The following is a 144,179-nucleotide window of genomic DNA, read 5'->3' as shown; positions in this document are numbered from 1 at the left end:
TGTTAGCGATGATCAGTTCCCAGTGGAGGCAAGGAACCCTGCTGAAGCCATTTAAACCCAAATACAGAGAATTTGCTATATTCTTTCTTTTTTTGATACTGTGCCCAGAGCAATCCTCATGGCAAGCTCTGTATTTGCCACTGGATACAAACATAGATAAATGATGACTTCACAGGCTCCAAAACTAGTTCTATTCTGCTAGTACGGATGGTGGCACTGAACAGCAAGGGACTGGAGAAATCTGCCTGGTGAACAAATGTCCTTTAAAGTATAAAAACAACAAGGAGTCCGGTGGCACCTTAAAGACTAACAGAATTATTTGGGCATAAGTTTTCATGGGTAAAAAACCCATTTCTTCAGATGCACAGAGTGAAAATTACAGATGCAGGCATTATTATACTGACACATGAAGGGAAGGGAGTTACCTCACAAGCGGAGAACCAGTGTTGACAGGGCCAATTTGATCAGGGTGGATGTGGCCCACTCCCAATAATTGATAAGGAGATGTCAATTCCAGGAGAGGCAAAGCTGCTTTGTAGTGAGCCAGCCACTCCCAGTCTCTATTCAAGCCCAAATTAATGGTGTTAAATTTGCAAATGAACTTTAGTTCTGCAGTTTCTCTTTGAAGTCTGTTTCTGAAGTTTTTTTTTTAAAGTATGGCTACTTTAAAATCTGTTATCGAATGTCCAGGAAGACTGAAGTGTTCTCCTACTGGCTTTTGTATGTTACCATTCCTGATGTCCGATTTGTGTCCATTTATTCTTTTACGTAGAGACTGTCTGGTTTGGCCAATGTACATGGCAGAGGGGCATTGCTGGCACACGATGGCATATATAACATTAGTAGTTGTGCAGGTGAATGAGTCCCTGATGGTGTGGCTGATGTGGTTGGGTCCTCTGATGGTGTCGCTAGAGTAGATATGGGAACAGAGTAGGCAACGAGGTTTGTTACAGGGATTGGTTCCTGGGTTAGTGTTTCTGTGGTGTATAGTTGCTGGTGAATATTTGCTTCAGGTTGGGGGGCTGTCTGTAAGCGAGGACTGGCCAAGGTCTGTGAGAGTTTTCCACAATAGGTTGTAGATCATTGATGATGTGCTAGAGAGGTTTTAGCTGGGGGCTGATGGTGTTCTGTTATTTTCTTTGTTGGGCCTGTCCTGTAGTAGGTGACTTCTGGGTACCCATCTCGCTCTGTCAGTCTGTTTCCTCACTACCCCAGGTAGGTATTATAGTTTTAAGAATGCTTGATAAAGATCTTGTAGGTGTTTTTCTCTGTCTGAGGGATTGGAGCAAATTCGGTTGAATTTTAGGGTTTGGCTGTAGACAATGGATCGTGTGATGTGTCCTGGAAGGAAGCTGGAGGCATGTAGATAAGTATAGCGGTCAGTAGGTTTCCGGTGTAGGGTGGTGTTTATGTGACCATCACTTATTTGCACTGTAGTGTGCAGGAAGTGGCTCTCTTGTGTGGACTGGTCCAGGCTGAGGTTGATGGTGGAGTGGAAATTGTTGAAATCATGGTGAAATTATTCAAGGGCGTCCTTCCCGTGGGCTCATATGATGAAGATGTCATCAATGTAGCGCAAGTAGAGGAGGGGCGTTGGGGGATGAGAGCTGAGGAAGCATTGTTCTAAGTCAGCCATAAAAAAGGTTGGCATACTGTGGGGCTTTGCGGGTACCCATAGCAGTGCCACCGGACTCCTTGTTGTTTTTGTGAATACAGACTAACATGGCTACCCCCGATACTTTAAAATATAGTATATTTTTTAAAAAAAAAGAAGAAGAAGAAGAAGAAGAAGAATTCCCCAGACTTACAGGTGAATTATTCTGATAGACTAATTAAAAGTGTGGAAATCAGGATAGAAAGAATTTCCCTCTGAAGAGGAAGAGGAGAAAAAGCAAGTGCAACAGGAATTTGCCAGATTGGAACAATGGCCCTTCTAGGTGGCATCTGTGTCTAGCAGGTCCCAAAATCCAATGCTTCCAAAGGAAGTTAACCCCCTCTCTCCTGGCCATAATGAAGTCTTCCCAACTTCAATGAGCTTTATTTACCTCAAGACCTGAGGGAATTGAACAATGTGGGAATTCTTTCCTGCCCTCTGACAAGTGATCAGTTTGCTCCTGAAAAATGAGGGAGACCTGGTTTACTAATAACTCTTGATTGTGGAAAAGAGTCAGAAGCCAAACCTGGATTCTGATTCCAATTTGGCAGCCAGTCCCTACCTCTATAATAAACCAGAGTAAAAGCCCATATTTAAAGATCCCTGAAATGTGGTGCGGTTCAAAGTCTAGAGCCAAATATTGCAGCTCAGGCCAAGCTCTATTATCTTAGCTTGCACAGCTATAAATGTTTATTAGTGTTCATGAAATTAATGAGAATTGAGATCATGCTTCTTAGCCAGAGGTGGGCAAACTATGGCCCGCGGGCCACATCCAGCCCACAGGACAGTCCTGCCCAGCCCTTGAGCTCCCGGCTGGGGAGGCTAGTCCTTGGCTCCTCGCCTGCTGTCCCCCCTCCTCCGCAGCCTCACCTCGCTGCGCTGCCAGTGCTCTGGCCCGCCATTCCTGCCGGGCAGTGCGGTAGCATGGCTGGCTCCTGCCGGGTGGCGGGGTTGCGAACTCTTGCTGCCCTGAGTGGCATGGTAAGGGGGCGGAGAGTGGCGGAGTGGTTGGATAAGGTGCAGGGGTCCCGGGGGGCAGTCAGGGGACAGGGAGCAGGGGGCGGTTGGATGGGGCGGAGGTTCTGGGTGATGGTGGTCAGGGGACGGGGAACGGGTGTGTGTGTGGATAGGTGTGGGAGTCCCGGGGGGGCCTGTCAGGGGGCAGGGGTGTGGATAGGGGTTGGGGCAGTCAGGAAACAGGGAGTGGGGGGGTTGGATAGGGGGTGGGGTCCCGGGAGGGGGCAGTCAGGGGATAAGGAGCAGGGTGGGTTGGATGGGTCAGGGGTTCTGAGGGTGGCAGTCAGGGACAGGAAGTGGGAGGGGGCGGGGTCCAGGCTGTTTGGGGAGACACAGCCTTCCCTACCTGACCCTCCATACAGTTTTGAAACACTGATGTGGCCGCTGGGCCAAAAAGTTTGCTCACCCCTGTTCTTAGCTCTGTTTCAGAGTAGCAGCCGTGTTAGTCTGTATTCACAAAAAGAAAAGGAGTACTTGTGGCACCTTAGAGACTAACAAATTTATTTGAGCATAAGCTTTCGTGAGCTACAGCTCACTTCATTGGATGCATTCAGTGGAAAATACAGTGGGAAGATTTATATACATAGAAAACATGAAACAATGGGTGTTACCATACACACTGTAATGAGAGTGATCACTTAAGGTGAGCTATTACTAGCAGGAGAGTGGGGGAGGAAAAAAACCTTTTGTAGTGATAATCAAGGTGAGCCATTTCCAGTAGTTGACAAGAACGTCTGAGGAACAGTGGGGGGTGGGGAGGGGGGGAATACACAAGGGGAAATAGTTTTACTTTGTGTAATGACCCATCCACTCCCAGTCTCTATTCAAGCCTAAGTTAATTGTATCCAGTTTGCAAATTAATTCCAATTCAGCAGTCTCTTGTTGGAGTCTGTTTCTGAAGTATTTTTGTTGAAGAATTACAACTTTTAGGTCTGTAATAGAGTGACTAAAGAGATTGAAGTGTTCTGCGACTGGTTTTTGAATGTTATAATTCTTGACGTCTGATTTGTGTCCATTTATTCTTTTATGTAGAGACTGTCCAGTTTGACCAATGTACATGGCAGAGGGCCATTGCTGGCACATGATGGCATATATCACATTAGTAGATGTGCAGGTGAACGAGCCTCTGATAGTGTGGCTGATGTGATTAGGCCCTATGATGGTGTCCCCTGAAGAGATATGTGGACACAGTTGGCAACGGACTTTGTTGCAAGGATAGATTCTTGTGTTAGTGGTTCTGTTGTGTGGTGTGTGGTTGCTGGTGAGTATTTGCTTCAGGTTGGGGGGCTGTCTGTAGGCAAGGACTGGCCTGTCTCCCAAGATCTGTGAGAGTGATGGGTTGTCCTTCAGGATAGGTTGTAGATCCTTGATGATGCGTTGGAGAAGTTTTAGTTGGGGGCTGAAGGTGATGGCTAGTGGCGTTCTGTTATTTTCTTTGTTGGGCCTGTCCTGTAGTAGGTGACTTCTGGGTACTCTTCTGGCTCTGTCAATCTGTTTCTTCCCTTCAGCAGGTGGGTATTGTAGTTGTAAGAATGCTTGATAGGGGTCTTGTAGGTGTTTGTCTCTGTCTGAGGGGTTGGAGCAAATGCGGTTGTGTCATAGAGCTTGGCTGTAGACAATGGATTGTGTGGTGTGGTCTGGATGAAAGCTGGAGGCATGTAGGTAGGAACAGCGGTCAGTAGGTTTCCGGTATAGGGTGGTGTTTATGTGACCATCGCTCATTAGCACTATAGTGTCCAGGAAGTGGATCTCTTGCGTGGACTGGTCCAGGCTGAGGTTGGTGGTGGGATGGAAATTGTTGAAATCATGGTGGAATTCCTCAAGGGCTTCTTTTCCATGGGTCCAGATGATGAAGATGTCATCAATGTAGCACAAGTAGAGTAGGGGCATTAGGAGACAAGAGCTGAGGAAGCATTATTCTAAGTCAGCCAAAAAATGCCAAGCAACGAGGAGGGTAGGTGATGCATACAGAGAGAGATGCAGTGGGGTGCATATTTGAAATTCAGGTGTGTTTGTTCAACAGAGAAGGAAGAAGCAGTGGGCTTTTGTTCCTCAGGAGTCATGGATATTCATTGATTTTTTTCAGGTTGTGTTACATCACTGATACCATGCTGTTATTCATGAGGTGCTCATTTGCTGTGGGTTCCTCTGGATATAACAGCAGGAGAGGAGTTATCAGCCAGACCACCACTCTCAGAGTCGACTTTAGCTGATACGTCAGAACCCCACGCAGAGGCTGTGGTCATATGACGCACCGGAGTTCTACAGCAGTTAACTCTTTTATCGCTTTTCCTCCTTTTCATTTTTCTGTGAGTACAACACAGTGTGATCCAACCTTACTCTGGTCAGACGCTTTCATACAAACTCAGACTGCTTTGCAGTGTTAAATAATACAATTACAGCATTCAATAGTGGAAGAGGCAGAGAGAGAGATGCAAAGAAGTACCAGAAAGTCAGAAAATCCATGGTTGCAGAATACAGAAACGTGAAAAATTGCAATAATAGTTGTTTATATTAATGGATTATGATATCCAAAGGGTGTGTTTGAGGGGGAGGGGGCGCAGGTGTATATATTAGGCAGGCAACTTTGTTGAATCAACAAAGAGACTCAGCCAGAAAGTCTGTCAGCAACAAGGACACATCCACTTTCACTGCATGCCTAGGGTGTTTTTATTTTCTTATTTGACAGTGCTGGCAAGATATTTCCCTTGTCTCCTTCATGAGTCCTCAATATAAAAAATTAAACATGCCTCGTAAGTGTCTTAACACTGTCTCCTTTTTCTCTGTGAGGGCCAGGAAGCCCAACTTTGTATGAGCTTCTGTAGTGTGGAAGGCTGAAATACTTTTTATTAGGGAATCAAACTATTAACCAAGAAAATATTTAAAAGTGCACTTTGAATATCTAGTCCAAGTTCTTAATTTTCCTTTGTTGATCTCTCTAGGCCAGATTTTTGGTAAAAAATCACCCTCTCATTTTGCACTCACTAATGCTACATCATTAATATACCCAAGTCCATGGTTTCCCCACAGATCAGATAGCTGTACATCTGAGTGAGATCTGTGCTTGCAAACAATTGTGGGTAAAAAAAAGCAGGTCCACCAACGGCCAGGTTAAAAAAGTAGCCATTGGTTTCTTTGATATTTTGTTCTTTGCTCACACACCTCAGCCTTCTCCTTTCTTTCCCCATTAAACCTCACAGAATAAGATTATAAGGTAGTGATTAGAGCTGGGCACAATTTTTCAGCTGAATAGTTTCTTCACTGAAAAATGTTGTTTGGAGGTAACCAAAATTATTTGTGAATTTCGGTTGAATTTGGAGAATAATTTCATCCAAATAAAAATTATTTTTAAATGTCTCAATGGTTCATTTCAACATTTTCAAAATAAAATGTTTCAACTTTTTGTTTTGGAACTACAGTTCATTTTGAACTTTAGGTAGATTTGTTTTTTAAAAAATTAAAGGGTAAAACACCCAAAAGATAATGAAATAAAATAAACAGAAAATCTCAAAAATTCATTTTGGGTTGAAGAAAATTTTTCACGGGACCAGAATTTTTTTTCAGATTGTTTAGTTTGGTGACTGTACCAAAAAAGATCAATTATTCACTCAGCTTTAGTAGTAATCTCATTCTGAACTTGACCATATAGTTTTAGCCACTGTGTTTAGTCTGTTCTTGCAGTACTGTAAATTGTATAGCAACAGAGTAGATGTTCAGCATATTTTTAGGCTTTCTCTGCTTGCAATGGACAAAACCAAATGTGCTTGCAAGGTAAAGCTTTCAAATATCGAAAGAGCTTCCCCACTAGCATCTACTTACATATTACTGTTTTAAAATTAATGGTAAATGATGCAAGTAGAAAAAGTCCTTAAAGATGTATTGAGATGATGTTTAAATTTTGATTCCTCGGTCATGTTAAAGCTACTCTCTAAACTAGATCTGTATAATCTCTTAAATGATTTAGAGCTCTATTTATTCCATAATTTTGTGTCTTTAATCTATTGTAAGACCTAGAATATTCCTGGTGCGATATCTTTAACCCCTTTAATTATCTATAGTTCAGCTACAGTCATAATTAAAAGTAGTAACTACAGAGTTCATTCAGTCAATCCATGCTTCCTATTCATTCATTTAAGAATGGTGTCAGCCGAGTAACCTCATGAGATGCAACATCTTTAATGAGAGCCCTATGGAATAGCAGGTAATTCATTTTCCTAAATGTCATCTGTATTATATTAACAAATTCCCATGCTAATAAAAAGGACAAGCCCCCTCACACACTTTTTATATATTATATAAAATATTAAAATGCATCATATCAATCTGTTATTATTTAACATATATCTGGCCTTGTTGTACCTGAAAGGTTGCTTGTGGATGTTTTCAACCTCGCAACATGTTTCAGTAACACATACACAGCCAAACTTCATAGCTTCACATACAATGGTAGCACATACAAGCCAACAAGATATTAATGTCTAGCAGATCAAGACTTTTAGAATGATACCTCACAAGGCATATTTTGTACAGAACATATCCTAATTACATGACATTGGTGAATATTGGGGTCCCAGGGTATCACAAATATAATCAAAGTATTTTTTTTTAAAAAAATTATTCATGCAAATCTTGATGGCAGGAGAGGGAAATTTTAGGTGGTGGAGGAGTGGGGGAAATAAGGTGAAAGGAATTTGGGACTGCATCAATGGAAGGGAGGATTATGGGAATGGGGACAAATGGGGATAGGTGGTAGAGGAAGTTGGAGGGGTTACGGGGCTCAGGTGAGGGAAAGGGGTAGGAAAACTGGCGAGGGGGTGAATGGCAGGAGTACTGGGGAAGAATAGGGGATCTGTCAGACCCACATTGTGCTGTTGTGTGTGTGTACCAGGATTGGGGGTCCCCCGCATAGGTGTAGTTTGACTTCTGTATTTGGGGGTGCAAGGGGCTTAATAGTATTAATAATAAATATAAGTATAACTTCTGGATTTACTAATTGTTAGTAGTACTTAAATTACGTGGTACTTAAAATTACATATACAGTTTACATTCATTATTTAATCACCCTTATTTTTTATTTTAACTTATTTGCCATGTTTACCAACTACCACTGAAAAATCAACATTAGCATAAAACTTTAAATTCTTGAATAAACAGAACTGAGCACTGTCATGTAACTATGAATCATGTCTCCCTGGTTTTCCAGATATATAAACATTGTCTTAATATAAAAATACTGTATTTATCTTAATGTAGAAGCAATTGTCTTTCCCTTTGGTTAGCGTAAACGTCCACAATGTTCTCTGGAATCAGCTTTGCAGTTAAATCAGCTTCTATGTGAAGAAGAGCCAGTGAAGAAAATCTTTCTTCTCCTATAGTTGAATGCAACCAGTTTCTAATCCATCTCATTGCAGAAAAGCTTTGCTCTGTTGTGGCCATCCCGACTGGCAATGTGAGAGCTAACTGAATGATTTTGGAATAGTTTGGGTACATAATCTGAGACATTTCTTCTTGAAGTCTTGGAAAGGTAAAAGGAGATTCTGCACTGGTAAAAATGTCTAGTTCTCCAGCTGTAAGCTGAGGTCTTATGTAAGGTGAGGGGGTCTGCATATTTTTGCAAAAGTGGATGAATGCCATTTTTGTCACTCCTTAACACTGAGTCACACGCTTCAGCAATCTCCATTGATTCTTTTGAGAATTGTCTCCGCAACTCTGCAATTATTATCCAGAATAGGAAGGTACAGCTGCTGATACCACCTGTTTTTTTTCAGGTGCTGTTACAGTCTCAGGCATTTCACAAACATTTGTTGCCTCTTCTACATGCTCTCTTTGACCCAAAGTTATTGGGACAATTATGTCCATAAGAGCTGCTGAGGCTTTTACTACTCTTCTTTCTTTTTGATGAGTGAAGTGTGTCATCTGGCCCTGCAATGTTATGGTTTTGGCAGAATTCTATAATTTCTTTCCACGTTTCATTCCAGCCTTCTTCACTTCTTCATTTCTCAAAATGCACTTTCACTTTCTTTATGATAGAGGAAGCTTTTGCAAGTGTGGCATCGATGCCTCATAGTCCTTTGTGAGGAACATGAACAACTTGCATAATATGTTGAAAGATAATCAAGCATTCAATGAATGGAACTCCAGTCGTGATGATAAAGGCTGTTTGCTTCCACCGACCACTTTTCACCTTGTTCACTCAGATCTTTGAGAGACAGCACGATGGCAATGTATTGCATATTTACTGCAAACACACTTCTCCACTTACATGCCCAACGTGTATCACTTGCCTGCACGATCTCTTGATGCATAAGACTCAAAGCTGTCTGCATATCGAGAAACACCTGATAATTGGTTGGCTCTGCAAAGACTGAATACAATTTCTCAAGTACATTTAGAAAGTCCACAGCACTACAATTTACTTTACAGGACTCCAAGAGGATGAGGTTGAGTTTGTGTGCCATGCAATGTACACACAGTGCAAATGGATGGTCTTTTTTCATTCATTGGTGAGCCCCAGCTACACGTCCTGACATCAGAGAAGCATGATCATAAGACTGAGCAACTATCGGCACATTCTGCAATCCACTCTTCTCCAAAGCTGTCGTTATGGCAGTATAAATGCCATTTGCATTTTGGGAAGATAAGCAATTGATGAAGCACCGGAACCTTTCTGTAATCTCTAGGATTACTGCATATCTGATACACCTGAAAGCTGCTTTATCTTAAATGACCTGGCCTCATCTGCAATTACATAAAAAAAAACAGTCTAAGTCCTGGTCTACACTATGGGTTAGGTTGAACTTAGCCGTGTTAGGTCAATTTTAAAATGAATGCGTCTACACAACCAACCCCGTTCTGTCGACCTAAAGGGCTCTTTAAATCGACGTCTGTACTCCTCCCCGGCGAGGGGAGTAGTGCTAAAATCGACCTTGCTGGGTTGAATTTGGGGTAGTGCAGATACAATTCAACAGTATTGGCCTCCAGGAGCTATCCCAGAATGCTCCAATGTGACTGCTCTGGACAGCACTTTGAACTCCAATGCAATAGCCAGGTACACAGGAAAAGCCCCGGGAAATGCTGAATTTCATTTCCTGTTTGGTCAGTATGGCGAGCTCAGCAGCACAGGTGACCAAGCAGTCGCCCCAGTATTGCAAATGAGCTCCAGCATGGACCAAAAGGGAGACACTGGATCTGATTGCTGTATGGGGAGAAGTATCTGTGCAGGCTGAACTCCGATCAAAAAGAAGGAATGCTAATATATATGCCAAAATTGCAAAGGGCATGGTGGAGAGAGGCTACAACAGGGACACACAGCAGTGCTGCATGAAAGTTAAGGAGCTCAGGCAAGCCTACCAAAAGACAAAGGAGGCAAACGGTCACTCTAAGTCAGAGCCCCATACATGCCGCTTCTATGATCAGCTGCATGGCATTCTGGGGGGGGGCGACCCTACCACTACCCCACCACTGTCCGTGGACACCTGCAAGGGGGGAGTCTCAGACAACAGGGAGGAGGATTTTGTGGATGAGGAAGAGGAGGAGGAGGAGGAGGAGAATGCGCAGCAGGCAAGTGGTGAATCCATTCTCCCCAGCAGCCAGGACCTTTTCATCACCCTGGAGCCAATACCCTCCCAAGGCGGGATCCCCGACCCTGAAGCCAGAGAAGGCATCTCTGGTGAGTGCACATTTGTAACTACAGTACAGGGTTTAAAAGAAATAGTGTTTAAGGTTTGATTTGCCCTGAAGAATTGGGATGCATTTGCGGCCAGTACAGCTACTGGAAAAGTCTGTTAACGTGTCTGGGGATGGAGCGGGAATCCTCCAGGGACATCTCCATGAAGCTCTCCTGGAGGTACTCTGAAAGCCTGTGCAGAAGGTTTCTAGGGAGGGCTGCCTTATTTTGTCCTCCATGGTAGGACACTTTACCACGCCAAGCCAGTAGCAAGTAGTCTGGAATCATTGCAGCACAAAAAAGCATGGCAGCGAATGCTCCTGGGTTTTGGTCGCATTCAAGCAATGTTCGGTCTTTATCTTTCTGTGTTAGCCTCTGTTAGGATATAGATATTCAGACCTGTCTGTAAAGGCCTATACTCTAAGAATTTAGGTGTATTCTTAGAACTTGGCTAGTTAGAGGTATAAAAGAAAGAATCAAAATCACCATCTGCCAGTGTAAGAGCCTTCTCTTACTGAGACAGTCTGAGGCCCTGTTCTTAGGCTAAGGCCTTTGGCTAAGCAACAGAGGCAGCCATAAGCTGGGAAGCGACCAGTCACATCCTCACATTCCAATCTAGTCACATTGAAATAAGGTGCTATTGGGCTGTTAGGAATACAATCCTGTCCTGATAGTGCCTATCGCCTCCAGAGAAAGGGAAGTGCCTAGAAAATGTAAAAGGAAACTTAGTTTGATAGCATCCTGTCTGACAAGAACTCACTTATCAACAGCTGGGATGTGAAATCCTCACTTCTGCATTGTTTTGTCATTATAGTTCCCACTTTGCTATTGTTTGTCTGTATAACCTCTGTCTGCTTCTGTGATTGTTCCTGTCTGCTGTATAATTAATTTTGCAAAAGCTATTTGTAACTTTTCACTCACTTCTTTAAATCACTTACTCCTACATTTAGTTCTTTAAAGTAGTGCAATTTGTCTGTAACAACTTAGCCACCAAGTACAATTATTGCCACACAGCTGCCTTAACCTGTGCTGTCTTTACCTTGAGACTGTTCAAAGAGGCAGTAAAACATTTGTCTCCATGGATGCCCATGGATCTTTTACTCCAAAAATTCCAGTGGAATACAGCAGACCTTCGTCATACTTTGTCCAAAATAACCAAAAACATTTCACATAAGTATCCAAAGTACCCTCCATTAAAACTTCAGAAAAACAAAAGTGTGGAAAGGCAGGGGGAGAGGTGGAAAGAAACCAATTAAGTCTGTCAGGTCAGTTTAAAGTATAGGCTACCAGCAGCAAATTAAGTAAATCGAGAAAAAGAAGAACGAAAAGAAGAAAAGGATATAGTTAGCTCTGAGCCAAGAGTAGGCTTCCTGGGTTGAAACAGTTGGGAACCCTTATCCCCAAGTTCTCATTCTGGCTCTGGGAGAAGAGTGGGGGTTGTTACCTGCTCCTGCAAACCCTGCCATTTTGCACTTTGAAACTTTTTTTTCTTCTGGGAACTATAATGACAAAACAATACAGAAGTGAGGATTTCACATCCCAGCTACTGATAAGTGAGTTCTTGCCAGACAGGATGCTATCAAACTAAGTTTCCTTTTACATTTTCTAGGCACTTCCCTTTCTCTGGAGGCAATAGGCACTATCAGGACAGGATTGTATTCCTAACAGCCCAATAGCACCTTATTTCAATGTGACTAGTTTGGAATGTGAGGATATGACTGGTCGCTTTCCAGCTTATGGCTGCCTCTGTTGCTTAGCCAAAGGCCTTAGCCTAAGAACAGGGCCTCAGACTGTCACAGTAAGAGAAGGCTCTTATACCGGCAGACAGTGATTTTGATTCTTTCTTTTATACCTCTCACTAGCCAAGTGCTAAGAATACACCTAAATTCTTAGAGTATAGGCCTTTACAGACAGGCCTGAATATCTATATCCTAACAGCCGCAGGAGCATGATATCATTCATGGTCACCTGGTTGAAATAGGGGAATTTTTGTAAGGGAACAGTAAAAGAACCCCATTCATGCTGGGTTGTTTGCGTTTGGCTAAAAGGGATCATCCCAGAGAATAGCCACGCGGTGGCAGAAGGGGTGAAGGGATCATCACAGAGAATAGCCATGGGGTGGGGTGGGGGGAGGTGTGTGCTGCACAGCCACCTGAAAACTGCAGCACGTCCTTTTAAATGTAAAACCCAACCGGTATTGCTTGCTATGGGAAAGGATGGCTCTGTAGTTTGAAACCATTCCCACAAGTTATGAAGGCAGAAGAAGCCAACCCCGTGTACCAAAAGGCTTACCATAGCTGCCTGGAAACCGAATTCTGTTGCCCAGTTGTGATGTGTCACCATACCGGCAGGCGCTCACTATAAAAGGCAAAATGTGACCTTGTACCTAAAGCACATGTACGGTCTTCTGTGAATTGCTTGATTCACTGTGAAAGAGTCTCCCTTTTGTTCTCAGAAATGTATCATCTTAAATTTTACTCTCCCTTTTTATCTCCCTCCATGTGCAAATGTTTCCATGCTCCCCCTATCATATCCGTCCCTGAGGTTATTGCAGATTAGAAGGCGAAAAAAACGCACTTGCAATGACATGTTTTCTGAGCTCATGCAGTCCTCCCGCACTGATAGGGCACAGCTTAATGCATGGAGGCATTCAGTGGCAGAGGCCAGGAAAGCATTAAGTGAGTTTGAAGAGCAGAGGCAGGAGGTGATGCTGAGGCTAATGGGGGAGCAAACGGACATGATGAAGTGTCTGTTGGAGCCGCAGAAAAGCCAACAAGAGCACAGACCCCCGCTGCATCCGTTGTATAACTGCCTGCCCTCCTCCCCAAGTTCCATGTCCTCCTCACCAAGATGCCCAAGAATGCGGGGGTGGGGGGCGGGAAGGAGGCTCTGGGCACCCAGCCACTCCACTCCCAAGGATGGCCCGAGCAACAGAAGACTGTCATTAAAACAGTTTTGATTTGTAATGTGGCTACAATAAGCAATGTGGCCTTGTCCTTCCCTCCTCCTGCACCCCACCCCACTCGGGCTACCTTGTCAGTTATCTCCCCTTTTTTTAAAATTAATAAAGAAAGAATGCATGGTTTCAAAACAATAGTTACTTTATTTCGAAGGGGGGAGGGTGGTTGGCTTACAGTGAATTAAAATCAACAAAGGGGGCGGGTTTGCAGCACGGAGAAACACACACAGCTGTCACACCGTAGCCTGGCCAGTCATGAAACTGGTTTTCAAAGCCTCTCTGATGCGCAGCACGCCTTGCTGTGCTCTTCTAATTGCCCTGGTGTCTGGCTGCTCAAAATCAGCCACCAAGCAATTTGCCTCAACCTCCCACCCGGCCATAAACGTCTCCCCCTTACTCTCACAGATATTATGGAGCATGCAGGAAGCAGCAATAACAATGGTAATGTTGGTTGTGCTGAGGTCTAACCTAGTCAGCAAACAGCGCCCGCGAGCTTTTAAATGTCCAAAGGCACATTCTACCACCATTCTGCACTTGCTCAGCCTATAGTTGAACTGCTCCTTACTACTGTCCAGGCTGCCTGTGTACGGCTTCATGAGCCATGGGAGCAAGGGGTAGGCTGGGTCCCCAAGGATAACTATTGGCATTTCAACGTCCCCAATGGTAATTTTCTGGTCTGGGAAGTAAGTCCCTTCTTGCAACTGCTTGAACAGCCCTGAGTTCCTAAAGATGCGAGCATCATGAACCTTTCCTGGCCATCCCACGTTGATGTCTGTGAAACGTCCCTTGTGATCCACCTGTGCTTGCAGCACCATTGAGAAGTACCCCTTGCGGTTTATATACTGGTTGGCAAGGTGGTCCGATGCCAAGATAGGGATATGAGTTCCATCTGTCGCCCCACCACAGTTAGGGAACCCCATTGCGGCAAAGCCATCCAGTATGACCTGCACATTTCCCAGAGTCACTACCCTTGATAGCACAAAGTCAGTGATTGCATTGCTACTTGGATCACAGCAGTCCCCACAGTAGACTTGCCCACTCCAAATTGATTCCTGACTGACTGGTAGCAGTCAGGAGTTGCAAGCTTCCACAGAGCTATCGCCACTCACTTCTCAGTTGTCAGGGCAGCTCTCATCTTGGTATTCCTGTACTTCAGGGCAGGGGAAAGCAACTCACAAAGTTCAAGGAAAGTGGCCTTACGCATACAAAAGTTTAGCAGCCACTGTGAATCATCCCATACCTGCAACACTATGTGATCCCACCAGTCTGTGCTGGTTTGCCGGCCCCAGAATCTGCTTTCCACTGTGTCAACCAGCCCCACTGCCGCCATGATGTCCCAATTGCCACAGCCCGTGCTTTCAGGAACGTCTGTGTCCATGTCCTCATCATAATTGTCCTCGTGCTGGCGTCTCTTAGCCCGGTTCAGCACATATGCCAGGATAATGCGCGAGGTGTTTACAATGCTCACAACAGCAGTGGTGAGCTGAGTGGGCTCCATGTTTGCTGTTGTATGGCATCTGGATGGGTAACCCAGGAAAAAAGGTGCAAAACGATTGTCTGCCATTGCTTTCACGGAGGGACGGAGGGAGGGGCAACTGATGACGTACCCAAAACCACCCTCGACATTGGTTTTGCCCCATCAGGCATTGGGAGCTTAACCCAGAATTCCAATGGGCAGCGGAGACTGTGGGAACTGTGGGATAGCTACCCACATTGCACCACTCCATAAGTCGATGCTAGCCAAGGTATTGAGGACACACTTCGCCAACTTAAATGTGCTTAGTGGGGACATACACAATCTACTGTATAAAATTAATTTCTAAAAATCGACTTCTATAAAATTGACCTAATTTCATAGTGTAGACATACCCTTATTCACTGCCTGTACAATTTCTTTGTAAACCAAATCTGCACAAATCTGCAGCACTTTGTTTTGAAATGCAGGGCTTGTGTAATTAAAATAACTTGCCAGCATTTTCTTGAAAGTTTCATTATACTTTGAAAAGAAATCACAACATTCATGGAAATTCCCATTCCAATTAGATTCCTTTCCCTCATCATGCCTCGAAATGGTAAACCAATTTTTGAAAGTAATTTCACAATATCACCAACCTTACTAAGGTAAGTTTCTCTCAACGATACTTTTATGACTTGCCAAAACCTTCACTGCTACTGATCCATTTTCTTCGGTATGTTGGAAGCATTGCCACTTTTCCATACATTTCATGTGCACCTGTCGAACAGCATATTTAGACAATTTTTCAGAGATTTTCTTCCAATTCGGCACACCTTTTTTTGATAAATGAATCATCCACATAGCCTGTTTCAGAGTGGAAGTGATGGTAGGGAAAGAAGAATACAAGCATCTTGTTGAACAAAATATTCAACCCAAGGAATTTTGTTGTAATGGAAAACTGAAAAAAAATGGTTGTGTGTCCTAAACATTCTCCTTGGAAAATCAGGCAGATGTAGTTGATTAGGCCTATTGCTTTTTTCTCTGAGATCTGTAGGAACAGTTACACTTCTCACACCATCTTCAGTCATACCTGTACTGAGAGAACCTGTACTTGTTGTATCCAAAGATTTAAGATCCTCTTGCTGTGATAAGGTGTATGGTGGCAGGGCCTGGCCTGGAGGTGTTGTAAAATCATGCAGTGAATCAGTCGCCAACAGTTCAACAGTCACTTTCACAAAAAACTTCTGAAAGTCCATTTGAGCTTTTCTCAGTTTTAGATAGAGTAAAATAATTTGGTTTCAGCCTGTTTTAATCTCCAGTGAGTATTTCCTTTCATCTGAGAATATTTCACTGAGATGAATGGGTCACCTCACACCTCTCTGAGCCTGCTGTGCTGCTGATGGACCTGTAGAGCCCTCACCTCCATCCTCCCTCTAGTTTCACACAATATTCTAGTGGCATGCCAGCTCTGCTTTAGCTAAGGTCAGGCAGCTCTTCCTATTAAAAGGACCACTCTTCCTTGTGCTCTAAAATCTACCTGATTACACAGATTGTCTTGAAATTTGCTATGCCTCTCGGGAATGTAGGGTATGGCTACTGATCTAAATGTGGGATCACTGATGTAAGGGGCTCCTGAGAGACAGCCCCCAGGAAAAACAAAACAAAACATTTCATTAAGTTCACAGATGCCAAGAACTTTGAAGTTTGAAATCTACCCTGGGCAGAAATCTGAGAATGAACTGCGAGCACTTTGGGAAAAACTGCCTCTCTCAAGGTTGTGGGGGTTTTGTGTTGTCTTGTGTTTTGAGAAATGTAATCTGAGTACAGCGGATAACTAAGAAGGTTCTCAAGCTATTTTTGAAAAAAAAATAAATTGCACAAGTGAGTACTCATTGGGGGAGGGGTGATTGGGGTGAAAGAATAGGTGGGAATACAGGGAGAGGGTTTGGGTCTGTAGTGGGGGATAGGAGTATTATGAGGAAGGGGATAAATGGAAATGGGTGGTAGCAGAGGGAAGAGGGATTGGGGGCTTTGGTAAAGGCTAGGGATTGGGGTAAATGGGGGGGAGAAGATGGGAGGGATTGGAGAATGTGAGGAGTAGCAGAGGAAGTTGGGGATTATTTTGGAGGGGGGCTGTCAGCCCTGAATTCTCCCCTTCCATGTTTGTGCTGGGATCTGAGGGAGCCCGCCCCTGCTGGAGTCATCTGAACCCCTCTCCCTGCCCACTGTGTGTTCTGGGATCTGGAGGACCCTCTTTCTGTTGGGGTTTCAGATCCCCTTTCCCTGCCCCTCCATGTGAGTTTGGATCTGGGGAGTCCTGTCCCTCCATGGGTATCTAAGCCCCTCTCTTTGCCCACCAGGTGAGTTGGGATGGGGAGCAGGGAGTTGAAGGTAGGGTTACCATATTTCAGTTTCCCGAAAAGAGGACTCTACCAAGGGGGAGTTGAAGGGGGGTACAGTTGGGCCTACTGGAGGGGGTACCTGCAGTGAGGGTACTCACTGGAGGCTAGGATTGCCACCAGGTTTTACCTGGACAGTCCAGTTTTTGGTTTCTGTGTCCAGGTGCCATTTAGGCTTTCCAGGTGCCTGGTTTTTGCCCGGGAAGTCTGTTTGAAAAGGGGACCTGGCAGCGTCCGGTCAGATGTACTGACCAGACACCAAAAGTACGGTTACCATGGCGTGGGGAGAGGTGTTGGGTCATTAAGCCACTGCAGCCCCTGCTCAACCAGAACTGCCTCCTACCTGCAGGCAGGCTCCTTGTCAGGCTGCAGCAGCTCCCATCCCAGCCCTGGAGCAGAGGGAGCCAGCTGAGGAGGGGAGGAAGGTGGAGATGATCCAATAAGTGATGGGGAGATGGGAGAAAAGGAGTGACGGGGCAGGGCCTTGGGGTAAGAGGAGGAGCAGGGGCAGGGACTTGGGGGGGGGCGGGGAAGAGGTGGAGAAGGGGACAGGGCCTTGTGGAGGAAGAACGAGGGCAGGTGGTAGGGCCTCAGGGGTCCAGTTACCAGCAATTAGAAAGGTGGCAACCCTACTGGAGGTGGGGGGAAGTGTCACTCCCTGTCATGGTGACAGGGTGGTTGGTGGAAACCCAGGATGCAGCAACAGCTATAAGTCAGCACCTCCTTGTGGGATCCCCTCCCCAGGACTGAGAACTGGGGCCTGGATGGGTAGGATTCAGTAGCTGTGGCTGCAGGGGAAATGGATCAATCAGCTGAAGATGCAGGGGAGAAACCAATGAGGAAGTGGACCACATGGGGCTCTTTCTGAGCTGCAATGTCTGCTCCACAAAAATCCCAGATATTTCCTGTTATTTGAAAAATCCACCCAGACAGAGGACGGAGCCTCAAAAAAGAGGCTATGTCTGGGAAAACCTGGAGATGTGGTAACCCTTGCTGAAGGTAACACAAAGTTAACAACTCAAATCCATAAAATGGATAGTTAAGATCATATTATCCTAGAGTGGGATGGGAGAAATGGCCAGAGTGTGTGGGGGAGAGGCCCAGTTTGGAGGAAGGCAGATTGGGTGGGCCTGGGGCATGGCTGGGGAAGCCTGACTTAAGCAAGGGCAGGAGTACCAGCTGCACGTATATAGTGGAAGTGAGGGGCCTTGTTCAGCATGCAGCCCAGGCTACATCATCTAGGAAATATCCACCCCTTCAGTAAGCTGCTGCCTGTGATATGTGTACACAGCAGCATAGAGCAGGAGACAGCAAGGAGCAACTTCTGACATGTTAATGGCTTCTACAGTGCCAACTAATGGCTTAATAGAACAGGGAGGGGAGAAGGGATCTGGAAATGTTGTGGGGGGCTACATATTGCAGAGTAGGGTGGGCATGGGATTGAGAAGGAGAGAGATACACATCAGTACATCTTCTCTCACATGCTTGAAGAAGTTACTGTAACCACCATTCAATAAAACTGTCAAGGTTTTGAGGCATAAACCATGGATGAGATTTCTCTCACTGGCCCTGTTAGCAGATACACACTGCAAACATTTCAAAGCATGACCATTATCACTACTCCACTATAATTAAATGTAGAGGGGGTGGGGCGAGAGGAGCACTAAGGAAGTACAAAGCAACTGTGTGGCCTACTGGAAAGTCCACTTGACTGGCACTGTTCCTAGCTCTGCCACTGGCCTGCTGCGTAACTGTGGGCAAGTCACTTCCCCTCTCTGTGCCTCAGTTTTCCATCTGTAAAACAGAGATAATGAGGTAAAGTTCTTTGAGATCTACTGATGAAAAGTACTGTTTAAAACTAGTTCTTTTTATTATTACCTAGCCACAGTAGCATATCAGCTGCAAACCTGGGTGAGAACTACAACTGCCTAAATGGCAACTAACTGCTACCAACAGACATCTCTCTTTCTCTTTAAAAAATTAGGAAATTTAAATGGCAAAAAACTACATTAATGCAGAGTTAAGATTGCTGGCAATAGCTCGAGCCTTTCCAGAACACTATGCTCAGCAAAACTCAAACTTGTGAAAACCAGGAGATACAGAGTTATGATAAATGCCCACCTAACCTTAACTTTGCCCACTTTGAATAATGCCCCAAAACACACATACTTGCACTCTGCCTTTCAACTTTTACACTTGTAAAATTTAACAACCGAATCAAACCCCTTTACAATACAAAATTGCTTAGGTTGTGTCAGTTGCAGGGCAATGGGGTCTTTTTGCCCTGGGTATTGTCAGTAGTGAGGTGGGATCTAAGAGCAGTCTGTGGATTTAATTATAGGTAAAGGAAAATGTAGGTTTAGGTGGTATCCTCTGTGCAAGTGTGACAGGGTTGTAAAAGGGTATGAAGTGGTTGTTAAATTTTACAAGTGTAGTATCCAGTCAGGGAAGTAAGCTCAGTGTTTGAGCATAGGGCAGAATGTGAGTGAATGTGTTTCGGGTGTTTGGGGGCATCACTCAGAGAGGCAGAGTTAAGGGTATGTGGGCATTCATCTTAACTCTGTAGTTCCTGGTTTTCATAAGTTTGAGTTTTGCTGAATGCAATGTTCTGGAAGGGTGCAAGCTATCACCCGGCTATGTCAATTGTGTGTTAACAAAAGTTTTGGCTGTTTAATTTATACCAAGGGTATTTTACACTTTTCTGGCAGTATAAAGTGGCTTTAAAGTGAGCATAAATGTAATTCAAACCCACTCTAAGGCCCATTCCACTGCTAGAGCAGTGTGCAATGGCCTTTGTGTAAATGAGAATCAGGACCTCCATTACAAAGATAAATGAGCCAGAAAAAGGATCAATCTCTCCTTCACAAAAAATAGATTTGACATAAGTATATGTGATTCTCATTGGCAGCCCTCTGTCTAAGTCCTGTAAAAAGGTATGGGAAGGAGATGGTAGAAAGGGAAAACAAAAACAAAATATAGAAGTCCTGTCTCACATAGCAATCTGCTGTCCCTTGTGCCTGAAGCTGAATCGCTATCACCCCATCTATATTTCTATGTCAAAAGTAACATTTCCAAGGGGAGCCTCCATCTCTCTAAAAGGCATTAAAAAGCATTACAAACAATAGATTCTGAACTGAGGGAATCTCAAAACCAGTCTAAAGAAAGAAGGGGGGGAAACAACCTTCATTAGAATTTAAGGACATGAGAGGTTTTGACAATTTTATCATCTGAAAGGTCAATGGTTGCTTCTTCCCTCAGTTCCTGAGAGGCATTTTCTTATCCAAAAACCTCCTGGCCTCATCAGAATAAAAGAAAATTTACCTACTACATTATCACCATAGAGAGTTATTCAGAGAATTACCATTAAGGTGCCTGGGGACCCTAGTCATGGACCAGGGGCATACAATTATATAAAAGTATAGTAGCATAAAATTCTGTGACATTAGCTGTGGTGCTAAAAGAATTCTGATAACATATCAAACTTATGCCTTCGGAGAGTGCATTGGCTCAAGTCCAGCCAAGGAACATCTGAGTATGGTTTTCCTATGAGACTAATTTTTCTTCTCAACCCCTTAAAATAATGCAGTTTCTGTCACCAGGCAAGAGTGGAGAAATAATAACTGTTAGCATCCCCCCTTGTGGTTTATTCTCATTCATAGCTCTGAGGAAATTGTGAATTCCCATTCAGACTTGGAGGTTGATAATGCTTGGAATAAATAATAATGGATAGATTTTAGACATTAGCTGGCATGTTGTCTCTGACCTGTGATACAAAATCCTATGAAAGAGGAACAAATACTGTCTCTCTGGATCTCCAGCTAACTCAACAGTGCTAATTGGGCTGATCACTTTTACAGAGTTTTGATTAAGACAGTCTTTAAACCTTATGGGTCTGATCCTGTGAGGCACTGAATAAGCATCTCCTGCCATGTGCTGCAGGTCCTCGTCTCCTAGCTCTACATTGCTGCTCATTTACTACAGCAAAAGATGTCCTAGAATTAACAGGTTCACAGGACATGCCCAGCACACTCCAGGATGTGGATCTTTGCATCTACATACGTTGTTCTTCCCCTAAAGCAAGTGCAGGATGTAAGCTGTATTATGTAACCATGCTTGATCGTTGTTATAAATCTCACGTAACTCTTATTTCTGCCTCTTTTGGTTCTTTCTGATAATGCCCTCTCAATACTTAAATTCTGCATGATACCAAATAGGGGGCTTCATCCAGAGGTTCATTGTATTAACTTTTGCCCTTCTATTTTATGTGTCTTTGTCCAAAGGTTCCTATTACCGTTTCAGATTTGGCTGTTTCCCAGGCCAGAAGTAAAGTCGGTGCCTGACACAATGAGGCCCCCAGCTTGATGGGGGTTTTAAGGCACTACTGGAGAACAATAAGAAGAGTATTGAGAGGACGAGGTGCCATTTCCACAAAGAGCTGCTGCAGCCCTATTGACATCCAGGAGGACAGGAGACATGTAAGTCACAGTCTTGCATATAACAGAGTTCCAAGTTGGGTTCCCTGTGTTTTGAGCCTGCAGTCTGCCTACTTTTAATCTTGGATATATTTTCTCCCCATTTTTAAATTATAATTTCCATTAATTTGCAAAACCTTGGTGTTTTTTTAAATAAGGCACATATTAAATAAACAGTTTAACAGAGGGACTACAACCATTCTAAGAATATGAGTCCCTTCACATGATGAGAAGAGGCATGTGCTTCAATTCACACACACATAAAAAATCAGGGATTTACTTATAGGATGAATATTATTTTTATAGAGACATTGTCAATTTAAAAATCATAGGCCAGATCCTCAGCTGATATGAGGCAGCACAGCTCCATTGAAGTTACAGAAATGTGGATGCTATTAAAACACATTCACATCCTTCCCTTCACTGAAGAGTTCAAGAGGATCCAGCATGACCGAAAATATGAACAGTGCTTGATACGAAGAGGCTAGGGCATCTGCATGTGGGGATAATTCAGCTCATCCCATTGACAGTCTCATTTAGAGGTACTTCTGCAAAGGCAGTGATTAAACTAAATCTGTCTTCCCTCCCTTTGGGGGAACTGCCCCAGGTGTGTTAAGGGGTGGGATGGTTCAGAGAGATGCAACTTGTACTTTCCTGTGCCTAGAAGGAATGATTTGTCTCAACATCTCTAATGAGAGCTCTCTCCAGAATTCCACAGTGTCATCTGTAATGCATTAGAGCATCTGAAATCCCTTCCAATAAAAAATGCTATAAAATATATTATTCTCATAAAAGTCACGTTTAAATAATAATATAGTGAGAAATCAAACATATCAGCAGTGCAGTGAGGACAACTGGGCTCAAGCAGTGACAGAAAATTGGTTGAGCAATTTCAGGGTATTGTGGACCATGGCTGGATCCTGGTCCCACCTGAGTTAATGGCAAAGCCAATGGGACCTGGACTGATTTTCTTCTCATACCAGTTTTACACCTTTGTAACTTCATTGGCATCAGTGATTCATGCCAGTACAAGCTGGACCATTGAAACTAATTAAAATACCCTGCTGATTATTCACAAATTGACAGATTAATTTCTACTGTATACTCTGGAATGCAGTCGACTTGCACCCCCTTTTCAATATTTAAATCTGTGAAATGATTACTATTTGGAAGCTATTTGCTAATGCTGCCAACAAAGCTACTGAAAACAAGACTATAATTTGGTTTATAATAGCTTTTTGTCCATTTCAAGTTATCCTTTGTAATTGATTAAGGGAGCTCAACTGGTGCAGATTTTTTAGTATCTGTAATTAAAACACCACCACCACTGCTTAGGATCTGGATTTGTGTAGTTCTACATTCCACTGATTTCAACTCATGCAACTCTGTCTATGTGCCTGTCATATTTGTAAGATGCCAACCAGCTTGGTTTCTAATCCTAGTAGTATGCAGCACAACACAGAAGATACGAGGGACAAATTCTGTCTCTGGTTACAAACCCATTAAGCTAGATTCATTAATACATTTTGGGCTGCTTTGGTGATGCAAAGAATCGGGAATACGGAAGTTGCATGGGTGTAACTGAGGGGAGGATTTGGCCCAGTAATTTGTAATTGTTAAGATGAGGTAACTGCTATTTAATACCATAATTCTGTTACCACTGAAAATAGTTTATTGTTATACATCAGCACTGAATTCCCAATAAAGCAATTGAATATATAATTATGAGGTCTTACAGTAATTAGAAAGAATTTGGGATTCTCAGTACTTACAAGATAGGTACTGGGGTAAAGTGTCCTTAGCCCCAAGGTCAGTGGTTCATATCCAGTCCAGGTCAGCAGTAGCCAAAGGTTGCAGAGTTACCACTTCATAATAATTTTATGGTTCATGTGAAATGAGATTGTCTCAATATGTTAGCCATGCTTAGTAAACAGATTAATGTAGTACTGTCCATCTCAAAGACTCTCAAATCACTTTACAGATATAACAACATTATATACAAACAATGTATATAATGTACCTTGTATAGTACCTTCATTTGATTTAGGAATAACCCAAGGGACATGAGAACACTAGAATCTTATTGGCCTTTCTGATACGCCTCACACAATCCCACAGCAAGGTTTATCAAAATTCAGTCATCAATTAAATCGAAGCAAAGCCATTAAACATTTTCCAAAAATAAGCCCTTATCAGACTATCATTGCTGTTAATGGTCATGCAGTCCAGGATATGATGGTTCCCAGCTTCCAATTAATCAGAGCTAGCAGTGCAATTAATTGATATCAAATGAAGTTATCAAGAACATTTTTTAATTTTCACTGATGTACCGATGCTGCTTTCACAGGGCCTGTTTCTCCTCTCACTTGCTCTGGTGTAAATCACAAGTAACAGTTCTGCAGTCAATAGAGCTACACTGGCCTACAACAGGGATAGGTGAGAGAGGAACCAGGGCCAGAAAGTACAACAGAGCTACACATTATCACAAAAAATTCAAACTAATTTCAAACATTGCCTTAGGATAAATAGTCCTTACACGCCTTATTTACTGTGGATGCTAAATGACTTTCAGTTAAGAGCTTTTAGTTTATGACCAATCTCAGCTTCATAAAAATGATATGAGGACTACTGCCATCAAAAACCCAGCCCTTCATATATTTGGGCACATTAACTTAGCAAAAATGCTCATGTTTAAGGAGGAAACCATCCCCTTTTTTCATTATTATTCTCAGGGAGGCACATGTTTGCCTGATGCTCAGCCCCGGTGAGATTTGGTTCCCTGACCATCTCTACTTTGCCTCTTGAATAAACATATGGTGTACTAGAGATTGTTGAATTGTTCACTGCGACTAAGTTATCTGATAAATGTATATCCCTTATTTCAGTTCCTGTATTGTCCATGAACCAAGCTTGATTTCTGCAGCCATATTTGTTAGTTATACACCAAATAGTCAGGATGAACAATTTTCATCTAATTGTCTTTCACAAACTGTTTGCATATTTGCTGTGCACTGTTGATTATTTGTTAGGTGTGATTGGGCACATGGTATTGTTTGTGTTCTATGATTTGATGAGATAATCATGAATAATAAATAACAAATTACAGCTTGGCAAAATATTTGACCACATTTTTGGGGGGATGCAAAAGATGCAAATTTGGGTTGACCAAAACATTTAATAAATTTGTGTACATTTCACTGAATTGTTGGTCAAAATGTTTTAAAAATGTCTTGTTTTGACATTTTCTAATGAAATATTTCCATTTTTTTATTCAAAAGATTTTTTCATTTAATTTAAAATAAAAATTAAAGAATGCTTAAAATTGACAAAACATTTAATGTGACCTGAAATGAAATTTTTTTCTTTTCAATTTGCTGAACATTTTGGGTTTGGATTAACCCAGAACTCCCCCCCACCCCAGACCTGTCAGCCAAAAAATCCATTATTCACCCAGCTGCATAACCAATACTTTGGTTTGTGTCTGAGGTAACCCTCACTTGCATGAACAGCCATTCCGAAAGCATACATGTGTACAAAAAACCTGGTTGAATGAATGCGCACAAGTAGCAACAAGGTGAAGTAAACAGCTGCTGTGAATTTGAATGAACATGCAGAAACCCTGATTCTGCAGTACTCAACAAGTCCTGCATTATGCAGAATTATCTAGGCCCAGCCCTTGGATCCATTTCTCCCTGGCTGTGTTCTCCTGTGTCTTTAAGATCATGCAGAAAGATTTACTTACAATCATACTTCACTGTCAGAGTCCCAAAGACCCTCTGACGTCTCTTACCCAACACCTCCATGTATGGCTGGCACTTCTAAGATAGCCAGCTGGCTTCTTCTTGGCTGTCTGGTTGACACTTCTTGGCTAGGTGGATTGACTGGCTGTGGACGACAATCTGTCTCTCTGGATTGGCAGTGGGCAGTCAAACTTCCTGACAGACTCTCTGCCTTGTGCTACTGACAGGTTTCAGAGTAGCAGCCATGTTAGTCTGTATCCTCAAAAAGAACAAGAGTATTTGTGGCACCTTAGAGACTAACAAATTTATTTGAGCATAAGCTTTCATGGGCTAAAACCGATGAAATAGGTTTTAGCCCACGAAAGCTTATGCTCAAATAAATTTGTTAGTCTCTAAGGTGCCACAAGTACTCCTCTTCTTTTTGTGCTACTGAGATGATGAATGGGATTTCTCCCTCCTCTGTGCTGTCTATGGATCGTTGACAGGATTTGTCTCTCTCTCTGTCTCTGTGCAGATTTGGGCTATGTCAGGCTTTATCTCACCTCGATTGTCTGTGGGGTCGGCTAGCAGATGGATAAGCTTCATCTTCATTAAAGGAGTAGCATTTCTAGCCATCTGCAGTCTGGCCACCTCACTCCCCATCTTGGTAGCACTGCTTTAGGCTGGCTATGATCCATCTATCTCCTTTTTTCCCCCCATGACTTGGGTCACTGCAAACTTTGGCCTCTGTGTTTCCTGGCTGTGACAAACTGCCAAATACTTTAATTTTTAAAGAACTTTTAAACACAGCTCATGCTCTAGCCTCCTGCTGCTCAGCCTGATGAATGTGCTTCTGTACTGCCATGCCTGTGGCTTTAATTATTTCCCCCTCAAATTTGTGCCAACCTGGCTCAAGCTTCCTAAGGTGGAAAAGCGACTGTAAGAGGCCCAGACTCGGATCTCAGTTACTTCCAGGTAATTGTGTAAGGTAACTAGCTTCAGTGGAGTTAATTCAGGATTTACTTTAGTGGAAATGAGATAATAATTTGGCCCATTTCATCCAGCTGTTGAGGAAAGAAGTTTCTCATATCCAGCTCTTCCGATATTTGTACCAATCTCCTCACCTTTCCCCTCTGGATTTTTGTTAAAGAACATGTTTTGAGAAATGAGTACCCTTTCCTCTCTTAGGGTTCAACCCCACAGGAGTATGGATGGCTACGTGGGTAAGGCATTAAACTGTCACTTAGAAGAACTGGGTTCAGTCTCCTGCCACAGATTTCCCCTGTGATGTTGGGAAATGGGCAAGTCATTTAATCTCTTTGTGCCTCAATTCCCAATCTGTAAAATGGGAGCAATAAGCATTCCTTTCTCCGCCAAGTCTAGCTAGACTGTAAGCTCTTCAGGGCAACACCAGTTTCTTGTTGTGTGTTTGTACAGCACCCAGCACAATAGGGCCCTGAACTTGGATGGGGCCTCTAGGCACCAGTGTAATATTGTTGCCCCTTTTTTGACCTGAGCAGCTAGTCAAAGTTCAGGACCCTGGGGAATGCTTCAGTTAGGACAAAAAACTGGTGCTTGTGAGGCATTTCTGTCAGGCATCGCAGGTCTCAAAGCCAGGCCCATGGGCTTGCCAAGCAGAGAACCTTACCTTCTATGTCACTGTACTACCAGGTCAGATGAGGGAACTGTGTCTAATAACCCATCACCAGAGGCTGCACATGCTGACTCAGCATGGTCAGGTGATTAGCAGCAGACTGCTGATTGGACACCACCAAGTATAAAGCTTCCTGTTCTTGTCCTACCCCTTTTCTGAGGAACTAGTTGCTAGGTCTGTTGTTGCCTAGACCCCTGAGATCAAGTCGTTGCCTCCTCACCGGGCTCCTACTTCTTGATCCTTCCCCCTGCTACCTTGCCTTGTTTCTTGTTCCTGTTACCATGCTTCATCCCTGCTCCTGCTTCCACACCCAGACCCTGCTGCTGACTCCATCTTTGACCCTTGGTGTGACTTCTGACTCTGGCTTAATCCTGGGTGTGGTTTCTGACTTTGGCTTGGACCCTTGGCGTGATTTCCAACTCTGACTTTGGCTGGATGTTTGGTGTGGCTTCTGATCATGACCCTAACTCAACTACAAGCTCTAACCATTAAGTCAGACCACCCTGCGATGGGCCCTTACCATTTCCTTCCAAACTTGTTTATTTACTAAGAATGTTACAAAGTCCTGCTTCTCCAAACTCAGGAAGCAAGAACAAAAATAATAGTTTCTTAGCTTATAACCCCAAGCCTCTTTAGCCAACACCAGACCCAAAAGCTCTCTCTCAAGCTTTTTCCAGGGTCACACTGTGCTCACTGGCTGGTGCTCGGCTTTTGTGGTTTTTTGCTGCTGCCTCTCTTTCTGTTCTTGTGAATTCTTGGTTTCCATGTGTTTGCCCTTCCTTCATACGCACACCTCCACAAACTCACTCCTGGATGGATTCACAAATTCCTGTGTGGGTTTGTCTGGGGTGGAGGGCTCCTGATTATCCTGACAGTTTTGTTAATTGAAGGTTGCATTCACATCCAGTCTCAAAGAGGTTTGTGATGAAAGCAGTCACCAGTACCCATCAGGGAATTGGTCCTGCTTCGAACTGGGAATTGGTCCTGCTTCGAGCAGGGGGTTGGACTAGATGACCTTCTGGGGTCCCTTCCAACCCTGATATTCTATGATTCTATGATTCTATGATCAGCATAACAATACTAAAAATAATGTGGATGAAGATTATGAGAGAGTAGCCCTGGGCCTTTAGTAGGACTACTGATATTGAGGCAATGGAATTCAAAATAAGACTGTGTATTAAGTGATTTTAGTCTAGGTGTATTGATCTTAAAAGGACGACAAAATCAGCAAGCTCTGAAGAGGCTGATATATCTCAGGAGCTGTGTGCATGTGTGTTCTCTTTCCGCACCATCCTCAATGGCAGCCATTTGAAAAATCAGCTTTTATGAGCAGTTACCATGGTGAGGTAGATGAAATACTGCAGTATTTCTCTCTCCTTAGAATAGGTAAGGTCTACCATATGTCAGATCCTACTGTGATGATACTGGTGATAAATATTGATTTTTTTTAATGGTGACCATTATGTTGTTGTTAGTACAGTATTTATATTGCAGTTACACCGAAAGGCCTCAATCAAGTTGGAGCCCCACTGTGTTAGGAGCTATGCAAAAGTGAAGGACAGCGTATATGTTGCCTCTTCCTCTAGCTGAGCTGTGCTATATTTTTAAAAGGGCTCCGTCCCTTGTTTAATCTTGTTCTGGGAGACATTGAAAATGTTTATAAGAGGAAACCTAATTTTATTAGCATTTATGGGGGGAAAAAGCACAGCATGAATATCTGTAGGATAATTAAATAAGCAGAAGAGACTCACAGGAGGAAAACACATTGTCCTGATGTCTTCTTAACAGATACAATACTATCCACCATGAGAGCTTAATAAACTCCTGATTGAGGTAGTTTGAAACGCAGCTATAATCTCACTGATCCAAGGTTTATGCATGGGGGAACAGACAGGCAATTTATTACTGTGGCAGTTTAAGTGGGACAAGGAGGATAGGGCTATTTCTGAAATGAAATGAGCTTCCAGAGCTATATATGGCCCTTTTTATTAATCAGATTGCTGCAGAGTAATATAGAACATTTTCCCTCACTGAGGTGATGCTTTTTTCCTCTTAACTAGAAAGTTATTTGAAACCAATGGCTATCGAGTCACTTTCATGTCAAGACGCTAATGAGCATGAGGCTGATTTATCTGATTTTGCATGTAACCGAAATAACTGAATTTGCTGTGTTATTGCTCAAGTGAGCAATTTTATTAATCTGCTGGATTTAGGAAAAGACCCAGGAACCTTAACTGAGATTTATAAAGTTTACAAAGAAATTTTCATTTAAATTTTTGTAGACTTATTGGTTGGTTTTATGCAATAGGATTTCATCTGGACCTTGTGATTTAGAGAAAATAGGGAAATTCTGATCTCACTCAGTAAAAATGGTATAAATCCAGAGTAACTGAGTTGAAATCAATTGTTACTCTGGATTTACATAGGCGTAGTGGAGATCAAAATCTGGGCCAATAAACTTTAAGGAATAAAAATAAAGAATCACTCTACTGGATATTCAGGGCTCTTTTCAATTGCCTTAATTTCATCAACAAAATAAATGCATGTGCAAATAAATACATGCATTATACACAAGTAGGCAATATTGGAGGTAGAGTGTCGTGTGGTTACAGCATAAGACTTGGAGTTGGGAGACCTGGCTTCTAGTTTTAACTCTGCAACTGACTCATGTGATCTTAGGTAAGTCATTTAGTCACTAAGGCCCAGATGCTCAAAGTTATTTTAGGCACCTAATTCCAATTGAAATTAATGGGCGTTAGCTTCAAACTGCCTTTAAGAGTCTGGGCTCAACCCTGTACAGTGTTCAGTGCCCACAACTCCTACTGAATACAAAAATTTGTTACTTAGCTTATGAGACAGAGAACAATTAATAACTATTGAAACCACAGCTGGACAACTTGTATTAAAGTTTTGCCATATAGCAATCTATGCTTTGACAAAGACTGATAAAGTTGCTAAGTAAAAACTGGGAATCATCATGAGCAACTCCCCTTGCATGGGGAGGAGTGGAGTGTGGTTTATCACAGTAAAAATATAACATTTATTGTTACTGATATGTCCATGGAAAATGTTATAATCCTGCTAGGTTGCATGGGGTTAAAAGAGATAGTCCTGGCCTTTAGGTGTTACTACAATATAAATAATAATGTGTCTCACTAATGATGCCCTACAGTAGGCACAAGTGGACATACGATATAAGAAAGTAAAACTGAAGCTATAGTGGCTCAGGCTTCTCATTGATATTTTGAAGCTGTTTGTAACTGCTGTGATATAGAACCTGATCCTAAGATAGAATGAGTGAGGCTTTCTTGAGAGCAAGGAAGCTGATGATTAAATTACCAGTCATATTACTGGTATTGCACTTAGCTATGTATTTACAAGAAGTTGAAAGGATAAATTCCCAGCCATTCAAAAAGAATCAAAGGAAGGAGGCTTGATTTCTTTTGAATGGATGGCATTATGTATTTAAATGAAAACAGTTGATTTTCAAAGAGGAAAATGTGGACATTCTGAACTTTTGGAAACCATGTGTTGGAAATATTATTGCTTTCTTTTTTGTTTCATATTTTTGTTGAAAATATTATTAAGACAGTCACCAGATTTTACAATGGGAATGCAGTAATTAATTATGTACCAGTATCATGTGTTTAATCTCTTAACCTATGCAGTCTAATTAGCATTAATACATTCTTGGAGTCATTTGTGGCTTGTGTTTTGCATATGTGCATACTGAAAAATATCACTCTACCTATCACCTGTTTTCCCTCATCATACCCCTCACTATAGTACCTGAACCACCTAATAGAGCCAGAAGCGGGAGATTGGGTTAGAAGCTGGTGGTCCAAAAGAATAAGGAGAGGGTGCTCTACAAGCTTTCTATGTCAGGAAAAGTGAAAGGACATAAAGAGTGTTGGCCTAAGGACCAGGGGATGCAGTCTATATATTTATGCACATGCCCTGTCTGCCCAGCAATAGTGCCTATGCACAGTCATCCCGCACAGATTATTTCTACCTGTAGTAGAAACAGATTAAGTGAAGAAGTTTAGTATGAGGTTGGTTTTAGCCATAGCTTGCTCAGAGCACATAGCAGCAGCAAAGGGTAAGTAAGCTAAGATATTCTTCATTTTATTCCTGTCTTGTTTGCAATGTCTGAAAATAAGTGTATTGTGCGTATGTTACAGAAAGGTTGGCATATGTCTTGCAATTCATATCATGTCCTTTTATGCTGGAGAAGTCAAAGGATGAATCAATTTATGTAATATTTGTACAGTTCTTTGAAAATGTAACATGCAGTACAAGTGCTAAAGATTGTTATCATTCAGTATCTTTACTAGATGCAGATGTAAAGCACTGGTTAGCAATATCCTGAGAGACTGTGAGAAAGTATTAGTCTGATGGAAATGAATGAATAATAAAGGTCATTTTGGAAACTTCAGCTTTCCACAGGGGTGCTGGAACCATTTTTATAGCAGGGGTGCTGAGAGCCATTGAACCAAACTGCAAACCCTGGATATGATGGAAATCCAGCCAGGGGGTGCTGCAGCACCCCTAGTTCCAGCACCTATGGCTTCCCCTGCTTATTTTTAATTATATATGAATTATATAGCATTATAGATGTGCATGCATCTTTGCAAAAGTGGGTAAGGATGGAGTCTCTGCCCCAAAAGAGTTTGCAGTATAAATTAAACAACCCCACCAGAAGGAGATGACAATGTAGGGAAAGGTTGAGGTGCGAGAACAAACGTGAAGACAATACAATGTTTGGTCACTTGAAGAATAATGCATGTGGACTACTTTATACTTATCTTTGTGGTTTTCCCCCCCATTACCTTATTCCCATTTTCAGAGCTAATATACACACTAGCATTAACAAAGGGCCACATCAAAGACATGGAGGGTCCTTTCTGTGAATGGAGATTCAGGCATCAGCCTACACAGTTGCACTTTCCTTGCTGCTCTGGACCTCACAAAAATCCTTATGTGGGGTTGGGGATCCACACATGAGGAGAGGACAGGCTAGGAGTGAGACTGGACTGCATGTCCATTTTCTTCTCCCCACCAAGACCGCAGGTAATCTGTAGGAAAGTTAGGAATCTGTGGAACCCCCAGATCTTCTCCACAGTTGTCCACCAATAATGCAACCTCCACTTCAGGAAGCCTGGAAAACTCAGTCTGGGAATTTTCATCCTCCTGCCATTTAGGTTTAGGCAGCATTTTGGCTGACTTAGAGCTAGGAGCCACCAACTCATTTGTGCTGGAAATGGCCCAACTTGATGATCACTTTAGATAAGCTATGACCAGCAGGACAGTGGGGTGGGAGGAGGTATTGTTTCATGGTCTCTGTGTGTATATAATGTCTGCTGCAGTTTCCACGGTATGCATCCGATGAAGTGAGCTGTAGCTCACGAAAGCTCATGGTCAAATAAATTGGTTAGTCTCTAAGGTGCCACAAGTACTCCTTTTCTTTTTACTCTAGAAGTTGCTCTGTGAGCAATCATTTGTTCCACATCTTGCATAGCAGTTGTATTATTGCTATTGCAAGCTTCAGAGTGCTGCGCTCCAGCACAGGAATACAGCGGGTGGGAATTCTCTTTGCAGGTCTGACTACTGCCAGCTCTGACACCTGAAGCTTTTGACAAGCTCACTCATGATGAGCTGCCTGTCACCATTCTGTGACTTTGTGCTTCCTGAAAGAGTATCCTGCCTTAGAGGACAATGGCAGTGCACACAGATAATGAATTCCCAGAATCACAGCCGGAATTTACAGGTCTTGGGACAAGATGTAGAAGTAGGGCCCCATTAGATCTGAAAGGTGCCTAGGAGACAGTAGAAATTGGAGTTATCTTAAAGTGAAAAGGCAATGCTGACATGTAAATGTGTTCAGATCTTAACAGAAGCACTCACACTGTAAGTGCAAAAAGGGAATTTACTGAAAAGTTGATCAGTGGTTTAGTATGAGTGGAAATGTAGAAAAAGGGTCAGGTAAGGGTTTCAGGAAGAACCTAGCTCAGTGTGCCTCTAAGGGACTTGGGAGCGCAAGCTGCGTTCAGATGGACAGCTTTCAGACTCTAGAGCCTCTCTGTGTACACTGGCTACTCACCACGGATAATACAGATCTCTTCCCTATAATGCTGCCTGCCTGCAGCAGCACTTACTGCTAATGACACATGCTGGCAGCGATTTGTGTGCAAGAGTCTCAACGTAACAAGTAGGTGTCACAGAAGGTGCCACTATTCTACTTCTGAAACCCTGACAAACCTGACTAGGGTTGCAGGGGAGAAAAAGCCCACGCTTAGCATTGCTTCTACCTGGCTCACTGATATATTTCTGGTCTATTATGTTTCCCCTGAGTATGTGCTCTATGTATACTCACTCACCCTGAGGCCTTTTTCAGGAGGATTCTTTTCTAGTTTTCCACCTCCCACTATCTCAGTTGCAGATTATTTTTCTTCAGATATATTATATTGTGTTTTCCAAGCATTATCTACAGTTTTCATTAAGATGCTGTTTACTCTCTTTTTTTCCACATCGTTAACCGATATATTAAATAAGAACAGACCTATCACAGATCACTTGCGGTGTTTTATTAGGAATCTCTGCAACAAAGGTGACATACGAACTGATGGTAAGAATTTTATTTCCTAACTCTAGTCACTTCATATGGGTCAGGTTTGCAAAAAGTTAATATCCTATCAGATGAGGGTCATTAACCACTAGGTTCAATGTCAGTGTTGCATCTTACTACCCCGCAGCCAGAAAAATCAAAAGCAAATAATACAACCAAAAACACAGTCACCACAAACAAATACAGCCATGTAGTAAAACATACAAATAGAGATGTCCAAGGTGGAGGTGGATGACCTGAAGCCCTGCCTGAGAAGTTAAAGGGATATCTCTTAACAGCTTAATATCTTTTTTTATACGATCTCTCTTAATAGCTACTATCTCTGAATTTCAATGACTTTTGGATCACATGGCTGCTTCTCATTCTGAAAATCACAGAGCCTTCTAGAGTGGAACTTCCCATGCGAATGAAGTTACTCATCTGTTTGTTTGCAAGATCGAGCTTGCTATTTTATTTAATCTGCAAAATTTGCTTTCTTGAAATATAGTAACCTTGTATTGCTTCAGATATTAACTCATTATTTACTATAATGAACTGAAGTGTAGAAGAAAAGATTACAAAACACAACAGCCCCTATACCACGCTACTTTATATATATAAAAAGAACAGAACCACCACTTCCATTCCTGGTGCCCTTAACTAGTCCTTACCTACATGGGTAGTTCCATCAAGCCAATGGGACTTCTCATGAACAAGGACAGTCTGAATGAGTAAGGGCTGGTAGTGTTGAGCATTTGTATTTTAAATTCAAATTCATAAAAGATATATACTCTCCCTTTCCTTTATTAAGTGGATTTATTCGAGACGCAACAAATTAAACTATGTCATACAGATCCCAGTCTTGCAACCCTTACATATATGAGCAATCCTTACTTGTGAGACTTCCCATTGTTGTAAATGGGAGGAAGGGTTGCATGATCAGCCTGTATTTTGTCTATTAGATGCTCTTATACAGGCATTTTAGCCCTTCAGAATAGCTGTCTTTTATCACTGGAAAATTCACATCTTTCCAGCTTCTCAAAAATCAATCCCTCTGCACACAAAAAAGCAATGGAAATTCATTCTTAGAAGTATTTTGTTGTACCCTGAAGTGTTGAAAAAAAATCGTGCAACAGGAATAATAGCAGCAGGGATGGCTATTTAAATTTCCCAAATGCTATTTATAATAACACCACCTCTGTCCAGAATGTTTCCAGTTTTGGACATGATGAAATTATGGAGCTGGTTCTGCATTTTATGTTCAAGAAAAAGAAAACAGATTTCTTCTGCATTTGACCTCAGGTGGCTACTTAAACCTATATCAAATTGGTGCAAAATATAGTTAACTATTAAATAGGTTTGTGACGTTCTGTACCTCGTGGGAACATCCTACTCCCCTATGTTCATCCTTATAATATGATTGTGTGGTATCTAGTGCAAAGTTTGTCATGTCGGGTGTTAGGGGGCTTATTCCTTCACCCACTTACTTCCCTGGTCTTTCTCGCATGAACAGAGAGCAACAATACCCAAAGTCCAAAGGTGCAAACAATTCAATGTTTATTGGGGTGAACTTCCAGCAGGCATGATTCCAGTTTCCTTCCTTAGTGTCCCCCTTCCCAGCTCTGACACCACAGAGCCTTAGACCTGTGTCCCTGCTCCCATTCCTGCCCTTAGCCAAACATGATTCCGATTTCCCCACCCCATTCCCTGTTCCCCTTTCCCCCTTTAGCAATACGATTCAAATTTCCCCCACCCATCCCCCACACACTTCCTGATTGACTGCAGACTATATAGTAAAACTTGAGTTCTGCTTAGCTATACCTTAACCAATCATTTTAATGAAATTTAACTAACCAATCCTAACATATTGTAGCATGATTATATCCCACCACCTTAATTAGTTTACACCCAGCAAAATTAATTATACAGCAGACAGGAACAATCACAGAACCAGACAAAGACTATACAGACAAACAATGGGGAAGTGGAAGCAGGAGAGTGAATTTGTGTGGGGGGGTGGAGGGTGAGAAAACCTGGATTTGTGCTGGAAATGGCCCACCTGTTGATCACTTTAGATAAGCTATTACCAGCAGGACAGTGGGGTGGGAGGAGGTATTGTTTCATGATTTCTGTGTGTATATAAAGTCTGCTGCAGTTTCCACGGTAAACATCTGATGAAGTGAGCTGTAGCTCACGAAAGCTCATGCTCAAATAAATTGGTTAGTCTCTAAGGTGCCACAAGTCCTCCTTTTCTTAATGGGGAAATAGAGACTACAGTGATAGAACAAACTCAGAAATGAGGATTTCACATCCCAGCTATTGATAAGTGAGTTCTTGCCGGGCAGGATGCTATCAAACTAAGTTTCCTTTTACATTTTCTAGGCACTTCCCTTTCTCTGGAGGTGATAAGCACTATCAGAACAGGATTGTATTCCTAAGAGCCCAATAGCACCTTATTTCAATGTGACTAGTTTGGAATGTGAGGATGTGACCAGTCCCTTCCCAGCTTATGGCTGCCTCTGCTGCTTAGCCAAAGATCTTAGCCTAAGCACAGGGCCTCAGACTGTCATAGTGAGAGAAGGCCCTTACACCTGCAGACAGTGATTTTGATTCTTTCTTTTATACCTCTATAACTAGCTAAGTGATAAGAATACACCTAAATTCTTAGAGTATAGGCCTTTACAGACAGGCCTGAATATCTATATCCTAACATCTGGTGTCTTCAGAAGGCTCATGATGTACTGAGCATTGTTGTTATGGTAATGTTATAGTAATCATTGTTATAGTAATGTTGTGTCTGGGGCCAGAGATATTGGCTAGTGTCATTCGGTTGCACGATCCAAGGAGCAGCTTTCATGCCAGAGACTGTGTGTAATTTAACTAGCGTAACTGAGATCAACTTACAACATTAGTGTAGGCAAGGCCTCAGATCACAATGGGTGAAATTTACACATATGCAGAGGCTCATGCACCACTGAAGTCAGATTAAGTAGGACATAGGTTTGTGCTGCCTCTCTGCACTGAGGTGAATTTCACCCAATATGCATTTTTAGAACTGAATTGTTGGATGCATATTTCCCATCTCCAGTCAAAACCCCTTTTAAGGGTTTCATTTAGTTTTGTACCCACTTTGTTTGCTACTCCTGTAATTTGGTATTGGTGCAATCCTGGGACATAAGGACTAAATGTATAAGAAAACAATATCACTGTTTGCTTCACATCACTCTTATATCACGTACTGAATCAGAGATGAGATATTAGAAAAACAAACAAAAATAGACTGGAAAAAGTACTGGAAAACATGGACAACAACCCAAATTAGTTTTTCTACATGGCTACACAGTGCACAGATCAGAATGTGCTTTCCTCAGTTTTGCTGTTCAGCATAGGACTACAGAAAGTATACAGTGATTACCAGTAAAATCTTTACATTTTCCTTTGTAAATATATAATGTTACTGTCATGTTCCTGTCCCAGACATGGACTGGCTACAGAGCTTGCTTATATACCCCAGATGCGTTCATCGTAAGATCCATTAGTTCTCTGCCAGGTATGGCTGAGATTTGTTTAAAACAGTTATTTTACACACAGTGCCACCTCGTAGCTGAACAGTTTAGCATTCCATTACATCTCCCTTTTTAAGTTCTACATTCCTACCTTTTACATATTTACACGACACTGTCTTTGAAGTTCTGTATGCATCAGTCTGTTAAGTATCTCTGAATTGTACGGGTTTTCTAATTACATGACTTGAACACAACAACTTTGTCATCTGACTGTCCATTAGTTGCAATGACTGTCTGGAGTCAGTTTGGAATCCTTGAGTTGTCATCTTCTTGTTCTGCAACTACCATCTGTAGAGTTTGCCATGTTGATTTTTTTTTCTGTCAGTCTCAGTCACATATGATATGGGCACTGAATTATTTTTCTTCACAACAGCTGGAGTTGTCCATCTTTTTTCTCCATCTAATTTGACATGAACAGTCACCAGGTTTTAGATCTGGCAGTTCTCTAAGTGCTGTGGCAAAATGAACTATAAACAGTGATATCACTGGTTTCAGAGTAACAGCCGTGTTAGTCTGTATTCGCAAAAAGAAAAGGAGTACTTGTGGCACCTTAGAGACTAACCAATTTATTAGAGCATAAGCTTTCGTGAGCTACAGCTCACTTCATCAGATGCATATCGTGGAAACTGCAGCAGACTTTATATATACACAGAGAATATGAAACAATATATTTCATATTCTCTGTGTATATATAAAGTCTGCTGCAGTTTCCACGATATGCATCTGATGAAGTGAGCTGTAGCTCACGAAAGCTTATGCTCTAATAAATTGGTTAGTCTCTAAGGTGCCACAAGTACTCCTTTTCTTTTAGTGATATCACTGTCTCAATTTCTCTTTAAATTATATAGCAAATCACCTGCAAATGGTGGAAGATAAGCAATTGCTTTATGTTAATCCATGTAGCTAATTACTGGTGATGCTTAGAAGGTTACTTCAAAAGCCTATTGTTCACCCAAGGACTGGTTCTGTCAAGAGGCTGCAAAAATCTCTATAAAAACTCTTGGGACCTGATCCTTTCATCTCAGACCTGCATAAGCGTCGTCCGGGAGAAGTTTGAGTCATAAGACAGATCTCTAGTCCCATCTGTCCCACCCTGATATTTAACATTTGGACATTTGACTATAACCTGATGAACTGATTCTGAAAAGGATTCTTTGCAATTCTAAATCATTATCTCTACTATGAAACTGACCTAAGGACTCTATTCATGTTTGTATGTATAATGATCTTTTAACCAATACTCTCTCTCTCTCTTACTCTTTTAAAATAAATTTTAGTTTAGTTTATAAGAATTGGCTGTAAGCATGTATTTGAGTAAGATCTGAGGTATTCATTAACTTGGTGGGTAATGTGTCCAATCCTTTGGGACTGGTAGAACTTTTTATATGATGAACAAGATTTTCAATAATATTCATCATATTTGACTCAGCTGTCTCGGAGGAAGCCTAAGGCTGGGTTGCTTTAAAAGAACTGTGTTTTGGCTTCTGCATAACCAATAAGGTATTGTAGAAGCTGATCTGTTGTTAGCTTGGTAGATCTAAGTATTAGAATAACCACCAGCTTTGGGGATTGTCTGCCCCATTCTTTGTATCGTGCCCAAATTGAGTAACCTCAGCATGCCTTCCCCCCCACCCCCAGGACCCCAGTCACAATGGCCATCTTTTGTAAAAATGTTCATAAACTCTTTTAGCCTTTTGAATCAGATTCGGATATGCTCTTCATGTCTGGCCACCCTGGAGATATATTCTTTTCCAAATTTGGAATAGTAGTTCTGAGCTGTCATCCCATCAGCAGTTGTGCTGACTATCCAGTGGCTGCTACTGGTGTTGATCTGTAACTCAAAAGAGCAAGGAATGGATCTTCCTGCTGCAGATTTTTCTTGGCTGTCTGTACAGTTCTCTCAGCCTCTCCATTCACTTCTGGATAATGTGGGCTGCTAGTAATATGATCAATGTCATATTTCATACAGAATGACTTAAATTCCCCTGCAGTGTATTGTGGTTCATTGTCCATCACTAATTGTTCTGGAATACCGAAGTGAGCATACATACCCTTCAATTTCTCAATAACACTAGGACATGTTATGTCTTTCAAGTACATTATTTCTATTTACCTGGAAAAACAGTCCACTATGACCAGGTAATGATGTCCTCTGAATTCATATAAATCTGCAGTTAGTCTCTTCCGAGGTCTCTCTGGTAAGGTGTTTGTGCATTGTATGGTTCAGCATTGTGTCTTAAGTTGATTTGTACTGGATCTCCTTTCAAAAGTCCAATATAATCAAATCCTCCATTGAGTTCTTCTACTTTTCTCATTAGACCCATCATGGCTGCCAAACTGCAACTGAGAAGGTTGTTGGTCTTTGATCACATGCTCTCTGAATGCAAAGCTTTTATCTTTGTAAGTTCTTTCCGTGGTGATCCGGCCCATGCAGTTCAGAATACGTCCAGCACTAGTCAGAGCTGTGTCAGGTGACTTTAGCTCTGGAAGGAGCTGAAGGTGATTGTACGTCCCTTACAATGAGATAACTGTGACATCAGCTCCTGAGTCAATTTTAAAGTCAATAATCTTGCCATGAATATTAAATTTCACTCTCCAGGCAGGCTGCATGTCCTCACAAGAGATAGATCCCAGTAACAATGGCTCTTGATTGTCTGTATTCTGAGTCAACTTCCTGACTGCTTTGGTGTTGCACAAAACTGCAAAATGTTCATATTTCATGCATTTATTACACTGTGTGCCTTTGCCTGGAAATGCATCACCTCTTGGGATATGACTTTTTCCATATCTTGTGCATGTAGTCTGGAGTTGTCTCTCCTTGCCTCAGGGGCTTTATGATAGTGACTTTTACCACTCAAGTGTCTGTTTATAGTTCTAAGCTAGTTTCAGATTTTTCAAGTTGCTCCTGCCTTTTGTGCTGTTGTTTGATTAATTCTGACTGAATTGCTATCTGTGTAGCTGTAGCTAGGGTTAAATATCTCTTCAATTGTAGCTCCAGTGAAAGGTTTTTATCTGTTAACCTAATAACCAGCTTGTGTCTCATATTTTCATGTTTGCATTCCCAAAATCAGTTTTCAGCCAATGTATGCAGCACTCTTATAAAACATTCAACATTTTCCCCTAGTTCTTGAATTCTCTGGTGACAACTTGGTCTTTCATAAACCAGATTTCTCTGAGGTATAATGTATGCATCAAACATAACTAGAACTCTTTCATCATCATCGTTGTGACTGTCCTTAGTAAAATCAAAGGACTTGTTCTGCTTGCTTACCCATAGCATAAATTAAAGAAGATACCTGAACATCATCAGTTTCTTTGTGGAGTTTGTTTGTATTTTGAAATCTTGCAAAATATTACTTCCAGTCTGTCCACTGTAAAGGTCTGTCACAGCTGAAGTTCTCTGGGGGCACTGAAGAGTGGCATGTTGATGAGATCCTGCAACCTTTGCTGGTTTGTTCCTCCTGCCTGCAACCTTTGTTGCTGTTTTCTTTCTGTTTCTGTTATTAGTTTACTCCTGTCATCATTTCATGTTCCTGTACCAGACATGGAGTGGCTATAGAACTTGCTTATACTCACCAGTTGTATTTATAAGATCCTTTAATATACTGCCAGGTATGGCTGAGATTCATTTAAATAAGGTATTTTACAACAGTACCACCTAGTGGCTGAACAGTATAATACAGTTTAGCATTCCATTACAGTTACCACCATATTTGTGGTAGTCCCTATATTAAGTACTATATTGATGTTAAATTAATTACATGCAAAGGAAAATTGTAATGTATCTTGTAGTACATGAAATGTACTACAAAATATAAGTGTTATGCAGTACAAGCTGCTAAGTGGTTGCTTAACTGATTGCGAGACCTAAACATAACTTAAACCCCTCCATTGACCTGGTAAAGAGAATAAGAAAGGAAACTAATGCTTACAATTCTTATAATTATTAATAATAAAAATCACATGTTAATATGTATTTCATGGTCACTATTACCTTTGACAGGTTTCAGAGTAACAGCCGTGTTAGTCTGTATTCGCAAAAAGAAAAGGAGTACTTGTGGCACCTTAGAGACTAACCAATTTATTTGAGCATGAGCTTTCGTGAAAGCTCATGCTCAAATAAATTGGTTAGTCTCTAAGGTGCCACAAGTACTCCTTTTCTTTTTACTATTACCTTTGTTATAATTCTATCTTTGCAAGTAACTATCTCAGGATGATACTTAGCACATGAAATACCACCAACGTTTTATATACTTTTTGTCACAAACAATCTGGAACAATTGCAAAGCAGGAAAAGGCCCTAAATGTGTACGATTAATATATATTGCTATGAATTTATAACTGGGCACAAAGATGTGCTAGCATGTATCCGATCACATGACCAGGACCACAAGCTCAGTTCAACTCTCTGCAAAACTCCTGTTTGATCAAATCTTAATGTTCCAAACTAGCAATGTGATGAGTGCCCTTAGCTTCCCATTGACAGTCACTTGCAGGCAGTACTCAGCTCCTGGCAGGATAAGGCTCTCAGAATGTGTCTTTTTAATTGTTGGGACAGGAAGCTAATATATGAGAAATTTTAGTGGTGGGAGGGAGTAATCCTGTACTGGTTTGCAGGGAATTGACTAAATAGAACTGATAAGTCTTGTTTATCACTGATCTCTAGGATCCTCTAGAAAACATTTGATCAATTATAAGAACTTTAGGCAAAACTTGTTTTCAGAAGCTGAGCAGAAATGCCCTCTATGCACTCTTTAAATTCTGTATACGTGAGAGGAGGACAGGTCGCTAACATGCAGCAGCTATAATAATTGCACCCTTCTCACAGTCTAATCCTATGCTCAGCAGAGCCTTCTTAAAAAGATTCAGCCAACTGAAATGAATCTGTGTCTAGCCACCACAATTGACAGTGCAACTTCTTACCCCAAGCCAGGAATGAGCTCATGATGAGAGAGACAGAAAACAAAGCAGTCGAAAGAAAAAAAAATGTCAGAGACAGAGAGAGCTGGAGAGGAGGAGAGAGACCAGTACTCAGTTAGTGTTATTCAAATCTTGTTTTACCTGTTTCAACTCTTCTTCCTGTCTTCAAAGTCCACTCCACAATGAAAAGAAATAGAACCCTACATATTTTCTGCGTGTTAACTGTAGTTAGAAAACACCAGCTAACCGTGATTATACCCTGGTATATTATAACCGTGATTATATCCTGGAGTAGCTGTCCCTACTACTATCAATAAGTAGAGATTTGCTTTAGGTTGAGGTGTAGCTCCCTGTGTTTCTGGAGCTGAAAAACCAAGGTCCAAGATGCGGATCTGCATATGTAATTTATTCTGATTTTGTGTCTGTACCCCCAAAGAACATCCTCTGTGCAGGGCTGGCTCTACAGGTTTTGCCACCCCAAGCAGTGAAAAAAACTGCCACTGCCGTGGACGGCAAAAGGGAGAAGCTGCCGCTGATTTGCCGCCGTGGCCGGCGGGACAGAGGGGCCACCGCCGAATTGCCGTCGCCGCCATCGCGGCGAAAACTCTGCCGCCCCTTTCTAAACTGCCGTCCCAAGCATCTGCTTGGAACGCTGGTGCCTGGAGCCGGCCCTGCCTCTGTGGCAAATTGGCATCTGGAAGACGACCCAAAGGACACCCAAAATTGCGTTTCAAGGATGAGTGCAAGCGAGACCTCAAAGAAATGGACATGGATGTGAACAGATGGGAAGATCCCACTCAGGACACAGCCTTTGGAAACAAAGGTCTCCGGGGTTACGAGAGGAAGCCGTCCAGCTTAGCAGAGGAGAAAAAAGCTTGCAGAAGGCAGAGACCAAAGGGTCAAAACATCACCTTTAAATGTGACAGATGCGGTAGAGATTGTCTCTCCTAGTGGGTCTCTCCAGCCACATTCCCGGCTGCCATAAAACCCACTCAGTACATTCTTTACCTCTCAGGGGTGCATACCCATGGTCTCTTGAGACTGAAGGATGCCTACTACTGTGTCTGTACAGTCGATAGCACATGGATGTGTTACACGAGGGCCTCATCTAATGGGAATGTTTAAAGGAACAATGCAAACTGAGGGATGGCATTGATCAGAGAGCCCAAGATAGCTCACTCCTGCATATAACCCTCTGCAAATCGCAGGTTTCAGAAAGGGGTGAAACCCCCATCTTAGCTTTAAACAGTGACTAATAATGACCTTCATTCCCAAGCAGGAGAGCCCGAGGATATGTCATTCGAACACAAGCTATTCACTTAGGGCTAGTCTAGACTAGAAATGCTACAGCCATGGGCAGCAGGTATCGAAGGCACGGGAAGGCTAAGCCTACCCACACTGCCTGCATGGCCCCGCCTGGCCCATCCATTTTTCACCCCGGTGGACCCTGCCCCCTTCCCCTCCTCTTCCCCCTGAGTCCCACCCCCAGCCAGGAGCCTGGCTGTGGAGTCAGCCTGGGCAGCTGTGGGGAGCTGTAACAGACCCTTCACCTGCCCGGGATGCGGGGGCTGAGAAAAGCCCCCAGCCTGTGTCTCTGCTCCCTGGCCACCCAGGGCAGGAAGAGGATCCGTGACTCTACGCCGGCTCCCCATAGCTGCCTGCGTGGCTCTCCGCAACCCAGCTCCGGCCAGGGGGGTGCCTCGGTAAAAGCCAGGCTGGCAGATGTGAGGAGCCTCAGAGTCGTGGACCCTCCACCTGCCCTGAGTTAGCACAAAATGATGGTACACCAGTCAGTTCCTAATCTATCATTAACAGAATCTGATACAGCCCTTTGTGGATTCCAGTAGGTATAGGTTTTCTTCACATCATTTTTTAAAAAATCAGGCCATTAGGGACTAGATTTATCCCACTGAAGTCAGTCGTCTTGCACTGAGAATGAAGGTGGCCCTAGATTTACCTTTCACATTTTCAGGTTAGATGATTTTATAGGGCATACAAAAGTAAAAATAGCCTTCCTATATTTCTGGTTGGCAAGCAGGACAGTAGACTGGTCATGAGTAATTTTCTGCATGGTATGTTTATTGGAGGGCAAACTGTCCAAGGGTGAGTCATTGATCAACATTGAGTGTACTAGAGGGAATTCACTGGGAGCCAAACTTTAAATATAACCATATCCTACTAAAAGGGATTAAGCTAATTTGTAATGTACTGGAAGAAAATAGCTTTAGCAGATTTAGTTCCTGACCTTGAACTCCTTACTCAGATAAAGTTCCCATTGACTTCAGTGGGGTTATAAGAGCTTAGCATTTCTAAGCATTTGGGACTTGATCCAAAGCCTACTGAAATCAGTGGAAAGACTTGCTCTGATTTCAGTGGGTTGTGGATCAGACCTTTGGCTCTTAGTGGGTGCCGTGGTTTCTTAACAGTTATCTGAAATGGAGAAGGCAGCTACATGCTTTCTCCTGCAGAAAACAATGTGCCATAATCAAAACCTCATCAAATGGGTTCGGAGTTCAGCTAGCATTCCTTGGCATCATAACATGAAGAAAGAAAACAGTAAGAGCTTTTGAACTCCAAAGCCATGATAGAGACTATCAAATTTACATTTTCCATTGCATTTCTAGATTCCACATATGTATGAAATAATCATTCACTCACGCATGAGGTTAAAGAAAAGAAATACTCTGTATAATGGTGGACCAATCCCTGCTGTCTCTATTGTTATAAAGGATACATGGGAGAATCATAGAATCATAGAATCATAGAATATCAGGGTTGGAAGGGACCCCTGAAGGTCATCTAGTCCAACCCCCTGCTCAAAGCAGGACCAATTCCCAGTTAAATCATCCCAGCCAGGGCTTTGTCAAGCCTGACCTTAAAAACCTCTAAGGAAGGAGATTCTACCACCTCCCTAGGTAACGCATTCCAGTGTTTCACCACCCTCTTAGTGAAAAAGTTTTTCCTAATATCCAATCTAAACCTTCCCCACTGCAACTTGAGACCATTACTCCTCGTTCTGTCATCTGCTACCATTAAGAACAGTCTAGAGCCATCCTCTTTGGAACCCCCTTTCAGGTAGTTGAAAGCAGCTATCAAATCCCCCCTCATTCTTCTCTTCTGCAGACTAAACAATCCCAGCTCCCTCAGCCTCTCCTCATAACTCAAGTGTTCCAGTCCCCTAATCATTTTTGTTGCCCTTCGCTGGACTCTCTCCAGTTTATCCACATCCTTCATGAAGTGTGGGGCCCAAAACTGGACACAGTACTCCAGATGAGGCCTCACCAATGTCGAATAGAGGGGAACGATCACGTCCCTCGATCTGCTCGCTATGCCCCTACTTATACATCCCAAAATGCCATTGGCCTTCTTGGCAACAAGGGCACACTGCTGACTCATATCCAGCTTCTCGTCCACTGTCACCCCTAAGTCCTTTTCCGCAGAACTGCTGCCTAGCCATTCGGTCCCTAGTCTGTAGCTGTGCATTGGGTTCTTCCGTCCTAAGTGCAGGACCCTGCACTTATCCTTACTGAACCTCATCAGATTTCTTTTGGCCCAATCCTCCAATTTGTCTAGGTCCTTCTGTATCCTATCCCTCCCCTCCAGCGTATCTACCACTCCTCCCAGTTTAGTATCATCCGCAAATTTGCTGAGAGTGCAATCCACACCATCCTCCAGATCATTTATGAAGATATTGAACAAAACCGGCCACAGGACCGACCCTTGGGGTACTCCACTTGATACCGGCTGCCAACTAGATATGGAGCCATTGATCACTACCAGTTGAGCCCGACAATCTAGCCAGCTTTCTGCCCACCTTGTAGTACATTCATCCAGCCCATACTTCCTTAACTTGCTGACAAGAATACTGTGGGAGACCGTGTCAAAAGCTTAGCTCTGGGAATTCTCTGCATAATTAGGTCATCCCATAGCTAGTAAACACTGAAAAATTTAATTTCCTTCAACTTTAAATCCTCACATCTATCTGTAAGTCCTTCCATTTTCAAAGACAATATAAGATCTCAGATGCATGTTGTGGTGGGGGCCACCCACCTCTCGTGAGCACCTCCTTTTGATCGGGTGTGAACCTGCCCTCACTCTCTGCTCCCGGTGCCCCCGTTGGCTAATAACCTTGCCAGGTGGGTCTTCAGGGGCCCAACCTCCGGCCAAGTCACACAGTCACTATGCACAAACAAACCCCTTCCAGGCTAAGTGGCTCAACAGGACCTGCCCCTGTGCCCTTGTTAAAGTCTTTAGTTCTGTCTCTGGGCTCAGTCCTCAGCCCCTTCTGGGTTGGCTTTAAGACTGTGCCTGCCCTGGTATAGAGCAGTGCCCCCAGGGTTCCTATTGCCCCAGCTCTCCAACCAGGTCACTTCAAGTTCAGTCCCCTTCTGGGGAGGTAACAAAATTCAACAAATGGTTGGTCCTATGCAGGATCTTCAGACCCATCCTGGAGCCCTTTAAATTCCATCTCTCTATTTGGGCTTCTAAACAAAATGTCCCCCTTTCTTGGGGCTTTGGCCACTTCACCAGTAGGCCCACCCACTACTCTGGGTCCCAACCCAAGGACCCTACAGATAGCAGCCACATGCTTCTTCTTTTAATCGTGTCTGCTGCTGTTCCCTGGGACACTTCCCACGTAGCCCCTTCCGCTTCACCCTTACCTCAGAGCTGAAGTTCTCAGCTCCACTCCTGCCTCATGGAATGCAAATGCCACCAGAACCTATCTTCTGGTTCTCACTTGAGCTACAGCAAGGAGCACCTACCATACTCCTCTGGTCCCAGCCAGGAACGGACCTGCTCAGGCCATGCAGCTCCTTTTATCTGAGCCTGCTGGGCTCTGATTAGCTGCTTCCCTGAAGCCTTTCAAGGCAGGCCTGGAGGACCCACCTTCACTGCTCCTTTTCTGGGGCAGGGAGTGGTAGGACTGGGAGGCCTCCAACAGGGGGTGTTAATGGGCCTGGTACACTCTGTCATACATGTATATTTCTTGTGACTGAAAAGATCCATGTAAACACCACCAAGGAGTTATTCCTGCACAATTAAACACAAGGGATTCAGTCCTGCAGTGAAATTGATTGGACTTTAGCTCTTTTGATTTTGGGGATAATATTGGATTTGACTTTAGGTTACCATTGGCTATAAAATATCTGTACAGTTCTCTTGCTAGGAATGGGTATAATGTATGAATATTTTTATTTTAATAAAGCAGTTCTTCAACAGGATGTTATGTGAGCATATGACAGGGGACTTTGTGCTATGGAACAGGTTACATCAATGCACTCAAAAGCAATGTAGATATTTGCTAAGAAATTGGGAGAACCCAAAGTTGCTGGCATTTACTAATTGCCAACAAATGAATATTGATTAGGATTATGTATATGCTTCTTCCAGTAGAAAAAGAACAATCGTACACTTTCAGTCTAAGTGACTAATTTCAGATTAAGAGAAACAGCAAAGCAAAAGAGAACAATCGTTGAGCCTCTGTGACATTGTCTCAGGGTGTGTAACACCCTGTTACCCCTCTGCCTTGGCAAAAGAGGGATTTGTTGGTACTATACGGTCTGGGAGCTCCCTGCCACCCCAGTCTATTAGCTAGCCAAACCAACTCCATAGGACTCTGCTAGTCCTAACTTTGCCTTGCAGGTTAACCCTTGGTGTACTTCAGTTCTTGAACCCTCCAGAAGCATCTCCCCTGCAGCATCCAGCCTCTATCACTGGATGCCCTCAGAAATACCAAGTCCACTGCCTCCAAAGAGACAGAATACACGCTAGTCTCTTGGCTCAGCTGAGGATGCCTTCCTCACTTCAATATAACAGGACTGAGATGAATTTATAATAAAACAAGAATAAGTTTATTAACAAAGAACAGAGCTTCAAGTGATATTAAGCAAAAATAATAGAGACAAATAGTCATGAATCAACCAAACACATAACATGCTTCTACGTGACTAAAACTTGCCACAAACTACATAACAGGCTACAATTTTTGACTAGCGAAGTGTCATACCTAAAGCAATCTTTCAGCATCACCTACCCATATGGTAGGGGATCCACTGTTCAAAGATACAAAAAGTGATGGCCTTTTTTCCTCCTAAGTGATGGATAACCAAGGGATCCTCTGCCCCTCTTGTAGCCCAGGAAAACTCCGCAATATATTGTTTTGAAGTGTATCCCCAGGTAAAATTCTTCTCCCCTGCTGTCTGTGCTCCAGTGAGATGACACCATGCTTTCTCTCTTTTTCCTGATAACTTGCTCCTCTGTTGACTTGAAATGTAAATGAAACAGTCGTGTTGGTTTCACAATATTTGATTCACAACATATTCCTAGGCAGACAGGTGAATCAACATTCCTTTGTCTGGCAAAAGTTTGTTTCTCAACCTGCTTGATTACAGGGTTTTAAACATATTTTTAATGTACACATACAACTTTTAAATTAACACCTGTACATGCATCCTGCAATACCTATGACATAACTGTTCACTTGATATCTTACATGACATTCTTTATAGATAAATACCATGACAGCAATGTGTTGGGTGTAGTGAGTTTGTCAGACTTGATAAGAGTTGCTGTTACATGGCGGTAAACATTGTGCAAGTGGGCTTTCACGGGCTTTTAAAGTTATAGTCTCCATGAGGGAGTACCATATATGTGACTCATTGTGTGACTACAGCCATTTTGAACTGAAACGGCTCTCAAAAATGGAGGCTGTTGGCCCCAACATGGTTCAAGCCTTAGAATTTTAAAGGTACAGTACACAGAAAAACTCATAGTAGTGGCATAGCTACATACAGTACGTGTATAGTAACAGAACTCCTTTTTTTAAATTGATCTTTGTGATATATACTGATAGCTATCATTTTGCCATGTCACGTAGACAGCTAGACAGCCAAAAAACAGCAGTCAGCCAGCAATGGGCAAACTGACAGTCTTTCTGAGACAGCTAAATTAGCACAGCTTAAAAAATTGCAATGCTTTCTCAGAGAGCTCATGTCTTTCCCACATCTGCCAAAGTACAAACCAAGGTCACTGAAGAACCCTAAACATTCAAGTATCTGGATTGCTAGTAGAAATGAATAGGGATTAAACCAATATGGGTTTTATATAAATTACCCTAAAAAGCTATAGAATTTAGCACAGAATCATGTGAAAACCTACATATTCTGTCTGTAGTTTCACAGAAGGGGTTATTAACTATTTATGTGGTGGTAGCACATAGAGGCTATCCTTAGGACTGGACCTCACTGTGCTAGGCACTATATAAATTTAATTATTTGGGATGGTTAAATAAACCTATAGAAAGTTTATCATTTTCTATTAATTTTATAGGACTTTTGCTATGTCAATTTATCTTAAATGTACTTTGTCTCTATTTGGCAGAAGGTGGCTAAAAACATAATAAATCTGAACAATTTACTACTCAAATTGATCATTTTGGGATATTCTTCATTTAACAATCCTGCTTCCGCTGGGTTTGATAAAACCAGGATAGGGAGCCTGTTGTGTAAAGAAAGTCCTGACTCTTCAAGGGGTTCAGAATAAACGTACGAGAATGTAAATAAAAACCTGAGGCCCAGATCCTCAAAGGAATGTAGGGGTCTAACTCCCATTGATTTAAATGGAAGTGAAGTGCCTAAATGCCTCTGAAGATCTGGGCTTGAATTACTACAATTCATCTAATAAAATATTTGAAAATATACTAGCTTATGCTTGTCTGTTTGTTTGTTGTTTTAAATGTGCTCATAGGCCAATCAAGTCCTTTAGAATTACTCAGATAATCAGTTCTATTTCCCAAGGTTCAGGAAATGCACTTCTTAAGGGATAGCACCAGTTGCCCAAAGTAATGTGAGAAAAATCTAGGAAACATTACAAAGCTTTTCTTTTCTTTTTATATTGGGATTTCAGATTTGAAGATGGGGGAGAGGGTGTGTGTGTGCATGCATCTTTTTTCATTGTTTGGTTCCAGGGTTATTTGAAGATGCAGTTTTTGCATGATTCTGCATTGGAACAGAGATTTATGCTGCTTTTATATTATTCAGGAGTCTACGGCTTAACTTATTAGGGAGGTGCAAAAAGCACTGAGGCTTAAACATAAAAGCAAAACAAAATAAGGAGAATAAAAAAGAATGATATGAACTGAGGAAGCAGAGACCAAATGTAGAGATAGCATGTGATATAAAACAGACACATGCAAACTGAAAAACAGCAGTTCAATTTTTAAAATAACACTTTAATGAAATATCCATCTGGTGTTTAGTGTCTGTTTTGTATTTAGTTTAGTTTATCCTGATTTTAGTGAACTGTATACCTCAGGTTGCATGGAAAGCTCACCACAACATTGGGCTGAAACTATCCCTGGTAGATCTTCACTGAAGTCAATAGAGCTAGAGGAACAGATTTGGCCCACTGGGTTGGATTCTTGGACCCCTTTCTGTCCTTTGCACTAGCCAGTTCTGTGCTATCCGCTTTTGGCTCCCAGCACACTGAGTGTGCTGGGTATGTGGTTGGAGTGGACAAAATAGCTCCTAGGGGACATTTCCAGCTGGCACAAGTTAGAGCAACTGAGAGGCTGCTCTAATTTGCACCAAAGGTTGAACCAGCCCCTGACTGCCCCCAAGATCTAAGGAGGTTTGGAGAAATGTCAGAAAGCCTCCTCTGGTATACTGAGCAGAAGGCAGGAGCAGCCTAAGATCTAGGACAAGATTTTCAAGTGATTAGTGATTTTGAGTGCCTAACCTGGTACACCTGAAAGGGGGATAGATTTTCAGAATTTGGGTGCTCGACACTTTCTAAAAATGAGGCGCTTTAAGATATCTCAAGTTGGATGCCCAAAATTCACTAGTCACCTGTGAAAATCATGGCCCTAGTCTCAAGGCTGTCCTTAGGATTTTGGGGCTCTACACAGTATTATTAAACTGGTGCCCCTATGCCCGACTTGTTCTTAGCAATAGAAACATAAGCTTACAGTATTGGAAAACTTGCCACATGCACTTTATTAAAACCAGTTTAAACAAATTAAGCACATAATAATGCTGATGGACTATGTTGTCTCCCCCTGCCCCACACTGCTGACATACACCGAGCTTCGTACGGAGTGGACGCTGCAGCAGCCGAGGCTCTCAGCCCATATGGGGAGGGACGAGGCAGCAAAGGACACTGAGTCGTCCTGCTGGTGCGGGGGAAATGGGGCAGGAGGAACTGGGTCTCCAGTTGCTCCGTGGGGCCCGGACCGAAGGGGCTTACCTGGAACAAGGAGCACCCACTGGCTGGGGTATCCATACACTGGATGCCGGTGCCGACTCCTGCCCAGTATGGTCCAGGAACCCCATGCTCCCCGACCTCTGCATTCGAATAATGACGGGGCTATGATAGCATGTGCAGCATCCACCCACCAGCGCTGACCCAGGCCTGGCAGGGGTCTGAGAGTGCCAGGAGGAGGCAGGGGCCGTGTCATGGGGGAGGCCAGCTGTCGGTGGCCTGGGCAATCAGACACTTCTGGGCCTGCCGCCGAGCTTCCCCCCCAACCCCCCTGGCACCACCAAGTGGTAGAAGCCTCTGGGGGAAGGAGGTGGGGCTGGAGCAGAGCTGCAGAGGCTGAGAGCTCCTCTCCGCCCCCGTCACTGGCAGGAGTTCTCAGCTGGCGGCTGGCTGGCCAAGAGGAGCAAGTGGGCAGGGGGTGAGGGGGAGAAGGCAGCCCTGGGCCTGCTGGCTGAGAGCAGCCTGTGGGAGGGGCTGGGACAGAAAGGAACCAGCGCTGAGACCGCTTGGCTGTGGCATGCATGGAGCATCAGGCCAGGCACCTACCCCGGCCGCTCACCCCAAAAAGGCCGTCCCGGGTCCTGGTGGTGCCCCAAATTTTCTGGTGCCTGTTAGGGGGCTTATTCCTTCACCCACTTACTTCCCTGGTCCTTCTCGCATGAACAGAGAGCAACAATACCTGAAGTCCAAAGGTGCAAACAATTTGATGTTTATTGGGGTGAACTTCCAGCAGGCATGATTCCAGTTTCCTTCCTTAGTGTCCCCCTTCCCAGCTCTGACACCACAGAGCCTTACACCTGTGTCCCTGATCCCATTCCTACCCTTAGCCAAACATGATTCCAATTTCCCCACCCCCATTCCCGTTCCCTCCTCACACCCCCACCCACTTCCTGATTGACTGCAGACTATATAGTAAAAGTTGAGTTCTGCTTTGCTATACCTTAACCAATCATGTTCCTGAAATTTAACTAACCAATCCTAACATATTGTAACATGATTATGTAACCAATTATATCCCACAACCTTAATTAGTTTACACCCAGCAAAATTAATTATACAGCAGACAGGAACAATCACAGAACCAGACAGAGATTATACAGACAAACAATAGCAAAGTGGGAACTATAATGACAAAACAATACAGAAGTGAGGATTTCACATCCCAGCTATTGATAAGTGAGTTCTTGCCAGACAGGATGCTATCAAATTAAGTTTCCTTTTACATTTTCTAGGCACTTCCCTTTCTCTGGAGGTGATAGGCACTATCAGGACAGGATTGTATTCCTAAGAGCCCAATAGCACCTTATTTCAATGTGACTAGTTTGGAATTTGAGGATGTGACCGTTGGCTTCCCAGTTTATGGCTTCCTCTGCTGCTTAGCCAAAGGCCTTAGCCTAAGAACAGGGCCTCAGACTGTCATAGTGAGAGAAGGCCCTTACACCGGCAGACAGTGATTTTGATTCTTTCTTTTATACCTCTATAACTAGCTAAGTGATAAGAATACACCTAAATTCTTCGAGTATAGGCCTTTACCGACAGGCCTGAATATCTATATCCTAACAGTGCCCTATGCAGCTGTGTATGCCTAAGGACAGCCCTGGCTAGTCTTTATTCATTATTGTATTTTATTTGTTAACTTTCACTGGAAAGTTTTGGAACCTGGGCACTGAGCCTCATCCCACTCAAGTAAATGAGAGTTTTGCCTGGGAAAGCTCTGTGGAGTTCTAATGTTCCTGTAGTTTTCATTTTTCAGCTTTATGGTGCTGCATCCATATGAATGGATGCAGGAATAGGTTGATTGAGCAACACACAGTGAGGAATATGCTCTTCTCTCTACATCTAAGACATTCATAATTTATGTGCTTGCACTATGTGCCCTCCTTGGAATTTTTGAAAGAAAAATTGCCTTGTTTAACATTGCCCTTCTCCCAGGGCTTGATTATATTCATGATATGTTTACATTTGAAAACTCTGTTGTGTGTTAGTTCATTCAATGATTTTTACCTATTTTTTCTGCTTTGTTAAACAGTTGTGACAGGTTTGCAATGTGCCAGCTGAATTGACTTGCAGAAGCTGTTGCTTGTGAATGCACTGCAAACCTTGCTGGTTTTGTGGCGCATTTTGTTGGAGGTTGTATAGTGTCACTGATTTTATTTCTTTGTACACTTTACTTTGGAATACATTTTTAGAAGGGCTGAGGCCAGATTTCATAATTGCAGGTGCAAATGTACCGCTGCTTTCTTGTCCTAGCAATCAAATGTAAGTAGTTTCTTTTGTGCCCCAAGTTCAATAACAGGCACAAATCTAAGGCATGATATTTTATAGGTATAACTTGCACAAGATAAAAATGCAGACACTTTCTGAATTATTATGGCACTGGGCTCCCCATCACCTTTTCATTTTTTAAGCAATAGACGAAACAGGAGAGGGCCTGCTAAAACCTCCACTTTTCTGATTCATATCCAAGCTTCTGCATATTATTTACATTCTGAGAAGCAACAGAGCTGAGTACTAGGGAAGAGGGAATGAAAAGGTATTGATATATTTATTCAATTTTCTATATTATATCTGCCTTCCAGGCTCTTCACTGTTAGCTGATTTGCATTTGTGCAATATTAAAAAAGTGTTAATAACTACCTCTATGGACTATGACTCAGCTATGTCCCCTCCCCTACTCTCTATGCTACTGCAGCCATTACAATCAACACGGATGATCTGGTTTTCAACGGCTAAGAAGGAACATATGGGGACTGGGGAGAGAGGAATGCCTCAGGGCAGGGTCCCATCTCTGAAATTCATTCCCACCAGAGATTCATCTGACCACCAGCCTTGCCACATTTATGGCTTTATGTAAATCATATTTATTTGGTCAGGCTTTCCTGCCATCACCTTGGCAGCTGGCCTGCCATTTCCTGTGCTTTAAGGGATAGTTTATTCGCCTTGATGCAAAATGGTTTGCTGTTTGGGGAAAACTTTGTTGTCTTTAAATATATGAAAACAGTGCTCAGATATGATAGTGATAAATGCATGTAAGCATAATAATAAACACATCCTAAACTGGTTTCAGAGTAATAGCCGTGTTAGTCTGTATTCGCAAAAAGAAAAGGAGTACTTGTGGCACCTTAGAGACTAACCAATTTATTTGAGCATAAGCTTTCGTAAGCTATAGCTCACTTCATCGGATGCTTACTGTGGAAACTGCAGAAGACATTATATACACAGAGACCATGAAACAATACCTCCTCCCACCCACTCTCCTGCTGGTAATCGCTTATCTAAAGTGATCACTCTCCTTACAATGTGTATGATAATCAAGTTGGGCCATTTCCAGCACAAATCCAGGTTTTCTCACACACACCCCCACCCCCATACACACACAAACTCATTCTCCTGCTGGTAATAGCCCATCCAAAGTGACCACTCTCTTTACAATGTGTATGATAATCAAGGTGGGCCATTTCCAGCACAAATCCAGGTTTTCTCACCCCCCCCCCCTTCCAAAAACCACACACACAAACTCACTCTCCTGCTGGTAATAGCTTATCCAAAGTGACCACTCTCCTTACAATGTGTATGATAATCAAGGTGGGCCATTTCCAGCACAAATCCAGATTTTCTCACCCCCTCCCCCCAAAACACACACACACAAACTCACTCTCCTGCTGGCTAAGTCATTATGCAAGGTAGCCTATTTCCCCTTGTTTTTTCCTACCCCCCGCCCCCAAGACGTTCTGGTTAAACTTGGATTTATGCTGGAAATGGCCCACCTTGATTATCATACACATTGTAAGGAGAGTGGTCAGTTTGGATGAGCTATTGCCAGCAGGAGAGTGAGTTTGTGTGGGGAGGGGTGGGGGTGAGAAAACCTGGATTTGTGCTGGAAATGGCCCACCTTGATTATCATACACATTGTAAAGAGAGTGGTCACTTTGGATGGGCTATTACCAGCAGGAGAGAGAGTTTGTGTGTGTATGGGGGTGGGGGGTGGGGGTGAGAAAACCTGGATTTGTGCTGGAAATGGCCCAACTTGATTATCATACACATTGTAAGGAGAGTGATCACTTTAGATAAGCTATTACCAGCAGGAGAGTGGGGTGGGAGGAGGTATTGTTTCATGGTCTCTGTGTATATAATGTCTTCTGCAGTTTCCACAGTATGCATCCGATGAAGTGAGCTGTAGCTCACGAAAGCTTATGCTCAAATAAATTGGTTAGTCTCTAAGGTGCCACAAGTACTCCTTTTCTTTTTACATCCTAAACTGAGAGTTCTCTAGGGCAACCCCTGTCTTTGTGTTGTTTGTGTGTTGCCTAGGACAATGGAGTCCTAAACCCTGTTTGGGGTCCTTATGCACTACCCCAGTAGAAATAATAATTATGACAGATGTTGCAATATTTCTTATTGGTAAATGTAAAATAGTATAAGAATATGTACATGTTAACAGTTTATGTTTAGAATGTAATATGCACCTCGTCCTTTTAACATAAAACCCATCAAAGCAAACGCTTTAACAGTGTAACTAAACAAACAAACGAAAAAAACCCCAAAAAAACAACAATTGCTTTTTTTTCCTCCCCTCTAAGAAAGTCACTGGGTATAAATGCAAGATTAGAAGAGACATGTTGTGTTAAGGTCAAGTTATATATTGGGTCAGGGAAAGAATGAACCATCTCTCAAGAGCTTTAATCATTTTTGATTGGGAAGACAAAGCACTTTAGACTTGGAGATGAAATTGTGTGACCTTTCTAGATACACACAATAATCTAACATAGCGGATGCACTTTCCTTCCTAGCCACAGGCTCTTTTGCGCATGTTAGTGGTGGCATTCTGGGCATCAGTCAAGCCTCTGTGTCGAGATCCATATAACTCTTTTAAGTTCAAAGGCACTAGTTTTTAACTGTGTGTGCAAATCATTCAGTTTCTCAATGTCAAAAAGGAGAATTTTTTTAAATTTAAAAACCAAAAGTAATTCATGCTCTTAGTAACTGGTGCTGTAGACTCCACTTGTATGCTAGTCATATATTTCATCTCGCTGTCTTTATCTATAATACAGTGTTTTTGCAACTCTCTCACTTTTATGGGTTGCTGGCTTTTGTAGGCCTGTTCCCTTTTAAGTCTAAACTGGGATGGTATCAATCTCCTCCTTGACTTTACCACTCCTGCTGTCAGTACTAATCCAAACTGTGGCATTACAGCAGTACTGCAACTAGTAAATGACCTTGTTCAAGTAACTTAACTGCTCTGAGTTTCAGTTCTCCATCTCTAGGGCCATGTCTACAGGTAGGGAGTTTTACAATAAAAAAAAAAATTCTCACCAGTGCTCCCACAGGTTCAGCTGTACAGGGGGAGCGGTAGTGTAGACAGGAATGTCTACTCCATCACAGTGTCTACCTGTGACCACAGAAATTATTGGAGGTCAGCCTGCCACCTCATTTTAGTGATCTCTTCACTCCATTTTTTGCTTATTTATAGCAGGAATTCTTAAAAAAAAACAAAACAAAAAAGACACACACTACAGTTTAAGAGAATCTTCTTGGTCCCTCTGAGGGCACTCACCATTCTGCACATGGCAAAAGAGTGGAGCTGAAAGTGAAAAAGCTCCTGCTGGTACAAAATGCAGCTGCCCACCTTCTTCATGGTTTAGGCTGCCGTGAGCATATCAAGCCTTTTCTCCAGTCCCTCCACGGACTCTCAGCTTGCTTCTACTGCCAGTTCAAGGCCTTTGTCCTGATCTTCAAACAACAACTAATTGAACAGGTCCCAGCTGCATTGGAAGCTGCATTTCAATCTATGAAATACCAAGACAGCTGTGCTCCTCTGGGACAATGCAGATCACAAAGCCCACAATGGAGCATGAGAGCTGGGGCCAAATCCTTCTCAGCTAAAGGGATCTGGCTGTGGAACAAGCCTCCAGAGGAGATCAAATGAAAATTATAGAGTCTGACCACTTTTAGGAAACACTGCACAACTTTCCTTATTGATAAAACTATCATAACTGGAATGACATTCACTACCTCCTTGACTCAGCCCCCAAGATCCCACCCACACAGAGTTTTTCATAAGCTGAAAAGGAGGAAGAACCAAAAGTACTTCGAGTGCCAATCAATTTTATGTGCAGGGTGCTGAGATACTGTGGTGGCACAAACCCCCTTATAGGTACAGGAAAGGATTTTAGGGGGTCCAGCACAGTCTGCATATGGGCATCATGCAGTCTGCACATGAGAAAGATCTGCAAGGGCACTATGCATTCTGTATGCTGGAAAGGATGAGGAGAAACAGGGACAGTCCTGAAGTCTGCACTTTAGAAAGGTTTGCAAGGGTGTTGTGCTGTCTACATGCTGGAAAGGCCAATTGGTTTGAGGTGATCTGCTGCATCCCAACCCAGGTGCTGACACCAAACCCAGGTGAACAAAAAGCTAGTATAAAGCTGTGGGTGCACAGTTAAGAAAGATGTTTCCTGATGACATTCAACTGGAAAGAATGAAGGTGAGCGAAACAACGCAGGCTAGAAAACAGCGTTAGTTAACTTCTGAGCACCGAACATCGTTCTGAGATGGTGTAAGGAAAAGATATGCATGGCAGTGATGTACCTTTGTCAACATCATTCAGATTACCTTTCATGAAGGTATCCCACCTGCTGCCAATTTCTGCCAACACTCCTTTCTGATTCATCCTTAGCTTTATTTGCATTTGAACTGGATTTCTTTTTTTCCTCGTTTCTGCTTTGGTTTTCACTTTGGGCTGGTTGAATTAAAACTTGCGTGTCAGGTACAGAGATAGGCAAAGAAGGATGAGAGAACTTGCTCTTAGTCATTTATTTTTTGTAAACTGTCTCTCCACCCACCACTGTTTTTGTTCAGTTAGGTGTCTGTTCTAATATTCTGCTTGAGGTATCTAAATTAGATATGCCCAGAACACCATCACAGCTGTCACTTTCCTATTTCAAAGCATGCAAGGGAAGGTCAGTCATTGTGATGTATAAAGTCACTGGCACAAAAATCCTGAAATGTGATCAGCACCCACAATAGCAATGGCCTTTAGTGGGAGTGTTCAGTTCTTAGCATGCCTCAGAATTTAAACCTCTGAGTTTCCATTTCTTTGTGTAACTCAGCTACTTCTCTCTTTCTTTAATTAAGACCAGAAAGATTTTATTGTCTTGCTTCCTTTGTTCCTCTAATTCGTTCAGCCATGTTATTCTGGGTGCATTTGGTGCATTCTGGGTGCATTCAGTGCAGTGATAATGAGCTTGTCAGTCACACCCTTCAAAGAATAATGGCTTCACAGTAACTAGAGCTGTCAAAGACCCGTTAGAGCCATTTCTGCAGTCCCTCTCCCACAGAAGGCAGGATTTGTCAGGCCTTAGTTTAACGACTTGTAAAATTTGCACTGTTACTTTCTTGCTTTGTGTGTGGCATGATTTTTCAGGGCCCAGGTTGAAATAATTTCATACTGAAATGACAGGTTAGCCCCTGTGACATGGTGGTATCAGTTGAGTGGCAACGTTGAGTGGAAATGGTAGAGAAGCAGTCATTAAAATGCTTGTTTTGTGCATTGTAGGTGAGGGCAGAAAAAGAATGACACAGAGCCTGTGCTCATGCAGATACTGATGAGGACCCCTTTCTTCAGATCCAAAGATCAGTGTTACTCACCACCCAGAACATGGGTCATGGCAAGACCCAACACTGCAACAGCTCGGTCTCATTTCTCATCCTCTGGTGGCCAGTTCAGTGACTTCCCTCAATTTCCTCCTCCAAGGTGGTTCGCTTGGGCTTCCCTACACATGTCAGTGTTGGCGACGTGGTCTGGCTCTTTGGCCATGTCATTAAACAAATTTAACTCCTTCCAGGGTAATAGAAGTCCAACTAAAAGTCCATACAAATATCCAAAAACAAGGCTCCCTTTAAGTCTTTCCCTGCTTTTTTAATGGAACACTGCCTTTCTCCCCAGAGGCCTCTTTTCCTAGCAAGTTCCCACAGCCTCCTCTCTCAGGGGACTCCCAGCTGCCATGATTCCTGTTCCCTTCTCCTTACTGACAGCCTGGGTCATTATAGGGAACACCTGTCCCCCTGTCAGCTGTATCCAACTCATGAACAGGGCTCGCTGACTCCAGGCCTCTGGCCCTTAAAAGGACTACCCAGTTACTGTCAGATTATGGGAATGAGTAAGAAGCTTCCTATTTGCCCCTCCTTTCAAAGTGGTCAATCACAAATGAACAGGGAGAACTGGAGGTCCTGGTGAAGTCAAGGAATTATGATGTGATTGGAATAACAGAGACTTGGTCGGATAACTCACATGACTGGAGTACTGTCATGGATGGTTATAAACTGTTCAGGAAGGACAGGCAGGGCAGAAAAGGTGGGGGAGTAGCACTGTATGTAAGGGAGCAGTATGACTGCTCAGAGCTCCGGTATGAAACTGCAGAAAAACCTGAGTGTCTCTGGATTAAGTTTAGAAGTGTGAGCAACAAGAGTGATGTAGTGGTGGGAGTCTGCTATAGACCACCGGACCAGGGGGATGAGGTGGATGAGGCTTTCTTCCGGCAGCTCACGGAAGCTACTAGATTGCATGCCCTGGTTCTCATGGGCGACTTTAATCACCCTGATATCTGCTGGGAGAGCACTACAGCAGTGCACAGACAATCCAGGAAGTTTTTGGAAAATGTAGGGGACAATTTCCTGGTGCAAGTGCTGGAGGAGCCAACTAGGGGGAGAGCTCTTCTTGACCTGCTGCTCACAAACCGGGAAGAATTAGTAGGGGAAGCAAAAGTGGATGGGAATCTGGGAGGCAGTGACCATGAGTTGGTCGAGTTCAGGATCCTGACACAGGGAAGAAAGGTAAGCAGCAGAATACGGACCCTGAACTTCAGGAAAGCAGACTTTGACTCCCTCAGGGAACTGATGGGTAGGATCCCCTGGGGGAATAACATGAGGGGGAAAGGAGTCCAGGAGAGCTGGCTGTATTTCAAAGAATCCTTATTGAGGTTACAGGGACAAACCATCTCGATGTGTCGAAAGAATAGTAAATATGGCAGGCGACCAGCTTGGCTTAACAGTGAAATCCTTGCAGATATTAAACATAAAAAAGAAGCTTACAAGAAGTGGAAGATTGGACAAATGACCAAGGAAGAGTATAAAAATATTGCTCGGGCATGTAGGAATGAAATCAGGAGGGCCAAATCGCACCTGGAGCTGCAGCTAGCAAGAGATGTTAAGAGTAACAAGAAGGGTTTCTTCAGGTATGTTGGCAACAAGAAGAAAGCCAAGGAAAGTGTGGGCCCCTTACTGAATGAGGAAGGCAACCTAGCGACAGAGGATGTGGAAAAAGCTAATGTACTCAATGCTTTTTTTGCCTCTGTCTTCACAAACAAGGTCAACTACCAGACTGCTGCGCTGGGCAACACAGCATGGGGAGTAGGTGGCCAGCCCTCTGTGGAGAAAGAAGTGGTTAGGGACTATTTAGAAAAGCTGGATGTGCACAAGTCCATGGAGCCAGATGTGTTGCACCCGACAGTGCTAAAGGAGTTGGCGGCTGTGATTGCAGAGCCATTGGCCATTATCTTTGAAAACTCATGGCGACCGGGGGAAGTCCTGGACGACTGGAAAAAGGCTAATGTAGTGCCCATCTTTAAAAAAGGGAAGAAGGAGGATCCTGGGAACTACAGGCCAGTCAGCCTCACCTCAGTCCACAGAAAAATCATGGAGCAGGTCCTCAAGGAATCAATCCTGAAGCACTTACACGAGAGGAAAGTGATCAGGAACAGTCAGCATGGATTCACCAAGGGAAGGTCATGCCTGACTACTGGTTCTGTGGATGAAGGGAAAGCAGTGGATGTATTGTTTCTTGACTTTAGCAAAGCTTTTGCCACGGTCTCCCACAGTATTCTTGTCAGCAAGTTAAAGAAGTATGAGCTGGATGAATGCACTATAAGGTGGGTAGAAAGTTGGCTAGATTGTCGGGCTCAACGGGTAGTGATCAATGGCTCCATGTCTAGTTGGCAGCTGGTATCAAGTGGAGTGCCCCAAGGCTCGGTCCTGGGGCCGGTTTTGTTCAATGTCTTCATACATGATCTGGAGGATGGTGTGGATTGCACTCTCAGCAAATTTGCGGATGATACTAAACTAGGAGGAGTGGTAGATACGGTGGCAGGTAGGGTTAGGATACAGAGGGACCTAGACAAATTGGAGGATTGGGCCAGAAGAAATCTGTTGAGGTTCAATAAGGATAAGTGCAGGGTCCTGCACTTAGGATGGAAGAATCCAATGCACCGCTACAGACTAGGGACCGAATGGCTAGGCAGCAGTTCTGCGGAAAAGGACCTAGGGGTTACAGTGGACAAGAAGCTGAATATGAGTCAACAGTATGCCCTTGTTTCCAAGAAGGCCAATGGCATTTTGGGATGTATAAGTAGGGGCATTGCCAGCAGATCGAGGGACGTGATCATTCCCCTCTATTCGACATTGGTGAGGCCTCATCTGGAGTACTGTGTCCAGTTTTGGGCCCCACACTACAGAAGGATGTGGAAAAATTGGAGAGAGTCCAGCGAAGGGCAACAAAAATGATTCAGGTTCTGGAACACATGACTTATGAGGAGAGGCTAAGGGACCTGGGATTGTTTAGTCTGCAGAAGAGAAGAATGAGGGGGGATTTGATAGCTGCTTTCAACTACCTGAGAGGTGGTTCCAAAGAGGATGGTTCTAGACTATTCTCAGTGGTAGAAAATGACAGGACAAGGAGTAATGGTCTCAAGTTGCAGTGGAGGAGGTTTAGGTTGGATATTAGGAAAAACTTTTTCACTAGGAGGATGGTGAAACACTGGAATGCGTTACCTAGGAGGTGGTAGAATCTCCTTCCTTAGACGTTTTTAAGGTCAGGCTTGACAAAGCCCTGGCTGGGATGATTTAATTGGGGATTGGTCCTGCTTTGAGCAGGGGGTTGCACTAGATGACCTCCTGAGGTCCCTTCCAACCCTGATATTCTATGATTCTCCTTCCTATTAGCCCCTGGAGCACAATTAGCCCTTGGAGCACATTCCAAAGGAAGCCATGGCTCTATCCCAGCAGCAACCACCTGCATACCTGTGAGTCTCTCACTGCTCCCTCCAAGGTGACATGGGCAAAGTGTTGAGCCAACGTATAGCCATGTCAGAGTGCCACAACAGAGCTTCAAGCTTCTTCCACCAAAGCTGAGCCAATGGGTTTTGCTTGCACAGACATAATTAGTTATCTGATCAATGCCCCCCTATGTCTGTTGTCAGGAGAACTGTCTATCGCATTTGACGATGAGATGTAGGTAGATAAGACTCTCAAGTTACGGCCTACATTTTTGCCAGGTTTATATCAAGCAAAATGGCCAGGGAGTGAGTGTTCTTTTTCCGAAGCGCAGGTGAGATTACCCTGGGGTTCATGATAGACAGCAGGATAGAGATCAGCATCACTCAGCAGGTTTTAGACAAAGTATGTGTCTGACTGCACACACAGAACAGGAGCAGCTATTCCAGCTTGTCCTGAACCAGAATCTCAGTGTCCCAATGTATTGCTCATTCTTGGTAATATACATTTTGGAGGATTGTAGTGACACAAATATTAGCAAAGCAATGCATTGCATAAGCTTGACCATGAAAACCTGCCCAGCAAATCGGAGCATTCTCTCCTGTTTTTATCATGAGCTTTTATCATTTAACTTTTTCATAAAGAAAGGTGAACTTAGTAGTAAGATCAAAAGTTAAATATTACAAACGAAGAATATGGAGGCATCCAAGGAATCTGGACAGTTACTATCCCATAAAGTCTTTTTTTTAACACTCAGACTAGGTATCTTCCCATTTATGTTTTGGGGGACCGATTAAGGTCATAAGAGAGTACTGTTGAGGTCAAAGATTGGATAAGAGGAGCACAACAATTTATCAAATTAGAATTTTCTTTCCCCCCCCCACTCAATGTAATTGTATCTGTTTCTTGCCAACTCAATCAGTGTAAGTGGGCTGCATGTCTCAAGTTGTGTTTTAGTTCACTGATCATCTTTTTCAATTGGATGCCTAGTCCCACAAGAAAGCTGAAGGACAAACCCAGACATAAGCAATGCCAAGAAAACAGTTTCCAGCAATTCCGTGCACAGCCATAAGACAAACTAGCATCCATGCCACCACATTTCCTACATCTAGGCTGGAGGCCTTTACTGGTTATGAAGAAGGGGGATGGTCTTGTGATTAAGGTACTGGACTAATATTCAGAAGATCTGGCTTTCCCAGCTCTGCCACAGACTTCCGGGGTGACCTTGGGAAGTTATTGAATTTATCTGTAAACTGTTGATAAAACTTCCCTGCCTCACTGCAGGGGGTGGGGAGGGGGACCTGTAAGGCTAAATTCATATTACAACAACAAGGTTCATATAAGTATCTTGGAGAGAGAGAGAAAGAGATTGCTGTAAGAAATATGGTGAATAATATGTCTATAAACAATGAAATAGTGAGTCTGTCTGTAATTAAGATACTGTGTGCCAACTGCAGTGCGTTGTTCCATCTGTACTGTGGTGTTTCAGAGCCCCAATCCCTTTCCCATGCAGCACTAGAGCAGATAAGATTTCCTCCACACAGGGAATAATTTTATGACTCTGAAATAAAATGATCCATTGGGAGCATTTTCCACATAGCTTCTCTCACCAATTCAATCCTTTCTTTTGATCATAGAGTGAACAGACAGTGTCTGTGATGTGAATTCATAAAGAACTGCTTATCTGGTGTATATATAAGTAGCTGCAGTCTTGGAAAAGGTTCATTTGACCATTAAAGCAATCTTTAAAATCTGCAATCTCCTCCGATTCCAGCTCTTCCAGTATAATTGTTTATCATGCTACAATTCTAGAAAATTAACAAAGTTAAGATACATCGTTACTCCATTTGGGATTTGATGAATTTCTGCACTGTTGCCTGGATATTTCAGATGTGACTGGCTACGCTACTCATTGGGGTGAAATTAAACTTCTTGGTGTATGTCTAGTACAGGGGTTCCCAAACTAGGTTCGCGACTTGTTCAGGGTAAGCATTTACCTGAGTGTCCGCAGGTATGGCCGCTCGTAACTCCTACTGGCTGCGGTTCACTGTTCCCAGCTAATGGGAGCTGCGGGAAACAGGGGACTGGGAGCTGCGAGCAGCTGAACATGCAGATGCTCAGGTAAACAAAGTGTCTCGCAGCCCACCAGGGGCTTACCCTGAACAAGCCACAAACCAAGTTTGGGAACCCCTGATCTAGTAGAATGGCAGCTAAGCTACTAGGCCTCCAACCTCTGCTCATCTGTAACCTCCCTATAGTACTTCTTCCACCATGCCAACAAATACAATAAATTAAAAATTACCTGATGGTAAGTGTAAGAGATTCCAATCACTACTGTAACACCCCTTGGCATCAGACTGGTATTGCAGGGGTCTTTGTCTCTAGCTCCCCCTGTTGGCCACTTGTTGGCTCTGTGATGGCCTGTTCCTGTCTACTAGTTGTGCTTCCTAGCCCTCCAGACAGGTGACCTCTTTCTAGTTCGGTCCCCTTAAAGGAATTAAAGGCTCCACATCAACACTCAAACAAAAAGATCCTTCTTGGGCTATGTTGAAGTTCCTTGGTCTTCAGCCCTAGTCTTGGGGACTACAGACCTCTTCTTTACTCCTTAGGGAACATACTGACTCCCATGGCTTTTCCCCCAGAGGCCCTTCTTCCTAGCAGGTTTTCCCCACTGCCTTGCCTTCCTGGCAGCTTCTCCCAGAATCTTTTCTGCTTTTTTCAGGGCCTCTCACAGGAGCCTAACCTGCTCCCTGTAGTTCTCTCCAGGCTTCCTTTACGAGGCCTTTCCCAGAGCATATGGGCTCCCCTTGCTCTTCTCTTGTGGGTCTCCTCCCACTGAGTTCTCGTCTCTCTCCATGTATTCCTCCCTAATTCTTTCACTAGATCAGGGATACTGAAGTTAGCTGCTACCTCACAGGGAAGACTGAACCTGACTCCCCTTAAAGGCCAGTCAGTCTGTGACTATGAGGAAAAAAACTCTGAAGTGATTCCTTCTTCTGGGTCTTTCCATATCTGTCTTCTAGATTGTAAACTCTCAGAGGCAGGGACTATCTTGTTCAGTACACAGACTCTGCTTCAGCATCTGGCACAACAGCTATGGTACCAAATACAACAATTTCCAATTCTGTTGGCCCTAGACAAGTTCCATGTGTACAGCCACACAGAGGATTTCAGCACCCCCTCCTTGTAAGCATCTATGATTTTACCATTTGACTGTCTGCTGCGTGCCTCTTCTCAAATCTGCTGGGTGGTGATAACCTTCACAATGAAAACAGGAAAGGAGTACTTGTGGCACCTTAGAGACTAACCAATTTATTTGAGCATGAGCTTTCGTGAGCTACAGCTCACTTCATCAGATGTTTACCGTGGAAACTGCAGCAGACTTTATATACACACAGAAATCATGAAACAATACCTCCTCCCACCCCACTGTCCTGCTGGTAATGAAAACAGGCCCTTTTTAATTCAATATATTCAAAAAGGCCTGTTTTTGCTCAAATATGGCCCATTTTTTTCCCATGAAAACATATTTGTCTAGTTTAGCAAATGTGTGTGATTCCTTTTCTGAGTTCAGCAATCCCCTGAATTCCAAGTAGCTTTGTATTTCATTACCCATATTTTGCACCTCCAACTACTAATCCTCCTTCCATCCCCCAACATTGCTATGTTAATTTCTGGGGCCTTGACATGTCTTACTTTTACCCAGGATCCCAAAATGATTGCCTCGGCTTGCTAGGCTCAGTCATACCAAAGTGCCGACCTGAGGTCCTTCTGCTCATGTCAACACACACACTCTGGGCAAAATTCTGCTCTAATGACAGCAATGTAAATCCACTCTAACTCAGCTGAAGTCAATAGAGTGACTCCAGATTTACACCAGTGTAAAAGCAGAATTTCATCCTCTTTTTTATACTATACACAAGAGAAACAATACATGCAGCTTGCTAATGTACAGCTACGTTTCCACAGCTTGTGCACATTCCTGCTGACATCATCAATGATAGCACAGTGCCAGGGCACAGAGAGAAAGGAAAAGATTAGCTTTGTTGGTTCCATCAGCAGTATAAGAATAAACATTTGTAGGTGCATATGGGTGTGTGTGTGTAATATTTTCCTGTCTCCTAATGGTGACCTGCACAAGTTTAGCTAAAAGGGATTTTAACAGAGTTCTCTTATTAAGATCCTGAAAAATCTGAGCTGCAGATATCATGGTTTTACTGCCAGAGTATGACGTCAGAAACAGGGCGTTGCCAAAATTATCCAGGTCTTAAAATTTTCCACTGTTGCATCAAAAGATGCAGCTTCACTGGTTGCAGCAAAGGTGCAAAAGTCTCTAGTGACCAGTACCCACCTGGATTTTAATCACAATTCTGACTTCAGTGGGAGCTGGGGATCCCCAGCAACTTTTAAAAATTAGAGGCACCAGGCACAGAACTCAGGATCTATACCCTGAAGTGAAAGTGGAGAAGCCACTCCAAGCAGCAAACAAGGAGAAGGCTTAAACCACACCGCAGGGCTGGGATTTTACTTTCCACTCCCAAATTGCAGATCCACAGTCTGACAATCCCTTCCCAAAGTTCAGAATTGTTTGGATAGGTGCTTTTGATCTGGCTCATTGGAGCAGAGTTCAAAATTGAGATCAGGGTTTGGATTCTGAACTGTTCCTCCCCCGGTTTCTGGGTGTTCCACATCACAGTTCTGATTCAAAGTCATAGCTAATGGTGGGAGCACTAGGTGAAATTTTTCAAACAGTTTATTAACTGAAAAATGCAGTTTCATTTGACCTGTAACTATTTGTGAATTTGACGCAAATTCACCCACTATATTTGACCAAAGAACTTTTTTTTTTGGGGGGGGGGGGTGTTTTAGGCACCATTCACAAAATGGGAGGTGAAAGCGAGCTGGCTCCCATCACTGCCTTCCTTATAACCTGTAACCTTGTGAGTAGGTTGCACACCTGGGATGTGGGAGACTTAGAATTAACTCCCCCTCTACCTGATTTGGAGAAAGGATTTGAACAGAGCTCACCCCCTCCCAGCTGAGTGCACTACCTATCAAGTGAAAGAGTCAATTTCACATGCTCATTCTGACCCAATGACTATTCAAGTATTTAATAAACCATGGAACAGCTTCAACAGAAGACACTGCAAGAGACCTTCCCAACACCACCCTGTGGCTAAAGCACTCACCTACAATGTGGGAAATCCAGGTTCAAATCCTTGCTCTATCAGGCAGTGGGGGGAAACTGAACCTAGATCTCCTACATCCAGAGGAAGTGCCTCAGTCAATGAGCTAAAGGTTATAAGGAAGGCTCCTCCTCCAGCCATTTTGTTTGATTTGCCAAAAATTTTCAGAATTTCCAGCTTTAATTCAGGATGAAACTTTTCTTTTAGCTGCCAGTGATCAGAATAATCACCCAGCTCTAAATGGTGGAATCAGTATTCAAATTAGCCCATTAGTTAAGTTTCAGAGTAGCAGCCCTGTTAGTCTGTATCCGCAAAAAGAAAAGGAGGACTTGTGGCACCTTAGAAACTAACATTTATTTGAGCATAAGCTTTCCTGAGCTGCAGCTCACAGATTTCATTTCCAATAGATCTTTATACATAGAGAGCTGTTGATGTTTGGATTTTACACATTTCTCAGTGAAACCCTACTTGAGTTGGTTTTCTGAAGGATAATGAAGGCTGTTTACATTTGAAGAACTGTCCAAGAAAATATAAAAGGAAATATTCTTGCACAGTACATTATTAACCTGTGCACTTCATTGCCACAAGATATCATTGGGGCCAAGATCTCATTTATATGGATAATGAGCACATCCACTGTTATATTAGATAGTTGTACTAACAAAATATTTCTATTTGTATAATTCATCTAGCAGTTGATGGGGGCCAGGAAGAAATTTCCCCTAGAGATAGCTGTTCAGTAGGGGATTTCTTGCACCTTCCTCTGAAGCATCTGGCGCTCAATATTATCAGGCAGGATACTGAACTAGGTGGATCGTTTGTTCCAATTCTACCTAAGGATGTGCTCACCTCAAATTAATTTTCAAGTCTCCTGAGACTGAAACATAGGCACAAAGGATAGAATTAGACAGATTTATACTCTTGGTGCAAAAGGAAAGGTTGCTCCATTCCCTTTCTCCTCAAGATAAAAAACAGAGATCATTTAAGAATCTGCTCTTTGAAAACTGACTAGGGCAATATTTTTTATAACATCATTCCCTGCTTTCCCTCTGAAAAACTATTTCTAACCTCATCTGGTGTAAACCTGAATCACTATGTTGAAGCCACTGGCCCTACACTGATTTATACCAGCTTAAGATCTGGTCCATTACAGGGACCCAAGCAGCTTCAGAAAAATAAACATAACCTTAAAGTGTGAGAAGATCTCTCCCGCAGTACATCCTGGTTCTCTTTTAGACTGTAAGCTCCTTTGGACAGAGTCAACCTTTGTGTCTTGTACAGCATCAAATTTATAGGCCAAGATTTTCAAAAATGGGTGCTGAAAGTTAAGACTTAGGAGTTAAAGACTTAGAAGTCTAAGTCACCTGATTTTCAGAGGTTCTGAGCACCCACTGCTTCCATTGACTTCAGTGGTGCTTTTGAAAATCATGCCATTTTTATATGTGCTGAATGTGGATCTAGTAGCTGAACTTTAGGCACCAGATTTAGAAATCTTGGCTGTAGTCAGCAGCCCTTAAATAATTTGCAGTGAGAATTCACACAAAAGCAGATCGCACTATTTACACTGGAGACCACAAGGTTGCGCATGATGCAAGTCTGAACAGAATTTGTACCCATATGTTTAAAATAGTTGTGTAAGATACATACAGCTCTTCTTTCTTCACCTGATCTAACAAAGCCTCCATAGCTCATAGGAATACTTTTATTAAGATCTGCTATCATTTATTAATGCAGTGACAGATCTGAACTTCGTTTCCTACTTTCTGCTGAAGCAGCTTATTAGATCTGACCTTTTCATCAGTGGAATTTTGGTTGCAAGATATAGACGTACCATGAAGTTGTTTGTTGTGTGTTACAAACCCGAGGATATCCGATTCAGATTTATATAAAAATAGCTTTCTACAACAGAGCTGCTAATCATGTGATTAATTATAAAAACCTCTGAAGTGCTGAGTTTAAAGTACAATGAACGATAATTATTTAGCCATACATGTTTTGGTTCAACAGTATCTATTCAAGAGGATATTTAGTCAGGGTTGCCTTAATTTTTTTCTCCCCTTTTTATATAATTCTGCCCACGGTCCACTTAGCATATTTATTAGCAAAAGTTATGGCATTATTTTCCAGGCACGTTATTTTTAAGCAGATGAAGAATTCTGTTCCACCTTAAAAGTATTTAGTTTGGAAATCTAGATCACATTCCCTCAATTCCTATTGAGATGAGGTAGACTCAGAATCAATATTTCATAAACTACAACTACATTATTCCTGATGAGCAGAGGTCTCCAACTTCCCAATTTAAAATTCTATTTCTAGGCTGCACTAGTTCCTGCTGTGATGGATTGAATTCAAAATATCCCTGATCTTTTGTGGGTTAAAACTGACATTCACATCTGTCAACTTTTGCCCTTAAAATGATCCCCCTCCCGCAGGAGAAAGAAGCTATTTTAGAAGTACCTGCCACAGCAAACACATTAAAATCAACTCTGTGAACCAAACAAATGGTGAATGCTGTATCAGCATTAAGGCAGCTAATGGAATAAAAGGTTTGTCTGAAAGCTATGCTGAAAAGTAACCTATGTTTCTTCCTTTACAGATAGAGCCTGAAGAAGGCCTTATGGTCAAATTTGTCTGCTGATTTTGTCCCAATCCTGCTACATTTAGTCTTGGTCTACGTCTACGCTTGGAGCTAGGGATGTGCAAGTACATCTATGCAAGGTAGGAATCACACCCCTATCTCCAAATGTAGGGATAGCCTTGGAGGTAGTACTCAAGGTAAGGCTGGCAGAAGTGGGACAAAATTAGCAAAGACATTTTGTTCATAAAGCCTCTTATTTTCAGTTTGAATCAAAGATTACTTTAAAATGGCGCATAAAAGTTTATAAAATTAACTATAATTAATTAAAAACAGGATTTTCACAGAAGCCTAACTGAGTGAGGCACTATCATTCCTGTTGAATGATAGTGGGAGTTTGGTCCCTAATTCTCTTAGGCTTCTATGAAAATGTCACCTAAAATGAACAATTAGTTATTTAAACTAACATTTAGAATCCACACTTATAAGCAGTCATAGTTTCCAGCTTGAACTGACAGATTCCCTGAGCTCAGAAGTTTCAAAGGCATGACTATTTAAAGACAACTGTATGAGAGCAATGTGCACATACTGTGACTCTGGCAGACCACGTGCCAGCTCATTCCAAGGTCCGTAGTCCTCAAGTTTAGACTATCAAAAGTATAACTGGAAACAAGTCTGATTCACCTGTGTGTGAGTATTGCTAAAATAGGTATTAGACTTGCAGCAACGTATTTAGTGTTCAGACTTTCTGAAATGCTTGTAAATTGCTGCATGAATTAATCTCACAGTATGGGTAACCCATGCTATCAGATAATACTCAAGTGCTTGTTCTGTAACTGTAATTCTGTTTGCTCTGAAACTGTAAATCCAGTCAAGAATGAAACATCACAGAGTGTAAAATACTGGTTTGCACCCATGAGGATGGGTTATCTCCGGCTCTTCAGGAAGGCCTATTGAAGCCAAAGGGGCCATTGTAAGCCATCAAAGAACAAGCACTTCGTTAATTGCTCCTGCCACACCCATGAAAAGGAGATGTGCAGACACACTCAGCCCATCAGTTTGGGTTCTAGAGAGATGTGGTCAGGGATTTGTATCCCCAAGGAATTAAGGTCTTTTTATGCTCTTAGGAATATTTGCCCCTTAGAGTGCAAAATATAAGCAAGAGATCCCCAGGATTAACCTGAGTTAGCCTTAAAAGTCTTACAGGCATATTTCAGCAGCCCCATCGCTATCTGAATCCTAATACTGCAACTCATTTGTGTATGTACGTTTACCTGTTTGAACCTTGTAAATAACTCATTTCTTTTGCTTCGTTAATAAATCCTTAGTTAATTTACTATAGAATTTGTTACAAGCACTGTCTTTGTTGTGAGATCTAAGGTGCAAAATGAGTGCTCTGGTCCTTGGAGACTGGGAGTAACCAGAATATCTTGTGATCTTTGGTGTAAAGTGACCATCTAGCACAGATGTACGTTTCTCAGACCTGAAGAAGAGCTCTGTGTAAGCTTGAAAGTTTGTCTCTTTCACCAACAGAAGTTGGTCCAATAAAAGATATTACCTCACTCACCTTGTCTCTCACAGGGTGAAGCTTGCCTGGGTGACAAGATAGATTGGAGCACCCAAGGAGACTGTGACTCCACATTAAGGCTGTATTGTACCTGAGGAGTTTGCATGTTACTTGGTTGGTGCAATCTAAGTATAGAACTTGCAGCCAGTCTGGGGTTTGTGCCCTGCTTCTTAACAGTCTACCCTGAGGATGATATTCTTGCTGACTGGTCTGGAGATCCACCCTGCAGATGTTGTGCAGACTTAGGCATAGTTAGCCCCATCTTAGAGATGGGTAAACCAAGGCACACAGCTGCTAAGGCCAACACTTCAAATTTGGGTTTCTGAGAGATATGGATTTAGATCTCTATTTAGGCACCTAACTGTGACCTGATTTTCAGAGATGCTGAGCAACCTCAAGACCACCCCCCCCCCCCATTGGCTCCATTACTCAACACGTTTGAAAATCAGGCCACTTGTATTTATGTGCTGAGGAATGGGTTTAGGACCCTAACTTTAGGCAGTGAGGTTTGAAAGTGTTGGCCTTAGTGACTGATGCAAGGTGGCAAAGTATGCTAATAAAAGAGCAAAGAATAAAACCAAGCAGTCTTGACTCCCAGTCTTGGTCATTAACTAACCCTACACCCCTGTCTTATGCACCCAAGGACAGATTGACCCCCTCCTAACACTCACAGAAAGGAGGAAAGTCCCATACTGAGCCAGGGAGGAAGGTGGTTATCTCCTTACAGGATGAGCTGTGGGTCTCCCCAAAAAACTCTGGAGATCGCCTGAAACCCTCAGAAGACTAGGGCCATCCATACAAAGGCTCTGGCAACTCAGTGTGTCCCTCCAACCTGCTCCTAGGACACAATACTACCAGGTACTCCCGCTGGCCATGGCTGCCTCAAGACTCCCTCACTTAAAGGGGATGGAGACTTTTCCACCATGGATGGGCTTCATGGAACAAGTAATACAGCAGCAGGCTGTCTAGGTTTCCCAACTAGGTTTCTCTATGGGGCTGGCATTAGTTATGATGAGCTTTGGCCACCCAACTGGGACTAGCTACTTTCCCCCATATAAATCCCAGCCCCTTAGGGTATGTCTACACTGCAGTTAAAAACTCATGACTGGACCCTGCCAGCTGACTTGGGCTCACGGGGCTTAGGCTAAGGGGCTGTTTAATTGTGATGTAGACATTTGGGCTTAGGCTGCAGCCCAAGTTCTGGAACCCTCTCACCTCACAGGGTCCTAAAGCCCGAACTGTAGCCTGAGCCTGAATGTCTGCACTGCAGTTAAAGAGCCATTTAGCTTGAGCTCCCTGAGCCCAAATCAACTAGCACAGATCAGCCAGGAATTGCAGTGTAGGCATACCCTAAGAGAGCTGGAGTCCAGGAAAGAGAGCCGTTGGTGACATTTCAGTAGCTCACCTTTCTCCTTTCTGCATGGAATAGGTGAGAGCTGCCAACCGAGGGTCATAATCTGGATAACCCAGTTACACTGATTGCACTAACTTCCATGGTACAAATAGCATATATGTTTCTCATAATTATGAAATGATCACTGATATTATGGCAACCCTACAACATCTGCCACAGTTAGTTCCTTTCTGAAAAAGAAATATCATGATGACCTATGCTTCTGAAAGTCACTTGAATAACCTCTTATATTTTATAGAGGTCTGTTATTTTACCACTGCTCTCTCTGTCCTAAACCACAACAACTGCATCCTAGTAGTAAATTGTAACCCTGTAGGAAAGCCAGAGGACCATTTTCCAAAGGCAATTCTCAGATGTATATAGCAGTGTGAAGGTTCGGACTCACCCGGCAGCACCTCCTGCTGGCTGTCATTGGGAATTAGCTCATCCAGCCACGGGCACGCCCTCTGCAGGCCGGTGATCTGCCTTACCGCCAGTCCCCATGTCCCTCCCAGGACCCGGTGCCCCATTCTCTGGGGTGCTGCCCCCCTAGCAGTATCCCCACACTCTCAGGTTCTGGGTCTCCCCACCCAGGGGAACCCTCACCCTCTAACCCCACCTCACCTCAGTCTGGGCTACTGCCAGTCCCCACTTAGCCTGTTGTATTGGGGGTAGACTGCAGGGTATATGCCACTCATCACAGACAGGGGGGTTTTGGACTGCTGCCTCCACCTACCCATGGGCTGCTGCTCTGCAACCCTGCACCTATTTGGCCTGTAGTCAGTCCTGCAGCTTTCCAGGCCAGAGTTCCCAGCTCCTCTAGCCCTTCCCCAGCCCCGCTCCAATATGGGTGTCCTGCTCTGCACCTTGCAGCCAGGCCCTTCTCCTTCTACAGGCAGACAGAGACTGACTAGGCTCCTGGCTCCCAGCCTCCTATAGGGGCCAGCTGGGCATGATTTAGCAGCTGCGGCTGCTTCCTTCATCAGCCTGGGCTTTTCCCCACAGCCATAGCCCTCTCCCAAGGCTGGCCTCAGCCCTGTCAGGGCCACAGTGGGTAACCACCCCACTACAAGCAGACATTAAATATATACAACCCCATTGCACTTCATTCCAGCAAAGCTACTAAACAGCTGAGTCACAACCGGAATTTGTGAAGCCAGAATTACTCGGTAGATCATGGTTTTTCTTTGAAGACTAAGCTATGGTATTGGGGATGGGAACTGCCAGCACTCATGTGAAGAAATAATTGCAGAGACTGCTCATCAAAATCTTGTCATTTACACTGTGCCATTGCTACAAAAAGCTAGTGACAGTAGTTAAAACAACCTTTATGATTTGCCAGTGATTCTTAAGATTATTTAAGCGTAACCCTTCTGCCCGTCAGAGTTGGCAGCAACAAGGGCCGGGTTCAATATCTAGGGGTTCCATTCCAGTAACACAATGCAAACCGGCTCGAGCCCCCACCCAGTGACCTGGGACAAATATATACCACCCCCGCTGGGCGCCTCCAAGAGGCAATACTTCCCCTCTCGCAAGCACATAGTCTGAGTGTAGCAAAAAGCCTTTTAATAACAGAGAGAGACAATGTGGCATTATTTTGGGGAAACACCACCAACAGGATTCATAAAACAACCCATGAGCAAAAAAAACCCCACCCCAGGCAAATTGGGGCATGCCCTTTCCGTTTGGTTCTTGAGTCCAGCAACCCCAAATCACCCAAAGTCCCAAAAGTCCAATGACCCAAAAGTCTCTGTCCCTGGTCAGGGCAGCCCCAGAGTTCAAAAGTTTATCTACAGAGCTTTACCTCCCAACCTGGGTGGAGATGGGGGCAGAGGTAAGAGGCACCTTACATGATCTGAAGCTGACTGCCCCATAGCTCCATAGGCCTTCGCTCCGCTCCACCAGCCGCCCCACAAACTCCTTCGCTCAGCTCCGTGGCGCACAAGCAGCTCCTGCAGTCCCACAAACTGCTCCACCAGCCGGTCCACGAACTGCTCCGCGTCCCACCAGCAGCTCCCACCGTCCTATGAACTGCTCCACCAGCCTGTCCACAAGGCACTCCAGCCGTCCCGCAAACTGCTCCACAATATATCGTCAAGTTCCCCCACTACGTAACACAACACTCAGTGATTTCAGCTCTTAGGTGAATTCAGCTTGTAGTAGGGGAACCTCAGTGCTGGTGCACCATAAGCCCAAAGTGAGCTCAGCAGCCTGTAACTAGATTTCTAATGGAATCAAAATTAGCTCTGATATTCCACAGTGGAGAGAGGAGGAAGTGCAATTAGCATGTAAGGCCCTCACCAAGGGGCCCATGCCACCAAGTATTAATACTTGTCCCCAACTTCTCTCAATTCAGAGTTTTGGAACCCATGACCCTTGCCTAGCGAGTGCTCCTTAGTTGATGGTGAGTCCCTCCATCATAACAAAAGGCCACGTACAGTTCCAAGCACAGTTCCCATAATCAGGGTAATAACAATTTATTCTTCCTGCCCCAATAACAGAGACACTGGGGATCCCACAGCAGCCAAAGTGACCATTTGGGCAGCAATGGCCTCATTCTAGGCGGGGTGGGTGTGCCTATGCAAATGAGATCGGCCCCTGAAGTTCTTTTCCACAATTTGCCACACCTCACCACCAGATGTCAGGGTGGAGCTCATCCTGACACTGCTTACATAATCAACAAAGGGCAGATTACATTTCTCCATTTCTAAACAACCACAGAATTATAGAATCCTAGACACGTAGGGCTGGAAAGGCCCTCAAGAAGTCATCAGGTCCAACTCTCCGCCCTAAGACAGGACCAAGTAAACCTAGATCATCCCTGACAGGTTTTTGTCCAACCTGTTTTTTTAAAAAAAACAATAATGATGAGGATTCTGCAACCTCCTTTGGAAGCCTACCCCAGAACTTAACTACATTTACAGGTAGAAAGTTTTTCCTAATATCTAACCTAAATCTCCCTTGCTGCAGATTTAAGCCCATTACTTCTGGTCCTACCTTCAGGGGACATGGAGTACAATTGATCACTACCCTCTTTATAACAGCCCTTAACATATTTGAAGACTTATCAAGTCCCCCCTCAGTCTTCTTTTTTCAAGACTAACATGACAAGTTTTTGTAATCTTTCTTCATAGGTCAGGTTTTCTAAATCTTTAATGAGTTTTGTAGCTCTCTTCTGGACTGTCTCCAATTTATCCACATCTTTTCTAAAGTTTGGCACCCAGAACTGGACACAATACTCCTACTAAGGCCTCACCAGTGCCGCATAAAGCAGGAAAATTATCTCCTGTATCTTACATATGACACTCCTGTTAATACATCCCAGAATGATATTAGCCTTTTTTTGCAACTGCATCACACTGTTAACTCATGATCAGTTTGTGATCCACTATAACCCCCGGATCCTTTTCAGCAGTGCTACCACCTAGCCAGTAATTCCCCAGTTTGTAGTTGTACAGTTGATTTTTCCTTCCTAAGTGAAGTACTGTGCACATATCTCCATTGAATTCCATTTATTGATTTCAGACCAGTTCTCTAATTTGTCAAGGTCATTTTTAATTCTAATCTTGCCCTCCAAAGTGTTTGCATCCGCTCCCAGCTTGGTGTTATCCACACATTTTTTAAGCATACTTTCCATTCCACTATCCAAGTCATTGATGAAAATTTTGACTAGGACCAGACCCAGGACTGACTCCTGCAAGACCCCACTAGATTTGCCTCCCAGTTTGACAGCGAACCCTTGATAACTATTCTTTGACTGCGGTCTTTCAACCTGTTGTGCACCCCCCTTCAGTACCAGATTTACCATGGTGCCACTGCCCATGGCCCGGCCCACTCTTCTCCACTTCCCGCTTTCTCCTGTGGGGGCAGAAGCTTGGTTCTGCCGGCGCTGAGGCTCCTGCTGCAGCAGGGCAGGCTCCGCCGGCAGCCAAACTCCTCCCCCACCTCTTTCCCGTGCGTGTTGCATTCCCACCCATCCCCATCTTCTTGCCACCAATCAGCTGTTCGTCCGTATGAGGGAGGGGGAGGAGCGGAGACGAGGTGGGGGCGGGGCCTTGGGGAGGGAGTGGAATCAGGGCATACCCCCTCCAGCCCCCTGCCCTGAACCACTCAGGGCAGGGGGCTGGGAGCACCCCCCCAACCCCAGCCCACACCCCCAACCCTCTGCCCTGACCCCTGCACTCCCTCACACATCTCCAGCCCCCTGCCCTGACTCCTGCACCCCCCTCACACCCTCCACGACCCAGCCCTGACTCCTGCACCCCCACACATACCCAGCCCCCTCACATCCCATGCCCTGACTCCTGCACCCCCCCTCACACACATCCAACCCTCTGCCCTGACTCCTGCACCCCTACACATCCCCACCCCCACCCTGAGCACCAAATGGGAGCTGCCCCAGGTAAGAGCTCCACACCCCAACCTCCTGCCCCAACCCTGAGCCCCCTCTCTCACCCTAGCTCCTAGCCAGACCCTGCAACCCCAGCCCTGTGCTCAGTGCACCCCCACCCTCAGCTCAGTGCAGAAAGAGACAAAGAGAATGGGCTAGAACCAGGGAGAAGGTAGATACCCGCTTTATGTGGGCAGGGGCTGGGGGAGGGATCCTGTTTACTCCCTCCTCAGCCCTGCTGCTCTTGCAGCTTACCCCCAGCCTCTCCCTTGCTCCCGGGACCAATCCTAGCTCCCGCCCCACTGTGCTTTTGCCCCCGGCCCCTGCCTTGCTCCAGCCAGCAGAAACTAATCCTCCCACCACGTCTCACTGTGCTCACTTGCCCCGGCCCCTGCCTCGCTCCAGGGGATCCCACAAATATGTTTGGTGCCAGGCCCACAAAAATCTGGCCCTGCCCCCCTTACAGTAATTTAATCTAGAGCACATTTCCCTAGTTTGCTTATGAGGATGTCATGTGAGTATGTCAAAAGCCTCACTACAAAAACAAAAAACAAGAAATATCATGTTTACTGCTTCCCTGCATCCATCAGGCCAGTAACCCTATCAAAGAATGCTTGTTTCTTTGCTTGTTTGTTTGTTTGTTTGTTTTTTAAAGCAAAGAAAGTGCACAGGAACATGCTGAATTGACTGGGTGGGAGTAATGTCCTCTATGTACAGAGCAGGTATAATATGGGCAGTAGAATGATGGCTTCCTCAGATTGCCTGCTACTGAGACTCAGCTCTGACCTAGAAGGCCCCCTCTAGGGATGTGAGCTCAGTCTCCAAGCCCATTCAAGCTTTAACCTCTGTTCTTTAGCTACCAATAAGGGCACCACTTAGTCACAGCTATGCTTGGGGATTTGTGATGCTGCCCCCTGTCCAGTAGGAACTGCACTAAGACCACCAGCCCATTTTACACAGGCCCTTGAACAGCTAACCGATGCAAACAGCTTTCAGTCAGTGACAATCTGGGCTGGATTTAAGTAGTGACTTAACTTCTTTATTGCTTCACTAAGTCTCTGAATAATTTAGTGTCATGTTTTCCCCTATCATTTTGGATCTGATATTCCGCTTTCATGGCATCCTGTGTAGGGAGTGGGGAGTGGGCAGTCATGCCTCATGGTTAGAGGCAGGTGCTTGTGTGACCGGGATTCTAGGGAAGCCATGCTGAGATTGCTCAGTTAGGGCAAATCGCAAAGAATGGGGCAGACAATCCCCAAAACTGACAGCTATTTTAATACTTAGATTCACCAATCCAGCAACAAACAGCCTCTATAATACCTCAGTGGTTATCCAGAAGCCTACAATACAATACAATTAAGACAATCCAGCCTAAGGGCTCCCATCCAGACATCCAAATCAAATATGATGACAATTACTGAAAATCTTGTCCATCATATAAAAAGTTCTACCATTCCCAAAGGATCAGACATATCAGCCACCAGGTCAATGAATATTTCAGATCTTACCCAAATACACGCTTACAGCCAATTCTTATTAACTAAACTGAATTTTATTAAAAAAGAAAAGAGAGAGAATATTGGTTAAAAGATCAGTATACATATAGATATGAATAGAATTCTTAGGTATTTTCATAGTTGAGATGATGAGCTTTGGAGTTGCAAGGACTCCTTTCCAGAATCAGTTCATTAGGTTATTATCCAATGTCCAAAACCCGGGCAATCCAGAATGGAACTGGAGACCTCAGTCTTGCGACTCAAACTTCCCTTGATGAAGCTTAAGCAGATCTGAGGCAACAGGATCAGGGCCCAAGAGTTCCTTTTACAGATCACTGGCAGGCTATAATAGTTTCTTGACAGCAGGTATTCCTTGGGTGAAGAATAGCGGCTTTGAAGTAGAACTACCTATTTCCTGTGTATACACAGGTACCTAGTTGCATTCATCAGCATAAGGTAATTATTCGTTAAGCAGTTCATAGACAGTTTGCTACAAACTTCAAAGAAGAATATAGACAATGACATTATTACACCCCAAATTTCATCTAAATGTTAATATTCCCTTTTGATCTCTGAATCAATAGATATAATAACAGACAGGAACTGTCTGTTTACATGGTTAACATCTAACAAGATATGAGCGAACACATACAATTAGTATTACCTCTAATTTTCTAGCAATACAGGTTTGCATTTCAAAGCTCTAGTCTATCTAACATGAAATGGCCCTAATTACCATTTACATACTTCTCTAACATGTCTCTAAAGGTTGAATTAGGGTCATTTAGCCTGCTAGTCACTTAACCCTTTTTGGCTTAATGTCACAGCCTGGAACTGGGGTCAGGGTCAGGTGCTAAGCCAAAAATCAGAGCCAAACTCAGAGTCTTGTGCCAAGCTGAAGGTCAGAGCCAGAGAGTCAGGAGTATGGCATAGGTGCAGGCACCTGGAGTGAGGTAGGAAAGCAGGAACTGGGAACAGATGGGGGGTTGGGATAAAGAGGACAGGAATAGGTTGGGAGGCAGGAACCAGGAGGCAGGCAAGTAGGCACAATCCATAATAGCAGCCAGCTAGGAATTCCTCAAGTTACTCAGACAACTTCATGTGCCTCCTTCTGGTTTAAGTAGAACTTCTGAGCCAGTCAGTTGGACTGCATGTGTCCCTCAATCAGGACCTTTGTGGGCAGGGCCCTTTGCAAGCTAGAGCTTCACTTGCCTCTTCTTCAGTCACTCAGGTGAGCTGCTGGGTGGCAGCCATAGCTGGAGCACTGCCTGGGGGCCTGCAGGCCCTCACATCACCCCCTCATCTAGTGCCTCCTCTGGGAAGCAGTGGAGGGTATTTACCAGGTCAGGAGCATGGACATTCTCTGCTGGCTCCCAGGAGTGCTCTTCAGGACTGTAGCCTTCCCAATCCACAAGATACCAGAGTCTACCCAGTCAGATTCTGGCATCATGGATCTCATGGATGATATTCTCATCATGGTCTTGAACATGTACCAGCTAGGAGTGGGGTGGTTGGAAGCAGTAAAGGAATGGATCCTGAAAGTGGTGCTTCAGGAGTGATATATGGAAAAGTGGGTGTATTCAGAGAGAATCAGGCAAGTTGAGTTCAAAGGTGACTGGTTAATTTTCCAGGGAACTTGGTAGGGGCCAAGGAACTGGTAGTCCAATTTATAAGATGACCGGTTTGAGTGTAGGTTTTTTCAGTCAGAGAAGCTAGACAGCTCTTCAGTCCATAAAGTGGGCGAGAGTTCTCTACTCGAGGTAGGTGATTCAATAATACACATCCAGCAAAGAGAGTTAATCTATATCCAAAGCACCTTAATAAAGCACAACTTTAAAAAAAATCAGCAAGATCATCTGGCTCTAGCCACTCTTGTGTTGCATGGCTTTAGTTGTTCTCTGATGGTTGTCAGCTGAACTGGGGTGATTGTTTTCAACAGCAGAGGGAGCCGGGGAAGGAGAGACTGCATTCTCTGCAGTCAGAAAGAAGGATGCTGAGCCTGAAATTACTAATAAGTGGGAAGCCAGGGAAAGAGAAACAGAGTACAGCGAGGAATCTCTCTGATACAGATTTTGTTTCAAGTACTGTCTGTAAATTGGCAAGTACTGTCTGTAAATTGGCAAGTGTCCATATACGTATATCTAAGCTGTACACGGCTGTACTGTGTTCTGTTTAACTGAAGCTTTTGGAACAGCTCTCCTCCTTGTCTATTTTTACAAACTCTGAAGAGTATATATACCTTGCATCATTCTCCTTTGGTTGCCATCAAGAGCTTGCTGGATTCCGGACTCAAAATATTGTCTTATTATGGACTTGCTTTTAAAGTAATGCCTCTGAATAAAATCCTGATTTCTGATTATATGTTTAAGTTAAAGCTAAGAGAACATTTTAAATAAGCCCTCTCATTACCAACTGGGGGGATCCTTATGAAGAATAAAATTCCAACCTGGAATTTAAATATAAGAGACTGTAGGGAATACAAATGTCTGGCTCTGAGGATTGAAAATCAAATCACTCAGATCACCTGTAAATTGCTAGTTGAATCCACCCCAGGCCAGTAGCGACTGCAAGTTTTTAACCCGTTGTTGGCTGTTTCATAACCTGTGTGAAATGACTCCAGATTGATGGTTTCAGGGGCAGATTTTTAAAGGTAGTTAGGTATCTAAGGAGGCAGATAAGTACCTGGTGTGATTTTCAGAAGTGCCTAACTCCTATTGAAAGCAATGGGAGTTAGGTGCTTTGGGGCTTCTGAAAATCCCATTAGGCCCCTCTCTACATCTTTAGGTGCCTGAACACTTTAAAAAATCTGGCCCTCCGTTCAGTTCCCAATGAATAAGTCTCCACATCACCAGCTACCACCACAGAGTGTCACATCTAGGACACAGGAGATAACTGCTCCCCTCTACTTAGCCCTGGTTAGGTCTCAGCTGGAGTACTGTATCTAGTTTGGGGCACCACACTTTAAGAAAGATGTGGACAAACAGGAGGCTCTAGAGCAGAGGAACAAAAACGATATCAGGTTTAGAAAACATGACCGAGGAGGAAAGGTGCCCTACACAAATTTCCTGGTGCCCTATGCAACTGTGTGCTGCTCCAGCAGCCAGCCCGATCCCCCCTGCCTGAGCCGGCTAGGAAAGCTGCTCCCACCCCTGCTCTGCCCTGGCTCCGCCTCTTCCCATCCCTGCTCCGCCCCCACTCCACCCCTTCCCCCAATGCCCCCACTCCTGCTCCACCCCCACCTGCTTCTTCCCACCCCTGCTTCATCCCCGCCCCGCCCCCACTCCACCCCTTCCCCTGAGCTGCGTCCCAGGGGACTGCAGCAAGTGTCGTGCACTGACCGGGCAACGGGAAGTGGAGCAACCCAGCCCCAGCCCACTTCGCTCCGCTGATAAATGCTGCGGGGTGGTTCCCCTCTTGCCCCCCAAGCCTCAAGGCTGGGAGCCAGGGGAGCAGAGTGGAGCGGGCTGGGTCTGCGTCACTCCACTTCCTGCCACCCTGTGAGTGTGGGGTCGGGTGCTCCCTGCACTCATCAGGCAGCGGGAAGCGGAGCGACCCAGCCCCAGCCCGCTCCGCTTCAGTGGTGAGTGCTGGGCCAATGGCTGTGAACTGGCCAATGGGAGCTGTGGGCGCAGGCAGCACAGGGAGACATGCTGTCCCCCTGCCCCCAGGGGCGCTCAGAGATGTGCCAGTAGCTGGCCACTTCCAGGAGCGGCGTGGGGCTATGGAAGGTAGGCAGCCTGCCTGAGCCCTGCTGTGCTGCCAGTCAGGAGCCGCCTACGCTAAGCCCCTCCTGGCCGGAGCCTAACTCTCGCACCCCTCCCCCACCCAACCCCCTGCCCCACGTCAGAACCCCCTCCTGCACCCAAACTCCCTCCTACACCCCACACCTCCTCCTGCACCCCAAACCCCTGCCCCAGGTCAGAATCCCCTCCTGCACCAAACTCCCTCCCAGAGCCTGCACCCCTCATCAAATCCTGAACTCCAAGACTCTGCCCCAGCCTAGAGCCTCCTCCCTCCAAGAAAGAAACTAATATAACAGCTGTTCTAAGGTAAGAAGTAGGCTATTTTGAATTAACTTAACTGTATTCTACGGGTTTTAAGAATGAAATGTAACCACAGAATGGCTTTATGTTAATTAAAAGGCAAGTTTAGTATAGCGTTAGTAGCCTCAATACCATATTTGTGATAATTTTTTTTTAAATTAGGAAAAAGACTTGTATATAGGGGCCCCACTAAATCTAATACCCCCCGGCCCACAGGAGAGTTAATCTGGCCCTGCCCCTCCACACTTGGATCCTGTGTGGTTGAGTCTGCCTGCCCCATACCTGGTGAACCTGGCACAGAGGGGCAGGGCCCTAGGGTGTTTCTGGGGCAGGCCCAGGCTTTGTGTTGTGTCAGAGTCAGGTACAGCCTCACCTCTAAGTCTGTGTCCTGGGGGGGAGGGGCTGGAGGGTGATCTCCCAACTTCATCCACCAGTGGTCTGTGCTCCACACTGCCATGCTGGAGCCTCTGCATTTATTTATTGACAAATAAAACTTGCAGAATTTTGCAGAATTTAAAAATATTGTGTGCAGAATTTTAAATTTTTTGGCACAGAATGCCCTGAGGAGTAGCTGTAGTAACATATGGGGATGCACTTATTTTGGAATGTTACTATAAAATACAGTATTATTATATAAGAGTTTGATTCTTTAAAGGAGCACATTACAAAGAAGAGGAGTGTGTATGTGACCAGTAATTGTAGGGGTGCATCTGCTGTTCAGATCACCAAGTAGAGAGACTGTAAAACAGTCCTCAGCTCATGCATGATGAAACTACGGTGAAGATTTGAGTATCATTTAGTGATTCTCTGGTGCCTTCTGATTCAAGCTGGCCAGGTACCAGGAAAGCAAAATCTTTGAAAGATATAACATATGTGTTTCCCAGTTCAGTATGGTGTTTATAGCTTCTTTCCTTAGATTACAAAATAAAATTAGAAATCATCAGATGACATAATATAGCACATTGTTAGACACAACATTTTGGGTGGAGATCAAATATAGTGGCTGATTTGGCTTGTTCTGACTTTCTCTCCTAGAAAATGTAAATTAATTAAAAATATATCTTATGAGTTTAGTACTAGAAATGGCACCAGATTCTTAGCTATGGAAAATCACAGAAATATAGGGCTGGAAGGGACCTCAGGAGGTCATCTAGTTCAGTGGTTCTCAACCAGGGGGGCACACATACCACTAGTGGTACGGAGAGGTGTACCGGGGGTACATCAACTGATCTAGATATTTGCCTACTTTTACAACAGGCTAAAAAAAAAGCACTAGCAAAGTCAGTACAAACCAAAATTTCATACAGACAATGACTTGTTCATACTGCTCTACATACTGTATACTGAATACCTAAATTAAATTAGACAGGACTAGTTGGATGGAAGAATTCATCTGTCAACCCAGCGGTCACCTCTTGGAGAGGTGATTACCTACAGCAGTGGGAGAACCCCTCCTGTTGCTGTAATGAGTGTCTACACTGAAGTGCTACAGCAGCAATGTAGACATTGTCCTAGTCCCCTTTGTGGATCTAGCCCTAAATGACTTGTCCAAAGTCACAAAAGTAAAGAATAGAACCCAGATCTCCCAAAATCCCAGGCTAGTGCAAAGTTTATATATAAGAGGACTGAGGGAGCCTATATAAAAGGAAGGAGGACAAGAGAACACAGAGTCACAGAATCCAAGGGAGGAGAGAAAGATCAAAAAGGGTATAGCGAGGTAAGGAAGTCCCTTTGTCTTAGGTAGGAGGAACTCATTAGCCTCTTCTGTCAGGGCAGTTTGGTGGAATGAAGAGGATGGAAGCCAGGTTGGAGAGGTTCCAGGAGACAGCTGGAAGAAACGAAGCCTGGGAAGAATAAGCAAACAGCACACTGGGATTCTGGAGACAAAGGGAGGAGTGAGAGGGACTGATAGGGTCAGGGAAAGGCTTATATATGACTGGATAAAGACACTTGCTTGAGGCAGTGGGAAAGGAGCCTGGGCAATAAAGCAGTTAGAGAGAGGGGAGACGGAATCACACAAGGAGCAAAAGATACAATGAGATGAGTAATGTTTGAGAGGTTAGAGGCTGACGAAGGGAGATGGTATTTAGAGACAGATGTGAAAGTGGAAAGGCTGACATTCATGGAGGAGGAAATGAGAGGGGGAAATCAAAAACTATTACAGTATTGGTGCCACATAGCTACTTAGATATAGACTCCAAAACTGGAGAGCAATAATATGGGTTAATCAAAGGAGCTGAGATGCAGCTGAAGCAGAATGGGTGCTATGGAAAGCAACATTACCCAGCGTGAAGGCAAGGGATTGTGGCCAGGGGGAGAAATAGGGCTGCTGGCATTGAAGTGAGGTGAAAAGGAGGATGGGAAGCTAGGGGGCAGTTAATATCTCCACAGAGGGCGAGGGGAGAGAAGAGCCAGATGGAGGAGGCCTCAAAAGGAGGTGAAGGAGTGGGGATACAAGGAGAGAGGGGAAAGGCCACAGGAAGAGAGAAGACACTGAGGCCATGTCTACAAAATATCTTCGATTCCTGTATACCAGTGCAAGGGGTATGGGGGACAAGCAGGATATGCTGGCAGTTATGGTATATGAAGAACATTGACTTAGTTGGCATTACAGAGACATGGTGGGACAACTCCCATGATTGAGGGATATAGCTTGTTCTGGAAGGATAGGTATGGGGGAAAAAGAAGGAGGTGTTGCACTGCATGTCAAAATCTTGGAGCCACTGACAATAATATTTGCAAACTCATGGATGACAGGAGAGGTCCTGGAAGACCTGATCAGGGCTAATGTAGTGCCCATCTCTAAAAATGGGTAAAAGGAGAAGCCGGGGCAGCCTGACCTCAATACCTGGGAAGCTACAAGAGAAATGTATAAAACATTCAATTTTCAAATACCTGGAGGCTGAAGTGGTGATCACTAACAGCCAGCATGGATTTAACAAAAAGAAATCATGTCAGACCACCGTGATTTCCTTCTTTGACAAGGTAACTTGTTTGGTGGATAGGGGGAATAAAGACGGCATAATATACCCGAACTTTAGCAAGGCTCTTGACACAGTCTCACATGACATTCTCATAAGTAAGCTGGAAAAAGGTGGTCTCGGTAGAGCTACCATTAAGTGGTTACATAAATGGTTAAACAACTGTGAACAAAGAGTAACTATTAATGGAATGACATCATATTGGAAGGAGGTCTCAAGTGGGATTCCACAGGGATCTGTTCTGGGTTCAGGGTTATTTAACATCATTATTAATTACCTGGATGTAGGAATAGCGAGCAAACTGATCAAATTTGCATATGACACAAAGCTGGGGGGGGATTGCAAACATTTTGGAGAAAAAACTAAAATTCAAAGTGGTTTGGATAAATTGGAGACTGGGCTATAGACAACAAAATGAAATTCACCAAAGACACATGTAAGGTGCTATACTTACGGAAGAAAAAACAAATGCACAAATACAGAATGGGTGAGAACGGACTTGGCAGCAGCACTGCTGAGAAGGATCTCAGAGTTGTGGTGGATCACAGCCTCAACATGAGTCAACAATGTGATGCTGCTGCTGCAAAAAAAAAATGCAATTTTGGGTTGCATTAACAGAGACATAGCATGAAAATCACAGGAGGTGACAGTACTGCTGTACTCAGTGCTGGTTAGGCCTCAGCTGGAGTACTGTGTCCAGTTTTGGTCACCACTGTATAGAAAGGATGTAGAAAAACTGGAAAGGATCCAGAGGCGAGTGACAAAGGTGATCCAAGGGATGGAATGCAAGCCCTACAAGCAAAGACTGAAGGAACTGGGTATGTTTAGTTTGGGAAAGAAGAGCTTAAGGGGAGGACATGATAGCGGTCTTCAAATACTTGAAAGGCTGCCATAAAAAAGATGTAGACAAATTGTTCTCTTTTCACAGAGGGCAGGACAAGAAGCAATGGGTTCAAACTACAGCATAGCAGATTTAGGTTAAATCTCAGAAAAAGCTTCCGAACTGTAAGACCAGGACAATGGAACAGACTGCCTAGGGAGGTCGTGGAAGCTTCTTCCCTGGAGATTTTCAAAAGGATACTGAATAGCCATCTGTCTTGGATGGTTTAGACACAAAAAATCCTGCATCTTGGCAGGGGGTTAGACTAGCTGACCCTTGCGATTTAAAAATGTGGGATCCTGATTTAATAAACATCAATCGGTTAATCGAATGAGGGGTTTTCTGACAACAGAGACTACAGGATTGTTTGGCTCCTGTCCATTTCTCTATGGAAGTATTTCCTTGGATGGAAATAGGCAAGGCTAAGCTCTGCCTCAGACACATGTGGAGGAGATCCACTGAAATGAACAGGGAACCCATGTGTCCAGCATCATCTGAGAACTGGGGGCCAAAGAGAACAGGATCACACATTATTTCTGACATGACACTGAAACTCATTAGTGTGGACTGTCTCATACACAGGTAACTTACACTACAAATATGGGCTGGGATTGTCAAGGCACCTCATGGAGTTAGGTGTTCAAGTCCCACTTAAATGCAAGGGATTTGGGTGCTGAATTCCCTTAGCCTCTTTTGAAAATCCTCCCCACCTCCATAATCTTTTATCAGGTTAATTAGTATTTTAAACCAGGAATTTTAAAAATAGGAACCTAAAGTTAAGCACCTAAATCCATATTTAAGCACTGAAATAAATGGTCTGATTTTCATAAGTGCCCAGAACCTAGAAATTCCCAGTGACCTCATTTGGACCTGTGGTCAACTCAGCACCTTAGAAAAGCAGACAGGTATTTATTTCATACATATATACACACACACATATCCCTGAGCTGCATCCTGCGCAGACCTGCTAGAGCCCAGGTGCTAGGTCTTATCTTTGTGCAAAATGCAGTGCAAGCTTACAGCACTCTATAAATACTGAAGATATTAATGTAAACCTTTCTGTAAATTCAGTCCTAGAGCAGGTGCCCACTAAGTCAGGGTTTATGGTACTAACATGTTGACAAAGTGAAAAATCAAAGTAGCACAATAAAAAGGTCATTACTAATTGTGAGTTTACAGTTCATCAATTCTACACAGTAGAGGTAAAAAGATTACTCTGTGCACGACAGCACAGCAGGAGAATTATTGACCGGCTGACACAGGAGGAGAAAATTTCACTGTGAATGTGAATCAGAAGAAAAAGAATGATCAACAAGGTGATGGAAATTAGGACAGGGAAGTGTAACGAACTGGGAAATTATTTTTAGTTACACTACAAATTATCACCTTCTAGCACTTCAGTGAGAATGGCAGGATCTACAATACCATGAGCATTGCCCATCAGGCTCTCCTTGAGCTATTTGGTTACAAGGAGCTGGAGGAAGGATGGTCTTGTCTTGTCTTGTCTTCAGAGCATTGGCCTAGGGCTCAGTGAAAACTAGGTTCTATTCCTGCACTGACACAGATTTCTAGATTCATTTTGGCCAAGTCATTCAGTCCCTTCCCTGCTTCCCCTTCATCTTGTGTGGATAAATTCATTAATGATTTTCAGTTCTCAAATGTGTGTACTGAGTATGACAGTATTGTTAGTGAATATTAGTGTGGTGCAGTGTTGTGATGCTAGTAGGCTAATGGCTGGCAACAAATATTGTGTTGCATGTGAATACTGCCTTATTTTCTTGATTGTTAGTTTTTTCCTTGCATGTATTTCACTCCTATATAGAGTCAGCACAAGTCTATGCACCATTTAAGTCCCACTTACATCCTATTTTGAGGTCTTAAGTAGGGGCTGGTCTACACTAGAAGCACTACAGAGGTGCAGCTGCATCGGTGCATCTGTACTGCTGTAGCACGTCCAGCGAACACGCTTTATTCTAATGGGAGACAGCGCTCCTGAAAGCATAATAAATCCACTTCCATGAGAGGAGGTAGCTATGATGGTGAGAGAAGCTCTTCTGCCAACATAGCTCTGTCCACACCAGCGCTTAGGTCAGTATTACGTACATCACTCAGGCATGTGGTTATTCACATCGCTGAGCAACATAAGTTATACTGACATAAGTGGTTGTATAGACTAAGCCAAGCTTCTGCATAGGCCTTGTGCTGGCTTCTATCGCAGGGGTGAATTTTGCTTATTGTAAGGATGGAACTACACTTGAGCAACTTCACCTATAATAAATGTCCATATAGAAACTACATTCCTTAGGTTTTTTATATTAATGTATCTAAATGTGGGGGCAAAAGAGAAGGGCTAGCCAAGGAATGGGTTGAAGCTTGCAGAGCCAGTAAAATATGTAAATACATTTAATTTAATTCAATAAATAATTTAAATTAATTTCAGAGACTGTAAAAAACAATAAATATCTTCTACTTACAACTATGGAAGTCTGGCAGAGGAACATTTAAACAATGTCCAGCTTCTTCTGTCTAGCACTCAACACTTTCAGTGGAAACATGGGAGGAGCCTGACAACCTGAAAACGTAAGAGAGAGAGAGAGTTCTAACCCCCTTGGTTAAAAAGAAAACCTCAGTTCATGTTTTCAAAGTTTTCTTCAAGATGATGAGGGCTGGGAACAAGCTATAATTTTAGGAGGCAAGAGGGAAGTGCCAATCATTTTCACAAGTTATTTCAAACCCAAGAGCAAGAATATTCACTTGTAGACAAATTTGCTTAAACACCAAACTGTTCTTTAACTCTTCAGTAACATTTTCAAAAGCACCTAAGTGACTTTCTAAAGTGACAGGACCAGCTTTTCAAAGGTACTTAGGCACCTAAAGATGCTGATAGGTCCTTCTGTAAACCCCGCTATCTGCATCATTAGGGTGTCTAAATACCTTAGAAAACCTGGCCCTTTGGCTCCTAAGTCCCATTGGCTTTCAGGGACCTAAATGCCTGTCACTTTTGAAAGGTGACCTTGGTTCCAAAGTCATTTAAGTATTTTTGAAAGTTTTACCCAGTCTATTTGTAACCCCACACCTCCTGGGTGTGGTGTTCTGTCCCCTCTAGTGGTACTGAGACCATGTAGAGTTTAATGAGTCTGCTACAGCCTTAGCTAAGAGCCATGTGGCTTTTAGCTCATGCAGTAGAGGCTCATGCATTTAGGTCCAGAGGTCCTAGGTTCTATCTCACCCGCAGATGACCGGGGTCTGTGTTACATATTAATTGCAGGAGATGCACCACTGAAATTTTAAAAGTAGACAAATGAGAATTCTTGCCTGTTACCTTTTACTTCTCTTCTTCATGGATTGCAATAGTGAAGTGCGTGCTTTGCCTTCTGATAATTACCACAACTGCCTGTTTGTCACAAACTAGATATTTTGGCACCCTCTGTTTGGCTTCCTGCTTTTTGGTCTCACTGATCTCAGTTTAATAATTTCTTCGTTGAAGTGTTTTATGTATTCTCCAACTGCTGGTAAACTAGGAAAGCTTTGCAATAATTATATTAGTAACAGCTTTAACCATGGCTAATGGAAATTATTAATAGCAAAATTCTCTGTCCCAAAACTCAGAAAAGAAATTAGCAGGTACCAACGTTTCCTTTCTGTGCCCTGGAACAAGAATTTGCAATGGGTGGGATCTGGCTAGCAATCCCTTAAGATTGAAGATGAAGACAATTTTACCCTAGAAAGGAAGATAACAGGAGAAAAAGAAGACTATTGCACTAAGGAGCCTTCTTCCAAAGGCAGTGTCTGAGGAAGAGGAAAGTATCAAATCTATAACATTTAAATAGAGCATGACTTGTCTTTCCAGGTTTTTCTGAGGAATTCAGCTGGGCTGATCCGAACTTGAGCTGATCAGAAATCTTTGAAAAAAATGCAGCTAAATTTCAACCAGAAGTAGTGAATATCACAAAAAACCCTTCAAATATTCATTTGTTTTTTAAAATAAACATGCTTTGACTGTGTTTGCTTTTCTGCTTTCTTTCCCAGAGGCTTTTTACAAAGAAGTTTTCTTTCCAGGATGTTCATGGGAGCAGCAAATTTTAGACCAATATTGCAGAATACTAACCTTTGAATTGGTAGTCCAAAGTTTCAGATTGAACTAGAAACCAGATTCTAAGAGTTACACTCATGCAGGGTCCAATTTAGGAAAGCACTTGCACAAGCATGTGCTTAAATGTTGCCCTGAATAAAGATGATTTCCTCAATTGCAGCTCCAGTAAGGGACAGCAAGGGACACCAAATAACCCATGTGTTAACTCAACACAGCTCAAATTTCAAAGACAGTGAATATGCTAAAAAATTAGTTAAAGGCCACAAATTATTTGCAGGATGACTCCTGCAAATAATTTTGAATGGCAATTATATTTGAGAAAATTAGAATCTGTTTGCAGACAATTTATGAGCAGAAAAAGAGGCAAAATTAATTGGATAAATTACTTGCTACAAATTATTCATGCAGCTCTAGTGGAAATTAAATTAGATTTTAAATAATTCTGTCATAGTTTTTTTAATCTGAGGTATAATTAATAACACAGGTAAAGTCTTTGCAGAATTTGGTATGTATAATCCTTTTATCTTGACTTTTCCCATTTAATGAACATTTTAACAGATTTGCATTTTTAAAAGGCTAAAATAAAAGTAAGAAGGTTTTGTTTGCCATGAAGTAGTCCTATGGCTGATCAAAACAGCAGACTTGTCCCGGCGGAGCTTGAATATATTTACTTTCTTATTTTGCTTAATCTTTAGGGAATTTGTTTAATCATCAGGGAATTTGCTCCAGTTTTCTGAAGATTTGCTCATTACTCTTCGCACTAGTGTTATGAGGATTTGAGAAATCCTTGTGAAAAGCAAAAAGATATCATCTGCAAAAGTTATTTTATTGACTTTTCACTTAACCAAAACAATAGAAGCATCTTTGACATGAAAAGGTTACTTTGGGGCAGTGATGGGCAACCTGTGGCCCACGGGCTGCACACAGCCCATCAGGGTAATCTGCTGGTGAGCCACAAGACAGTTTGTTTACATTGACCATCAGCAGGTACGGCTGCCCGCAGCTCCCCGTGGCCATGGTTCACTGTTCCCGCTCAATGGAAGCTGCGGGAAGCCCACCCAGTGGATTACCCTGAAGGGCTGTGTGCGGCCTGCGGGCTGCAGGTTGCTCACCACTGCTCTGAGGCAATTGAGGTTCATTTATCATTCAGAACAGTGTAACTGACAACTTTGGTTAATTCAGAAGCATATGGGACACTAACCTTTAAAACAAAACTACAAGGAGAAAGTAATACAAAGAAGAAATACAAGTTGTTGGCTATTCATATTGGGTGAAACTCACCCAGTGCAGAGGGCCATTACTAGGACTATGCACCACCACTTCAGCCTTCAAAGTAGACCTTATGACTCTGAGCACAGGTGAAGTTCACTCAATGGATCAGATTCTGATACCCTTACACTGAATAATATCTTACTAGGCAAGTGGTTCGATTGACATCAGTGGAACTACTGACCTTGGCCCTGACTCAGCAAAGCAGTTAAACACACGCTTATCAGTGTGCCTTAGGCATATATTTAATTTCTTTGCTGAATAAGGATGAACTTCAGCATGCACTCAACTTTAGGCACTGCTTGTGTGCTCTGCCTAATCTGAGCCCTGGTAAGGTAAAACTCAGTGTAAGTAAGGATGGCACAATCAGGCTCAGAATAAGTGCATCATTATGGGCTAGCAGAGAAAGGCAACATTTTATAATGTAAAACTTCTGACTGTTTTTTAATGCAGCATGTATGTAACCTGTTGAAATCCCTAGTGCTGGATATTAGGGAGGAATATAGCTTTAATAAATTTCAAATAAAGGATTAGAAATATCTATGAATAAGAAAAGTGACTGCAGATATACATGCTAGGATAAAATTACAAATGCTGTTAATCTTTATGCTTCAGGGTATAAGCTGATCGCCAGGTTGGATCAGGAAAATAAACTCCCCTTAGTGTTGCAAATGTAGCTATATTATGTCTTCCTCCACAGAATCTCATGTTAGACAGTGTCTGAGCCATTTTTCCAGCCTAGACAGACCATTAATCTGATCAGGTGTGCCAATTCCTATGTTCTTAAGATCAATTATTTAAAGTGAAGGCAAAATTTTAACTGCACATTTTTTAAATGTAGGAAAATACATTTTTTATGTATTTTAAGTGCAACTAAAAAAATGAAAACCGGGGACAACATGAGAGGTGTTAGTCAGAAGTGTAGTGAGGGTCTATTGTGGCATAATGAGTTCTGAGGAGAGTGCACCAGAATGATTATCACTCTGTCACCTTTCCAGCCTCGTAGAGTGTAACAAATAAATGATTTCATCACAGTGTGACCCTCTCTTATTTGCTCATTAAGAAATGACAGATAGGTCTACACATCACAGCAAGACTACAGATATTGCTATTCCACAGAGAGAAGATCAAATAAAACATTCATTCCCTGACATTTTGGAGAACTAATGATCAGCTTTATGGTCATCACTGAGTTTTATGCCTGCATGGTGATAAAATAAGTGGCTGCTTGATTAGTATGCAGAAAAGTTATACAAACTATATGAAGAAAAGGAGGATTTGTGGCACCTTAGTCCTCCTTTTCTTTTTGCGGATACAGACTAACACGGCTGCTACTCTGAAACAAACTATATACTCAGTGTGAAAATCATTTGGCACCAAAACCTGTCTTTTTGAGACAAATAAAAAGGAGACTCTTAAGCACTGGAGTTTAGGCTACAGATTTGGTCTATCTAAAATTGTTGTTGTCTGATGTTAGGTACTGTATATATATTCCACTTCTTCACTGACAATGTTTAGTAAAGCCACCGCAATTATTAAACTGTTCTGTATTTGGAAAGAAGCAGGAAGATGTACTTTCATTACATGAGGATCATGAAGTACTTTCTAGTCCATCAGTAATTCAGGAGGATGCTAATCAACATCTACTAGGGATAAACATTTTTAAATCAGCAGATTTAAACTTGCACCCAAGAGACTTAAAAGGAGTTGGCTGAGGAGATCTCTGGCTTGCTGATGTTAATTGTTAATAATTTTTGGAATATCAGGGAAGTTCAAGAAGACTGGAAGAGTGCTAATGTTATATCAATGTTCAAGTGGGATGGCCTGGGTAAGGATAGGAATATAATTAATGCCACTCAACATAATGGAGAAGCAACTGAACATGAACTCCCAGTGCAATGTCGGGAACTTATGCAATCCTTGAATATAAATAAATAGGAAAGTAATGAGTAGGAATAGGTGATTTTTCCTCTGTAAATAGCATTGGTGAGACCAGTGCTGGAATAGTGCATCCAGTCCTGGTGTCCACATTTTTAAAAAAGATGTAGAAAAGTTGGAGAGGGTGCAGAAAAAAGACATAGGGCTGTAGAAAATGTTTTATAGTGAAAGACCTAAAGAGTTTGATCTGTTTAGCTTACCAAAAAGAAGAGTGAGAGGTGACTTGATTACACTGTCTAAGAACCGGCATGGGAAGAAAATACTAGGTACTAAAGGGCTCTTTAATTTAGCAGAGTAAGAACCAATGGCTGGAAGTGCTTTCTCTCTTGCACATATATGGCATCTGCAGAGCAACATTCTAGAGATGCAAATTTCAAGACCTCCTCTCTGATGTTGTGGATATCATTCAATTGATCTCTGAATCCATATTTGGGGCACTGAATTCTGATGCATTCAATGGTTTAGATGGTCTCACCGCAATGACATGAAGGGGAATCTTTGATTTTCCATTTGTGCATCAAGTAGCTGGTTTGTTCAGATGCAGTTCAGTGTGGTCCAAAGTCCGCATGGCAGGTCAAAACCGGGAGGGTAGTTTGTTGGGTCAGTAAAAATGTGCTTGCTTGGAACAACAAAGGAGGTCCAGACATTTTGCCATTCCCTGGTTGGATTCAGAGATATGAGATGGTCATGTGCGATCCATAGTGGTTTTAGCGATTTCAAACATCGTTGGGGTATGTTATCTGTAACCTGCCAGATAGGAAATTCTGGGTAGTCTTTAGCATGTTTAAGTTCTTGTGCTATGGCTATATTTTGACAAATAGCTGGAGGTTCAATGTTTGCTAATACAGAAAGCCATGGAAGAGGTGTTGATTTTAACATTCCTGTGATGATTCACATGGTCTGATTCAGCTGCCTATCCACAAGTTGAGTATGGCAGCTTCTTGTCCACACCAGTGCACAGTACTCTGCAATTGAGTATGCCAGGGCCAAGGCCAATGTTGGTTAACACAGGGGCTGTTGAGCCCCAGCTTGTTCCTGTTAACTTTTGAATAATGTTGATGCGTGTCTTCATTTTAAAGGCTACTTTCTTGAGATGGTCATGAAAGGTCAGTGTGAGGTGAAGACTGACACCAAGATATGACCCAAAGCCACATACAGTTTCACCACAAAACTTGATAGGGTATTTTGTGCAATTCTATTGTCAGGATGGAAAGCAGAGACGACTGATTTGCCAGAATTTGGTCTCAGACGCCATTTTTAGAAGTACTCCTCCATGATCTTATGGTCAGATGTAAAGGTCACTTCAGGTTCTTTAAAGCTACTGGCCTGTATTGCAAGTGCCAGATCATCAGCAGACACTAACTTCTGTGCCATCATTTCAGGCATATCACTCATGTATACATTGAAAAGTGTCTGAGAAAGTTCAGAGCCTTGTGATAGCCCATTACTCAAAGTGCATGGCTCGCTGATTTGACCTCTGAGGTATATGTGCATCCCTCAGCCATTAAGCATACTGTTCAGGAGCCTGAGAATCCACACACTTTCGCCAGCTTCAGTAGCAGACCATCTTTCCAGACTGTGTCAGAAGGATGTGTCAGATACCGCGGATAGATCGATGAAAGCAGTCATGGTCTTGAGTTTTTGTTGGAATCCAGCCTTGATATTTGTAGTGGGGGTCACAGCAACGTCTGTGTGGTCAAAAAGCAGCTTGCTCCTTGGGTAGGCTGGGTGTCCACAGTGGGCCCAATTCAGTTCAGATCATAAACTCCATCACATTGCAGGTGGTGCTCAAGAGGGAGATTGGCCTACAACTAGAAAGGTGATCTGCAGGGTTTCCAGGCTTTAAAGGTGCAATGACCTAGGCTTCTCTCCACATGCAGGGAATTTCACTGATCTCCAGAATGTTGGTGAAAATTTCCATGCCAGTGGACCCAGGTTACATAAGAACTCAGGATAGATAGGTACAAAATATATCAGAAGGACAGAATATGTCATGCTGGTGGGAGAGTGGCACTATATGTGAAAGAAAGCATAGAATCAAATGAAGTAAAAATCTTAAATGAAGCAAACTGTATCATAGAATCTCTATGGATAGTAATTCTATGCTCAAATAATAAGAATATAACAGTAGGGATATATTACCAACCACCTGACCAGGATGGGGATAGTGACTGCAAAATGCATAGTGAGATTAGACAGGCTATACAAACAAAAATTCAATAATATTGGGCGATTTCAACTATCCCCATACTGACTGGGTACATGTCACCTCAGTATGGGATGCAGAGATAAAGTTTCTTGACACCTTAAATGACTGCTTTTTGGAGCAACTAGACTTGGAACCCACAAGAGGAGAGGCAATTCTTAATTTAGCCCTAAGTGGAGCACAGGATCTGGACCAAGAGGTGAATATAGCTGGACCGCTTGATAATAGTAACCATAATATAATTAAATTTAACATCCCTGTGGTGGGGAAAACACCATAGCAGCCCAGAATGATAGCATTTACTTTCAGAAAGGGGAACTACGCAAAAATGAGGAGGTTAGTTAAACAGATATTCAAAGATATAGTGGCAAAAGTGAAATCCCTGCAAGCTGCATGGAAACTTTTTAAAGACACCATAATAGAGGATCAACTTAAATGTGTACCCAAACTAAAAAACATAATAAGGAAACAAAAAAGTGCCACCGTGGCTAAACAACAAAGTAAAAGAAGCAGTGAGAGCCAAAAAGGCATCCTTTAAAAAGTGGAAGTTAAATCCGAGTGAGGAAAATAGAAAGGAGCTGTCAAGGTTCCTTCCCCACTCTGAACTCTAGGGTACAGATGTGGGGACCTGCATGAAAGACCCCCTAAGCTTATTCTTATCAGCTTAGGTTAAAAACTTCCCCAAGGTACAAACTTTGCCTTGTCCTTGAACCGTACGCTGCCACCACCAAGCGTGTTAAACAAAGAACAGGAAAAAAGTCCACTTGGAGACGTCTTCCTCCAAAATATCCCCCCAAACCCTACAGCCCCTTTCCTGGGTAGGGCTTGATAAGAATCCTCACCAATTTGTACAGGTGAACACAGACCCAAACCCTTGGATCTTAAGAACAATGAAAAATCAATCAGGTTCTTAAAAGAAGAATTTTAATTAAAGAAAAGGTAAAAGAATCACCTCTGTAAAATCAGGATGGTAAATACCTTACAGGGTAATCAGATTCAAAACACAGAGAATCCCTCTAGGCAAAACCTTAAGATACAAAAAGACACAAAAAAGGGAATATACATTCCATTCAGCACAGCGTATTTTACCAGCCATTAAACAAAAGGAAATCTAACGCATTTCTAGCGAGATTACTTACTAATTTAACAGAGTTTCTGAGACTGCATTCCTGATCTGTTCCCGGCAAAAGAATCACACACACAGACCGATCCTTTGTTTCCCCCCTCCAGCTTTGAAAGTATCTTGTCTCCTCATTGGTCATTTTGGTCAGGTGCCAGAGAGGTTATCTTAGTTTCTTAACCCTTTATAGGTGAAAGGGTTTTGCCTCTGGCCAGGAGGGATTTTACAGCACTGTATACAGAAAGGTGGTTACCCTTCCCTTTATTTTTATGACAGGATATAGCATAAACTCTGGCAAGTGAGATGTAAAAATAGAATTAGGAAGGCCAAAAAAGAATGTGGAGAACAGCTAGCCAAAGACTAAAAAGTAATAGCAAAAATTCTTTTAAGTACATCAGAAGCAGGAAGCCTGCTAAACAATCGGTGAGGCAACTGGAAGATCAAGATGCTAAAGGAGCACTCAAGGACTATATGGCCACCGCGGAGAAACTAAATGAATTGTTTGCATTGGTCTTCACAGTTGAGGATGTGAGGGAGATTCCCAAACCTGAGCCATTCTTTTTAGGTAACAAATCTGAGGAACTGTTACAGACTGAGGTGTCATTAGAGGAGGTTTTGGAACAAATTTATAAAATGAACAGTAATAAGTCACCAGGACCAGATGGTATTCACCCAAGAGTTCTAAAAGAACTCAAATGTGAAATTGCAGAACTACTAACTGTAGTTTGTAACCTATCATTTAAATCAGCTTCTGTAGCAAAAGAAGGGAGGATAGCTAATGTGATGCCAATTTTTAAAAAGGACTCCAGAGGTGATCCCAGCAATTACAGGCTGGTAAGCCTGACTTCAGTACCTGGCCAACTGGTTGAAACTATAGTAAAGAACAGAATTGTCAGACACATAGATTAACATAATTTGTTGGGGAAGAGTCAACATGGTTTTTGTAAAGGGAAATCATGCCTCACCAATCTGCTAGAATTCTTAGAGGGGTCAACAAGCATGTGGACAAGGGGGATCCAGTGGATATAGTGTACTCAGATTTTCAGAAAGCCTTTGACAAGGTCCCACACCAAAGGCTCTTAAGCAAAGTAAGCTATCAAGGGATAAGAGGGAAGGATGGAGTAGAGGTTAAGGATAATCTAGGCATGGCCCAATATCTAAACAAATACTTTGTCTCAGTCTTTAATGAGGCTAATGAGGAGCTTAGGGATAATTGCAGGATGACGAATGGGGATATGGAGGTAGATATTACCACATCCAAGGTAGAAGCCAAACTTGAACAGCTTAATGGGACTAAGTCGGGGGGCCCAGACAATCTTCATCCAAGAATATTAAAGGAACTGGCACATGAAATTGCAAGCCCATTATCAAGAATTTTTAATGAATCTGTAAACTCAGGGGTTGTACCATATGACTGGAGAATTGCTAACATTGTTCCTATTTTTAAGAAAGGGGAAAAAAGTGATCCGGGTAACTACAGGCCTGTTAGTTTGACATCTGTAGTATGCAAGGTCTTGGAAAAAAATTTGAAGAAGAAAGTAGTTAAGGACACTGAGGCCAATGGTAATTGGGACAAAACACAACATGGTTTTACACGGTTTTTACATGGTTTTACAACATGGTTTAGACAAAGGAAACTCAGTGGATCTAATTTACCTCGATTTCAGTAAGGCATTTGATACGGTTCCACATGGGGAATTATTAGTTAAATTGGAAAAGATGGGGATCAATATGAAAATTGAAAGGTGGATAAGGAACTGGTTAAAGGGGAGACTACAATGGGTCATACTGAAAGGTGAACTGCCAGGCTGGAGGTAGGTTACTAGTGGAATTCCTCAGGGATCGGTTTTGGGACCAATCTTATTTAATCTTTTTATTACTGACCTTGGCACAAAAAGTGGGAGTGTGCTAATAAAGTTTGTGGATCACGCAAAGCTGGGAGGTATTGCCAATACAGAGAAGGACTGGGATATCCTACAGGAAGATCTGGATGACCTTGTAAACTGGAGTAATAGTAACAGGATGAAATTTAATAGTGAAAAGTGCCTGGTCATGCATTTAGGGATGAATAACAAGAATTTTTGTTATAAACTGGGGACTCATCACTTGGAAGTAACAGAGGAAGAGAAGGACCCTGGAGTATTGGTTGATCACAGGATGATTATGAGCCGCCAATGTGATATGGCCGTGAAAAAAGCTAATGCAGTCTTGGGATGCATCAGGCGAGGTATTTCCAATAGAGATAAGGAGGTGTTAGTACCATTATACAGGGCACTGGTGAGACCTCACTTGGAATATTGTGTGCAGTTCTGGTCTCCCATGTTTAAGGAGGATGAATTCAAACTGGAACAGGTACAGAGAAGGGCTACTAGGATGATCCGAGGAATGGAAAACCTGTCTTATGAAAGGAGACTCCATGAGCTTGTCTTGTTTAGCCTAAACAAAAGAAGGCTGAGGGGAGATATGATTGCTCTCTATAAATATATCAGAGGGATAAATACTAGGGAGGGAGAGGAATTATTTAAGATCAGTACCAATGTGGACACAAGAACAAATGGATATTAACTGGTCATCAGGAAGTTTAGACTTGAAATTAGATGAAGGTTTCTAACCATCAGAGGAGTGAAGTTCTGGAACAGCCTTCCAAGGGGAGCAGCAGGGGCAAAGGACATATCTGGCTTCAAGACTAAGCTTGATAAGTTTATGGAGGGGATGGTATGATGGGATAGCCCAATTCTGGCATTTAATTGATCTTTGACTATTTGCGGTAAAGATGCCCTGTGATGGGATGTTAGTTGGGGTGGGATCTGAGTTACTATAGAGAATTCTTTCCTGGTTGTCTAGCTGGTGAGTCTTGCCCACATGCTCAGGGTTTAGCTGATCACCATATTTGGTGTTGGGAAGGAATTTTCCTCCAGGGCAGATTGGCAGAGGTCCTAGGGGGGTTTCACTTTCCTCTGCAGCGTGGGGCATGGGTCACTTGCTGGAGGATTCTCTGCACCTTGAAGTCTTTAAACCATGATTTGAGGACTTCAGTGACTCAGACATAGGTTAGGGGTTTATTACAGGAGTGGCTGGGTGAGATTCTGTGGCCTGCATGGTGTAGGAAGTCAGACTAGACAATCATAATTGTCCCTTCTGACCTTAAAGTCTGAGTCTAATGGATCAGTAACTGGTCCTCTCATGGATCGGTAACTGGTTAAAAGATAGGAAACAAAGGGTAAGAATAAATGTTCAGTTTTCAGAATGGAGAGAGGTAAGTAGGGGTGTCCCCCAGGGGTCTGTACTGGAACCAGTACTATTCAACATACTAATAAATGATCTAAAAAAAGAGGGTAAACAGTGAGGTAGCAAAATTTGCAGAATGTTGATAAATGCAAAGTAATGCACACTGGAAAACATAATACCAACTATACATATAAAATGATGGTGTCTAAATTAGCTGTTACCATGCAAAAAAGAGATCTTGGAGTCATTGTGGGTAGTTCTCTGAAAACATCCACTCAATGTGCAGCAGCAGTCAAAAAAGCTAACAGAATGTTGGGAATCATTAAGAAAGCGATAGATAATAAGACAGAAAATACCACATTGCCTCTATATAAATCCATGGTATGCCCACATCTTGAATACTGCATGCAGATTTGGTCGCCCCATCTCAAGAAAGATATATTGGAACTGGAAAAGGTTCAGAAAAGGGCAACAAAAATTATTAGAGGTATGGAACAGCTTCCATATGAGGAGAAATTAACAAGATTGGGACTTTTCAGCTTGGAAAAGCTGGGAATGGGTGAGAGGGGACGGATCACTCAATGATTATCTGCTCTGTTCATTCCCTCTGGATCACCTGGCATTGGCCACTGTCAGAAGAGAGGATACTGGGCTAGATGGACCTTTGGTCTGACAGAGTATGGCCGTTCTTATGTTCTTATGTAATGGCTATTAGCCAAGATAATCAAGGATGCAATCCCATGCTCTGGGTGCCCCTAAGCCTCTGACTGCCAGATGCTTAGACTGGATGACAGGGGGTGGATCATTCAATATTTGCTCTATTTTATTCATTCCCCCGAAGCACCTGGCATTGGCCACCGATGCAAGACAGGAAACTGGGCTACATTGACCATTGGTCTGACTCAGTATGGACATTCTTATGTTCTTAAGCACTCACACACAAGTTATTGGTCTCAGCCCAGGGGTAACTGTGTGAAATGTAATGGCCTGTGATAGGCAGGTCATTGGACTAGATAATCTCATTGTTCTTCCTGTCTTAAACTCTATGAATGCAACAAATTCCCCCAGCAGGGAGAAATCTCTACTGTACCCGATTCCTGCACTCTAGTATAGGAGGTGTGATAGAATGGAGTGTATCTGCACTCCACCAATTCTCACCTGGCATATGGTCCCTTGATAACATAACCCGGATGGTATAAATCAGTGAGGGGGGGCAGGTGGACAAGAGAGAGTGTGATTCTTCTCTATGACTAACCTGTAGGCTAGGGGACCATGCATTGAACTGGAACACTAGTGATCGTGAATTCAAATCTCATAACTACTGACTGCTTTTTATATTTGTATGTACTTCACAGCACTTATTATTGAGGAAAGGCTCATATTCTGACCTTAGAAGGCAGTCAAGTATCATTGCTCCATTTTATAAATCAATGAATACAGAGGCTCAGACTACCATTTTAAGCAGAGGTGGGAATAAAACACACCTCTGATATGGCAGATCCAAGTATTATTTACTGATCCATATTGCCTTTCAGAATGAATGTGCTAAATCAGTGGTTCTCAAACTAGGGCCGCTGCTTGTCCAGGGAAAGCCCCTGACGGGACGGGCCATTTTGTTTACCTGCCGCATCCGCAGGTTCAGCCGATTGTGGCTCCCACTGGCTGCAGTTTGCCGCTCTGGGCCAATGGGGGCTGCGGGAAGCAGAGCGAGCCGAGGGATGTGCTGGCCGCCCTTCCCCCGGTGAACCTAGTTTAAAGCCCTCCTCACTAGGTTAGCCAGCCTGCATGCAAAGATGCTCTTCCCTCTCTTCATTAGGTGGAGCCCGTCTCTGCCCAGCACTCCTCCTTCATGGAACACCATCCCATGGTCAAAGAAACCAAAGCCTTCTTTCCGACACCACCTGTGTAGCCATTCGTTGACTTCCACGATTCGACGGTCCCTACCCAGGCCTTTTCCTTCCACGGGGAGGATGGACGAGAACACCATTTGCACCTCAAACTCCTTTATCCTTCTTCCCAGAGCCACGTAGTCCACAGTGATCCGCTCAAGGTCATTCTTGGCAGTATCATTGGTGCCCATGTGGAGAAGCAGGAAGGGGTAGCGATCCGAGGGCTTGATGAGTCTCGGCCGTCTCTCCGTCACATCGCGAATCTTAGCCCCTGGCAAGCAGCAGACTTCTCGGTTTTCCCGGTCAGGGCGGCAGATAGATGACTCAGTCCCCCAGAGGAGAGAGTCCCCGACCACCACCACCCGCTTCCTTCTCTTAGGAGCGGTGGTCGTGGAACCCCCAACCTCAGGACAGCGCATCTCATGCCTTCCAACCAGCGGAGTCTCCTTCTGCTTTCTCCCCCCAGATGTATCGTCTGGTCCACTCTCCGCAATGGTACCTGTGGAGAGAACATGAAAGCTGTTAGTTACCTGTGTCCGGGTTGCTGGAACCCGGACATTCCCCCTTCTTCTTCTGGAGGTCACATGTTGCCAAGCTTCTTCACTGGCCTCTTGGCCCCGCTGTGCAACCTGCTCTAAATCTTTAGAGCTTTGTGCCCGTAGAAGCATATCCTGACTTTTGTCCAGAAAATCCTCAGATTCTTGTATGCAACGCAGGGTCGTTATCTGTTGCTCCAGATCTTCAATCTTCTCTTCCAATATGGAGACCAGCTTGCGCTTTGTACAGACAAAGTCGCTTCTGTCCTGTGGAAGAAAGACAAACATGGCACATCCAGTGCAGATCACAACAGCTGAACCCCCCCCCTTCCATAGCACCTTCCTACTATGAGCTTCCTCAGAGAAGTTGGCAAGACGTAAGCCTCACTGGGCTCACTCCAGGCGAACTCCCAGGCAAACTCCTGCTGTGTGCTGCTCTGCTGTTCCCCGCTGCTCAGCTGGTTCGCCCCCGCTCAGCTGGTTCGCGGAGCTCTGGCTATTTTTCAACAGCCAGGCTTCCCTGAAACAAACAAACAGACAGCCTGTTGCCAATCCATGTAGGGGGTCATTAAGTGTGCACATGACAGAATTTCTGTTTTTCCGGGTTTCTTTTTCAAAATCTGATTTATTTAATTCACGCAGTGAAGAAACAACCTTTAAAACAGATTTTATAATTAAATATGATGTCGCATACTACAAAACACAGGGGTTCCACACTCCAGTCATTTATCACACATTTTGATTGCTTATATCATCCACTGACAGGTTTGATGGGGGAGAGGTGCACATATGTTGGGACCAGGTAGGGTGACCAGATGTCCCGATTTTATAGGGACAGTCCCGATTTTTGGGTCTTTTTCTTATATAGGCTCCTATTACCCTCACCCCATCCCGATTTTTCACACTTGCTGTCTGGTCACCCTAGGACCAGGACTGCTGTAGAGTTTGGCCCACAGAAAGAGGGAGCTGTTACGGGCTCCCTAATGGAATCAGCAATCCAATGGTACTTTGCCAAGAGGATCTTGGTGCAGGAGAGAATCTGGCCCAGTATCTACAGACCATAGTTAAAGCATATTGGCAGGACTCATGTGGGGAGACTTGCATTGCTGTGCATAGGAGGCTTGGTTGGAGGATAAATAGAAGACTTCAATGTTTGTGACTGTCAATGTGACCCCTCACACCAGCTCTAAATTCACTTAAAAATAAAATATATAGATACAAATCGTCCTCCCACCTCAGCATTGGCATAATCAGCGATGCTGCTGTGTAAACAAGAAGATCCTGATTATGCAGTCACTCCATGCACAGAAATCCCATTGAAGTCAGAATCTGCTACAGAAATAGGCCTGAAGAAAATCCATGATCATTTCCAGTCCTGTTGCAAACACAGAAAATTATCTCTTTGCCAAATGGACAAAATCAAGATGGAAAAACCATTTTAGTTTCAAGCTTCTGAGAGGGAATCACAGACAATGAAGAGCAATAAAAAGGTATACAATGGGGTCCTTTTGAATTCTTTAGCGCTTTCTCACTTATTGTGGAATTTCTTTCACACCTCAGATTTGAGATACATTAACAGTGAGTTGGCTGAACAAAGAGCAATGAAAATATTTGTGTGTCTTCCGAGGCAACAGCATAGCAGAACTGGCAAAAAAGCCTTTTTGTTTTGAAGAGGCCACCTGCATTTTTTGAATGCTTATGATCCGCCCCAGCAGGAAATATTTCACTGTAAGCCACAGCTGTCGTTCTTTGGGTTCGTTCTGCTGCTGCTCTCCTCCAAAGGCTGCGGAGAGATGCAGAGATTTACAAACACTGGAAGACATCCTGTTTAGAGCAAATGGTGCCAAAGGACCCAAACCCATGAAGTTCTTGGTACAGAAGTCAATAGGAGTTGGGGGTATTCACCACATTGTAGGATCAGGCCCAAAGTCCATTCCATTAATGAACACTCTGGAAATTATAAGTGACAGTTCAAATTACTGTTTATTGGGCCTAATCCTGCTGCAAGTGAAGTCAATGGCAAACTGGTTTTATTTTAATGTGAGGAACATTAGTCCTATTTCCTCACAAATGTAATAACTACAACGTAAGATAATATCCAATACAAGGAAGACTTCTAAAAGGGAAGCTAATGTGACATGTCAACAATATAAAAATAGAGATGAGAGCTAGGAAGCTGTTGTTACTGTGGCATGGGCTCACTGGAGTCAGCGTTCCTGGCATATCATCAGGCACAGATTAGGCAAATGGTTATGATACTGAAAGGCAAACTGAAATGTAAAGTGCAAACCTTGCCACTTAAGAAAAAGTGTGATTCTCATGAGCCGAATTGATGAGTTTAATGTTATGCTAGAACTAGAGTAATATTATATGCATGACATGTCAAAATCAGAATGGTCTTCTCTGGGATATCAAGTGAAACCAGAAGAAAATAGGTTATGCTAGAACTAGAGTAATATTATATGCATGACATGTCAAAATCAGAATGGTCTTCTCTGGGATATCAAGTGAAACCAGAAGAAAATAGGAGACCATGTGTGCCTTAAAAAAAATTTCTAAAGGTTAATTCACATTAATTTATTCACAGGATGCAGCCCATAGCATCAACAGTGTTTCTTTTTTCCCCGTCTGGTACATACTTCTATGCTTGGCTCAGTTTTTGTTTTTCCTGTGGAGGTCACCTTTAATAGAACAGAATAAAGTTTCACCAGCACCTGTCATTTTACCCAAGGCATATTGCATCACTTTACAAAGGAATGAGTTAAGTAATGCGGCATACTGTTGGTGTTGCAAAATGTAGCAGCCATCATGTGCTTTGTTGTCAACAGTTGTTCAAATCCTGCGTAAGCATTAGGGCCTAGATTCACAAAGGTAATTCGGTGCCTAAGGCTGTTTTTAGGCACTTACATCTCAGTTTTAGGCTCCACTGTGATCCACAAAACTCCCACAAAAGACTGTAGGTACCTTAACTCACTCACAGCAGAAGTTCCCTGGGCACCTCCATGTCTATCTCTTGACATGCACACTGCTGCCTCCCTCTAGGCATCCAGATGCCTATCTCCCCAGAGTGATTCACAGACTAGTGGAGATAGGCGCTCCTCTACCTAACTCATCTGCATGTCCTGATCTGGTAGATGGCCTCGGAGCACCTGTACCAGATCAGGGTGTATTCAAAATCTGGCTAGAGGAGGACTCTACCTTATAGCTTTTAGCCCCAGGAATGTGGTCAACCTGGGTTCAATTCCTCCCTCAGGCACCGGAGAAGAAAAAGGATTTAAACAGGGGTCTCCCACCTCTCAGAGGAGCACTCTAACCACTGGCTGTGGGATATTCTATGGGGGGTTCGGGGGCTCCCTCACTCTCTCCTGTTGAAGCTGTTCCATTGTGGATTAATAATGAGAGTGGTTGGAGCAGGGGGCCTGGACCAGGGTCTCCCATCTCCCAGGTGGATGCTCTAGCCTGGCTCCAGATTCATTCTCACAGTTGCTTTCTCTTTCTGGACCCATAATGCTAACTATTTTTCCCAAGTGGAACACCGTCCACAGGAGAGATTGAGGGAGCTTTCCCTACCCAACCCCCATCCCCCAATACACACATCAGAATATCCCATAGCCAGTGGTTAGAGCACTCTCCTGAGAGGTGGGAGACCCCTATTCAAATCCTGCCTGAGGTGGGAGTTGAATACCAGCCTCCCACATCCCAGGTGAGGGCTCTAATCACTGGGCACCTCCTCATGTGGCTGTTTTGTGGGAAGTTAGGTGCTTGCCTACTTCAATGGTCAGTTTTCTGAATGGAAAGAGGTAAATAGTGGTATCCCCCAGGGGTCTGTACCGGACCCAGTGCTATTCAACACATTCATAGATGATCTGGAAAAAGGGGTAAACAGTGAGGTGGCAAAATTTGCAGATGATACAAAACTACTCAAGATAGTAAAGTCTCAAGCAGCCTGTAAAGAGCAACAAAGAGAACTCACAAAACTGGGTGACTGGGCAACAAAATGGCAGATGAAATTCGATGTTGATAATTGCAAAGTAATGTGCATTGGAAAACATAATCCCAACTATACATATAAAATGATGGGGTCTAAATTAGCTGTTACCACGCAAGAAAGAGACCTTGGAGTCGTTGTGGGTAGTTCTCTGAAAACATCCACTCAATGTGCAGCAGCAGTCAAAAAAGTGAACAGAATGTTAGGAATCATTAAGAAAGGGGTAGATAATAAGACAGAAAATATCATATTGCCTCTATATAAATCCATGGTATGCCCACATCTTGAATACCGCATATAGATGTCGTCGCCCCATCTCAAAAAAGATATATTGGAATTGGAAAAGGTTCAGAAAAAGGCAACAAAAATGATTAGGGGTATAGAACAGTTTCCATATGAGGAGAAATTAATAAGACTGGGGCTTTTCAGCTTGGAAAAGAGATGACTATGGGGCGATATGATAGAGGTCTATAAAATCATGACTGGTGTGGAGAAAGTAAATAAGGAAGCGTTATTTACTCCATGTCATAACACAAGAACTAGGGGCCACCAAATGAAATTAATAGGCAGCAGGTTTAAAACAAACAAAATGAAGTATTTCTTCATACAACACCATGTCAACCTGTGGAACACTTTGCCAGAGGATGTTGTGATGGCCAAGACTAAAACAGAGTTAAAAAAAGAACTAGATAAGTTCATGGAGGATATGTTTATCTATGTCTATTAGCCAGGATGGGCAGGGATGGTGTCCCTAGCCTGTGTTTGCTAAAAGCTGGGAATGGGTGAGAGGGGACGGATCACTCAATGATTATCTGCCTGTGCATTCCCTCTGGGGCACCTGGCATTGGCCACTTTCAGAAGAGAAGATACTGGGCTAGATGGACCTTTGGTCTGGTTGAGTATGGCCATTCTTATGTTCTTATGTAATGACTATTAGCCAAGATAATTAAGGGTGCAATCCCATGCTCTGGGTGCCCCTAAGCCTCTGACTGCCAGATGCTTAGACTGGATGACAGGGGATGGATCATTCAATATTTGCTCTATTTTATTCATTCCCCCTGAAGCACCTGGCATTGGCCACCAATGCAAGACAGGAAACTGGGCTACATCGACCATTGGTCTGACTCAGTATGGACATTCTTATGTTCTTAAGCACTCACACACAAGTTATTGGTCCCAGCCCAGGGGTAACTGTGTGAAATGTAATGGCCTGTGATAGGCAGGTCATTGGACTAGATAATCTCATTGTTCTTCCTGTCTTAAACGCTGTGAATGCAACAGATTCCCCCAGCAGGGAGAAATCTCTACTGTACCTGATTCCTGCACTCTAGTATAGGAGGTGTGATAGAATGGAGTGTATCTGCACTCCACCAATTCTCACCTGGCATATGGTCCCTTGAGAACATACCCGGATGGTATAAATCAGTGGGGGATGGGGGAGGGGCAGGTGGACAAGAGAGAGTGTGATTCTTCTCTATGACTAACCTGTAGGCTAGGGGACCATGCATTGAACTGGAACACTAGTGATCATGAATTCAAATCTCATAACTACTGACTGCTTTTTATATTTGTATGTACCTCATAGTCCTTATTATTCTGACCTTAGAAGGCAGTCAAATATCATCACCCCATTTTATAAATCAATGAATACAGAGGCTCAGACTACCATTTCAAGCAGAGGTGGGTCCCATTCTAAGGGTGCCTATCTCTCTCCACTCATTGTCAAAGGAGCCTAGATGCCTAATTCAGGCTTTGTGAATCACAGTGTTGTTCCTGTGATTTTCTAGTATGCTAAAAGGTGCCACGATGCTCAGCACTGCAATGCTTAAATCCCTTTGTGAAGCCAGGCCTAGATTCTATTGAACTGATAGTGGGAACGTTGACCTGGATACTTGAGTTCTTCTTTAGTGTTGGTCTGAAAAACAGCAAAGAAATTTTAACTGCTACCTATAGAACTCTCCAGTTCTATGAGCATATATGTTTTATGGGCTAATCCCATTACTGACTAAAGTGATTTTAATGACCATCTCAACATCTCCATAAATAAATCCAAAGCCTAAAGCAAGCACTCACTGTACTATGTCTCCCCAGCAGCTATAACCATTAAGATTTACTGGGCCAGATCCTCAAGTCAGTGTCAGTAGAAGTCAGTGGAGCCACCTCAACCTACTCAACTTAGGATCTGGCCCACTCTTTATTTATTTTATTTATTTGTTTATTAGGTTTGTATTGTGCCAATAACCACAGTAGCTAGGAGCTACCCAGCTTTTCAAAAAACAAATGAAAACACTCAAGAAATGTCAGCGGCTGACTCAGTGCAATCAGTCAATTTATAAATATTTAAACTGCCAGGCATTCTTGCTGAGGCAAAGCCTAGGTCAGCGTTGGTATGAGATAGTGAGTTACCTCTGAGCTAAAGGGACTGGTTTTCTCCTTTGTCAGAACTACAGCTCCAAGTAACACATGAAGTATTTACTTATTTGTATGGATGGGCAACTTACGTTCACTAAATTGATGCTTCCTAAGCTCCCAAAGGCTACAATATTAATTACAGAGAGAGAGAGGGCAGAAGAAAAAGAAAGCAATCTTAGATTTGCAAACACCTCATGACAGAGAGATTATCTATGTGAATCTATGATTCTGTGAAGTGACAAGTGCGCATCTGGGCCCTATAAAATAATAATTATTATTATTTATTAAGAAGAAGTAGACTTTGGGCTGAGGTACATCCAGTGTACGACATGAGCCCAATCCCTCTACCCAGCAGAACGTCTGTTGATTTTTAACATGCTTTACAGACTATTCCTATTTCAGACAAAATGTCTGTATTTTTCTTGTATGCAAGTTTTACTCCTGTCACTCTGACATCTGATTAACCAGTCAGTCATTTGCCCTTTCCATTTTGAACTGGGAGTACTTATCAGCAAGCTGACATGATGTGGGACCTCATACAGTTTTATGTATTTCATTTACTTTGAACACACTTCTTCTGCAATTCCTACAAGAATGTAGTTAATAAGTCAAATAATAAATATGGGGGAAACTATGTTATTTCAGCTTCTATGTTAACCATTAAGTCACGTCTTCTCTGTATTATTCGGTAGGCTATTTGGAGCAGGAATTGCCTACGTGTGTGTGCCTCATACAGCACTGAGCATATGATGATGCCTAAAATATTCTATAACAACCACCATCTTATTTTTAAAGTATTCCCATTCCTCGTTAGCTAAAATCACAGCAAACTAGTTGAAGAATAATATCCTATTCAGGCAGGGAATGGAAGCTATTTATCATGACAAGATCTGGAACAAACACACATGGGGGCACAGATAACATAGAGTAGGTAAATGTCTACGTGATTTCTAATGTGCTCCTCACCATAGTACCTAGGAAGAACTGCCAATAACAACGAGCTAGGCTCCCAAAAGTCATGACTGGTTTTAAAAGTTATGAGATTTAAACAAACGAACAACGTTTGGGCTCTTTTTATTTGCCCTTCTGATTTTTGAACCTTAGGGGTTCAACTTTCATGTTTTTCTCTGTAACCATGAAGATATTTCCTTTAAAAAAATATTCTAATGTTTTCACAGGACTCCATGTGCTGGGGCTTTAAGAAAAATACCAAATACCATGATCCCCACAGTAAGTTCAAAGAAATGACAACACTGCCCACATGTCAAATACATGTATAAGCAGTAACGTTTCAGTCTAAATGAAACGGTTCTCAGTACAACACATTGCTTCAAGAATATGTAGTTTTTTTTCTGAAAGATTACTATGGGAATGCCTGCACAAAGATATTAGGCTATGTGCTGACTTTTAAATGTTCTTTGTTTAAGTGTATCCTTAATAATTTTTTTTTAAAGAGCAAAACTAGTCTTTTGTTGTTGGCTGTAGATTTTGTGTATGATAAGGAAAACAAACCATAGATAGGAACAACATGACACACAGCTAATACTGAGAGTCGCAAAAGTCTGCATTTGTTACTTCAATAGGAGATTGCGAGTTTAACTGCTCTGTAAGCGTATCTCATTTTCACAGATAAAAATGCCTAATGGTAAACTCCACTGAAAAACACTCTGTTTGAGCCATACATACAAATAAGGAGGGTCCCAAAGGTTATTATTTGCTGTCACTACAAAATTGCAGTAGCTGATAGACTGGACAGACTGATGACATTGGAGCTTTCACAGGTTGTCAGCTCATTTACAGGAACAGTGATTCACTTAATGCTAAGAGCTCAGAATTTAATTAGGTATATTTATCTGTGTCAGAATTATATGTGTATATATCTTTGGTATGCTATGTTTCAGCCCAGCAAAAATATTATGGACAAATTATGAGCCATGAAAATGATATGTGGTTTGCGCTTAATGGAAGCACTAACGGACCTTAGCTATTGTGGCATAATTGGCATGGCTATAACTGTTTACACTGTTCATGGGAAATACATGGAGCCGCCCCCTCCTCCCAGACATTCAGGGGTAGAATTTGGACATCGGTGTACAAGAAAAGAGGGCAGGTATTGGAGTACCAATTTCAAAGCCTGTTAAAATGTCACAGTAGTTATCGGCTAGTTACAGAACTGAGAGGTAACAAGGAATTAATAGCAGTGGCTGCAGTCAGACATAACAAAGGCAGCAGCAGCCTGAATTCTCAGGGCCTGGGGTCAGGTTTAGAAATGTCCCCACAGACCTGTGGGGTGTGTAATTTTTATCTGTTGTAACTTATTTTCTGTGTCCTGCACCTTGTATAGAGAGAGGTATATCCCAGTCTTCTTCATACCCCATGCTGACCCCCTCCAATGATGCAGAGGCAGCCACCATCTTGGGTTCATAGCTACAGCCTGCTCCAGAGCTAGCCAGACACACTCACACAGTGCTCTCTCAGGGACACCTTATTTTTATTCATCTCTTAACATACACATTAAAGTTCTTCTGACTGAAAATGTATGCTTGATCTTTTGATATGGAAAAACATAACTTCCACCAATAGATTTTTTGTTTGTTTTAAATCAATTTCTCTAACTCCCATTTTTTCACCTTTTTAATTTTTGTGGGCCATTTGTTTGAATTGATTTTTTCCACACTAGAAAGTAACAGTGTTTTCCACAGTGTTATTTTTAAATCCCAGGAGAAGGTCAGTGTTTTGCCAGTCTAAGGTTTAATGCAACATTTTTACCTTCTGCTTTCTATTAAACATAATAAACCTGCACTTATGAGTCCTCTTTGCTTTTTTTCTTCCTGTCATACTTTCCTTCATTACATATTTTCTTTACTTTGATATGAATTTTTTCAGCACCCTACCTATCAGAATCTGTTATTCTTATGTCTAATTTTTCTGGGTTTAATTTACTATCTGGTAGTGGTTAGGCCGGATCTCCAGTGACTCCTAAGACTGGTGTTACAACGAATGTATGCAATCACACCTGTGTCTACTGCTACCTCCCCCGACCTTTGTTTATTCACCTGTCAGCTATTATCCACATCCTAGACTCTGAACTCTCTGGGGGAAGAGGCTGTCTTTGAGTTATTTGTTTGCTCAGTGCCAAGTACAAGGGGGCCTTGTCTGTGGTCCTCAGATACTACCACATTAGAAATAATGATTTTATTTAATTTTCTCATCCTCCTTCTTACCCTGTGTTGCACTTTCTTCCTTCCCATGTCCTCTTTCACTCTTTCTTTTGGCGAACCCACAGCACTCGTATGTACCCATAGCTCTCTTCTCCTTAGCACCCACTGCTCTCTCTGTTATTCTATAATGTCATTACATAAACTGATCGTCATCTCGAATATCATGTTCAGTTGTGGTCACCCTATCTCCAAAAGATATACCTGAAATAGAAGTGGTTCATAGACAGGCAGTGATAATGGAAGTTATGCATGTGAAAGGAGATTGCAAAAAGAGGGATTGGTAATTTTAAAAAGAAACAAATAAGGCGAGGCATGATGAAGGTACATAAAATAGCCTATAATGTAAACAAGGCAAATCAGGTGCTCCTATTCATACACTTTCATGATACAAGAACAAAGGATCATCTATGAAATTCAAAGGTAGCGAATTTAAACTAGTAAAAAGAAATACTATTTACACATGGATATTAATCACAGAACTCATTGCCATAAATACAGTTGAGGCCAGAACATAACAGACTTTAATAAAGGAATGAGACATTTAGATGGCATGTGGGAATGAGAACATTCAAAATTGCATTAGATGGGATTAACAGAAAAGGGACATAAACCCTCAAGTTTCAGGGCATAAGCCAACCGCTAAGTAAGTTGATGGAGTTTAGGAAGAAACTTCCTCTATGGACAAGTTATTCCATATTTGTCTATCCCTGGGTTCTTACACCTTTCTCTGAAACATGTGGGACTGGACCCTGTCAGAGACAGGACATTGGACTGGTTAGACCACTGTTCTTATTTAATATGTCAATTCCTAGGAGTTGGATCCTTCAAGTACTTAGGCACCTAAGTCTCTGGTTTGGTTCCACTACAATCCACAAACTTCCCACCAAATCCTGTAGGTGCCTAAACTCACTCTGCGCGTAAGTTTTTCAGAGTAAAAGTTCCCAGGGTACCTATGTTTCTGCCTCTGGGCATGTGCAGTGCTGGCTCTCTGTAGGCCTTTGGACACCGGTCTCCTGCCTAAGCCCCAGAGCAAGTCACAAACCAGGAAAAGACAGGCATTCAGCTGCCTAACCTGCATTCAAGACATGATCCAGTAGGTGCATGCCTACCGTATCAGGTCTCATGCAAAATGTGGCTGGAGTTGGTACCCACTTCTTAACCCAGTGATCAGAGCACTCACATGGGATGTGGGAGAGCCAAGTTCAATTACCACCCTCTCTCTGGCAGAGCGGGAGAAAGGATTTGAACGGGGGTGTCTATTACCTCTGAGGAGAGAACTCAAAGAGCTGAGCCATGGGATATTCTGATATAGACTGCCCTCTGTCTCTCCTGTAGAAGCTGTTCCACTGTGGATAAATAATGAAAGAGTGGGTAGACCAGAAGGACTGGGCTCTTGTAGACACCGGGTGGGTGTCTTAACTACCAGGCTACAAAGTCATTTCCATTGTCTCATTCCCCCTCTCTCTGGCTCAATGACTACTCCACTGTGGATAAAAACTTAGTCATTAGGTGACAGGGAATGACTCTACAACCCAGTGGTTAGGGCACCCACCTGGCTGATAGGAGACAAGAAAAGAGGCAGATGGAGCTTTAATAGAAAGGAATTAAAATCAGATTTCTGCTTAGAAATTGCAACACAGCCAATTTCTGTTTCTATCCTGAGATAATGGGCCCCAACCCCAGGGTGACTACGGCAGAAACAAATTATGAGATAATTGGAAAGGCAAATTTGTTCATTTGAACTAAAAGCAAAAATACTCCCTCAGGTGAGTTAACTCTGGGGTCATCACACCACAAGGTCTTTTAGCTGGTTAACGCTAGAAATGTCAGTTTCACTAAAAACTCATTTTCAAATCAGATAATTGAGCAATAAGAAACCCCAAGGCATTTGTTAATGTTTAATAATGCATGCACAAAGCTGAAGAGCCTACATTTCGGAGCTCATTCATTCTTAGCAAGCACTGTAAGCCGCTAACCTGATCGGTATGTGTGTTTTCCCTTAATGCCTTTAGAAAGTGCAGACTGTTCATGCAAAATGTGACTCATCTGAACTCTAGAACACAGTTTGTTTCGGAAGCATGGAACATGTGTGTGCATATATATGAACAACACATATTTGTACATATGAACATAAGAATGGCCATAGTGGGTCAGACCAAAGGTCCATCTAGCCCAGTATCCTGTCTTCCGACAGTGGCCAATGCCAGGTGCCCCAGAGGGAATGAACAGAACAGGTAATCATCAAGTGAGCCATCGCCTGTTGCCCCTTCCCAGCTTCTGGCAAACAGAGGCTAGGGACACCATCCCTGCCCATCCTGGCTAATAAGCATTGATGGACCTATCCTCCGGGAATTTATCTAGTTCTTTTTTGTGATTCAGGTATGGAAACTCCAGGTTTTCTGCAGAAAAAATGACCTAGTAGGTTTTACTTGGAGGGCAGTTCACATGTGGAACATCTATGTCACTTGGAAGTATTTCTATGAACATATATTGACTGTTCGGATACTGGAAAAAATAAGCTTTTATTTCAGCTTGTTAATGAAAACTATTCCAAAAGAAAACTATTCTAAGGGCAGCAATTACATCAAGGTTCTTGCTATGACTATTAGGAAACTATAAGAATGTTATATAAATCTCTGGAAGTCTTAGGGGGAAGAGAAATAGATGGAATCATTAGTGATTAGAGAGGGCTGTGACAAGAGAGTGGAATTAACAGTCATTGGATGTTGGAGTGGGGAGTGGGTGGAGTTATGAACAGAATATTTCACATTTGGGGACAAATGTATACCTTCAAGTCAGCGGCACTGCTATGGGTATCCGCATGGCCCCACAGTACGCAAACATTTTTATGACTGACTTAGAACAACGATTCCTCTGCTCTCGTCCCCTAACGCCCCTACTCTACTTACTCTACATTGATGACATCATCATCATCTGGACCCATGGAAAAGAAGCCCTTGAGGAATTCCACCATGATTTCAACAATTTCCATCCCACCACCAACCTCAGCCTGGACCAGTCCACACAAGAGATCCACTTCCCAGACACTACAGTGCTAATAAGCGATGGTCACTTAAACACCACCCTATACCGGAAACCTACTGATTGCTATGCTTACCTACATGCCTCCAGCTTTCATCCATACCACATCATATGATCCATTGTCTACAGCCAAACTCTAAGATAAAACTGCATTTGCTCCAATCCCTCAGACAGAGACAAACACCTACAAGATTTCTATCAAGCATTCTTAAAACTACAATACCCACCTGCCGAAGTGAAGAAACAGATTGACAGAGCCAGAAGAATACCCAGAAGTCATCTATTCCAGGACAGGCCCAACAAAGAAAGTAACAGAACGCCACTAGCCATTACCTTCAGCCCCCAACTAAAACCTCTCCAGTGCATCATCAAGGATCTACAACCTATCTTGAAAGACGATCCCTCACTCTCACAGATCTTGGGAGACAGGCCAGTCCTCGCTTACAGACAGCTGCCCAACCTGAAGCAAATACTCACCAGCAATCACACACCACACAACAGAACCACTAACCCAGGAACCTATCCTTGCAACAAAGCCCATTGCCAACTCTGTCCACATATCTATTCAAGGGACACCATCATAGGACCTAATCACATCAGCCACACCATCAGAGGCTCGTTCACCTGCATATCTACCAATGTGATATATGCCATCATGTGCCAGCAATGCCCCTCTGCCATGTACATTGGCCAAACCGGACAATCTCTACGCAGAAGAATAAATGGACAGAAATCAGATGTCAAGAATTATAACATTCAAAAACCAGTCGGAGAACACTTCAACCTCCCTCATCACTCAATTTCAGACCTAAAAGTCGCAATTCTCCAGCAAAAAAACTTCAAAAACAGACTCCAATGAGAAACTGCAGAATTGGAATTAATTTGCAAACTGGACACCATTAAATTAGGCCTGAATAAAGACTGAGAGTGGATGGGTCATTACACAAAGTAAAAACTATTTCCCCATGCTAATTTTCCCCCTATTGTTACTCACACCTTCTTGTCAACTGTTTGAAATGGGCCATCTTGATTATCACTACAAAAGTTTTTTTCTCCTGCTGATAATAGCCCACCTTAATTAATTAGTCTCATTATAGTTGGTATGGCAACACCCATTTTTTCATGCTCTCTGTGTATATATATCTTCCTACTGCATCCGATGAAGTGGGATTTAGCACACAAAAGCTTATGCTCAAATAAATTTGGTAGTCTCTAAGGTGCCACAAGTACTCCTCGTTCTTTTTGCTGATACAGACTAACATGGCTACCACTCTGAAACCTAGACCCTAGAAGTATCTGGAATGTGGGCAGACCCTCAAAAATATGGTCATCTATCTACAGCTAACTAGTATGTCCTAGTTCTGAGTGGTCTGTCTTTGCAGTGTTTAGTTTGTTAGGAGATTGTACAGACTAACACGGCTGTTACTCTGAAACCTATTTCAACTGTAGTAAATGTGAAAGCTGCAGATCAAAACTGCAAACGGAGGATTAATGTTTAGTATTTATCAAAAATCAGTACTTAACCTATCTAACTCAACATGGCTAGAGGGAAGTAGTAGGAAACAAGTGGTTCAGTGGACTGAAGTAATGAAAACACAATATTCTTCTCATGCGAAATATAAACACCACCAAGGGATGCTGAACAGCAAGATGGAAAGGTTTTACGCTTATCTGAAAAATGCAGAAAATCTGTTTCTTTGAATTCTTCAAAGTCAAACGTGCCCGTGAATGAAACTATCTATTGAAGGGGGAAGAGCAGAATGTTAACAAGTTTTATGATCCTACAAGCAAGATGTTTTTATGCCATCATCATCATCATCTTCCAAATGTAGCTGAATTCATCACTTAAGTCCCTGCTTGAGGCTTTCTACTACTGTTCAGTATCAGCATCATTCAGGAGCAGTCTCTGTTCATCTTCAATGCCCCAAAAATGGTAAAGATCAACGGATGGTTGTGTTATAAAAGCAGATGAAAAGGTGTTGAACTTGATAAGGCAGTTGAACTTGATGAGAAAGTTGCAACCTTCTTTTACACTAATAACATTGCCTTCAACATAGCACAAAATGAGCCTTTTGGAAAACTGATTGAAGCCCTTTGCCAGATATATAATCTTACAGGTCTGCTACAAGATGTGAAATAAAGGAAATTTTAAAGGAAGAATTAAAAGAATCAACAATAATATTGATGCACGATGGTTGGCCAAACATGGGAAATTACCCCCAAATGGCTATAAGCATTCAGAGAGGGGGAAAAAGGATTCCTACTTGTTGCTATTGATTTACATCTGAACTGGAAACAGCAGAATATTGGTCCAAATTGTAACTGCCTATTATTAATCTCAAACAGCAAGTAAATTTGATGGAAACTCAAGTTATGTGCATGGATACACAATACAAAATTATTGGATCGCAAAACTGATTACATTACAAACACCACACTATACTTGTGCAGAGGGAACACAAACTAGCAATTCCACTACATGATCTAATTGTTAGAAAACCAAACAATAAACAAAGAATATAAGGTTGCTTGTTTGCTTGAGGGGCTTAGACCAACTAACATTTCTAGGTAAATGGATTTCTGGAGACATTACAGCTAAACACTGAGGCTGATCCCTTACATAACATATTGAAAAGGCCTTAATCCCTTTTAAGTCAGAAAAGTAGAAAGAACAACACTGGGCAGGATATGCAGAGAATAACATTTGGACTCTCAGATATCAGTGACTATGCAGAGTTGGGAGAGAGCCTTTTTAAAAGAACATACAAAATTGGAAATTCTGCATTCCCTCTCCCCCACCACCATGTAAGAATAAATAGGAGAAATAACAAGAAATTTTAGGCCACCCTTTTATACCTGGCCAAACTCATGGTAAGGAATGAAGACAAAAACCACATCAATTGGGACAAGAATTTAATGGTAAAATTACTGAATAAAATAGAAGCACCTACTTTAACATCCAATTTAGATTTTGAACTAAGAAGTAGTTGAAATAACAAAGACATAAGAAATTCAGATATCTTCTGGAATCAATGGGATAAATAGTGGTAGCGAATTAATCCTTCCACTTTACTTACACTAATTACTAGTAGCAATATTTAGCATTTATACTGCAGTAATGCTTTAGAGCAGTGCTTTTTAACTTGTGGTCCACAGACCCCTGGAGGACCCCGACTAAGTCTAAGGGGTCCACAAAAGGTGACTATGAAAATAAAGTTTCAATCCCAGAAAAGGCATGCCCTTTTTCTGATCAATCAAAAGTACGTGAATCCCCCCCCCGTCCCCCCCGCAGGTCAAAATCCGGAAGTGTTGTTGTTACCACAGAATCCCACAGTTTAGCGCTCTTTCTCACATTGCGTCAAATACCATGCCAAGTGCATGAAGCATTTTTGGTTGAATTCTGTTCAGTCAGTTTTCAGACTTATGAGGAGAGGCTGAGGGAACTGGGGATGTTTAGTCTTCAGAAGAGAAGAATGAGGGGGGATTTGATAGCTGCTTTCAACTACCTGAAAGGGGGTTCCAAAGAGGATGGCTCTAAACTGTTCTCAGTGGTAGCAGGTGACAGAACAAGGAGTAATGGTCTCAAGTTGCAGTGGGGGAGATTTAGGTTGGATATTAGGAAAAACTTTTTCACTATGAGGGTGGTGAAACACTGGAATGCATTACCTAGGGAGGTGATGGAATCTCATTCCCTAGAAGTTTTTAAGGTCAGGCTTGACAAAGCCCTGGCTGGGATGATTTAGTCAGGGATCGGTCCTGCTTTGATGACCTCCTGAGGTCCCTTCGAACACTGATATTCTATGATTCTATGCTACATTTGAAAATTTGCTCTGAAAATGTCCAGTGTTTGAAAGACACTTTAGCCATAGCTAGCACATTCCCATCCTTCCCCTCCTCCCCTGGCCCCTCCGGACACATTATCTCACCATAGAGACAAGCCCTCAGTGGCAGACCTTTTAAAGTTTTCCGTATCTTCTTTCTCATTTTTCTCACTTTTTTGTATCTATCATCTCACTAATTAAAGTGCCAATCCAACAATGAGCTCTGTGTGGGTACAAAGCTCGAGCCTTTGTGAATCTCATGGCAGGATCAAGGCCTAATTACCCATCTATATCTAGCTATGTTTCTCTGGTTTTTCTATAACATTATCATTGTTGTATCCAAGCAATGTTTGTGAATAGTAAAGGAAAGATGAAAGTTTGATGGTTGTGCCTGCATCATTATAACACAGGGAAAACTGGAAGGAATGAAAAAGAATTGGCCTAAACTGTGCAATCCATTTTCTTTTTATTTAGCTTCTCTTTAATTTCTCTTTCTTGGTTATGCAAATACAATGGTATTAATTCCTGCCCAGGGTATAGTCAATATATACATTATGAGCAATAGGGGAAAATAATGCAATTTCAGCCAGAGTTAACTGCTTGCATATTGTCCGTGCAAGACTGTTCATAGATTGGAAGGATAGCTCTACCATTAAGAAAGTGACAAGCCCTGCATGACTTAGAGACCTTATTTATTTTTTGTTTGTTTTTTAAATTTAAAAAAGGATGTTTAATTTCACATAGGACATTATCGGAGAACATATGTTTGTTTCAAGAGTAAATTAATTTTTAAGTGTCTCCCCAGAGAATGAGCTCTACCCTCTGCAAGAGAGAAACAGAAGAAAAGTTCTTGTACTTCTTGTACAAAAAAGATTTTTAATTTTTGTTCCCTAAGTGCTGTCTATTCTGTCTCCAACCATAGGTTCCTCCCCTCCTCCCCCCCGTTTCAAGGATATTGTAACAGAGTGCTGAGACCTGATACATGGGGGTCAGCATTCTGATCACTGGAGCTTCAATTAATGCCCCCAATGATGGCTGATTGAATACTTAGATAATCAGAAGGAGTGTCTGGAGAGGTAAGGAACTAATTAGCCCTCAGCTGACCAACCTGATAAAAGCCAGGAAGGAAGTGATGGAGTACAGGAGGGTGAACGAAGACAGAGCTAGCTGAGCCTTGGAGAGGGAGATCAAGATAGAGATCTTTTCCTGCCAGAGTCCTAGTAAATAAGGGCTGAAAGATGTAGGAATTTAAATCTGTGATATTGCATTGTACTGGGGTGGGTGGAAGGGTTTAGAATAAAACACAGCTTGAACACTAAAAGAAAGTGAGTCTGAGCAGTCTCTGGGGCATCAGAGGATGGGGACAGCATGCCCTGTCACAGGTATTTAATGATTCATTAGATGTCTAATGTATGTTTTATGCCCTGTATTAGAAAACACAGTAAAATCTCCCTACTAGAATAGGTATTCACTTCAGTGCTCCAATATAAAATTTAAGACAGTGGAAGGCCACCGGCTAAGGAATTAAGCAAATAGCTTTTCATAAATTTGAATGTGACTAAGGAAAGTAAAACCTGAATGTAGTTAAGAAGAACTTTTAAGCTCTTGATATATGGATACATACCCATGTATTTACTGTGGCCTCCTAACTTCTCCCTGAACCTTGTGTTTCCCTGCCTGTTATAGATCTCATCTGTTGCCTGTGTGCCTGACAAACTTATTTATGAATATGAACTATTTCACTCTTTTTCAGTTGATATGAAACTCTCTTACACTCTATAGCACTGGTAGGCAACCTGCGGCCCATCAGGGTAATCCGCTGGTGGGCCGCCAGGCCATTTGTTTACATTTTCACAGCCGCCTGCAGTTCCCAGTGGCCATGGTTCACCGTTCCTGGCCAGTGGGAGCTAGCTGGGAAGTGACAGCCCGCGCTCAGTTAATCTATTTACCCACATAACTTTAGCAATGCATTTCCAGTTTTCTTTCTGGATACTAATTTACTGTTAAAATAATAGATTTAGATCAATTCTGCTCTCACGTACAGTGATGTAAATTCAGGTTGACTCCACCGAGTTCAATGGAGTTACTCTGGATTTTTACAGATATAATTGAGAGCAGAATTTGGCCCATTGTCTCTAGGGGGGAAGTAACATGGTAATTGAAGGTGTTTAGTGGGTATAATAATTTGAGGAGTTCCACTGTCATTTCACATGACATTTCTGTAATTTAGTAATAGAAACTTATAGTTAGACCAGCATGAGAAAACCCATGCACCTGTATTCTACAGGAAAATTGTGGTACAACCACTTTTCTGTTAGAAAATATCCTGTCAGCTAGTCTATTTTTCTACTTTATTAACAATAGTAGGTGTACATAGATTTCTTAAATATGTGGGGAGCAGAAAACAGTTGACAGCAGCTCAAAGAGCAATAAAGGGAAGCTAATAGCACCCTGAAAATGCAGGTGGATCAATGCCATGTCATTTTTTAGTGTTTACCCATGGTTGCTTATTAGATTTTCAGGATTTCTCAGCATGGATGATAACAAATCACAGTCTTACCATTGATTATGTAGGAAGATACATAATAACAAAAGAAGAGAACATCCTACATCTTTCCCCTGAGCAAAGCCAATGAAGGACTGATTCAAGGATTCATGCTCAGGGCTGGTAGAGGTCTTAGGGACAGAATGCATCTCACAGCTACAAATAAGGAGAGATTTGAGGGGTTGACTGCAGCCCCCATTCCCTAAGTCCACTTGGAAGCACACATGAAGTCCCATACTGGATCAATCCTGAGACCTATCTAGTCCAGTATTCTGTTTTACAGCAGCCAGCATCAGATGCTTCAGAGGATGGTGTAAGAACCTTGCAATGAGCAGCTGTGGAGTGATCTTCTCCCTCCCCCCCCACGTTAGGTCTCTTCCTGGTCTCTAGTAGTTTTGCTGAGCTTTGAATCATGACATTTAATATCCCTTCCAAATGTTGTGAACAATAACTATGATGACTCTATTCTTGTTATCCATAGAAACCTCCAATCCTTTGTTGAAACTTGTTAAGTTCTTGGCCTCACGACTTCCTGTGGCAGTGAGTTTCATGTTTTAGTTACATATGGTGTAAAGAAGAATTTCCTTTTATCAGTTTTGAATATGCTATCTCTTCTTTATCTTAATCTCTCCTTTACCTGTGCCCCCTCCAGCCTGGAGCGGGAATCTGTGGATCTGCCAATGACGACAGCAGTAAGGTGGATAAAGATGCCATAATGTAAGAGGCCCTAACCTACAGAAGCTTCTGTGTTTGATGTGCCCTTTTTTTAACCTGTTTATGCTTAGCAGAGAGATAATTTTGTACAGTTCCAACACCAGATCCACCCAGCTTTGACACATAGGCAGAAAAGATCCTCCTGTTCTTTGATTTGTTAGATACTAGCCAAAGAGACATTTCTACCTGAAAACAATTTTCTTAAATGGGGTGGAGACCTTTTTGTACCTTGCCCAACCTCCTGCTATCGTCTAGACAATACCCAGGCCTACCCTCCACATATAAAACAAAGACCCCATCTCATGCTCCTCCTGACCCCCCACACAGAGACTGGAAAATACCCTCCTGAAGTGGTTTAGAATGCTAACCCTACTGCTGACCACCCTCCTGCTAGGCATGGAGATAGCAGGCAGGGTCCATATTATCATGGAATGAAGTACTACATTGTCTCCTCAAAGATAACCACGTGTTGGTGGGATAGTTTCTGGTAATGGAGGAGTAGGAGCATGATGGACGAGAGAAGGAAAGTTGGGTCTTTGTGTTGACAGAATTTATGTTCTCTTTACCTGAACAGCTAGCTCCTAGATGCTAAAGTGATTTGTAGAGCATAAGGAATGCCAGTAGATAAGATAGAGTTCAAGCCATGTGCTTGATTGCAGTCTCTATTAACATAAATCCCACCTTGGTAGCCGATATCTGGTAAAACTGCCGTGGGGAAAGCAGCAGTGAACCTCCACCCTGAAACTACAGCATAAGGTTCTTTTGAAAAGGGTTCATAGGGCTAGTCTTTGACTTAAGCTTTTAAGTATACAAATGTGCAGAAGCAAACCCATGTAGCAAAAGCCACTGAAATCTTAAATAAACAGCAATCATTGTGCATTTAAAATAAGCAGAACAGTTCTCCACTCGTTCTCCTGCCATATCTCTTTAATCAGGTATCAAGAGCACGGGGTTGGACTAGAAGACCTCCTGAGGTCCCTTCCAACCCTGATATGCTATGATTCCATGAAGAGGTAAATTCCACCAGACAGAAGTGGTCTTATTGACTCAGTTTAGTCACTATAATTTATTCCAATTATGCCCTTTAATTTGCATTCTGGATTAATTGCTTGTCCAGCTACCCAGACTACTTTAGAATAGAAATACTGGGAATGTCATCAGCATTCCCTCGGAGCTGCTTTCCCCCCACAGTGTAGTGGATGGCAATACCACATATTACAAACCTTGACAGTTAAGTAATTTCAACTAAAATAGCTGAATTGGAAGCATTGATCCTGGAAATGTCCTTTGAAATCTGGACTTCAAGGTTATGGCAAAGCTGCATATGTGGGACAGTGCAGAGGGCATGAAACACAGCTCTCCTGGGCAGTATTCTCATCTATCAAGTTCATAAATAACCAGGAAGATGGATGAATGGGTCATGCTGTATTGCGTTTGGATGTGTGATAACTTGCTTTATGTTGAATCCTTTTAGCTTCATTTCATCAGCCTCAGGTTCCACGATAGAAGAAGGCTCACTGTTAAAGCTTCTGTAACATTTCATAAAACAAATATTGGCACTTTGGAGTATTGCATTTATTTTCATAAGAAAATCATTTTTATATAATCTACTAAATATACGTGTTTAGTTTCAGTTTTAGCCATGTTTCAAAGCACCTTGCCAGTTAGTATCTATGTGAGTCAACTTAATTGCCATTTATGTAGAGAATAATATTAACAATCAGACCATACCATACAAATTTACATTACAGACCTGGCTGGTATGAGTCCAGGTGAAGCTTATATGCATGAGTCACCTGAGAAAAAACACCCTGATTCTTTCCACCCAACTGCTGACTTGTCGCCACTTGACCATTGTTAACAGCCCCAATATCCAGGCTAGGCGAGCAAAGCCCAGCAGCTCAGCTCCACTCCCTTTCAAGACAAATGAGTGAAAGGGGTTTATCCTGCTCCCACTGAAGTCAATGGCAAAATTTCTATTGATTTCAGTGGTGGAGTATTGGGGCCTTGTTCAATAGGGACCCTACTACAGTCACAAGTGCTCGTGCCTACTTGATTCTGTTCTGTTGGAAGCCAAAGCAGTGTAAAAATAAAGGCAGGAGGGGAAAGGGTGTAAATATTCTAATTGTACATCAGGCACTCGGTGTCTCAGCAGTGAACTCAGCATTTTTCATGTCTAAATTACATGCAGTCCATCAGAAATGTGCAAGTTCAATATTAATGGGACCCTTCCTTTGGGTAAGCCATTATTTATAAAAAAAATTCTCTGATTATTTGAGATAGGGGAGGTTGTTTCTATTCTCTTATTAATATGCACATTATTTGTGAATTTAAATCCTTAACATTAAAGCAACATTGCCATCTGAAATACCATAGGCTTGACTCTCTTCTCATCCTAGTGGAGCACCACTGACCCCCTTGTTGGACAATCAGGTCCCATATGTAGTAAATTAACATGTCTTTACTTTTGTGATTAGTGACACCTTAAAATTCGTAAAGGTGACCCAATTTTAAAAATGCAGTTTTCTTTTCACTATTTTTTTTAAACTGTTTGCGATTCTCTGTGCTTGGGCAGTACACATCAATCATGTTGGTTTCACTTTGATATTTGGCCAGTTTCTCATTAAAGTTCTTAGAACTTAGCCCTCACAGCAGGGGATTGTTTCTTTAAAAACAAAAGGTCTCCCTGGAATTTGTAAACCAACATTTGAAAACATTTCTATTAGTCTTAGGTTTTATAAAAATACTTTTTACAAAATTGAAAACTTTAGGGCACTTTCTATGTCCATTCAGTGATTTTCTGACGTACCTATTCATGTTCTCCAGGTAGTGGAGTGAGACCACCAATTCATTTGGTATAACTCTTGGTGCTACTTGCTAATATAATCCACCAAATACCCATGAGATGGTAAGAACTTTTGACATTACGTCCATTGAGTCTTTTAAATGTCATAGAATCATAGAACCATAGACTCATAGAACCAGAGGGTTAGAAGGGCCTGCAACAGTCATCTAGTCTACCCCTGTCACAATGCAGGATTTGTTGTCATGCTGAACATGTTGCATACAATAGTTTTTTTTATTCTGTGCAGTACTTTTGATTCAAAGATACTTGAGCACTAAAACGACACAGGCCTGACCTACAATGTTCAGATCTGAAACCAAAATGATACCCAAATTTGGAGGGAGTGGGGGTTGGATCCAGGGTTTTGGTTCAGGCCAAACTGTGGAGTTAAAGAATATAGTTAGAGTTAATAAAAGCAACAACAGCACAGAAGCAGAGAGGAACCAAGAGGCAGAGACAAGGGAGAAAGGATTTGTTTTCAGATGACATAGGAAATGAAATGAAGAGTCAATGAGGCAGAGAGATACAGGAAGGCTGTTCCAGACGGCAGGAGTTGTAAAGACAAAAGCTCTTGCACTGACAGTTATGAGATTTTGTGGAAGGACAGGAAAGAGGCCAGTGCTAGGCTAGCAGTGAAACAAGAGAGGGGAATAGAGACAGACAGAAAATCCATAAGATATGATGTAGCTAGAGATTGGAGCATCTGTAAAAAAAATAAAAAGGGCAAATTTAAATTGGGCTGCTTTGTATGTGTGAGAAAGTAGGTAATGAAGGAGACTTGAGGACTACAAAAGGTACTAAGGTGCCTACACACAGGAGGCTAATAGAATAAATATCTTGTAAAGGTACCATTTTATTATTGTCACCCATTTGCAGACCAGTAGCAGATGTTGCAACCCCATAAGAAACTGAATCAGAAAACCAACACCACCACAGCATTTTCTTCCAAGCCTAAAAACTTATTCTTACCATTAAAAAAAACTTGTAAGGCTGTGTATAACAGTGCCACCTGGTGTCCCCTGCCATAACACTTGTACCATGTCTTCTAGGTATGGATAGAAAGCAAGGCTTGGTCAACACTGGTCTACACTGAAAAGTTATAGCAGCAGAGCTACATTGGTCAGAGGTGTGAAAAAAATCCAGTATAGCTATGCCCACAAAAAAACCCAGTGTAGACACAGTTATGTCAATAGGAGAGGACTTCCATAGGTACAGCTAACTTCAGGTTGACCTAGCTATGTTGCTCAGGGCTGTGAAAAATTTTGTGCTGTGAGCACTGAAGTTAGATCAGTCTAACCCCTGGCATAGCTGCAGCTAGGTCGGCAGCGGGATTACCTACATCGAAGGGAAAAACCCCTTCCATTGATGTAGGAAGCATGTATGCTACAGTGCTACAGAAGCTTGGCTGCAGCACAGCCACGGTAGCACTTAGCCATATCCTCATTTGGGGAAGTGGTGTGCCTCCACTGACCGAAAAAACTCCTTTTGTTGGTGTAGGCTGTGTCTACACTACAGGGCTATCCCATCATTGCTATGTTGGTACAGTCTCCATAGTGTAGTTATACCCCTAGAAAGAGTAGATTGATGCTGAATGTTCTTTCAGCTGCCTGAAGAAGTCCTATAGATAGAGCAGTGCTGGGCAGGGGCAGCAGACTGCGAGGGTGAGCTGCTGGCTGACCACTGTCAGGCTGGGGCCTTGCTATAAGGGCGGAGAGGGTGCCAGGGCTACAGGGGAAGTGGCCCAAGGAAAACAGGCAGCAGGTTGGAGGAGGGCAGTAGGTGGCTGCCAGCTATAGGTCCCTAGGTCACAACCCAAAGTAGCAGTTGGGCCTGTCGTCCCTCCAGCTCTCCCACCCCCCCCACCCCCAGCACCCCAGTTGCCAATGAGGAGAGTGGCCGGTATCCAGACTGCAGTTGGCTGCTGAGGCAAGTGGTAGGACTAAAGACTGCCAGTCCCCCAGAAGGGGAAGATACCGGAGTGGGGCACAGCCAGAGGACCATGCCCAGAAGAGGGCAATGTGGTCCGAAGAGCGCCCTGGGTCCAAAGAGTGGAGACAGCAGTGAAGGCAGGTGTGACACCACTAGCTGAAGGCACACTGGAAGGGCTGAAAGTTAATTCCCAAGATGGCCAGCAGGAGGCGCCGCAGTGGTGAGTCCCACTCCATTCCAGGTCCCCAATTTTGAACTCACACTATTTTTATATTTTTAATTCCTCTGTCTTAAACTGAGTCAGCCCTGAGGTAACCCAGTGTAAGCAAGATCAGAATCAGGCCCAGTACATTAAAACTTTCCACTTCATGCAACTATTAACATCAGCTCTAGAGACTTTTAAAATGTGCTTTTTTTTCAGATTCATTAATAAATACATGCTTTGTTACTTCACCTTGGATATATGATTTCTGAAAATCAAAAGACCAGTGTGTTCCTTTGATAGAAAGAAATGATTCAAAGAATTTAACAAGTCTAAATAATGTAATTCAGCAAATGCCAAGCAAAACTTTTGCATCTTAACTGGTTCATGGTGCCTGACTCATGTAACTAAGAGAGACAGATGACATGTCATATGAACTGGTGGTCTAAATCCAGTCACTGGTAGGGAAATTATCCACGTTTTAAAAATGTGTTACCATTATAACTGACACCTCTGTTAGCAACCTCAGAGGACACGTCAAAAAATGGCTGGCCATGGAAAATACTGAATTACCTTCTGGCCTGGAGAGATGGTGGCTTGAAGAGGCACATTGGTGAGGAAGCTTGCAGTGCTGCTGTATAAGGTCCCTCCCTGGGTAGTAAAGGTCCAATCTGCCAACTGTAGGCTACAAGTATCCTACTGATTCGCTTTGTGATGGAAAACTCAGCACTCTTGCTTTCTGGCCCTGATCTTCCAGTGAGTTAGTGGTATAGTTCAAGGCCACAATGGATCAACAGATCATCTAGTTTGATCTCTGGTATATCACAGGCCACTAGACACCACCCAGTCACCTCTACACCAAACCCAACAACCAGAATTGGAGCAAAGTATTACAGGTCTCAGGAGACTACGCTATTGTATTGAGTGTACATGACCAAACCCCAAGAGAGGCAAAAAGAATCCGCACACAGAAGCCTCAATTTATTATTTCTTACATTTTTGGTCACAAGCAGCTTCAGTAGTTGCTCTAAATGATCCTACTTTTCCTCTTTGGTGTTTTCTTGCTTATTGAAGCAGCTCACATTGTGGAGAGCTATTAGGAATGACGTATTCAGATGACTCCTCTGCCTAGATTGATTTTGCCCTTTGCTCCCAAGATGTAGTTCTCCCTTTAATTTGACAGAAATAGTCAAATAACCCTCAGGGATATTTTCTCTCAGAGACAACCACATGACTATACCCCACAATCGATCCTGTGAGATGCCTCAAGCTCCCAGATTTCAACAGGAGTTTAGTGGTCTGCCACCTTTTAGGATCAGGCACTTAGTTGTCCACGATGTACCAGTTCTGTAGGTAAATAGAAGGCTTCTGTTTCCTGTTTTCTGTCTCATGCACAAAAAGTCTATGTAAACAAATGTTAATAACTGCTAACAAAATGGACCTTTCCATGAGCACTAAAAACCATTTCAAAACATTTTTATAAGAAAAGTGAAAAATATAAGAAAAAGACATGTTCAGTCATAGTAAGCTGTTATAGATGTGCTCTGGATATATTGTAGCTCCCAGCACTCAAGAACAAGAGGGAACAATGTATAGTTTTAAACAGTGTAGACCATGAATTATAATTTATTTTGAGATGCATGATACATGATACATTCAACATCTTATTTTAGTCTAAATGAATAATGATACATTTTTGGTAGTGAATTTACTGCCTGGGATAGCCTGGGAAACAGAAGTCCTCTCTTTGCAGAACAGGTACAGGACAGTGACAGAACAAGTGTTCCCATATAGCTCTGCCAAGGTGCCTCAGTGCTGACCCAGGGGGGCCACTTGGAGGTGTAGTTGTTTCTATGGCCTTCTGGACACTGCCTATTAGAGTCAAATATAGCCGTGATTTTCTGATGTACACCTTTATCTTCTAAGGACCATTTAATAAAAGCCACCAAATACCCATGAGAAAGTAATAACTCTTGGTTGCTACTTAATAGGGCTGGGTTTGAAAGAGCAACCTAGAGATGAACAGCTCTATATCCAATCATTACCAATACTCTGAGCTAATCATTTTCTGCAATCCCTCGCTTTTTCAATGCTGATTAAGTAGTGCCCTTCTGCAGACTTTTTGATTAAACATTCTAGCTAAGAAATTAAAATGTAAAGCTTACTCCTTAGGGAAGAAAATTAATTTTAATTATACAGAAATTAAAAGATAACTTACATCATTTGCATTTCTACAGTAACACACAAAGTATATATTCACGTATACACAGTATACACGTATCTGGAGTGTGGGGAACAAAGGGTTGGTCTGCCTGTGTGATACACGTATACACAGTGCAGACTTTAAGGGCAGTTCACAGCTTGATTCAGCTAATGGCAAAGCTAACTTAGGTGACTTATTTATACCAGCAAATATTTGCTGTTACATTTTGTTGTGCACTTAGGGGCCAGATCCTCATCTGGTGCAAATCTGCATTACTCCAATGAAAGTCTGCATTAAGGTCAATGAAGTTATGCTGATTTGCACCAGATGATAGTGCAATAGTATCCAATTTGCAAATTAATTCCAATTCAGCAGTTTCTCGCTGGAGTCTGGATTTGAACTTTTTTTGTTGTAAGATAGCGACCTTCATGTCTGTAATTGCGTGACCAGAGAGATTGAAGTGTTCTCCGACTGGTTTATAAACGTTATAATTCTTGACATCTGATTTGTGTCCATTTATTCTTTTACGTAGAGACTGTCCAGTTTGACCAATGTAAATGGCAGAGGGGCATTGCTGGCACATGATGACATATATCACATTGGTGGATGTGCAGGTGAACGAGCCTCTGATAGTGTGGCTGATGTTATTAGGCCCTGTGATGGTGTCCCCTGAATAGATATGTGGGCACAGTTGGCAACGGGCTTTGTTGCAAGGATAGGTTCCTGGGTTAGTGGTTCTGTTGTACGGTATGTGGTTGTTGGTGAGTATTTGCTTAGTCTCAAAGGTGCCACAAGTACTCCTTTTCTTTTTGCGAAGACAGACTAACACGGCTGTTACTCTGAAGTCGGATAAGGTGGTAAGTCCCTCCTCAGGTTTAATAGGCAGCAGGTAATAATATCTCTAAACCCTTACTCCCTGGCTTGAGGACACAATTCAGGAAGTAAGGGGTCTCCCAAACAATTTCCCTGACTAGCTAACTAAAAGATGATGACTCACAACTCCACGACTGATCCTTCTGTACAGAGATGGCTCTGGACTCCTCAGTCCCCTCAGAGGGGCTGATGATCGCTGCTCACAGGCGTCGCTTCATGCAGGATTCAGGCTGCTTCTGATGCCAGAATTTCCCCTCACCACAAAAAGGTGCAGGGCTCAAGCTGCAGGTTATAAAACTCTACTAAAATTCCTAACTTTAGTCTCTCCCCTCCCAGCACTCAGACACACTCATGACAGAGCAGAGCTTGCCATGTGGTGACTTATTTCTCCTGGGGAGCTGAAGCACTGGCCAGAGGGGAGTTTTCACAACAAAAATCTACAAACTGGGAGCCACCTTGGAGAATGAAAGGGCCATGCTGAGGGATTTTGCTTCCAGATCCCCAGAGGCCAGTTCTCCATGCAGGCCTCAGACTCACCAGCTCCCCACACAGCCAGTCCTGCCCTTTTTCTGGCTGGCTCCAGATTCTCCCACCCACCCTGGGAGCCCTGGAGTTGATCTCACTCCCTATTGTTCAAGGGTCTCCTTCCTGTGGGTCTATATGATGAAGATGTCATCAATGTAGTGCAAGTAGAGGAGGGACACTATGGGATGATTGCTGAGGGACATGGGGCCCCATAGTATGCTAACATTTTTATGGCTGACTTAGAACAACGCTTCCTCAGCAATCGTCCCCTAGCATCCCTTCTCTACTTGTGCTACATTGATGACATCTTCATCATATGTACCCATGGGAAGGAGGCCCTTGAAGAATTCCACCTGGATTTCAACAATTTCCACCCCACCATCAACCTCAGCCTGGACCAGTCCACACAAGAGATCCACTTCCTGGACACTACAGTGCAAATAAGGGATGGTCACATAAATACCACCCTATACCGGAAACCTACTCACCACTATACTTACCTACATGCCTCCAGCTTCCATCCAGGACACATCACACAATCCATTGTCTACAGCCTGACGTCGAGAGTATGCAGAGTTGCCTCGTGTGGAGTCTTGTGAGGTTTGGGATAGAAAGCAGGTAAGTATATCGGCTGGTTAAGGTGGAAGGTGGACACCACCTTAGGGAGAAATTTAGGATGTGGTCTCAGGGTGACTGTCTTTGGAGAAGATTGTGTAGGGAGGATTGGCCATCAGGATGCTTATTTCTCCTACTCTCCTTGCTGATGTTATTGTAACTAAGAAAATTACCTTCATGGACATATGAAGAAGAGAGGAGGTAGCCAAGGGCTCGAATGGAGGTTTCATGAGACTGCGAAGAATGAGGTTAAGATTCCATGTAGCTGCGGTTGGATAAATTTCCGGGTACAGATTTTGTAGGCCCATGAGAAATCATTTTGTGGTGGGATGGGTAAAGAGTGAGTCGCCTTCTAAAAAGTCATGGAAGGTGGTAAGTGCTGCCACATGTACTTTGATGGAGCTGAGCAAGAGTCCATCCTGTTTCAATTTTAGAAGGCAGTCTAGGATGTTAGGGAGGGTTACCATATGGGGCATTAGGTGATTATGGAGAAATTAGGTGATTATGGAGAAACATTAGGGAGAAATGTTTCCACTTCTGCAGGTAAGTTTTATGAGTGAAGTCTTTTCTACTGTGCAGGAGGATGTATCGACCTTGCTCGGAACAAGCTAGTTCGTGGGTTTGGACCCATGAAGGAACCACGCTGTCAGGTGGAGCTTCTGGAGCTGAGGGTGAAGAACCTGTCTGTTGTCCTGGGAAAGCAGATCTGATCTGCTGGGGAGAGTCCGTGGATGACGAGAGGACATGCGAAGTAGGTATGGATACCACGTCTGTCTCGGTCAAGCCGGGGCAATAAGTATGACCCGGGCCTTGTTGTCTCTGATCTTGCGAAGAACTCCTAGCAGAGGGATTGGTGGTAAGGCATACAGGAGAAAGTTGTTCCAAGGGATGAGGAACGCATCTCCTTGGGATGCAGTCCCGAGTCCCGTGCTGGAACAAAATAGATGACATTTGCGAGGTCTGGGTTGTGGCAAAGAGGTCTATTGATGGGGTGCCCCACAGGGAGAAGAGCTGTTGAAGTATTGCAGGATGCAGTTCCCATTCGTATTCTGTCGAGAAGTGCCTGCTGAGTGCATCGGCAGTAGTGTTGTGGCAGCCAGGTAGATACGAAGCAGTGATTTGTATGTGAAGTTGTATGCACCAATTCCATAGCTGGATGGCTTCCATGCATAGGGAATGTGATCAGGCTCCCCCGTGTCTGTTGATATAGAACATACATGCTATGTGGTCTGTTAGGACCCAAATAGATTTGTTCTTTATGAGGGGAAGAAAGTGAAGACAAGCTTGTTTCTCTGCTCTGAGCTCTAAGAGATTTATGTGCAGGCGCGTGTCATAAATATAAAGGGAAGGGTAACCACCTTTCTGTATACAGTGCTATAAAATCCTTCCTGGCTAGAGGCAAAATCCTTTCACCTATAAAGGGTTAAGAAGCTAAGATAACCCCGCTGGCACCTGACCCAAAATGGCCAATGAGGGGACAAGAGCCTTTCAAATCTGGAGTGTGGGGAACAAAGGGTTGGTCTGCCTGTGTGATGCTTTTGCCAGGAACAGATCAGGAATGCAGCCTCACAACTCCTGTTAAGTTAGTAAGTAATCTAGCTAGAAATGTGTTAGATTTCCTTTTGTTTAATGGCTGGTAAAATAAGCTGTGCTGGATGGAATGTATATTCCTGTTTTTGTGTCTTTTTGTAACTTAAGGCTTTGCCTAGAGGGATTCTCTATGTTTTGAATCTGATTACCCTGTAAGGTATTTACTATCCTGATTTTACAGAGGTGATTCTTTTACCTTTTCTTTAATTAAAATTCTTCTTTTAAGAACCTGATTTCATTTTCATTGTTCTTAAGATCCAAAGGTTTGGGTCTGTGTTCATCTGTACAAATTGGTGAGGATTCTTATCAAGCCCTACCCAGGAAAGGGGGTGTAGGTCTTGGGGGGATATTTTGGGGGAAGACATCTCCAAGTGGGCTCTTTCCCTGTTCTTTGTTTAAAAGCTTGGTGGTGGCAGCATATGGTTCAAGGACAAGGAAAAGTTTGGACCTTGGGGAAGTTTTTAACCTAAGCTGGTAAGAATAAGCTTAGGGGGCCTTTCATTCAGGATGTACCCTGTACCTTAGAGTTCAGAGTGGGGAAGGAACCTTCACAGTGCGTCTCTGATGCGGACCAGCGGCCTTGTGCCCTGTGTCCCCCTAGGTGTGCTCCCCAACCGATTAGGGAAGCATCCGTGGTGAGCATGAGAGTTGGGGATCATTGCTGGAAGGATACGCCTGTGCAAAGGTTTTCTGGTGTTCTCCACCATTGTAGGGAAGCTAGAACATTGGCTGGAAGAGTTAGCAGCATACCTAAGGTGTGTCTGTTGGGTTTGAAGTTGGAGTTGAGCCAGCCCTGAAGACATCTCCCTAAGATACAACTGAATTTGCTCCAATCCTTCAGACAGAGACAAACACTTACAAGATCTTTATCAAGCATTCTTAAAACTACAATACCCACCTGGGGAAGTGAGGAAACAGAGTGACAGAGCGAGATGGATACCCGGAAGTCACCTACTACAGGACAGGCCCAACAAGGAATATAGCAGAACACCACTAGCCATCACCTTCAGCCCCCAACTAAAACCCCTCCAACGCATTATTAAGGATCTACAACATATCCTGAAGGATGACCCAACACTCTCACAAATCCTGGGAGACAGGCCAGTCCTTGCCTACAGACAGCCCCCCAACCTGAAGCAAATACTTACCAGCAACCACATAAAACACAACAGAACCACTAACCCAGGAACCTATCCTTGCAACAAAGCCCGTTGCCAACTGTGCCCACATATCTATTCAGGGGATCCCATCACAGGGCCTAATAACATCAGCCACACTATCAGAGGCTCGTTCACCTGCACATCCACCAATGTGATATATGCCATCATGTGCCAGCAATGCCCCTCTGCCATGTACATTGATCAAACTGGACAGTCTCTACGTAAAAGAATAAATGGACACAAATCAGATGTCAAGAATTATAACGTTCATAAACCAGTCGGAGAACACTTCAATCTCTCTGGTCACGCAATTACAGACATGAAGGTCGCTATCTTACAACAAAAAAAGTTCAAATCCAGACTCCAGCGAGAAACTGTTGAATTGGAATTCATTTGCAAATTGGATACAATTAACTTAGGCTTGAATAGAGACTGGGAGTGACTAAGTTATTATGCAAGGTAACCTATTTCCCCTTGTTTTTTCCTAACCCCCCCTCACCCAGATGTTCTTGTTAAACCCTGGATTTGTGCTAGAAATGGCCCACCTTGATTATAATACACATTGTAAGGAGAGTGGTCACTTTAGATAAGCTATTACCAGCAGGAGAGTGGGTTTGTGTGTGGGGGGGGGGAGAGAAAACCTGGATTTGTGCTGGAAATGGCCCACCTTGATTATCATGCACATTGTAAGGAGAGTGATCACTTTAGATAAGCTATTGCCAGCAGGAGAGTGGGGTGGGGGGAGGTATTTTTTCATGCTTTGTGTGTATAAAAGATCTTCTACACTTTCCACAGTATGAATCTGAGGAAGTGAGCTGTAGCTCACGAAAGCTTGTGCTTAAATAAATTGGTTAGTCTCTAAGGTGCCACAAGTCCTCCTTTTCTTTTTGCGAATACAGACTAACATGGCTGTTACTCTGAAATCAGTAGAGATAGTGAGACAGAGGAAACAGCCCCATTATGTATGTTTACATTTTGCTCAGCACACACCTCTGGGAAGCTTATTTGTCAGATAGTTGCCGCAGGCACCACTGATGGTCCATAGTATTGCTCCATTATTATTTACTTGCTCTTTATACAATGTAGCTTCAGTTCATTCCCTTTGCTTTTTATTTCCTCTGAGGGCTACTGTTTGCCACAAATTACCCTTTCCCTTGGTGTTTACAAGGCCAAAAATTCACTGCTGTTTGTTGTTTGTAGGACTGAACCTGCAATCTCATGACAGTAACAGGCCCTACAAATTAGACACCTAGCTCAAAGATAAAGTCTTCATAGGAATGTTTTCTTTTATCAAAAAAAAAAAAAAAATAAGTGTGTGTCTGAATAAGAAAAATAATAGCCCTAGATAACCATGTGCTTTGTCATCATTAACCAATAATAGCTGCAAAACTTAAACTTGTTGCATTTGCCTGGAAGCACTGAGTCATTAGATAAGAATTCAATTAAAGGGTAAGCACTGAGTCTAAATTTAATGAAGAGGTGATGCTGTGGGCTTTGCTACTTCACATTTCCTTGGAATACAGATAAGAACATGCCCTTTATCTGTTCAAAAGAAATTAAAATTCAAGATACGTTCCCTGTGAACTTTAACAGAAAACAGTCTCATCACTGACTAACTCCTGCAGTAAAGGCCGAAGAATTCTGGAGGAACCTGTTATAAAAATTGTTTGCACAATGTCCTCTATCCTGATTGATGGAAGAGGCTTAGGATAGAGAATGTAGACACGGATTGTATTATTTTACATAAAAGTCCCAAGACAGTCCTCTCTAATTAACCTCTTTCAAACTTCAAAATGAATGAAAGTAGAAATTAAGATACAAGTCTATATTAGTTTAAGATCTGTATAGCTTTTGCAGCAAGTTCTGCCTAGATGGGGATTATCATCCTGTAATTGTCTCCTCAGGAAAACGTCAGAATTTAAAACAAAAGGAGAAGGAAAGGGAAGAAATATTTATCTAGGAGCCTTTTTTTGTCATGGGAAAAATATAGTTGTAGTCCTTCTGTAAGGGAACTCAGCCGGGGCTCATCCCTCAGCGGGGTGGTGGGGCACCACACCGCCTCAGTACACTCTTGGCTGGGTTGGGGAATACCCAGTCTATGGCCCAGACCTTCAGCCTGGGTCCCGCAAGCAGTTCAATATAAGCCCAGGCCCTGGGTCAGGGTGGGGCAGCAAGCGAACAATCAGGGGCTCAGGCCCTCAGGCAGGGGCTGAGCAAAATAGTTCAATATAAGCCCAGGCCCTCGCTTTAGCAACCAGGGGGAGGGGGAGACTGCCACCCACAAGGTGGGCGGCAGGGGGGACGCAGGCCCACCCACTCCACTGTGTCCCAGCCTGGGCCCTAACAGTGGCCGAAGACCCGCTGCTGTGTCAGTGGGGATCCTGGCCGCAACACACTGATATTGGCTCTGGCAGTGCTGCAGCCAGACTGGGGTCGGCTGCCCCCGGGCTACTCCAGGACTCCTCCTCGTAGGGTATCTGGGTCAGGGTGTTGTCCTTGGAGGGTTCCAGCACCATGGGCTCCTCTGGGTCGCCGGCAAGGGGTAGACTTGGCAGCTCCTCTGGGTCGCCGGTCAGTGTCAGGCATTGGCCAGTCTGGCCAGTCCTCGGGTCGGCCACGGCTTGCCAGGGTCTCCCAAGCCAGAGCCAGGCCACAGGCATCTGGCCTCTCTGGCTGCTGTCTCCCAACTGAGCTCTGGGGTTGGGCTTTTCTACTGCCTGTCCTGCGCCTTGACCTCTGGGGGGCGGGCGCAAGATCCACTGACTCCGCCCACTTTGGTGTCTGGGGAGGTTCTTCCCTTGGCGGGGCACCACACCGCCTCACTACACCTTCTGATTTGAAAAGGGATACGATGAAGGCTTAAGCCAGTGTAGACACCACTGTAGACAGTGTAGACACCTCTGATCTAGCTCTTAAACTGTTATATCCCTGAGGGTTAAAGCCACAGACTCCAAATTTGTGCACTAAACAAAAAAAAGCAAAAAAAAAAACAAAACTCACAGAAACCAAACAATCCATCTACCACTTCAATTGCCAAGAAACTCAACTTGAAGTAGTCACCTGTCTTGTTGGACATACACACAAAGTGCTGTTTTGAGCTTCGCAGCAAGTGTTCACTATCAAGCACCTTTCTCAGAGCTGTGTTGACATCAGTCAATTCTGTTGCAGCAACTGATTGTGTGTTTAAAAGAAAGTGGTGTTTATTTCAAAGCAAAAAATAAAAACAGTGTTTGACAAAATGGAAAAAGACAAGTCAGGGATGGGGAAAAATATAGCTTCTAAGAGGATATTCCACTAATGCCTGGTCTATAGTACGTGGTTATTTTGGAATTAGCCGAGTTACTTCAATATAAAACTGATTCCGTCCACACGACCAAACCAGTTTTTTTGATTTAAAGGGCTCTTTAATCCGATTTCTGTACTCCACCTCGGCAAGTAGAGTAGCGCTAAAATCGAGATTGCAGTTACTGTGGACGCAATTTGACATTATTGGCCTCTGGGAGCTATCCCAGAATGCTCCCTTGTGACCACTCTGGACAACATTCTCAACTCCGATGCACTAGCCAGGTAGGCAGTAAAAGCCCCAGGAACTTTTGAATTTCCTGTTTGATCACCATCAGCACAGGTGACCAACAGCACAGTCCACCATCACAGGTGACCATGCAGAGTCCACCATCTCAAAAGACCACACAGTCCCGGATTCTCAGACAAGCTCCAGCATGCTCCAAATGGGAGGTACTGGGTCTCATCACATGTTGGGGAGACGAATCTGTTATGGCAGAACTACGTTCCAAAAAAGAAATGCAAATACGTACGCTAAAGTCTCCAGGGCCATAACGGAAAGAGGCTACTCCAAGGACACAGAGCAGTGTCGTACAACAATCAAGGAGCTCAGGCAAGCATACCAAAAAGCCAGGGAGGCGAACGGGCGCTCTGGGTCACAGCCCCATACATGCCGCTTCTACCCTGAGCTGCATGCAATTATGGGGGGTGACGCCACCACTACCCCACCACTGTCCGTGGACACCTGCAAGGGGGGAGTAGCATGGAGCGAGGAGGATGAGTTTTTGGAGGACGAAGAGGAGGAGGACAGTGCACAGGCGGCAAGTAGGGAATCCGTTTCCCCCCCTAGCCAGGAACTATTCTTAATGCTGGAGCCGATAGCCTCCCCCCACTCCCAAGGCATGCTCCCGGACCATGACCCTGGGAAAGGCACTTCTGGTGAGTGAGAGCTTGATCGGAGCCACGCGGTGGGGGGTCTTGGGTGGGGGTGAAAACCAGCCGCGCAGGGCTGTTTGCGTTTAGTTTAAAGGGCTCATCCCTGCTCAGAGCCTCATCAGAGCCACGCGGGGTGTGTGTGTGTGGGGGGGGGCATGTTGTGTGAAGCGATCATCCCAGAGAGCCCGCAGGCCCTCCTTTTATATGGCAAACCCACCAGGCATTGCTTGCTATGGGAAAGGGGGCCTGGCAGTTTGAAAGCATTGAAATGAATGCGGAAGAAGCAGAACGCCCCGTGCCCCCAGGGCTTACCATGGCTGCCTGCAAGCTGAATTCTGTTGCCCGGCCACATGTGATGGCTTACTCATACCAAAGTGGCAGGCACTTCAGTATAAGAGGCAAAATGCGACCTTGTACAGAAAGAACATGTGCTGTGTACTATGAATTGCCTGTTTCATTGAGAAAGAGTGTCCTCTTTGTTCTCTAAAATGTATCTTTTAAAATGCTACCCTCCCTTTTTCTCCTCCCGCAAGTGCAAATGTTTTAACACGGCCCCTATCTACTCCACCCCAGAGGCTGGTCCAGATTAGAAGGCGGAAAAAATGGAACTCAGTCCTCTCGCACTGATAGGGCCCAGCTGAATGCGTGGAGACAAACAATTGCAGAGTCGTGTAAAGCATTACATGAATATGAAGAGAGGAGGGATGTGTGCGATGAGAGCAGACAGGATGCTATGGTCAAGCTCATGGGGGAGCAAACTGACATGCTCTGCTGTATGGTGGATCTAATGCAGGAAAGACAGCAAGACCACAGACTGCCACTGCAGCCCTTGTATAACCACCCTCCCTCCTCCCCAAGTTCCATAGCCTTCTCACCCAGATGCCCAAGAAGACGGGGGCCAGGGAGGGAGGCAGGCTACGGGGACCCACACAGTCAACCCCAGAGGACTGGTCAAGCAGCAGAAAGCTGGCATATCTGAAATTTTGATTTGGTATCTGGACTTGTCTGGGAATCAGCACTGGGAATCATCCCATAGCTGCAACACTAGGCAGTCCCACCAGTCTGTGCTTGTTTCCTGGGCCCTGAATTGGCGTTCCACGGCATGAACCTGGCCCAACACCACCATGATCTCCCAATCGCCACATGCCATGCTTCTAGGAACATCTGTGTCCATGTCCTCATCAGTATAATAATCGCGCTGTCGTCACTTCCTCGCCTGGTTTTGCAGGTACTGCACATACTGCTGGATAATGTGCGAGGTATTTATAATGGTCAAAACTGCAGCGGAGATCTGAGCAAGCTCCATGGCTATGGTGCCTGCACAGGTAATCCTGGAAAAAGGGCGCGAAATGTAGGAGAGCAGAGTGGCAGCAGAAGAGGTGCTGTTCAGTTCATGATAGCCGAAAAAAGGTGGGAAATGGTTGTCTTCTGTAGCTTTCAAGGAGGTGGGAGCCCAGGACAGACAACATGGAGAAGCTCGGTAGTGCAGCGAGAGCGGGAGAGCAGAGTTGGCGGCGGAATCTGTGCTGCTCGGTTCACGATGGCCGAGCAGAGTTGGCAGCGGAAGCGTTCGATGATGAAGAGAAAGAGTAGATTCTAGAGATTACATAGGAAGACAAGAGGAAATGCGAGGTGAATTCATAGTAGCAGGAGAGCAGCGGTGCACCATCTGCTGAAAGCAGTATGGCATCTGCACACCAAAAAGGCGTGAAACGATTGTCTGCCGTAGCTTTCATGAAGGGAGGAGCAACTGACAACACACACCCAGAAACACCCACAACAATGTTTTTGCCCCATCATGCACTGGGAGCTTAACCCAGAATTCCAATGGGCGGCGGGGACTGCGGGAACTGTTGGATAGCTACCCACAGTGCACCACTCCAACATTCAATGCTAGTCTCGGTACTGTGGACGTACTCCACCAAATTCACGCACTTTAGTGGGGACACAGAAAACCGAATGTATAAAATTGCTTCCGAAAATTCAAATAGAATAATTTCAAAATAATTATGTACTGTAGACGTACCCTAAGAGAGACAGTAAGGGGATTTTAAAAACAAGCTTGACAGCATCCTTTCAGAAAAGGAAATGTAGTTAGTCAGTGAAATTATATATGGAAATAAGTTTGTAGCTATCAGAACTTTTGCTGCTCAAATCAAATTCACTAGCACATTTTTCTCAGCTTCTGCGGCCCTTGATAATAATAGAACTGAGATGTAGCTATTTGGGGATGGAAAAACTTCAAAGCTTTGGAGATTAACTTTTTCAGGGCTTTATGGAAGTAATATTCAGAGGCAGATTCTGCTCTTGGAGCTTAAGGAGCCAACACCCCTTTTGTGGCCTGTGTAAGGACAGTTAATACTGCAGCCCCTGCAATTTAGAGAGTGCCAGGGCTGCTATCAAGAGTCTCCCCTCAGGAGCAAGGAGGACTGAGGAGTAGCAGAGCCAAGGTACCTCCCCAGTGCAGCTAGTGGAGCTGTCTGGCCACACGGAGGTATATGCTACACCCCTTCAAGGAGGATCACATATTCCAGTGAAGGGAGAGCAATCAGGGAATTCTGGGAGAAATGCTCTGCCTCTGAGGCAGAATGTTTCATAATGTTCATCCTGGAGCCAGGCAGTTTTGCACTGCCCCTACTATGGGCGGTGGCTAAATGACACAATCTAGTCTTAGGAGGAAAGTGAGGGAGAGAAACCTCATTTTCTTCCAAATCCATCCTTCTCCCTATACCAGCCATCCTCCTCTATTGTCTGCCAACATGATCCACTGGCCCTCCATCTTCTGCTTTCTCCTTTACCCACAGAGACGTCCTGGGACTCATAACATTTGGAAAGAGTAGCCAACCCTACAGAGAGCGAGCTTTGCTGACACTAAAGGGTAAAATATTGAAAGAGACCTGATTGAGACAAGTGACATCATTTAGTTTCAGTTTCAGAGCTGAGCTGACAGATGAGCGTTTTCTTTTTAAATGCTTTATCATAGGAGTGATTGAACTACAAATGGTTTATTCAACCAATGTAGCCCTTTACCTGTTCACCAATTATCTAATAGCAGACCATGATTTAAATGTGTCCACTATTTGTGGCTGATGAATAGCTTTAGGAATATATTGGAGCAACAGCTCATTTGTAGGGTGTTTAGAGGGCATTTAGATGATTAGATAATCATCCGAATTCACTACCTGAGCTGTGTGACTGGCCACCTCAGACCTGCTGTGGTGTTTCTATTTTCTGATTGAATTTCCTAACCTTTATGAACTAGTTTGTAGAAATAGGCTAGGAATAGAGCATTGACCATCTGGCCTTTGGATAATTCATGGAGCACCCTTTTAGTGATTGCCCTCAGAGCAGCCAGGACTGACCGTGCATGTGTGAGAGACACACCCATAAATTAAGAGAAGTCGTATGGCCTGTGTTATACAGAAGGTCAGATTAGATGATCAGAGAGATCCTTTATAATCTATTAATTTACTGATTGAAACTTTTTACATCTAGATTCCATTTGGTTTGAACTGAAAAGAAAATATTTCCTTTTGAATGGGTTTGAAACAAAACTCCCCCTTTGTACAAAGTTCAGCAGCCATTATTTTCCCTGCAGACTAACAAAAGAGACATGCATGGAGCCCACTGTCAGAGGTTTTACTTGGGCTGTCTTATTGTTCTCCTTAACCTAAATAAAAATCAGCTAGACTCCAAATATATTTGGCCTTTGAGAATAGACATATAACACTGTTGTCAAAACAAAATCTGCCAAAAAATGAAGACATGCTGACAAATGTTGTCCAAATGCTGAGGATCTGTTTTGAGTGAACAAATTCAATTACTATTCAACACACATGATTTCCCTGGCTTGGAAATTCTCAGTGCAATAGTGATACAAGACAATACATAGGGGTATGCAGGCAAAACATCTTAGAACATCATGAACTACTGCAGAAGATGGAAACACTGATGCACAGCCAGATTCACATAGGATTTCCAGATAACACAATTCTTTGATCAGTAAAGTTATTTTATGCCTCTTTATTTGAATCATGTTTGGTATGTGCATTGTTTGTTCAATTTTTATAACCACTCAACGAATTAACATTCATAATGTCAAGGTTTGTAATGAAAATGACTGTTCCTTCTTTGAAAAAAGATCTAAATAATAACAGCCATTCCACTTACATATTCATTAAATTCACCTTTGTATCAGGCATTCATTTAACTCCAACATGGAATTCACTGTACTTTCTATCCACCTCACCAAGAGCGGTTCGTGAGTGGCTTACATAAGTGACTTGGAAGAGAGAATAACCGCTACAGGGCTCAGTCCCATCCACGCTGAAGTGGGGGCCACACCCAACTTCAGTTGGAAATCGTATTTGCTCAAAGCAAGTTGCGTGTGGACAGCTGTGTCTGGCCCGCTAAGCAGAATGCCTGAGGCCCAGGGTTGCTGCTTTGAATCCATCAGGGCTGATTTTCCTCTCACGTACAGTGGAAGTAAAAACCAGAACAACTCCATGAAAACAAAAGAAGGGTGGGCCAGGTGGGTAGGGCATGAGCCTAAGACTAGGCAGAGCTAAGTTCAAGACCCTGCTCGGTCACAGACTTCCTGTGTGATCGTAGGCAAAGTGCTTGGTATCTCTGTGCCGCTGTTCCCTAGCTATGAAAATGATGCTTCCCTATTTCACAGAGGCATTGTGAAAACAAGTACATTAAAGATTATGAGCTGCTCCAATACTTTTTTCAAAGTGGCCATCGAAGTACCTAAGAAAGACAGCTAGCAAGCAATTCCGCCCATTTACACAGGTAAGAGAGAGGAGAACCTGGCCCTGTGTGTTTTAATTTTTTTTTCTTTAAGCATTTTATAGAAGATATTATAAAGACATGTGCATTAGCTAAGAAAAATAATTCCCAGTGGTTCATGTGAGAGAGATCAGCATTCATTCTGCAATGACATTCTAGGGAGCAAAAATGAAATTCGAAGTCTAAAACCATTTGTTTGTTAAAGCTTTACTTGCCTCCTCCTTACTATAAACTGTGATGCTGTGTATAAGAAAGATGACCGTTTTGTATCATTGTTGTTACCACTGTTATACAATTGAACAAAT

This window comes from Lepidochelys kempii, chromosome 1 (assembly GCF_965140265.1).
Source record: "Lepidochelys kempii isolate rLepKem1 chromosome 1, rLepKem1.hap2, whole genome shotgun sequence".
Taxonomy (NCBI): domain Eukaryota; kingdom Metazoa; phylum Chordata; order Testudines; family Cheloniidae; genus Lepidochelys; species Lepidochelys kempii.
Note: the sequence above shows the minus strand (reverse complement) of the source record.